General features: G+C 43.5%; 2 protein-coding genes and 1 non-coding gene across 3 annotated transcripts; all 3 read right to left on the reverse strand.

The window, feature by feature from the left end:
* Positions 1 to 6156: 6156 nt before the first annotated feature.
* LOC115108071 (lysine-specific demethylase 4B-like) lies at positions 6157 to 88319 on the reverse strand. Its single transcript, XM_029632004.2, has 22 exons — positions 88183 to 88319; positions 77780 to 78144; positions 77290 to 77465; positions 75161 to 75275; positions 71058 to 71251; positions 56960 to 57009; positions 49237 to 49340; positions 46358 to 46495; positions 36918 to 37114; positions 33651 to 33886; positions 33039 to 33271; positions 32221 to 32347; positions 31072 to 31232; positions 30270 to 30480; positions 22720 to 22799; positions 22447 to 22502; positions 22167 to 22275; positions 15374 to 15559; positions 14886 to 15056; positions 13664 to 13783; positions 10757 to 10849; positions 6157 to 7908 (listed from the first exon to the last, which is right to left on the reverse strand). Exons 2-22 carry the CDS (start codon positions 78128 to 78130, stop codon positions 7447 to 7449), a joined length of 3570 nt encoding a protein of 1189 aa, XP_029487864.2. The 5' UTR covers positions 78131 to 78144; positions 88183 to 88319; the 3' UTR covers positions 6157 to 7446.
* A 252-nt stretch (positions 88320 to 88571) lies between these two features.
* On the reverse strand, positions 88572 to 111970 carry LOC115108072 (E3 ubiquitin-protein ligase UHRF1). The gene is made up of 17 exons (XM_029632005.2): positions 111824 to 111970; positions 105237 to 105399; positions 104868 to 105134; positions 104468 to 104628; positions 103629 to 103844; positions 103230 to 103345; positions 101992 to 102178; positions 100802 to 100925; positions 100167 to 100274; positions 99891 to 99995; positions 99489 to 99595; positions 98848 to 99010; positions 94228 to 94365; positions 92665 to 92785; positions 92359 to 92513; positions 90495 to 90593; positions 88572 to 90384 (listed from the first exon to the last, which is right to left on the reverse strand). The coding sequence occupies exons 2-17, from the start codon at positions 105387 to 105389 to the stop codon at positions 90238 to 90240; spliced, it is 2367 nt and encodes a 788-aa protein (XP_029487865.1). The 5' UTR covers positions 105390 to 105399; positions 111824 to 111970; the 3' UTR covers positions 88572 to 90237.
* LOC115108808 (small nucleolar RNA SNORA22) lies at positions 99323 to 99460 on the reverse strand. Its single transcript, XR_003860399.1, has one exon. It is a non-coding gene; the product is annotated as a small nucleolar RNA SNORA22 (small nucleolar RNA).
* Positions 111971 to 144179: the final 32209 nt, after the last annotated feature.

Raw genomic sequence — 144179 nt, forward strand, 5'->3', positions numbered from 1 at the left:
TAATATGTTTTTTTACCCCTTTTTCTCCCCAATTTCGTGGTATCCAATTGTTGTAGTAGCTACTATCTTGTCTCATCGCTACAACTCCCGTACGGGTTCGGGAGAGACGAAGGTTGAAAGTCATGCGTCCTCCGATACACAACCCAACCAGCCGTACTGCTTCTTAACACAGCGCGCATCCAACCCGAAGCCAGCCGCACCAATGTGTCGGAGGTACACCGTGCACCTGGCAACCTTGGTTAGCACGCACTGCGCCCGGCCCGCCACAGAAGTCGTTGGTGCGCGATGAGACAAGGACATTCCTACCGACCAAGCCCTCCCTAAACCGGATGACGCTAGGCCAATTGTGCGTCGCCCCGCGGACCTCCCGGTCGCGGCCGGTTACGACAGAGCCTGGGCGCGAACCCAGGGACTCTGATAGCACAGCTGGCGCTGCAGTACAGCGCCCTTAAACACTGCGCCACCCGGGAGGCCAGCTTTGCACACTCTTGGTATTCTCTCAACCAGCTTCATTTGGTAGTCACCTGGAATGCATTTCAATTAACAGGTGTGCCTTGTGAAAAGTTAATTTGTGGAATTTATTTCCTTCTTAATGCGTTTGAGCCAATCAGTTGTGTTGTGACAAGGTAGGGGTGTTATACAGAATATAGTCCTATTTGGTACAAGACCAAGTACATATTATGGCAAGAACAGCTCAAATAAGCAAAGAGTAACAACAGTCCATCATCACTTTAAGACATGAAGGTCAGTCAATAAGGAAAATGTCAAGAACTTTGAATGTTTCTTCAACTGCAGTTGCAAAAACCATCAAGCAATATGATGAAACAGGCTCTCATGAGGACCAAGGAAGACCCAGAGTTACCTCTGCTGCAGAGGAGACGTTCATTAGAGTTAACTGCAGCTCCGATTTCAGCCCAAATAAATGCTTTACAGAGTTCAAGTAACACACCTCAACATCAACTGTTCAGAGGAGACAGCGTGAATCAGGCCTTCATGTTCGAATAAATAAGAGACTTGATTGGGCCAAGAAACACGAGCAATGGACATTAGACCGGTGGAATTATATATTTTTTGTTCCAAACGCCACGTCTATGTGAGACTCAGAGTAGGTGAACGGATGGTCTCCGCATGTGTAGTTCCCACCTTGAAGCATGGAAGAGGAAGTGTCTGGGGTTGCTTTGCTGGTGACACTGTCAGTGATTTATTTGGAATACAAGGCACACTTAACCAGCATGGCTACCACAGCATTCTGCAGCATTACGCCATTACATTTACATTTACATTACATTTAAGTCATTTAGCAGACGCTCTTATCCAGAGCGACTTACAAATTGGTGCTTTCACCTTATGACATCCAGTGGAACAGCCACTTTACAATAGTGCATCTAGGTCTTTTAAGGGGGGGGGGGGGGGGGTGAGAAGGATTACTTTATCCTATCCTAGGTATTCCTTAAAGAGGTGCCATATGGTTTGCACTTAGTGGGAATATCATTTGTTTTTCAACAGGACAATGACCCAAAACACACCTCCAGGCTGTGTAAGGGCTATTTGACCAAGAAGAAGACTGATGGTGCTGCATCAGATGACCTGGCCTCCACAATCACCTGATCTCAACCCAATTGGTTTGGGATGAGTTGGACAGCAGAGTGAAGGAAAAGCAGCCAACAAGTGCTCAGCATATATGGGAACTCCTTCAATACTGTTAGAAAAGCATTCCTCATGAAACTGGTTGAGAGGATGCCAAGAGTGTGCAAAGCTGTCATCAAGGCAAAGGGTGGCTACTTTGAAGAATCAAAAAAATCTAAGATAATGCAGCATTCCTAAGACAACACAAATGAATTCTTGCATTCGGTTGATAAGAGTCAATTAGTGGGCTGGGCCCTACAGCCGTATATTTACACTGAATATTGAACGGTTATTAAGGCCCTTGGATTTTTTTATTTACAATTGGTAATAACTGTTGAAGAATCATGGTGTTTGCTTAAATAACGAGAGATTGATTGTGAATCTTTTCCCCTTAACGCTAATGTAAACAAAAGTGCTGGTATTATTGCTCGTCTTTGTACGTCATTTGTTTGGAAATGTAGGCCTTGATGCGTAAACAACTTGGTGTTTCCACTACAAGAGACTGCTGTGGGTTTGTGAATGCTAGTCTCAGCATCTGTGTTGTACAAGTCTGCTTTACGGCAGGCCCCTAAGATGCGGCTCACATACAGCGGCGTTTTTAAAAATATTTTTTAGAGAACATGCTATGATCTTAGAACCAGCCCTGCTTCCTGTCTGTACTTTGTGTTTGGTCACAATATCACCCAACTGTGCAGATGCGAGGAGCTGTTGGTTCCAAATGTATGCAGTTTCCCCTAAATCACGGTTCCATGCCGCCCTGTGTGTGGACTGTGGAGAGAGGGAGACTTGTTTATCAAAGTGATACATAGTAGTAACTTGACAACCGTATACTGTACACAGTATATGTGTGTGTGTGTGTATAGGTGGGGGAATATGAACGTTACCAAATCTACCTCTTAATCCTTAAGAGGGGGTAGCTTATCACCTACCCCGTACACACTTTAGGGGGTATATAAATGAGGGGTGTTATGGACGTTGTCTAGTCTAGGTATTGTGACATCTGCTGTGTCCCTCACCCCATCTGTCTCTGTGCTAACCATGTCACAGCTAAAATCAGAAACTGTTGGTATGTGCCACATTCCCATTCTGGTCATGTTGTTAAAGCCCGAATGAAAGTGAACAGGAAGAGCACATTTTATCGGGACCAGAAACCTGAAAGAAATGCTAGTGCAGTGACTACTGCTCCCCCCCCCTCTCTGCCACATCTCGCCCTGCGAAGTGAGAGGATTTGTTGAACCCCTAATCTTTTGAAGTCGTTGTCTAGCTGGAAGGTTCCTTCTCCTCGTGTGGCCCTGCTCGTCTGGCATTGCACAGAAAGAAACTTGTTTTGAAGTCGCCAGATGAAAAGCCGGCTGACGTACCGAGGGGGATGAGGTCTCCACAGAGTGACCCCCTCTCTCGGTGTGATGGGTGAGGGGTGTGGGGGGGTGAGGGTGGTTTTAGCTGTTTGATGTGAGGCAGGATTTCTAATTATAGCTGGCATACTGGGGGGGGGTTGTAGGGGATGGGCAGAACACGATGGGACTCGGGGGGACTCACGGTGACAAATCCTCCAGACACACACACACACACGTCGATGCCAAAGCTGAGTCGCCCTCTGTAATGGCACAGCTATTAAAATTCTAAAGTGGCGCTCTCAGTCCTGCTTTGCGGTGGGGATGTACCAGCTCTGCAATTACTTTAACAGGAGGAGAGGTTTTATTTATTTATATGAACCTTCGTGGGGGTAAATGAGTGTGGGCTGAAAGGGACAAGCAGTACTGGTTTCCTTCATCCCTTTAGTGAAACTGAAGTGAATGATATGAGCAGATGTTAATATAGCGTTCAGTTGCGTTTGACATCGACTACATTCTCAAACGTGCCACGTGTTGCGGTGCTGGGTTCATCCTTCGTATAATGACAAAATGATTGCAGTTTGAAACCAGCATAAATATTTGAATCCACTCAGTACAAATGTCACTGCTGAAGAGAGCATCAAAATATGAAAAGGCAAATTTGAAGCAAGTCAAGATGAATCATTTTCATCTGTACTCAGTAAAGATATGCCAGGGCCTAGGGGACTCTCGCTCACACATCTCCAAATGGTTTTCTAAACATGGTCATTTGTCACAGTGCAAGCACATAATCAATATTTCTGTAGTAAGAAGAAAGGGGATCCCATAATTCACAACTCATGTCTCATCATGTCATATACAATACAAAGTGCCGTCAGAAAGTATTGATACCCCTGGACTTATTCCCCATTTTGTTGTGTTACAGCCCGAATTCACACAGTACCCTATAATGACGAAGTCAAAAAAATACATTTATTGAAAATGAACTATATATCCCAATGCCCCAGGGCAGTGATTGGGCACATTGCCCTGTGTAGGGTGCCGTCTTTCGGATGGGATGTTAAACGGGTGTAATGACTCTCTGCGGTCACTGAAGATCTCATGGCATTTATCGTAAGAGTAGGGGTGTTAACCACGGTGTCCTGGCTAAATTCCCAATCTGGCCCTCATACCATCATGGCCACTTAATCACCCCCAGCTCTCAATTGGCTCATTCACCCCCCCCCCCCCCCCCCCTACTGTAACTATTCACCTGATGCTGTAAATGAGATTGTGTTGTCAGTCAACTTACCTAGTAAAATAAAAGGTTAAATAAATGGTCAAGTAGATTTAAGTCGAAACTGTAAATCGGCCACTCAGGAACATTCACTGTCTTCTTGGTAAGCAACTCCAGTGTAGATTTGGCCCTTTATTTTAGTTTATTGTCCTACTGAAAGACATTCATCTCCCAGTGTCTGGTGGAAAGCAGACCAAACCAGGTTTTCTTCTTGGATTTAGCATGTGCTTAGCCCCATTTCGTGTATTATTTATCCTGAAAAACTCCTGTGTCCTTAACAATTACAAGCATATCCATAACATGGTGCAGCCACCACTATGCTTTAAAATATGGAGAGTGGTACTATATTTGTAGTTGTATTTGCCCAAAACATAACACTTTGTATTTCAGGACAAAAAGTTAGTTGCGTCGCCACATGTTTTGCAGTACTATTTTAGTTCATTCATCATTATTGACAGAGTGAAAAGAAAAAGCCTGTACAGAATAAAAATATTCCAAAATGTGCATCCTGTTTGCAACAAGACTTAAGTAATGCTGCAAAAAATGTGGCAAAGCAGCTAACTTTTGTCCTGACCACACCGTGTTACGTTCCTGAGTGGCTGAGTTACAGTTTTGACTTAAATCTACTTGAAAATCTATGGCAAGACCTGAAAATGGTTGTCTAGCAATGATCAACAACCCATTTGACAGAGCTTGAGGAATTTAGAAAATAATAATGGGCAAATGTTGCAAAATCCAGGTGTGGGAAGCTCTTAGACTTACCCAGAAAGACTCACAGCCGTAATCGCTGCCAAAGGTGCTTCTACAAAGTGTTGACTCAGGGACGTGAATACTTATGTAAATTAGACATTTATGCATTTCATTTTCAATTAATTTTCCAAAACAAAATGTAGAAAAACATGTTTTCACTGTCATTATGTGTAGATGGGTGAAAATTTCATTTCGAATTCAGGCTGTAACAAAATGCAGAATAAATCAAGGGGTATGAATTCTGTCTGAAGACACTGCATATCTGTTAACTAGATCCTATTCATAGTGTTCTGTCTCTGCCTTTGACCATATTCTGGTGATTGTGGTTGCCATCCTTGAACAGGGGCAACATTTCAGAGTACTTGAAATGTACTCAACTGTATTGAATAATACATAGGGCTAGAGCAAACCATCTACATTACTACCTCTATATTTTTTGGGGGAATATCTGTGACCTCACAGCGTAAGAGCCATAGACTGCATTTACACAGGCAGCCAAATTCTGATATTATCCAATCACACCAGAGCTTTTAACATCAGATCCTTTTTCAGAGCTGATCTGATTGGTCAAAATGTGTGTGAAGGAAATATCAGAATTGGGCTAGCTGTGTAAACGCAGCAACAGCTGCCTTTTGTGGTGGAACTCTAGAAGAAGGCATTTTAGAGATGTTGAGACCGATTGCCTTCTGATTCTCTACCCTTTTTCCAGAAGTGTGCACCCCCCCCCCCCCCCCCGATGAGAGGGGAAATGTACGAGTGCACAGTTTCGGAGAAGGGTAGAGAATCAGACAGAAAGCCACAATTGGCAGATGAGGTGAGGAACAGTCACTGTCCCGCTTCTCATTAGAACTACACCTATGGGCAGTAAAAATCAATAGTGACCTCAATGGCCTCTGGAACACTTTTCCCCTCCTTTAAACATTAGCCTCCTCTTTGGGATTCGGGTTGTGTTGTTGCCAGAGGACGGCGGGGGGGGGGGGGGGGCAAGTAATAGCTGTAGTTATACCTCCACTGTGCTCAATTGCACCATTAGAGCAAAGTCAAACCGTAGCGGCCTGCAGGGAAGGGGAGTGGTGCGCGGGATGAGCAAGGACGGACAGCTGGTGGAAGAGAGAGGGATAAGAGTGAGTTTCTAAACATGAGAAAGGAAAGGAACACCACGGCAGCTAGTAATCATTGCAACTCTTGTTTAATTCCTATGAAATAAAGCCTCTTTAACAGTTAAATGAAATGGCTAGTATGACATTGACAGATGTGATTCACATACACAAGGCTTGCACTATGTACAATGTGACTAAGGGTATGAGAAACATGCTTCCTCAGTTGGTCCAGGACACCTTATAGCACCCTATATAAAGAGTCAACACACCATTTGAAAATTCCTCATTTCTTCACCGGAGTAGAAATTGAATTTATGGTTCTAAAATCTCAAAAAATAAGGATCACAATTTGATAATCAAACCATTTTCTCCGTCACCTCGTGAGGTTAGTTAATATATATTCACAAAATAAACATAGAAAGAATAGTCATACAGACAGACAAAATTGAATAGTAACATTGATTTAACATTTTACGAAGAATGCTACAAAACAAGCCCAGAAGTAGAAGTTCTGGAGTTGAAAAACGTGAGCCGTTTGTATACGGCCATTTGTGTACGACCATTTTGGGGTTTAGTCGACGCAAGGTCACATTCGCAACTACTGCGACACATCTTCACAAAATTCAATGGTTCTGCAGACAAGTTTACGGTAAAGTGCAACTACCATGGTTGCATTGAACATGTTTTTCTTTGTACAAATATTTTATATCAATATGTGACTAAGACATTTAAATACTTGTGAAACCCCCTGTAATACACCCCCACCCTTTCCCCCAGGACCTCTCGCAAGAAAAAACTCAAATACATTATTGAAACTGTACACAAATATTCTGTCCATTTGATTTTCCGTTTCCTTGTTAGCGGTTGGTATGGCTTCTTTAAAAAAAAGAAAAAAAAGAGCTGGTTTTATAGAACAACTCAAAAAGCTGATTGCACGTAGACTGCTGACGTCACGTGCCCATTTGAAGGGTTTCTCCTTTCTGTAAAAGTGTGAGAAATGGGTAAATAAATGGATGCAGAGAGGTACGGCGTTGATGCTCGCGAGAGTCTATTCATGTCTATACATTGCGTCTTGCACAATGGAAAAGATACAGAGGTGCGGAAGAAGCCTCCCTCTCCCGCTGCAGTTCCAGGAGCTGCCCATCACCACAGTGAGAAAATTCAAATGAAGAGACATGCAACCGAGGAGGGCTTCCTCTGCCGCCCTGTTTTCAACTCCTGTGTAGCGGATGCTACTGTCCATTAGCTAGCCTCCGTTAGCTTCGTCAACCGCTAGCTTCCGTTAGCATAGATTAAGTTATTTCATAGCATTAGCTGAGCTCCTGTGAGCCTAGCTAGCACTGCGGAGTGGTATGTCTCATTAAAACAGGGGACCGGGGCCCTTTTCCTGAGGGGGGAAATGTGCATTGAGCAGAGTCTCCATGTAGGATACGTAGCTGGAGCTAGGTGTGTAGACTTCGCCCTGGTGCTGGGAGGGCATGTCTGGGGACAGGGGCAGCAGGGGGGCGGCTGGGAGATGGTCAGCGAGACAGGGGTCAGGGAGAGCGGGCATTGGGTTAAGGGTGGGCTCAGGGATGGATATTGCCAGAGCCTGTGTGAGGGTAGGGGCACTGATGTCAGTGTTGGGGGGAGCAGGCACATGGCTGGGGGTGGTGGGTGTAATACTGTGAGGTGCTGGGGCTGTAGCTGGGGGGTGGCGTCCGAGGTGCTGCTGCGTTGAGTCCATGAGGGATTGAGGTGGGGCTTGAGGAGCGGGGAGGCGAGGCCGCTTGGCTGCCTGTGGTTCATCTCCTGACATAATACCTTCCTGGGTTGGTATTGCCTGGAGAGGTAAGATACAGCGTATGATTAAAACAGTGGCATGAAATAGACACAATCCCTTCTTCCATACCGTTGCCCCTACACCATACAAACCACTACAACCTTTTCAACCAAACTGTAAGCATGTATGTTTCCCATCAAGTAAAGTACAATGTGGACACCTGCTCGTCAAACATCTCATTCGAAAACCATGGGCATTAGTTTGGAGTTGGTACCACCTTCGTCGGGCACTGATGTTGGGCGATTAGGCCTGGCTTGCAGTCGGCGTTCCAATTAGTCCCAAAGGTGTTCGATGGGGTTGAGGTCAGGGCTCTGTGCAGGCCAGTCAGGTTCTTCCACACCGATCTCGACAAACCATTTCTGTATGGACCTCGCTTTGTGCACGGAGGCATTGTCATGTTGAAATAGGAAAGGGCCTTCCCCAAACTGTTGCCACAAAGTTGGAAGTACAATGTTGAAATAGGAAAGGGCCTTCCCCAAACTGTTGCCACAAAGTTGGAACTACAATGTAATTGTGTACTGTAGCATTAAGATTTCCTTTCACTGGAACTAAGGGGCCTAACCCGAACCATGAAAACAGCCCGACCATTATTCCTCCTCCACCAAACTTTACAGTTGTCACTATACATTGGGGCAGGTAGCATTCTCCTGGCATCCGCCAAACCCAAATTAGTCTGTCGGACTGCCAGATGGTGAAGCGTGATTCATCACTCCAGAGAACGCGTGTCCACTGCTCCAGAGTCAAATGCTGGCGAGCTTTACACCACTCCAGCTGACGCTTGACATTGCGCATGGTGATCTTAGGCTTGTGTGCGGCTAGCCGGCCATGGAAACCCATTTCATGAAGCTCCCGACAAACAGTTCTTGTGCAGTTTGGAACTCTGTAGTGAGTGTTGCAACCGAGGACAGACAATTTTATACACTACACGCTTCAGCACCCGGCAGTCCCATTCTGTGAGCTTGTGTGTCTTTGTGGCTGAGCCGTTGTTGCTCCTAGACGTTTCCACTTCACAATAACATCACTTACAGTTGACCAGGGCAGCTCCAGTAGGGCAGAAAACTGACAAACTTACTTGTTGGAAAGGTGGCATCCTATGATGGTGCCATGTTGAAAGTCACTGAGCTCTTCAGTAAGGCCATTCCACTGCCAATGTTGACCTAAGGAGATTTCATGGCGGTGTGCTCGATTTGTATACATGTGTTAGCAACTGGTGTGGCTGAAACAGCCGAATCCACTCATTTGAAGGGGTGTCCACATACTTTTGTATATACACAGTATGTACAACTGCCTTATCCATTTGGACAGTGAAGCTGACATTTTATATTTTAGCATTGTACCCTAGGACTTTGGATATGAGATCAAATAATTAATATGATTGCACAGAATGTCACCCTTTACTTGAGGGTATTTTCATACATATCTGTTTCAACATTTAGAAATTAAAGCACTTCTTATATTTAGTCCCCCCATTTAAAAAAGTCATAAGTATCTGAACATAGTTTATTTACAGTGCATTCGGAAAGTATTCAGACCCCTTAACTTTTTCCACATTTTGATACGTTACAGCTTTATTATAAAATGGATATATATTTTTCCTCGTCAATCTACACACAATGCCCCCATAACGACGAAGTAAAAACAGGTTTTTAGACATTTTTGCAAATCTATGAAAATGCTAAACATACCTTATTTACTTAAGTATTCAGACCCTTTGCTATAAGACTCAAAATTGAAATCAGGTGCATCCTGTTTCCATTGATCATCCTTGAAATATTTCTACAACTTCATTGGTGTCCACCTGTGGTAAATTCAATTGATTGGACATGATTTGGAAAGGCACACACCTGTCTATAAAAGGTCCCACAGTTGACAGTGCATGGGCCCATCCCTATGGTGAAGCATGGTGGAGGCAGCATCATGCTGTGGGGATGTTTTTCAGCGGCAGGGACTGGGAGACTAGTCAGGATCGAGGGTAAGATAAAAGGAGCACGGAGAGATCCTAGGGCGAAGGTTCACCTTCCAACAGGACAACGACCTTAAGCACACAGCCAAGACCACGCAGGAGTGGCTTCGGGACAAGTCTCTGAATATCCCTTGAGTTGCCCAGCCAGAGCCCGGACTTGAACCCAATCGAACATCTCTGGAGAGACCTGAAAATAACTGCAGCGGAGCTCCCCATCCAACCTAACAGAGCTTGAGAGGATCTGCAGAGAATAATTGGAGAATCTCCCCAAATACAGGTGTGTCAAGCTTGCAGCGTCATACCCAAGAAGACTCGAGGCTGCAATCGCTGCCAAAGGTGCTTCAACAAAGTATGAGTAAAGGATTTGAATAGTTATGTAAATGAGATACGTCTTTATTTGTTATTTTATTTGCACTAAATTCTAAACACCTGTTTTTGCTATGTAATTATGGGGTATTGTGTGTAGATTGATGAGGGGAAAAAACGATTTAATACATTTCAGAATAAGGGGTCTGAATACTTTCCAGATGCACTGTACATACGGTGGGAAGTACATTTTAGAAAAGGGCTCAGCACAGCCCTGAATGAACTGAGCATCATAACGTAATGTGCAATAATATTGTGCACGCACCAATTTCCCACTCCTGCCATCCTCTCCCCAGCCCAGCCCACTCTTGCCATCCTCTCCCCCAAACCACACCTGCTTCCCTCTCCCCAGCCCATCCCCCTGCTTCCCTCTCCCCAGCCCATCCCCCTGCTTCCCTCTCCCCAGCCCATCCCCCTGCTTCCCTCTCCCCAGCCCATCCCCCTGCTTCCCTCTCCCCAGCCCATCCCCCTGCTTCTCTCTCCCCAGCCCTAGTAGGTGGGTGCCAGGTGATCTCGTACCAGGCGGGCGCAGACCCTTTTGGGCAGGTCCTGCTCCAGCGAGTGGATCTCTGTTTGCTTCAGTAACAACTGTGACTCATCCTGGAACTCCACCTGAATAGTGGAGAAGACGAGAGAGAAAAGAGAGATGGAAATAGAGAAAGAGAGAGGGCAAGAGAGTGAGAGAGAAAAGAAAAAAAGCTTTAATAAAAAGTTGATGAAATGTCATACTTGGAAAAACTACAAAAACAGACCCTTTGATTTTTGGAGAGTCCCTGGCTCCAAGTTGGATAAGTCAATAGGCCAAAATACAGTACCAGAATTGCGTGATTGAAGGTAACAAACACAAACACCAAGGTTTCCATTAGCAGGTAATAGCCGGCTTTTGGGCGCCCAAAAAATGGAAAGACGATAAATAAAAAACTGCCAACGGCCAATTGTCCGGGAGAAGAAAAAAGTCTGATGGCAAAATACAGTTTTTTTTAGCCTGTTCATCGACGGAAATACCAGTCGATGTAAATACATTTCGATTGGTCATGCTTATCAGTCTATAGGTCCATTTGCATAATGTAGTGGAATTACATTTTCGTTAGTAGTTATGTTTATCACAAGTGCACAGCACATGAGTAGGAAATCTGTCAGGCAGCGTGAGAGCAACAGCTAGAGCTTCTCAAACAGCTCATTCGTTGCTGCTGGACTAAATGTGCTTTTATAAGCCCAATCATTGGGTAACAAAAATTCAACAAATGCAAACGGAGGTTGATTAAAAATAGCTACAATTATTTAAAGAATTTCAACTGGTAATTGAAGCGTGCTTCCCATTCCCCATTCTATTACATAAGCAATGGTAGGCAGGTTATCAGCTCGTTTACCCACCATTTTGGAATGAGCTGGACAGGGTATGCATTTTGAAAACTCTGGTGTGTGTGTGAGTGAGTGAGTGAGTGAGTGAGTGAGTGAGTGAGTGAGTGAGTGAGTGAGTGAGTGAGTGAGTGAGTGAGTGAGTGAGTGAGTGAGTGAGTGAGTGAGTGACCCTTTGGGGTGGTGACGGCTACTAGACAAGGTCGCGCTCGCCACCCTGACACAGGCACCAGCTGGAGAGTTGATTTTAACAGCTTCTTAGCGCTGGCTCACACAGACATCTCGCCGCCAGTAAGACGGGGAGGGAATACACTTTTTGAGAAGTTTTTCTTTCTTTTTTTCTTCTGAAAGTGTTGTGGTTGTTTGTTATGTTGGAAATAACATCTGAAAAAACAGGATTTTGGTCTGCTGTCCAAACAGAAAAATAGACCAGTGAGATTGCAGGCAGGTGTAAACACACATATATACAAGCACAGTGAGACTCCTAGATTAGAGCGCACACACACACATGCGCAGACAGAGGCATGTCCGTGAACTCACATCGATTGCATTCGGAAACTATTCAGACCCCTGGACTTTTCCCACATTCTGTTACGTTACAGCCTTATTCTAAAATGGATTAAATATCTTTTTGAGTTCAAGTCCGGGCTCTGGTTGGGCGAGTCAAGGACATTCAGAGGCTTGTCCCGAAGCCACGGCTGTGTGCTTAGGGTTGTTGTCTTGTCGGAAGGTGAACCTTCACCCCAGTCTGAGGTCCTGAGCAGGTTTTCATCAAGGATCTCTCTGTACTTTGCTCCATTTATCTATGCCTCGATCCTGACTAGTCTCCCAGTCGCTGAAAAACATCCCCACAGCATGATGCTGCCACCACCATGTTTCACCGTAGTGTTGGTGCCAGGTTTCCTACAGACGTGACGCTTGGCTTTCAGGCCAAAGTGTTCAATCTTGGTTTCATCAGACCAGAGAATCTTGTTTCTCATGGTCTGAGAATCTTTAGGTGCCTTTTGGCAAACTCCGAGCGGGCTGTTATGTGCCCTTTACTGACAAGTGTGTTCCTTTCCAAAATCATGCCCAATCAATTGAATTTAACACAGGTGGACTCCAATCAAGTTGTAGAAACATCTCAAGGATGTTCAATGGAAACAGGATGCACCTGAGCTCAATTTCAAGTCTCATAGCAAAGGGTCTGAATACTTATGTAAATAAGGTATTTTTTATTATACATTTGCAAAAATGCCAGAAAAACCTGTCTCCAAGTGTCATTATGGGGTATTGTGTGTAGATTGCCGAGTAAAAAAATTGTGTTGCTCCGGTACAAATTCCAGGAACACCCTCCTCTCCTCTAAGCGTTGTACCTCGTAAGCACTCTGCGCATCGCACCAAGAAATTCCCCACGTGCCGGCCGCAAATGCTAAATCTCTTGACTTTTACGTTTCAATGCCCGCTGTATCAAGATCCTCCGCCATAACCTACAAGGGCGGCCATCCTTTTTCGCACGCAGATAAATACCGTGCTGGAGAGTAAAAGTCCTGTAGGTTGTAAGTTGTGTCGTAAAGAGGCTTGAGCTGTAGAACCGACCTCGTGCAGTGATAGGGAATCAATGTAAATGCCTTTCATAAAGCCTACTAAAAGAGTTTACAACAGGTTTGAGGGGAAATATATTCTTCTTGACCTGTCCACGCATCCATCCTAGTGGTAGAACGATAATATACAGTAGCTCCATTTAGCCCTGGGCTATATGCTAATGTGGACTTTATGACTCAAGTGACGCTTTTTAAGATGTCAGATGTTTACAAACTTCAAAAGTGGTCGGGATAGGATTTTAAGCTATATACCCCTTGGATCCACATGGCGGTACACAGGGTGTACAGGCTTCTGTACTAGACTAGCTCGAAAATCCCGATTCCAACTAATCAACTTGACATTAGTGCTGGGCTCGAATCAAAAAACTGCACCGAAGACTATAGACTATAGTCGCGGGTAAAATGGTTGGTGACCGGCCACGGGGCTCGTGGGCTGATAACGGGGAGGGAATAAAGGAGAGTATGGGAGGCCACCGCTACTCACCTGGTAGTGCTTGTGGACGTGGTCCCTGACGTAGGAGGCGTTGAGCGCCTTGCCCTCCGCGGTGTGGACCAACATCAGCTCGCCCATCTCTGGCGGGCCGTTACGAAGACAGTCATGACTCTGGAAGAGGGGAGACATTGGGGGAGGGGGTGGGGGGGAAGAATGAGTGGAGGGAACAAGACAAGAACAGGTTAGGATTTGATGCATCCAACATATCCATTCGATATGCCGCTCTATGAAACACGGCTTTGAGAGCTCATTTTTTCTCCTGTTGTTATGTTCGTCGACTAGGTCAACACTTCACCATATAATGGTCACCTCACTGTTTTAAACCTTAACGATTAACATTGACGGGGCTGTAGTGGAGCGGGTCGAGTGTTTCAAGCTCCTTGGTGTCCACACCACCAACAAACTATCATGGTCTAAACACACCAAGCCAGTCGTGAAGAGGGCACAGCGCAACCTTTTCCCCATCAGGAGACTGAAAAGATTTGGCATGGGTCCCCACATCCTCAAAAAGTTCTACAGCTGCACCATCGAGAGCATTCTGACCGGTTGCATCACCGCCTGGTATGGCAACTGCTCGGCATCTGACCGTAAGGCGCTACAGAGGGTAGTGCGAACGGCCCAGTACATCACTGGGGCCAAGCTTCCTGCCATCCAGGACCTATTTAATAGGCGGTGTCAGAGGAAAGCCCATACAAGTGTTAGAGACTACAGTCACCCAAGTCATAGACTGTTTTCTCTGCTACCGCACGTCAAGAGGTACCAGAGCGTCAAGTCTAGGACCAAAAGGCTCCTTAATAACTTCTACCCCCAAGCCATAAGACTGCTGAACAACTAATCAAATGGCCACCAGATTATTTACATTGACCCCCCCCATTTGTTTTGTACACTGCTGCTACTCACTGTTTATTACCTATACATAGTCCCCTCACCCCTACCTAAATGTACAAATTACCTCAACTAGTCTGTACCACTGCACACTGACTCGGTACCGGTGCCCCCTGTATATAGCCTCGTTATTGTTATTCTTATTGTGTTACTTTTTATTATTAATTCTACTTTAGTCTACTTGGTAAATATTTTCTTAACTCTTCTTGAACTGCACTATTGGTTAAGGGCCTGTAAGTAAGCATTTCACGGTAAGGTTGTATTCGGCGCATGTGACAAATAAACTTTGCTTTGATTAAGGCACCGAGCGGTGTAGAGTGGAACTCACCACAATGTTCTCTGGGAATAAGTTGTCGCAGTAGGAGCCGTCATCATAGTTGACCTCGTAGAAGGTGTGCGACGACATTCCGATGATGGTGCAGGGGTAGAACCAGCCGTCGCTGTTCCGACCAATCACCTTCTGGCCCAGAGAAAACTCCCCCCTTGGCCCCGCCCTCGCCTTGACAGACAGAGAGAGGGAGGGTGTTTGAGTATTTGACATGGAGGGAAATATCATGTACTTGATTCAAATCTATCTATTGCCATTTTATTTATATGTTGTTAGAGCAGTGGATCACAGACCGTGCACAGCCTTCATATTCTATGATCATTTCAGTTGGCAGGAAACCCATAAACGGGACACATGAGATTTAATCTGAAAAACGTATAGTGTAGCAGTGAAGCTAACACTTAGCCTGACACATTCATAACATAAAGCTAAGTAGAAGCTGTTCGTTTTGCAAATGTCTATTTCACACAGCGTAACACAGCTCGCACCTTGTGATTGGTCTTCTTGTGCTTGTGGCACGTGACGGACACCACGTAGGGCCAATCGGCGGGCTTCATGAGCACGCCGGCGATGTGAGCGCAGGTGACATGAAAGGAGGTGGAGCAGCTGTCGTGGGAACACTGGATACACGCGCCACACATCTGCTTGGTGTTTTTATGGCAGTACACACACTTCTGCAACACCAGAGAAGGGAATAGGCGTGTTAAGAGTCAAAACATCGTACTGACAGTGTCTAAAGTCTGTCTAAGATAATAAACACTTTTCTACACTATTGTCAGAGCATTTAGTATTTCAGGAGTATGTTTCAATATCGACAAGAGCAAGAGACTTGGCTGAAAATAAATGCTTAACTTTGATTGAGTTCACTTTGATATGGAAGTAACACAGTGTACCTGTTGTGTCCGAAGTTGACGTTAAAAAACAAAAACATCCAAATATTGTTCGAGCAAAAACAATATTTCAGGGGTACAGTTTTAGTCAAAACATGGTGTAAAAGCAAGTGAACAATGAATAAATGCTCATCGTAAGTTCGGCGAAACAGTATTTCACTCTAAAGTTTACAAGTGAAACTTTTGTTTTAACTTTTGATATTTGTAAATGTCATGAAAAGGTGAGAAACACTCAATCAAATGCAGTTACAAAGGTGGTGCGCTCTGTTGCGCACAGCAGGAGTTTAAACGAGGCAACATTTTAAGTTGGCTCTTCAAACTAAATATTATCCTTCATCTGTTATTTTCCTGTCCATCCTTTCTTCTCTCTGTCTCCTTGATCCTCTCGTACGTGGCATTCCCCACCTCGCATCGGTCGCTCATCTCTTTCCGTCTTTCTCCCATCTCTCCTTCACCCTCAAGACCTGTTTTCTAACTCGCCTCCCTCTCTCACCATCCGCCTTTTTCCTTCCTCCCACTCTTTCAACCTATTCCGATCCCATCTCCACACTCTCCTTCTCTCCATTCCTTTCTTCTTCTCTCCCATCTCTCCCCCCTCACTTTCTTAACCCCTCTCCCTGCCTGCCCCCCCCCTCCCCTCGCTCGCTCCCCATCCCTCTTCTGTCTCCTTCTCTCTCGCTGACAGATTGCATATAGCCCGCCGTGACCCGCAGGAGATCGATGGAAAATAAAAAATATTTATTAAAATGTCAATACTTCATTTTAGACCCCGTGGGCCAGCAGTGGAAATGCACAACAGCTCTCGATAGGGCCTCGGCTAGGAGATATTTCACCGGCCTCGCAGTCGTCTGATTTAATATTCCACTGGGCAGAATCATGAGACAGGCTTCACAAACGGAACGAACCACAGGAGGAAATTTATGGACGTCAACAAACATTTATTTATTTGTTTGTTTGTTTAGCTTGCCCCTTTTTTGCTATGGTCTTTGCCGGCTGAGGTAGAACCAATGCATCAAATTTCCTCATAGAAATACAGTTGAAGTCGGAAGTTTACAGCCAAATACATTTAAACTCAGTTTTTCACAATTCCTGACATTTAACCCTAGTAACAATTCCCTGTCTTAGGTCAGTTTGGATCACCACTTTATTTGATTAAGAATGTGAAATGTCAGAATAATAGTAGAGAGAATGACTTATTTCAGCTTTTATTTCTTTCATCACATTCCCAATGGGTCAGAAGTGTACATACACTCAATTAGTATTTGGTAGCATTGCCTTTAAATTGTTTAACTTGGGTCAGATGTTTCGGGTAGCCTTCCACAAGCTTCTCACAAAAAGTTTGGTGAATTTTGGCCCATTCCTCCTGACAGAGCTGGTGTAACAGGTTTGTAGGCCTCCTTGCTCGCACAGGCTTTTTCAGTTCTGCCCACAAATGTTCTATAGGATTGAGGTCAGGGCTTTGTGATGGCCACTCCAATACTTTTTTGCCACAACTTTGGAAGTATGCTTGGGGCCATTGTCCATTTGGAAGACAGCCCGTCTGGTGTTCAACCTTCCCATGTTCTCTCACGTCACCCCGCTCCTCCGCTCTCTCCACTGGCTTCCAGTTGAAGCTCGCATCCGCTACAAGACCATGGTGCTTGCCTACGGAGCTGTGAGGGGAACGGCACCTCAGTACCTCCAGGCTCTGATCAGGCCCTACACCCAAACAAGGGCACTGCGTTCATCCACCTCTGGCCTGCTCGCCTCCCTACCACTGAGGAAGTACAGTTCCCGCTCAGCCCAGTCAAAACTGTTCGCTGCTCTGGCCCCCCAATGGTGGAACAAACTCCCTCACGACGCCAGGACAGCGGAGTCAATCACCACCTTCCGGAGACACCTGAAACCCCACCTCTTTAAGGAATACCTAGGATAGGATAAAGTAATCCCTCGCACCTCCCCCCCCCTTAAAAGATTTAGATGCACTACTGTTCCACGGGATGTCATAAGGTGAATGCACCAATTTGTAAGTCGCTCTGGATAAGAGCGTCTGCTAAATGACTTAAATGTAAATGTAAGACCCATTTGCGACCAAGCTTCAACTTCCTGACTGATGTCTTGAGATTTTGCTTCAATATATCCACATAATTGTCCTTCTCATGATGCCATCTATTTTGTAAAGTGCACCAGTCACTCCTGCAGCAAAGCACCCCCACTACATGATGCTGCCACCCCCGTGCTTCACGGGTGAGATGGTGTTCTTCGGCTTGCAAGCCTCCTCCTTTTTTCTCCAAACATAACGATGGTCATTATAGCCAAACAGTTCTATTTTTGTTTCATCAGACCAGAGGACATTTCTCCAAAAAGTATGATCTTTGTCCCCATGTGAGTTGCAAACCGTAGTCTGGCTTTTTTTAATGGCGGATTTGGAGCAGTGGCTTCTTCCTTACTGAGCGGCCTTTCAGGTTATGTTGATATAGGACTCGTTTTACTGTGGATATAGATACTTTTGTACCTGTTTCCTCCAGCATCTTCACAAGGTCCTTTGCTGCTGTTCTGGGATTGATTGCCACTTTGCGCACCAAAGTACGTTCATCTCTAGGAGACAGAACACGTCTCCTTCCTGAGCGGTATGACGGCTGCGTGGTCCCATGGTGTTTATACTTGCGTACTATTGTTTGTACAGATGAACGTGGTATCTTCAGGCGTTTGGAAATTGCTCCCAAGGATGAACCAGACTTGTCTACAGTTTTTTTTGGCTGATTTCTTTTGATTTTCCCATGATGTCAAGCAAAGAGGCACTGAGTTTGAAGGTAGGCCTTGAACTACATCCACAGGTACACCTCCAATTGATTCAAATGTTGTCAATTAGCCTATCAGAAGCTTCTAAAGCCATAACATAATTTTCTGGAATTTTCCAAGCTGTTTAAAGGCACAGTCAACTTAGTGTATGTAAACTTCTGACCCACTGGAATTGTGATACAGTGAATTATAAGTGAAATAATCTGTAAACAATTGTTGGAAAATGTACTTGTGTCATGCACAGTCGATGTCCTTACCAACTTGCCAAAACTATAGTTTGTTTAACAAGACATTTGTGGAGTGTTTGAAAAACGAGTTTCAATGACTCCAACCTAAGTGTATGTAAACTTCCGATGTCAACTGTACCTTTTAATTGTACATGGTCCCTTGTAAAATAAACAAATATTGTGGAATGTTTCTTTGTAGCTACGGAGCCTAAAAGTGCTCACTAGTCTCTGCACTAATGAATGAATCGACGCATTCAACGTGCCTCACTCAACTCCAAATAGAAAACCAAGGTTTACCGTGGAGTTCTTTAAGGGTTTGCGCTAGGTTACCGCTGCTTGCCATGGTGGCCTAGGCAGAGAGCTCTGTAAATATTGTACACATTTTGTTATTTTCAAGTGTTTTTATGTCACTTTTTGGGGAAAGATTGGTAGCTTTTGTTTCATCTGCCGGGCATCACAACCGCATGCAGTGTCTGGGGATGTCCGAGAGGGTAAGGGGACTGTTCCTAAACACTGTCCATGTGTGGTGGCTCTTGAGCACTTTTTCAGCAGCCGTGGCGTCACCCAAGTGGGTGCCACATGTTCGGCAATAGAGCACGAATACCTGTGGAGGAGCCGCTCCTGTGGAGGAACTGAACGTCGGGGAAGCAGGTTGTGGTACACTGACGAAGAGCTCCGGGCCAGTTTTGTCTGACCGTCTTTGTTTCTCCCTGGCTGTACCATTGATGCCCCGTCCACTCATGCTATACTGCATTTCCAACCCACTGCATCAACTCCCTTTCCATCATCCGGAACGGACTACTAGAGAGACTTTTCAAACTCCATCTCCATCAATGAAGACCACAATGGAAACAAGTCTGACTTTTTTTAATGATATCCCTGTCATGTGTGGGTGTGTGTGTGTGTGTGTGTGTGTGTGTGTGTGTTTCTTTAACTAGCAGATCAAATCAATCAAACAGCTTGAGGGGGGGAATTCCAAAGGATTGACACCTGATTTGAATTCATCCCATCTGTCCCAAAACCAGGGCTCAATGAAGACTAGGAGAAGGCCAATTTCTATTGTAGATTCTCAAATTTAAATTCAAAATGAAGTTGGTTCTGGAAGTATTCTAAGGGTGATTATTAGGTTGCATAAACATGATTTTACCCCCACAATCCTGGCCTTTGAATTGGTATCAATAAAGAGGATCTGTTGCTGCTGTCTTTTAACTCTCCAAATTGAGTCTAATATAACCGTTACCAATTATCACTAGATTTGAGAAAATAAATGCTTACACGTGAGATGCATATTTTTTGCACTATGCAAAATAAACTTTCTCCATTCGAAAAAAAAATGTATTTTCTATACAATTCTTATTAGTGCTTCTGACTTTACCAAGTTAAATTTGACTGTACTATTTTATTTGTTCCAAGTTAGCTCACAGATTTGAGGGTTTTGGTAGCCCTCGTGATCCCGTATACGGGGTTAAAAATGGCAGAGTTTGTCATTGATAAGCACCTAAATTGGAACGCAGTGGGTGTACAGTAACGTGCTGTACACAACTTCAGGGGTCACATTCTCAGCTTCACAGTGCTGTATGGGTTTTCACTGACAGCCATTATAAACTTGAGCACTGCGGGGACAAGAAGATGGTCAGATCCATCCCGCTAATTGGGCTACTTTTACACATTTGTTGTTTGACTGATAGACATGCGGTGAATCTGTGTTCCCGAAAGTTGAGACTCCATTCTGCCCGCACCACAATAACAATCCATTTGTCTGAAGTGCAGTATCCAGGTCACCTGTGACTTCCTTGATTTGACCGAGGGTGTAAATCTGCCTCTGCCTTCATTAAGGCTGTCATTCTCCTAGGATTACCTGGCTCACTTCATTTGGACTACTTTCAAACAATTATCTTGCCTTTGTCCATTTGATCAAATGCTCTACAACCTTCTCCCCCTTATTCTTTTCCCTTTCTGCTTTTTGGATTCTAATTCTGTACCGCAGAGTAGTTTGCCAGTGAAATCGCCACCATTCATTCGTCCTGTAAACTCTTATCTCGATGCTCCTAGAATAAGTATTTTGTCTATAAAAGTATCCACTGGCCTCTGAAGAATGGATTTAGCTTGTCATTTGAGAACTTAATGACCTTCCAAATGAGATGACAATTACAGTTTCTTGTGGACTAATAACATGTGGTGCCCCAAATTAATTAGATCACACCATTCCTCTACAATAGAGATAAGCCCAGTCATCCAAATCATTAGGAGGGCGCGGCAGCTTTTTAACAGCCCTTTTCAAAAGGTGGAGGAAACAGTGCTCGGATGTAAATTATTCAAAAGACGATCTTCACTTCTTTTGATAGATTATTCGGGGGGGGGCATTATATTTGTAGATTTGTGACAATGCCACTGCGGAGGCTGTGCGACTGAAGTCACTTCGGATGAAGGGAGGGAGGGATCAAGCGAGGGACAGAGAGAGGGAGATAAAGGGAGAGAAGGGAGCCATGTGTTCAAAGGCGCGGCAGCATTGGGAAATTGCCTCTTGCCCGCGGGACCAACGCAGTTCATTTAGCGCACAGAGAAATGACACCTGATTATTCAGCCATTCATTTCCGTGCATCTATTATTTAACTCTGCCACCGTCCTCCTCGGCTCACTAATACACCATCCATCCATCCGGGAGGAGGAGAGAGGGAGTGACGGATGGTAGGAAACAGAGTGACAAGAGCAAAAGAGAGAACGGGAGACAGTGGAGTGTGAAGGGAGTTGGTGAGAGAGAAAAAGGAACAGAGAGAGAGAGAGAGTAAAAAAGAGAGAAAGAGAAGAGAAAAAAAGGAACAGAGAGAGAGAGAAAGAAAGAATGAAAAAGACCAAGGACTGACAGAGATGATGGAGTGATGGGGAGAGAAGAGGAGTGATGGGGAGAGAAAACGACATGAGAGCGGGAGACGTGAGGTAGTTTGTGAGAGAATAGTTGAGAGACCAGGGCCCGTATCCACAAAGCATCTCAGAGTAGTTGTGCTGACCTAGGATCCGTCCATATAATTTACGGCAAAACTGATCCGAGATCAGCACTCCTACCCTAAGATGCTTTGTGGATATGGGCCCTGGTAGCGACAGAGCAGTCGCAGCAGTTGAGGAGCAGGATGGGAGGAGCGTAATTCTAGAATACTCCAGTCTAATTTTGAGAAGGCTCCCCCCAATTCAAAGGAGATCACCAAGTTTAAGCATCTGACGAAAATGCCGTGCATTTTACACATCGGCCATCTAGGACCAGAGTCATGTACTTTAGGGCACACTGTCAGGGCCACTCATTGGACAAGTTCAGTTAGTCCCCTTCCCTGTTTCAGGCCATTTGGTGCCAATTGAGCATGACTCTTGGGCTCCCTCCCTCCACTCACCAGACTCTTCCTGTTCTCTGGGATGGCGCTGATGTCCACCGGCTCCCTCTCGACGGCGTTGACGAAGCGGGCCTCGGCCACAGCGATGGCACAGATCACATGGACCCACCTGGAGGGAGAAGAGAGGAGACATGACGTGTGTGTGTGTGGGGGGACACATATGACGCGAGCCCCCAACTGTTCACAACACACAGAGTACAACTTATCACAAGCCATGCCATGTTACAGTAACATAGGGGACGGCCAGTGCCATGCAGAAGTTAGGGAAGGGGACACTGACCGGTTGTCCGTGGTCATCTTCAAAGCGCCTCCCCGTAAGTTACACAGACAGCAGTCCTGTGAGAACACATGAAGGGTTAGGATGTGGGTAGGCAGTGGGCACAGAGGGGAAGTGAGGGGTGTTGTTCAGTCGTATCAACATCCCTGCATATAAAATACGTTTCCAAATGGGATAAATATGGTCAATTAAGAAGCCCGTCGGTCTGAGTCCACATGGAGTTGTTTCACAGTGAAGGCATAATGCGGTTTTGTGTTGATTTGATTGAGGACTCACCGCTGTCCAGGCGAGCGCTGTACATCTCAAACACTTCCAGGCCCCATTGTGTACCGTGTCCGGCCTAACACCATAACAACCTGGGGGGGAGTAAGAAAGAAAGAGAGAGAAAGAGAGAGAGAGAAAGAGAGAGAAAAGAAACAAGTCAACATTAACTGAATCTTCCGGCCTGCCATTCACATTTATTGGTACTGAACCTACTGAGCCATGAAAAGGATTCTGTTAATCAAAGCACAACCTTCTCCTCCTCTCTTTTTACAAATCCCCACATCTACACGTAGTTCTGCAGTAGTCGCTTATTGGGCGGCAAAATATTTTTGTTGTTGTTGTTGTTGTCGTTTGTGCATTTGAACTCGCGTGCATGTAGATCAGCTACAAGCAATGACCCAGGAAGAGAAGACGAGAGTGTGTGTGGGGGAGAAGAGAGCGTGTTTGTTTTTGACAGGATGTCTCCCCGCTTCATTTCTTCTTCTCAACAACACCGTTGCTGCTGCCTGTCCAGTGTCTCGCTAGCTCAGTGCTCCTCTCTCCTGGATGGGATAATGAACTTCCCTGTCTGGGGTGGGAGCTCCGCTTTAGTGCTAATAAGAACCCAGGAGGCCCACTTGGTGTGGTTGTGTGTGTGTGTGTGTGTGTCCTTCACTAAGGAACCAATTGTGTTTAAATGTGGCCTAAATGCATGCCTTTAAGTGGGATCTCATCCACAATAAAACATAGGACTATCAATTCACTGACACTTAGAAAACAACAGAGTTGAGAACAATCATCTAGGCCGAAGCTGAACTGTAGTCAAAACCCAGCTAAGCAAGCAGAAAAACACACACACACACACACACAGCGCTGATAACAAGCTCTCTGCCATTTCGTGGCGCTGCACTTTGACAGATGTTGCACTTTGACAGATGCCGTATGCCCCTTAAAATTGAACTCTCGGCATCTCCGTGAAAAAAATAACAAGTGGTGGGGAAAGTGGGTTTGTTGGTAAATAAAGAGAGACGGAACTTTCTGGAGTGTTGTCTTCAGAAAGAGAGGCTGTGTATTTCAAGACATGGCATATGGGGGCGTAGTGAGATACACAATGGACTGGATGAGTCTCTTCTCGTCACTCATCTTGAAAAAACATAACCTGAAAACTAACCTGCAAATCAATCAATCCACCATCATTAACACAATGGAAAAGGTTGATGATTTATTATTGAAATAGCATGGGCGAGTCTAGAAAAACAAATCGATACAATTTAAGGCCAAGTGTTAAACAATAATGCAGGCACTAAGGATGGGGGTGTGAGCAGGCAGGTCTGGGCAGATGAGATGAGATATGGAATAATTTTATATAATTAAAAAAAAGGGGTGGCGTCCTTAATGACACCCTATTCCCTACATAGTGCACTACGGTGTAGGGAATAGGGTGCCATTTGGGACACAGCCCTCATCCGGACCCGCAGAAGACAACTAGGAAAGCTGCTGTTACCGTCAATATTACTCACCAACGTGCAATCATTGGACAATAAACTAGGCGAGGTAAGATCACGAATATCCGACCAACGGGACATCAAAAGCTGTAATATCCGATGCTTCACAGAATCGTGGCTGAATGACGACATGGATATTCAGCTAGCGGGATACACTCTGCACCGGCAGGATAGAACAGCACACTCTGGTAAAACGAGGGGGGGGAGGACTGTGCATATTTGTAAACAACAGCTGGTGCATGAAATCTAAGGAAGTCTCTAGATTTTGCTCGCCTGAAGTAGAGTATATTGTGATAAACTGCAGGCCACACTACTTGCCTAGAGAGTTCTCAGCTATACTTTTTGTGGCTGTTTATTTACCACGACAGACAGATGCTGGCACTAAGACCGCACTTAGTCAGCTGTATAAGGAAATAAGCAAACAGGAAACCACTCACCCAGAGGCGGCGCTCCTAGTGGCCGGAGACTTTAATGCAGGGAAACTTAAATCAGTTCTACCTAATCTCTATCAACATGTTAAATGTGCAACCAGAGGGAAAAAAAGATCACCTAGATCACCTGTACTCCACACACAGAGACGCGTACAAAGCTCTGCCTCGCCCTCCATTTGCTAAATCCGACCACAACTCTATCCTCCTGATTCCTGCTTACAAGCCGGAAGCTTACAAGAACTCCCGCTATGCCCTGCGACGAACCATCAAACAGGCAAAGCGTCAATACAGGGCTAAGATTGAATCATACTACACCGGTTCCGACGCTCGTTGGATGTGGCAGGGCTTGCAAACTATTACAGACTACAAAGGGAAGCACAGCCGCGAGCTGCCCAGTGACACGAGCCTACCAGCCGAGCTAAATCACTTCTATGCTGGATTCGAGGCAAGCAACACTGAGGCATGCATGAGAGCATCAGCTTTTCCGGACGACTGTGTGATTACGCTCTCCGAAGTCGACGTGAGTAAGACCAATAAACAGGTCAACATACACAAGGCTGTGGGGCCAGACGGATTACCAGGACTTGTGCTCCGGGCATGTGCTGACCAACTGGCAGGTGTCTTCACTGGCATTTTCAACATGTCCCTGATTGAGTCTGTAATACCAACATGCTTCAAGCAGACCTCCATAGTCACTGTGCCCAAGAACACAAAGTCAACCTGCCTAAATGACTACACGTAGCACGTGTACGTCCGTAGCCTTGAAGTGCTTTGAAAGGCTGGTAATGGCTCACATCAACACCATTATCCTAGAAACCCTAGACCCACTCTAATTTGCATACCGCCCAAACAGATCCACAGATGATGCAATCTCTATTGCACTCCACACTGCCCTTTCCCACCTGGACAAAAGGAACACCTATGTGAGAATGCTGTTCATTGACTACAGCTCAGCTTTCAACACCATAGTACCCTCAAAGCTCATCACCAAGCTAAGGATCCTGGGACTAAACACCTCCCTCTGCAACTGGATCCTGGACTTCCTGACAGGCCACCCCCAGGGGGTGAGGGTAGGTAGCAACACATCTGCCACGCTGATCCTCAACACTGGAGATCCCCAGGGGTGCGTGCTCAGTCCCCTCCTGTACTCCCAGTTCACCCACGACTGCATGGCCAGACACGACTCCAACACCATCCCTAAGTTTGCCGATGACACAACAGTGCCTGATCACCGACAACGACGAGACAGCCTATAGGGAGGAGGTCAGAGACCTGGCCGGGTGATGCCAGAATAACAACCTATCCCTCAACGTAACCAACACTAAGGAGATGATTGTGGACTACAGGAAAAGGAGGACTGAGCACGTCCCTATTCTCATCGACGGGGCTGTAGTGGAGCAGGTTGAGAGCTTCAAATTCCTTGGTGTCCACATCAACAACAAACTAGATAGGTCCAAACACACCAAGACAGTTGTGAAGAGGGCACGACAAAGTCTATTCCTCCTCAGGAAACTAAAAAGATTTGGCATGGGTCCTGAGATCCTCAAAAGGTTCTACAGCTGCAACATCGAGAGCACTGGTTGCATCATCAGTTGCTTGGCCTCCGACCACAAGGCACTTCAGAGGGTAGTGCGTATGGCCCAGTACATCACTGGGGCAAAGCTGCCTGCCATCCAGGACCTCTACACCAGGCGGTGTCAGAGGAAGGCCTTAAAAATTGTCAAACACCCCAGCCACAGACTGTTCTCTCTACTACCGCATGGTAAGCGGTACCGGAGTGCCAAATCTAGGACAAAAAGGCTTCTCAACAGTTTTTACCCCCAAGCCATACGACTCCTGAACAGATAACCAAATGGTTACCCGGACTATTTGCATTGTGCGCCCCCCCCCCCCCCCCCCCAACCCCAACCCATCTTTTACGCTGCTGCTACTCTCTGTTTTTCTTATATGCATAGTCACTTTAACTATACATTCATGTACATACTACCTAAATTGGCCCGACGGATAGCTAACCGGGCTATCTGCATTGTGTCCCACCACCCGCCAACCCCTCTTTTTTTACGCTTCTGCTACTCTCTGTTCATCATATATGCAGTCACTTTAATGATACCTACATGTACATACTACCTCTAATCCTGACTAACAGGTGTCTCTATATAGCCTTGCTCCTCTTTATTCAAATGTCTTTTTACTGTTTTATTCCCTTACTTACCTACACACACACACATTTTTCCCCCGCACCATTGGTTAGAGCCTGTAAGTCAGCATTTCACTGTAATACAACACCTGTTGTATTCGGCGCACGTGACAAATAAACGTGATTTGATTTGAGACCCGAAGCCGGCTCATTGTTGTGCTATAGGCCCGCCGATGGCTGCTTTAACCCAGTCAAAGCCCTGTCTTACTTGCCTCTTCTATAGGTGCTCGATGGACCTAGGATATAAAAGTGTGTGTGTGTGTGTGGTACATACTACCTCGACCAGCCAGACTACCTGGTGTCTGCTACCTTTATAGCCTCGCTACTGTATATAGCCTGTCTTTTCACTGTTGTTTTTATTTCTTTACTCGCCTATTGTTCACCTAACACCTTTTTTGCACTATTGGTTTGAGCCTGTAAGTAAGCATTTCACTGTAGGGTCGACTACACCTGTTGTGTTCGGCGCACGTGACAAATCCACTTTGATTTGATTTTGGTGTTGAAGGCCTGGGTGAGTTGGCCTCTACAGGATGTCCGTTCCTGACCTCAGCAGCTGGCGAGGGCCGAACGCAGCCCTGGCGTAGGGCCGGCCAGATCCGGCCAGACAGCTGCTGGGGAGGTGCGTGCGTGTGGTAAGAACGTACTGTAATTACTATCTCATTCTAACCAAAGCTGGGGAATAATCCAATTTGAAGTAATTAGATGGCAGTAAGCCAACAAAGACAGTTGCCCATGTTCAACATGTCAAATAAGAAGATTTGATTTTTCAGTGGGTGGAGAATCAGCACATGAATTGTAAATCAGACCTGCCAACCTGAAGAATTATTACGTGAACCCCCCCCCCCCCCCCACCCGGAACACACGACGGCGCACGTGCGACACCCACTGCTTAAATCCTAGGCAAATGCACTTTTTAAAATGATTTTTTTTTAACCTTATAACGATGTTGAAGACTGCCTCTGTAGAAATGGTGGGCCATAGACTAGTATGGGTACTTGGTAATTGGCTGCTCTTCAGTAGCTAACTAGAAATCATGTTTAAAATCACAGGAGGCTGCTGAGGGGAGGACGGCTCATAATAATGGCTGGAATGGGGAAGATGCAATAGTATCAACCACGTTAGATGTATTTGATACCATTCCACTATTCCGCTCCAGCTATTGTCAAGAGCCCGTCTTTCCAATTAAGGTGCCACCAACCTCCTGTGGTTCAAATGTACAAATCAGGGCTCTCCCTGGGATTTTCTGACAAGGTGGTGCTGATGTAGGCCTAAAATTGGGTAGGGGGGAGGTCCGGAGGGTGTCAGTCAACTTCCCCTCAGGAAAACCTGTAACTGCCATTTCCTGAAACCTAGAGTTTTAAAATTATATATAAATAAGAATTTGTTCTTAACTGACTTGCCTAGTTAAATAAAGGTTGAATAAAATGTCTATATAAATGTTTTATTTAACTAGGCAAGTCAGTTAAGAACAAATTCTTATTGACAATGACGGCCTACCCCGGCTAAAACCCTAACCCGGACGACGCTGTGCCAATTGTGCGCCGGTTGCGATAGAGCCTCGACTCGAACCAGGGTCTGTAGTGACACCTCTAGCACTGAGATGCAGTGCCTTAGACCGCTGCTCCCCTTTGTTTATATTAAACAATGTAGCCAACACAGAAGGCTTGTGCTTGACCCTGAATGAAATTGAGGCGGTTCTCAATGACACTAAAACAGGTCTCGGATTAACTTTAGGTCTAATGATAATTGTAATTAATAGGTGTCTTGATGTGGATAGGCTAGCGAAAATGTAACCTGGCTTCTTAATAACTTTGTTTGGGGAGAAAATGTTGGGAATAATTCAACGTAGTAGTCTAGCTTCCTGTAGGCCATTTGGAATATGAACCAACTGAACTCGGCCTATATGAGCTCATTGCAGATCTCCATTCATCAAGTTAGGTCTGACTACCAGACCACCATTCATTTAACATGCCTTGCTGTCGTTGGTCAACGGACTTATCACATCATGCATCATGGCATGCATTCTGCAGCTATACGCCATCCCATCTGGTTTGCGCTTAGTGAGACAATCATTTTGTTTTTCAACAGGACAATGACCCAACACACCTCCAGGCGGTGTAATGGCTATTTGCCCAAGAACGAAAGTGATGGAATGCTTCATCAGATGACCTGGCCTCAGGGTGAAGGAAACAAGTGCTCAGCATATGTGGAAACTCCTTCAAGACTGTTGAAAAAGCATTCCAGTTGTAGCTGGTTGAGAGAATGCCAAGAGTGCGCAAAGCTGTCATCAAGGCAAAGGGTGGCTACTTTGAGAGCTGCCATCTGGCTCAAGGAAGAAAAATAGTACCAGAGATGGAAGAAAAAGCGAGACATACCAGTCACAGTTTTTTTTCTGGTTCTTTCTGGTTCAATTGCACTAAGTAGACCAGACCCAGCTGCTATCGCATTGGTGTCTATGGGAAAGCCACGCCTTTAAGTGGCCATGAACTAAAAAAAGTCAAATTCTAAGGCCTGACTCAACTATCTTAATTTATTCACCATCTTTGATAGTACTACGACTACGGGGGGCAGGCCGGAGAGGAGAGCTTGAGATTTTTCTCCTCTCCCAAGTCCTCTAATCAGAGTAGGGTCACCTGGCTAACATTGCGTGTGCGCAGGCTAACCGCTCCCTGCCACCTTACCATACAGAGGCAAGCTTAATTGGCTACGCAGCTTAGACTGGCCGAGTAAAAAAATGACACCAAACTATTTTATTTACCTCTTTTTCTGCAGGGGGACAGTTTTAGGGGGGGCACACTGGCACAGCAATCCCAGTCAGTTCAGGCTGAATTGCAGTAAATTAACTAGAACAATTTGATTGGCATTTTGATCCTCGCGGAGAGAAAAAAATCCTTGCTTCGGGCCCGAGGGGGAGCAAATATGTAATGGGAATTTAAATTAATACGGCGTGCAATACTACGGACCATTAGTTGGCTGAATAAATACAAGACTTGGGAGAACAGACACAGTAATTACAGTCTAAAGTAAACATGGCGGGGGAGTTGAATGACTGGTATTGACTGGCTGGTTGCCTGGTACGGACTGTATACGGTCCGTACCAGGTTGGTAATGGTATTAAATGACTGGTTTTGACTGGTTGGTACGGACTGACTGGCATGGACTTACCAGAATATACACCAGCTTTGTTGGCGTGGGCTTGGTGAGAGTTTGGCCGATTGGTACTGAAGTTTTAAATGCATTAAGAGTTTTGTCTGGCTGATAATCGACTTACGTAAACTTGGTGTTTTATCTGGTTGGTATTGAACGTTAGAGAAAAAAAAACGTGATTTTGACTGCCACATTTTGACTGGATCGATAGAAACACTGTGTGCGTTTGTCTGCGCCTCTGTCTGGCACCTGTCCTCCTGTCTGTCTGTCTGCCCGCCACGGTCAATCCGTCTGTCTACTCACTGGAGTGGACCTGCAGGCTGCAGGAGGAGCAGGAGAGCAGCGGGCTGGTGCCGTCGTCACCCGTGTGAGAGTTGGAGGGCGGCGGCTCGGTATTGCCTGCCCCGGCGCTGAAGCACATCTCGGGGACCAGCGGATGGGTACGGCTGCCACAGCGGGATACGCTGTGGTGGTTGGGGGCACCGGGACTGTCGGTCGGGTAGGAGGAGTCCTTCTGGAGTTGAATGAAACAGGGAAGGACGTTATAGAATATTGTTGGGTTTACCGGGTGGAGTTCAGACCTTGAAAGAGATGGAGACCCCGTACACTGTTGAAAAAGAGGAATAAATCCAAAATGGAACCTTAAATGCAAAAATATTATAATATACATAATATATTTATTTGAACATCATGGTGCCCAAAGGTTCATTGTGCAAATGATTATTATTTCTTAAAGGTTTCCACATGAAGGCACCATCATTTTCGCTCTGTTTGCAACCCTGAAGAAGGCACTCCGTGCCAAAAGATTGATTAGGTGTACCCATTAAATTCCTGGGAGCATATTTAGTGTGCAACCTCCTTTCCTTGTACACAGTTAACCTACGTTAGTATGCAACCCTACATATCTTTTTGGGGCGTGCGTCAACAAATGTTTCTTTCCTAAACTTTCAATCAAAACGACAGAGCAAACGGTTAACTTTCTTTGACATAGCCCGTAGTTGTCAAAGACAACTGTTGCCTGATTGCGATGTTGACAGTGTTTGTGCCGTTGCGATCCATGACAGCATATACATTGTTCTATTTTAGTCTATGTTGTGTGCCCTACCTGTGTGTACGGACAGAACAGAGTGCATACGGCACAGTAGGGTTCCAGGGTGGCCACGGCCGCGTTGAAACCCTTCTCGGCCAGGAAGTTGGGCGTGCGGTTCTGCCACAAGTGGCCTGCCTTCTTCACGTCGCCATCCAGTGGCCAGGGGGAGAAAAGTTCTGCTTAGGGAGAAAGGAGAAAAAAGACAAGTCAGATCAGTGGGTCTGGATGAACACAGAACAAGCACGCATGTATGCTCTGTCCAGCCTGCAATGCATGTAACACAAGGCCCAAAACAATCCGCAATACTGTGTTTAGAACTGACCAGAGAGGAGAATACAAACCCTTCGCCTGCGCCTCTCCCTCTGCCTCTCTCTCCCTCTGCCTCTCTCTCCCTCTGCCTCTCTCTCCCTCTGCCTCTCTCTCCCTCTGCCTCTCTCTCCCTCTGCCTCTCTCTCCCTCTGCCTCTCTCTCCCCGTCTATCGCCAGGCAGCTCAAAGTGACTTTGAAAGCAGTTAATTCAGAGTCATGATCCCGGGATCAATATGTGTCAGTCATGAAAGAAAAGAATAGGGGAGAGAGGTCGTGGGGGAAGAAGGGAAAGACAGGAGTCTTAGACTTTAGCTACGCTACACTACACTATGTCACGCTGTGTCGTCATCAGCGTTGTGTCAATGTGACGTTCTGTCTCCTCCAGAAACCGACCAAAAATCAACTTTATTCCTCATTATTTCAATTCACGAGATAGGCTGAAACGCTCGTGTCAGCCATCAATAATTGAACCTCTGCGATTCCTGAGCTTGGACGTGACGCAACACAGACAATACAGCAACTATGATTGATTTCAAAGGAAGCATTCCCTCAATTGCTGATGGCAAAGCCGGACGCCTGCTGGCTGTAGTGTAGCAGGGCCGAAACAGTACAGAATACATTATCCCGAAACTTTGTTTTGTTTTTCTTCTACCGTTTACATGTTTTTAGCATCATGATAATAGACCTGGTCCCAGATCCTATCGTGCCGTCTTGTCAAATAATAACAACCCTAGCAGTTGGCTGTATACAGCACATACAGACCTGGGAACAGGCTATCATGACAAAGCCACAGTATTATACTGATATTGTACTGAGTATAAAGACTGTGCTACAGCGTGGTCACGCAGAACCCACCTTCGTCACTAGATGTCTCCTGCTTGACGATGGAGAGTGGGGATCGCATGGGGGGTTTGCTGAGGGGGTGCCGGCGACTCTTTTTCACCTCCATCCTCATCTTCAGCTGCTTGGAGTAAGACGATGACTGAGGGGGGGTGGTCATACAACAAAGGTCACCAACAGGTTATTGGGTAAGGTCCTGGATTGGAATAAACTTCACTTGAATCAACACCCTGATATCCACACTGAGCCTGTTAGATTTTTCTCATCCGATTTACCTCGAACCACAATGAATCTATTGCGTTAACCTGACAAATCTGAACCTAATGGGGTTGAGTGTCAGCTAGTTTTAAGTCATGCCTTTTCATAAGCTACTGGTTTATCCCAGTGGCTACACTGTGCAGATAGATATGCATTGGATTAAATCAAACACAATACTCTATCAAGCCTAATGGAAAGGTGGGACCATTCTAATACAACAGATTTCTATCTGCAATGTTCAAAAACGTTTCACGCTAATTGGACACCAGGTGTGCAGATGCTCAGACCGATTGGTCAATTAACGTGAGAGACGACTGGCCGAATTAGAAGTTGCTCTGCATAAAAGTCTACTACATGATTAAAATATACACGAAAAACCATCAAAGGAAGCCTCAAAAACACAGCATGACAATCTGTGCGATTCAAATGCCAGTGTTATGGTTGTTCCGTGATCCAGGGGTGAAGTTTCCCCATAGGTACAGATCTAGAATCAGCCTTCCATCTACCAATCCCAACCTTAACCATTAGTGGGGTATAGGGGCAACTTCACCCTATGGCATTCCACCAGTGCTTACCTGCTGCATACCGTTCACATCAAGCTTGCCCTCTGCTGGTAGGTCTGTGTCATTGCTGCCTTTGGGCTGCTTTGGGATCTGCGGGATTTTAAACGTGGCAAACTTCTCAAAAGCTGCTTGGAAAGAGTTCATGGGGTCGGACGGCAGGGCGGGTTGTTTCTTCTTCTTCTTCTTCTTCTTCTTCTCGCCATTCGCCGTCAAGTGCCGCGGGTCTACCTGGGGGTCTGGTAGGCCTACCCGGCAAAATAATTAAAAGAGAGGGATTACTGCCAGGGGAAACGTGGAACCTCAATCCAACATGCCATTGCTTCTTCCAATTCAAAAGGTGAAAAAGGTTATCTAATCTCTGTACCACGTATTGGTTCTGACAGGCATTTATTCGGATACTTATTTGATTGGGCACCGTGTGATTTGGAACTGCAATGTCAGTTAATCTCCCCGAATTAACCAAATTGAAATGGAAACTGACACTAACGCTGTAGCCAACTTGTGCCTTGTGATACCTCCACCACCCTCCTCACCCTCACCTCCTGGCTCCGGGGGGTGAACTTCCCCATATCAAGGATCAGCTTCCCCCTCCCCCAATCAAACTACTTCGCCCTACACCCTCACCTCTTGCGGCCTGGGCGGCAAGGGCTTCCTGCCTCTCCCGGTCCTCTCTATCCATGGCCTCCAGGGTCTCCAGGGCCTCGCGGGCCATCCTCTCCTCCCTGTCCTGCCGCCGCTGGGCCTCGCGCTCCTCCACCTGCCGCTGGTAGGCCACGGCGTCCAGCTCGATGCCCTCTTCCGCCAGCACCTTGACCTCCTCCAGCTTCAGCCGGCGCAGCTGCTCCTTCTTCTGCAAAGCTCTGGGGACGGAGGGATGGGGGAGATTGGGACATGAGTGACTGAGGCTTGTTCATTAGAAAGAAAGAAAGATAAAGAGAAAGAAAGAGAGAGAGAGAAAGAGCGAGAGAGAAAGAGCGAGAGAGAAAGAGCGAGAAAGAGAGAGAGAAAGAAAGAAAGAAAGAAAGAAAGAAAGAGAGAGAAAAAGAAAGAAAGAAAGAAAAGAAAGAAAGAAAGAAAGAAAGAAAGAAAGAAAGAAAGAAAGAAAGAAAGAGAGAAAGAGAGAGAGAAAAAGAGAGAGAGAAAGAAAGAGAGAAAAAGAGAGAGAAAGAAAGAGAGAAAAAGAGAGAGAAAGAGAGAGAATGAGAGGAAGAGAGAGAAATAGAGAGAGAAAGAGAGAATGAGAGGAAGAGAGAAAAGAGCGAGAGAGAAAGAGCGAGAGAGAGAGAAAAGAGAGAGAGAGAGAAAGAAAGAAAGAAAGAAAGAAAGAAAGAAAGAAAGAAAGAAAGAAAGAAAGAAAGAAAGAAAGAAAGAAGAGAGAGAAAGAAAGAGAGAAAGAGAGAAGAAAAAGAGAGAGAAAAAGAGAGAGAAAGAAAGAGAGAAAAAGAGAGAGAAAGAAAGAAGAGAAAAAAGAGAGAGAGAAGAGAAAAAAGAGAGAGAAAGAAAGAGAGAGAGAGAAAGAGAAATAGAAAGAGAGAGAGAAAGAGAGAAAATGAGAGGAAGAGAAAGAGAGAGAAATAAAGAGAGAAAGAGAGAATGAGAGGAAGCGAAAGAGAGAGAAAGAGAGAGAGAGAAAGAGAGGAAGAGAAAGAGAGAAAGAGAGAGAGAAAGAGAGATGCAGGACTACAGAGTGAGACACCAGAGTCTAAAGGTTGCTTTCTTGCTGCACACATTTCCACGTCTGACTGACAAAGCCTGGCCTCACAATGTAGTGTGTGAGAAAGTGATTGACAGTGACGGTTTCCCCCGGCGATGTAATGCCACAGTGTGATTGGCACTATGCGACCTGACCGTTGTCCTGGCACCTGAGTGAGACCGCAACTAGGGCTGTGGGAGCCATGACATTTTGTCAGGCTGTTATTGCCATACAAAAGAGTGCCGGTCTCACGGTAATTTACCGTTAATTAACATAAAACACATTTAGCATCTCCAGGCCTCCACAAATACAAGCAGCCAGGGCACGCGTTTGGAACATGTGCATTTCAACAACAAAAAAGTTGAATGAATCCATTTCATTTACACCGTCACGATAATTCCATTATTTATTTTCGGCAGGTTTAAAGAAACCTTATATGATGAAAATGTATTTCAGAAGAACAGAATAGGAGTTGGCCTACTGTACGTTATATGGCTATGCGCCATGCCGTAGGCTGTAGGCTTGTTCATTTAGCAGACAAGATAGCCTAATATAAAATAATGGCATATCAGCATATCAGATTTTATAGTAAGAAGATTATAATTGAATAAAATAGAAAGGATATTTTTCCCCATTCCAGAGCTAGAGTGCGCATATGAAGTGGCTACGTTGAGCGTACAAGTGATCATTTGAAACAGGTCCTATACGCTCGACTTAAGAGTTATTTGGCAACTTTTGTTGTGAATGACACAAACCTTAGAAGGCCTTCGATTTTTTTTTAAAGATATACGATGATGATTCGTGAAAAGTCGTTAAAAAAAGAAGAAGCTTGCGCTCTGCTCCTTGCCTTAGGACGCACATGCTGTTCGCTCCAGCCCTCATCATGTGATCATTATATCACCCGTCAGACTATTCTCAATTTAATCCCGTCTTTACTAATATGTAGAATTTGTTTCGAATGGGCAGGAACAGGGGCAAGAGGAAAAATACACATCATCCGATAGGAACGGAAGCCACTTTCCCACTGGTTCCACCCACGTCGGGAAGGCACTCCTGTTATTTTGCCCAAACTCTGTATGCCATTGGCTCTGCAACCCTGAACCTGCAGCTAACCCGGTGCTTAATTTGAGAAACCAAGTGAAATCTGGTCGGGAACATCGATAGCAAATTGTGTTTTCACAACGAAACATCTGTTGACAGCCCCTTCTCTCTGTGCTCTGGTGAAAGGAATGAAGGAGAGAGAGGAGGAGATTGAAACGCCCGGTGGCGAGGCAATATATATATTTTTAAATGCCCTATTACTAGGCTATTCAAAATCAAATACAAACTCACTATAAACGTAAGGCTAACTCTGAATTTGTTTAATTTAGGCTGGACCAAGTATGTACCGAAGATATCTTAAAATCAGTTTTTGAATGGTTTTCTGCCTTCTGTAATATGCCGGTAGGCTATGTATTGTATAAAAGCACAATCATCATTTTAATTCATGGTTGTTGTTTGTTTATTTGGGGGGGGGCATGGGCTCATATACAGGCCTATGCTATGCATCAGTACTAATGTGCACATGGGTGTCCTGGATGAATCATCGCCTTAGAAAGCGCTGTCCATGTCGTTGTGTTCGGTTCTTCGACAACGTCCACGTTTCTCCCCACTCAGTCTCAACCTGTCGCTGAACTTCTTTCTTCAAATTGATCCATCACAGTGAGGCGCGTTTTAAAAGCATGATACTGTTTTGATGATAAGTGTTTGATGTGATTTTTAGATTGCATTTGCATTGATGTCAGAGTGGTTAGTGGGGAAAAAGAGCCCTGAGTGCCAGGCCATTAGTGACCTGATGGTCGTTTAGCGAGTTGGGTACAACCAACACATGTCCAGAGTGCATAAGAGGAGATTACCGTGACTCAACGGTCACCTGGAATTTGACTGCGGTCGTGACTCATGACTGCCAGTGCAGCGGTAATGGGGTCACCGCAAAAACACTATTCATATACTGTAGCTCAGAGTGCCCTGTTACTAGGGTCAGTTTTTCCCTAACCCTCGTCATTCCATCTCTTAGTATGAATGTACAGTATGTGGTATGCAATTATGCTCTTGTACGGCCAATGATGCCCTTCGTATTGACCCTGGGGGGGTTATGAAATTCAATTGTATAGTAATTCTTCTGTAATTGTGCTGTCGGTCCGTCTGTCTCCCCTCACCTCTGGAGCAGCTTCTCCCGGTAGGTGACCCGGTTGGCCCTCCAGTGCTCCAGCTCGGGGCTGTTGAGGGTGGTGGGTCGCTGGTGGTCCAGCACGGTGCCGTCCTTGCCCTGTTTCCACTGCTCATAGCGCTCGGGCTGCAGGCAGCGTACGAACACGTCCATGGAGATCTTCACCATGTCCTTACGACACGTACACTGTGGGGGGGGGGAATTGGAATGAGAAAAACTTTATTATCCACACAATGTGGAAACACTACGGAATAGAGGGGGGGGGGGGCGGGTAGATACAGCAATGAGAAAGGAGGGGAGGTTCACACAAAGTAGACAAAATCCAATATCTAGCCTATATCAATATCTATAAAAAAAAGTGTTTATGATTTCCTTTGTTGCAGCAGAAAGAACCTTACACACAGACATTTCGGTCAAAATCCTTCTTTAGTGTGTGTCACTGAGAATATACTAAATCCAGACCAAATTGGTTCTGTGGGGGTGACACTTTGACCTTGAATTATATGTCCGCTAGAGATTTCAATTACCCGAAGTCGAAAAGAGAGTATACGGTACATCAAAGAATGCCGCAAAGTCGACATTGACTACTGCTAGGCGGTAAAAAAAACACAACTCTCAATAGGTTCCTATTCAGGATCCTAACAGTCACTGGCCAATGGGGTTGAACAGATTCCAGCATTACAGATTTACAGGTTGAAATAAACTAGGATCATAGGCTCAAATCCTCAAGGATTTATATCCAGTTAAACTGAAAATGGGAGCTTTCACAAGGGACAGGAAACATGAATAAAATAGACTTTTCAAACAAGAGGAAATCTGAACTCGTGGCATCAAGTCTAACTGAACAGGACTATACAGCCAGTAAATTTAAATTCATAGCATTCATTTGAGTTCCCTCCATAAAATAAAAAGAAAGAGTTCAAACGCACGATATAAAGATATCTCAAAATGACACTAAATGGGTGACAATGGCATATTTTTACTTGCAATGGAAGGAAATAGGTGTTTTAGAGAGAGAGAGAGAGAGAGAGAGAGAGAGAGAGAGAGATGGTGAGGGCGAATGGATGGATGGAGAGAGAGAGAAGAGAGGAGGAGAGAGAGATGGTGAGAGAGAGAGAGAGAGAGAGAGAGAAATTGTGTGAGGGGGAATGGATGGATGGATATATGGATGGATGGAGAGAGAGAGAGAAGGAGAGAGATGGTGAAAGAGGGGAAATGGAAAGAGAGCAAGAGATGAAAATAAAACTAATTTTCTTTTTGGGCCCCGGTAGGTGTATTATATTTCTGCTTTATTTCCTGAGCTGCGCTGAGAGGCCTTATGTTCAATTACTGGGAACATTCTTCAGGCCTGCCGCGCCTCAGACAGAGACAGGCAGAACAAGTGGAAGGAAGGAAGGGGAAGAGAGAGGGAAGGGGAAGAGAGAGAGAGCGCGAGCGAGGGAGAGGTACTGGATGGAGAGGAGGGAGGTGGTTGTGGTGGTGGGGGGTTAGTAATAACCACAACAACAAGAGCTACCCCCCCCCGCCACACTGCAAACCAATATCCACACACTACATCTCATCTAGGCAGCACTTGAGGGATGGAAGAAGGGGGGGGCGACGGATGAAGGAAAAAGGCGGCTGGTTACCATGGTCAGATTGGGGACTTTCATAAAAATGTCACCTGGAACAGAGGAATAGGTGCGATAAACCACAACACAAATGAAAAGGAGATAAATGTGTCTCTTTGCACTGACGGCTGTGTTGGGAATGGGGGAACATATTAAGAAGCGCACCAGAGGAAGTAGGAACCAAAAAGATCACATTTCTATCGTATAAAACTATTAAGGGAAATGTATAAATGTACCATTTCCGAGAGGGGTGGGTTAGAGGGGGGAGTACATGCTATGCTTAGATGACTTCATTATCGGATGAAAATGCATTTGGAAATGTACAAAATGTCTCCAAAACAACGAGTGACCCCAAGGCCTTCTAACCAATGAGCCCTATAGCCTACTTCACTTTATATCTTAATGAAGTTTAATGATCGTAGGAGAAGTCCTGAGGCAATGTCGCCCCCTATTAGAATAATATCCAACGTTAGGGGAGCGCTTAAAATTCCGCCACTCAACCTCTCTGGTTCCATCTGTCATCCTTCACTAAATAGGTCTGGACGTTTACGGTCTCCGGTCCCATTGGCAGCAGTGACTGACAGAGCTCCTGTTTAAAAATCCCAATATGTGTGATTCCCCTTCCAGCATTTGGGAACAGCCTGCTCCCCCTGTGTGTGCCACATCTGTTTCTATGGGTACAAGCACTATTCGTGACACAAACTGTTCACGCCCATCTTGCTGGTGGAGAGAAGTTCTACACAATGTCTTGGGGTGCAAGTAACATTTTGCAGTTATAAAGCACATTTTCTTGCAATTCTAAACATTTTGTCATGTCTAATGTGTATTCGTGTGATATTTGAGTGACACAAAAATTAAAACAATATCTACGTTTTTTGGGGGGGGGGCTGACATGGGCTAGTTCATCTGGACATTGCTGACAAGCTATAAATAGGTCTAAGGACTGCAGTGACTGACATGACAGGACCGATGATTCACTAGCCAATTTCAAAAATTGCACCTTTTGCATTCTACTATTACAACTTTCAAGAGTAAGTTGGAAGCCGGGACTGTGTTCCTTTAAAAAAGACCCCCGGCGGGCCTCCCGAGTGGCGCAGCGGTCTAAGGCACTGCGTCGCAGTGCTAGAGGCATCACCACAGACCTGGGGTCGATCCCAGGCCGTGATCGGGAGTTCCATAGGGCGGCGCACAATTGGCCCTGCATCGCCCGTGTTAGGGGAGGGTTTGGCAGGGGAGGGTTTACTTGGCTAATCGCGCTCCAACGACTCCTTGTGGCGGGCCGGGCGCCTGCCGGCTAACCTCCGTCGTAGGTTGAACGGTGTTTCCTCCGACAGTGTTTTCTCCGTGCTAAGAAGCGCCTTCGCCTCCTGAGCTGTTGGGGAGATGCAGCGATGAGACAAGATCGAAATTGATGAGAAAATGGGGTAATTATAGACCCTGGTGCCCCCCCTTACGCCCCTTCGATGCAAGCCCCACAGTTTGGGAACCACTTTGCTAAATGGCACGTATTAATATTTTACTAGACACGAAACAAGCTGCGTTTTGTAACAGCGAACATGCTCTCTTATACCGCGCATGAAAGTGTTATGGCGAGACAAACAACAGTCACATCTTAGTGAACTTTGACCAGAGTCATGGAAGTCCATCTAATGCGGAAATGTACAAGGAAATGTACAAGGCTTTAGCCAAGGAAACCCTACACAATCTCAATTCAACGGCTCAGACACAAGAGGTATGTGGAGGTATGTGGCAGGGTCTACAGTCAATCACGGATTACAAAAAGAAAACCAGCCCCGTCACGGACCAGGATGTCTTGCTCCCAGGCAGACTAAATAACTTTTTTGCCCGCTTTGAGGACAATACAGTGCCACTGACACGGCCCGCAACCAAAACATGCAGACTCTCCTTCACTGCAGCCGACGTGAGGAAAACATTTAAACGTGTCAATCCTCGCAAGGCTGGCATCCCCAGCCGTGCCCTCCGAGCATGTGCAGACCAGCTGGCTGGTGTGTTTACGGACATATTCAATCAATCCCTATCCCAGTCTGTTGTTCCCACATGCTTCAAGAGGGCCACCATTGTTCCTGTTCCCAAGAAAGCTAAGGTAACTGAGCTAAACGACTACCGCCCCGTAGCACTCACTTCCGTCATCATGAAGTGCTTTGAGAGACTAGTCAAGGACCATATCACCTCCACCCTACCTGACACCCTAGACCCACTCCAATTTGCTTACCGCCCAAATAGGTCCACAGACGATGCAATCTCAACCACACTGCACACTGTCCTAACCCATCTGGACAAGAGGAATACCTATGTGAGAATGCTGTTCATCGACTACAGCTCGGCATTTAACACCATAGTGCCCTCCAAACTCGTCATCAAGCTCGAGACCCTGGGTCTCGACCCCGCCCTGTGCAACTGGGTACTGGACTTCCTGACGGGCCGCCCCCAGGTGGTGAGGGTAGGCAACAACAGCTCCACCCCGCTGATCCTCAACACTGGGGCCCCACAAGGGTGCTTTCTGAGCCCTCTCCTGTACTCCCTGTTCACCCACGACTGCGTGGCCACGCACGCCTCCAACTCAATCATCAAGTTTGCGGACGACACAACAGTGGTAGGCTTGATTACCAACAACGACGAGACGGCCTACAGGGAGGAGGTGAGGGCCCTCGGAGTGTGGTGTCAGGAAAATAACCTCACACTCAACGTCAACAAAACTAAGGAGATGATTGTGGACTTCAGGAAACAGCAGAGAGAACACCCCCCCTATCCACATCGATGGAACAGTAGTGGAGAGGGTAGTAAGTTTCAAGTTCCTCGGCGTACACATCACAGACAAACTGAATTGGTCCACCCACACAGACAGCATCGTGAAGAAGGCGCAGCAGCGCCTCTTCAACCTCAGGAGGCTGAAGAAATTCGGGCTCGTCACCAAAAGCACTCACAAACTTCTACAGATGCACAATTGAGAGCATTCTGTCGGGCTGTATCACCGCCTGGTACGGCAACTGCTCCGCCCACAACCGTAAGGCTCTCCAGAGGGTAGTGAGGTCTGCACAACGCATCACCGGGGGCAAACTACCTGCCCTCCAGGACACCTACACCACCCGATGTCACAAGAAGGCCATAAAGATCATCAAGGACAACAACCACCCGAACCACTGCCTGTTCACCCCGCTATCATCCAGAAGGCGAGGTCAGTACAGGTGCATCAAAGCTGGGACCGAGAGACTGAAAAACAGCTTCTATCTCAAGGCCATCAGACTGTTAAACAGCCACCACTAACACTGAGTAGCCGCTGCCAACACACTGACTCAACTCCAGCCACTTTAATAATGGGAATTGATGGGAAATTATGTAAAATATATCACTAGCCACTTTAAACAATGCTACCTATTATAATGTTTACATACCCTACATTATTCATCTCATATGTATACGTATATACTGTACTCTATATCATCTACTGCATCCTTGTGTAATACATGTATCACTAGCCACTTTAACTATGCCACTTTGTTCACATACTCATCTCATATGTATATACTGTACTCAATACCATCTACTGTATCTTGCCTATGCCGCTCTGTACCATCACTCATTCATATATCTTTATGTACATATTCTTTATCCCCTTACACTTGTGTCTATAAGGTAGTAGTTTTGGAATTTTTAGCTAGATTACTTGTTGGTTATTACTGCATTGTCGGAATTAGAAGCACAAGCATTTCGCTACACTCGCATTAACATCTGCTAACCATGTGTATGTGACAAATACAATTTGATTTGATTTGAAATAGTGACCGTGTGAAGTTTGTAAGTGAGCGTTTTTATTTGCTGTGTGGAGGTGTGTGATTAAATCACATGTGGTATGTTTCAGAAGTGTGTGTGTGTGTGTGTGTGTGTGTGTGTGTGTGTGTTTGCCCTCCAGCCTCAGTTGCAGAGACCCTGCTAACGAGCTCTTCCATTAAAAACGCACATGGAGGCCAAACCAGGCAAACTCAAATAATGACTTGTTCGCTCCCCATCGCACCACATTCGCACCCCTCGTTTAATGACAACAGTACACTACATCTGTAGTGTACTGTACTGTCTTTGTCCTCTCGTCTGCACCCATAGGAGAGTATCCTTCAAGTTTCCTACTGGACTTTACCTGGCATTAGGGCGCGCGCAGACTTCCAGAGGAAAAACAAACATTCAACAGCACGAGACAAACTCCATTTGTTTGAAAATAATTTAGGAAGCTTTACTGAGCTAAACCGAGCAGGTAGAGGAACGACAGTGGTTTTCTGGGGAAAGCTCAAAAACAAACGCTAAAACACTTTCATGCATATTGTATAAGGAAGCAGTCAGCTTATTTGGGCACAACTTAGTGGGCGACGTCAGATTCAGTGACGCACAGACAGACAGTGTTGACTCCTGCCGCTGTGCTCCGATTTTCTAGTCGGAGCCACCAGATATTAACATGGCAGTCTGTTGTCAGTTCAGCCCGGCATTATCACACAATAAGAAGTGAAATGACAATACACACACTTTGTCTATAGCCTGCTCAAAATCAAATCAAACTTCATTGGTCTCATACACATATTTAGCAGATGTTATTGCGGGTGTAGTGAAACGCTCCCGGCCTAGAGCGTACGCAAGAATGCGCACACACACACACACACCACAATGATAATGCTTTAGTCTTCAGCATCTCCAGCACTCCTTATCAAAGCCCATCAGCTCTAACCCCAAACAAACAAGCGTACACAAACAAATATCACTATTCGGAGAGTGAGTCATCTGCAATTCTCTTTGAAAGATGAAAGGAAGGGAAATGAATCTTCTATTCATACAGTGTGATGAACGTCCATTCACAACACTCTGTTCTTGGGGCCCACAGGGAATTGGCGCCACTGTCGTGTAGTGTCTCGCCTGTTTATTCAGCGTTCTCTATGCGCACAAGGCGTGAAAAATAGAGGCATTTTGGGTTTACATTGACACTGCCTTGGGAGGCTACAATGAGATAAGGGTAGCACGGTATCATTGCTCTGTGAACAAACATAGCCCACCTGAGTGACTGCAAGGGGACTACTAAAAACAAGAGGACGGCTGTATCGCATTAGTGGATACTCACACTGCCCCCCAGGGCAGGTCTACCAGTTTTGATGAGCAGGAGTGACTTTTTTGTAACAGGTTAGGAGAATTCATGTGCAAGTTAGGAGAATTAGGTTAAGGTTAGGAAAAGGGTTAGCTAAATGTAGCTACAACCAGGCAGAACAGTCTTGGTTTCTATTAATGCAGTTCCGCGGACAGATGGGTCAGCTATTACAGCCTCTCAGCTTTAGTAGACAGGAAACTTGCAACAAGCCACACAGCCCAAAGTGACAGATCCTGCTCGAAGGACCATCTTCCCTGCCGCGTCAAGAGGAAGAGAGTAGGGCTTGGCAGAGAGGACGGAGGGGAATGAACGAAAGATGGGAAAAGGAGTGGACAGACGAATTCGAGAGAGAGAGAGAGAGAAAAAAAACAACAACATATGGCTTTCTTGGTGCCCAAGCTGTTCTTTCTTTCACATTGCTCTGGCACTTTCCGGAGCAGCCTGTCAACTCGCTGACACAAAATGGAGGGCAAAGCGCAAAGCTGACCAATTCGTCTCTATCAAATTCAGACAGAACTGTGAGGGAGGGCTCCCTGGCCAGTGGAATGTGACCAGAGCTGAGAAGGGTCTGGGTGGGGGGGGCACGGCTGGGTTAAGTACGTCAGAGAGACCATGTGGGGAGGAGAGGGGCTTCTAGTAGCCCTCTGGTTCTTAAAAACAGTTGGCCGCACAGAGAGAGCAGAGCCCACTACTGCAGCACACTGAACTGGCGACCTCGTAACTCTGACACGCAGCCAAGCAGAGACAAAGAGGGACTGTGTGTCGCATCATATGCTTGTGTGTGTGTTTGTGCGCGCGCGTGTGTGTGTGTGTGTGTTTGCGCGCGTGTGTGTGTGTGTGTGTGTGTGTTTGTTTGCGCGCGTGCGCGTGTGTGTGTGTGTGTTTACGCGTGTGTGTGTGTGTGTGTTTGCGCGCGTGTGCGTGTGTTTCCGTGCGTGTGTGTGCGTGCGTGCGTGTGTTTACGCGCGCGTGTGCGTGCGTGCGGTGTTTACGCGCGCGTGTGCGTGCGTGCGGTGTTTACGCGCGCGTGTGCGTGCGTGCGGTGTTTACGCGCGCGTGTGCGTGCGTGCGGTGTTTACGCGCGCGTGTGCGTACGCGCGCGCGTGTTTACGCGCGCGCGTGTGTTTACGCGCGCGTGCGTGTGTGTTCGCGCGCGTGTGTTTCGCGCGCGTGTGTGCGTTTACGCGCGCGTGTGTGTTTACGCGCGCGTGTGTGTGCGCGCGTACGCGTGTGTTTACGCGCGTGTCGCGCGCGCGTACGCGCGCGCGTGTGTGTTTACGCGCGCGTGCGTGTTTGCGTGTGTGTTTGCGCAGCGCGTGTGTGTTTACGCGCGCGCGTGTGCGTGCGCGTGTGTGTTTGCGCGTGTTTGCGCGCGTGTGTGTGTTTACGCGCGCGCGTGTGTGTGTTACGCGCGTGTGTGTTTACGCGCGCGTGTGTGTTTACGCGCGTGTGTGTGCGTGTGTGTTTACGCGCGCGCGTGTGTGTGTGTGTGTGTTTACGCGCGCGCGTGTGTGTGTGTTTAACGCGCGCACACGCGCGTGTTAAACACACGCGCGCGCGTAAACACACACAAGCGTATTGCGCGTGCGTGTGTGCGTGTTGCGCGCGTGTGTGTGTGTTTGTGGCGCGCGCGTGTGTGTGTGTGTGTTTACGCGTGCGTGTGTGTGTTTGTGTTTACGCGTGTGTGTGTGTGTGTGTTTACGCGCGTGTGTGTGTGTGTTACGCGCGTGTGTGTGTGTTCACGCGCGTGTGTTGTTACGCGCGCGTGTGTGTGTGTTTACGCGCGTGTGTGTGTGTTTACGCGCGTGTGTGTGTGTTTACGCGCGTGTGTGTGTGTTTACGCGCGTGTGTGTGTTTACGCGCGTGTGTGTGTGTTTACGCGCGTGTGTGTGTGTTTACGCGCGTGTGTGTGTGTGTGTGTGTTTACGCGCGCGTGTGTGTGTGTTTACGCGCGCGTGTGTGCGCTGCGCGTGTGTGTGTGTTTACGCGCGTGTGTGTGTGTGTTTACGCGCGTGTGTGTGTGTTTACGCGCGCGTGTGTGTGTGTTTACGCGCGTGTGTGTGTGTTTACGCGCGTGTGTGTGTTTGTGTGTGTTTACGCGCGCGTGTGTGTGTTTACGCGCGTGTGTGTGTTTACGCGCGTGTGTGTGTGTGTGTGTGTGTTTAGTGTGTGTGTGTGTTTACGCGCGTGTGTGTGTGTGTGTTTACGCGCGTGTGTGTGTGTGTGTGTTTACGCGCGTGTGTGTGTGTGTGTGTTTACGCGCGCGCGTGTGTGTGTGTGTGTGTTTACGCGCGCGTGTGTGTGTGTGTGTGTTTACGCGCGTGTGTGTGTTTACGCGCAGGCGTGTGTGTGTGTGTTTACGCGCAGGCGTGTGTACGTGTGTGTGTGTGTGTGTGTTTACACTCGCTCGCGTCCCTTACAGGTAAAGCCCAGAACAAATCCACAAAGTGCAAGAATAAAATTAAAAAATATGAACAGCAAAAAAAAATTATAATAAATGACATAGTTTGCCTTCTGCGAGAGGAGAGGAAGACATGAATAGAAAAAGGAGATCACAAAGGAGAGGGAAGAAGAAACCGGGCGACGTGACACAGCTTACAGATGATCCTGTGACAGTGCTGTGTGTTTTGTAGGGGACACTGAGGTGACCATCTGGTCTAGTGTGCATTGACCCACCTGCGTTGCCATCTTGCCGTAGTCGATCCAGCGCAGGGTGGCAAAGTTGGTGGACTCGGCGCAGTTGAAGCCGTGGTTGAAACCGGCGTGGTAGCCGTAGGGAAAGGTGACCATGAACTCGCCTTCTTCCTGAGTGATCTGGAGAGAGGGAAGAGTTAAAAGTATAACGTCCCTCTGTCGACCGACGTTATGATACTAAACCAACAGGACGCAGTGGTATAATCGACTGTTACTTCCACATGAATCCATATCTGAACATTCTGTTTCGGTTTGGATGACTGACCCTGAAAACTGGAAAATAGTAGCATAAAAATGTTCAGTCGAAACACACAAACATTAAATGTACATTAACTGACTGAGCATGCAAACTCCTAAAACTCCATATCCATATATCGCATAAGAAAACAGTGTTATTAACCCAGGTTTTGATGGGCAGAGATGTGCCAAAATGACGAAGTAAGTTACACTCAAGGAAACTCCATTTGGACGGATAGACTTGGCAAAAACAGGGAGCGCAGGGCTAGCTCTTAATATCCACAATCATTAAGTGCTGATGGGAAGGCGGATTTGCTTTCTCACCCCCCCCCCTTCTCTTCCTCCCTCCACCTCTCCCTCACTTGAGCTGCCTAGCGGCGCCGGCTCCTAGAGAACCATTTGCGGCGGTACAAGCGCAATTAGACTGAAGCCAGCGAGCATGGCGCAGGGAATTAGCCAGCCCGCGCAAATCAACATTTGCATTTGGTTGCGCTTCGTTCTGAGGCAGGGCCATCACTTACTGAGAGCCGGAGAGGCTGAAGAAGACACAGCTCACCGGTCCCCTCTGCATCTCTTCGAAATTAAGCCTGACAAATGATTGAGGTTTCTATTTCGACGCTCATGGGTTTTCTGTGTTAACTATTACATTGGCAACCCCTGACAGGAATATTACATTATTTTTGCACTCAAAAGCAAAAGTTTTCTACAGCTGAACTTCAAATTACGCTAGAAGTTTTGGATCCTTGCTCTTAACCGCCTCTTCATCAATTCACCTCCTCTCTCCAAGAGGAAGGCATAATCTGTTCGCTATAACCATTGACTAGTTAGGACCAGCGCTCATGATCGAGGAGAGAGGCACATGAACTCAGCCTTAAGGAAGTGTAGAGATGGGAGACAGGCAGGCAGTGCGACGGAAGAGAGAGAGTGGGAGGTAAAACAGAATAGTCCCAATATCAAAGGCCTCCTCTTGTAGCTGCAACAAAGCACAAAGCCGGTGTTATTTTTACACTCAAATCAAGGGAGATGCTCTCAGTGTGTGCCAGGTAACACGGTCCCTGTGATAACGACACCCCGAAGGAAAACGGAAAAAAGGGATGAGAAAAAAAGGAGAAGAAAAAAAACAACTTTGGGAAAAAGCCGAACTCTGCAGACAGTAGAGAACTGTGTATGCCAGCATTAGATACTTACACTTTTTTTTTTTTATCTTCAATCTATTTCGCACCGTGAGAGTTTCTATCTCCTACAATTATTATCCATAGAAAAAAATTAACATAGTGATTAATTTTATATTGCGGAAATGTGAAAATATGGAAATTGAAATGTAACCAAGAATCATGGCTCAATCTCCATCATCATTTAGTGTGAAGTGAAGCTATGGTCTTTATATAAAAATGTCATCAATCTCATTATCAACTTTTCAATACTGTGTGTCTGTGTGTGTACACTGCATATGCCTATTTGTGAACATACGGTAATCTCATTCCCCCAGCTAGCTTGAAATGTTGCGGGTAGAGCCATCCTATTGGTACCTTTTGGGTGGCTCAACCCGTTGGAATGTTGTCGGGGGGTCACATGTACTGTGAAGCAGAGGATCACTGGTTCTAGACCAGTGTGGGTCAGTCAGACAGCGGAAGAAGCTAAGCTGCCAGCAGCAAACTTGATCCCCGTTACATGTGCACGTGTTGCGCAGGCCCACGTGTTCGCGCACATGTTGGCGCGTTCACTTCTATGTCCATCCATCCACTAGTCTTCTGCAATTTCCCCGTCGTTCGTCCCGTAGGTTGACAGGAGATCACCCGCACAGACACCAACTTCAGCATGCCTCCTGACCCAGCCATCCTCATCTAATGTGCCATTAACCTCCACTTTGCTCAGAGATTGGCAGGCTTTCATACACCCCCGTAAATTTTTTATCTGCGGTCGGTGCTAGAGTCAGCTCGTCATATGGCGTGTGTCCCAAATGGACCCCTATTTTCTATATAGTTCACCACTTTTGACCCGAGCCCTATAGGTCCTGGTCAAAAGTAGTGCACTAAATAGAGTGCCAATTTGGGACACAGACATGCGCTGAACCAAGCTTCCATGTCCTCTTACAGGTTGAAGAATTGCAATTGTGGTTCAGCAGAGGGTTCCATTCAGAGGGGTTAACACAAAAAACGGCCTTCGGAGGTCGAGTGTCTCCTTTCTGAGAGCTGTTTGACAGGTTAAAAGTGGTGGTGTGATGAAATGAGTTCTATTGCATTACCGGAATATCCGTCAAATATAGGATGGTCAAATTGAGAGGTGTGTTATTGGTTAAATGTCACACATGATTGTATGCCATCAAATCAAATGGATGTGGTCGCAGAATGTAACATCACTTCATTTACTTCCTCAATTAACCCTGACGGAACATTCTGTTGCTTTCAAACTTTAGAGCCCAGGGGCTTTATGTATCAAGAGTCGCAGAGTAGGATGTTGATCTAAGATTAGGTCCCCCCCCCCCATGTCCATTCATTATAATCTAAACGGCAACTGATCCTAGATCAGCACTCCTGTTGTGACATGCTTTATGAATTCGGGCACAGGACTTTTCCAGACCCCAATTTCAACCCCCCCCCCCCCAACTGTGTCCTGCTACCTACCCTGTCGAAGGGGATGCTGTACTTCTTCAATATGGATGGGGAGATGAGTGTCATCTTGTGGCGGAGGAAGGCGTCACAGCCCTGGGAACTGCCTGGGAAGAAACCTGCAGGTAAAAAAATCAAATTTGAAAAAAAACGCCACATTACTAAATTGCATCCCATTTTGAGTTGAGTGGTGGGAACCCGGTTACCGAGATCTACCACCCAAAACAACTCCCTTTTCCCAGGATAAATAACTGTGAGAACCTGGTAAATTATAATAAATTGGTTATATGAACAGCATGGCGTGAAATGGAACTGTTAAATGATATGCAACGTCTAAATCTGGCTTCTCTACGGCCTCGGCATGATGAATCATCAACGCTCAGGGTGAGGACAGACAGCCCATCTCAGTATGGAGCACAGTTCACAATGCATGTAGACCTATCATCTCATCATGGTCACTTTTTTTCTTGTGACAGGTAACCCTGCATTTGCTGTAGCATAGTCTATGCTACAGTAATATAAAGACCGAATGGGCGTCTACCCACCATTTACCCATCTCCATCTGGCTTTTGTGGGTCACATATATTTTTTTAAAATCGCAGCTGCAGATAAAAAAAATAAAAAAACAGACTGTCAATCAAATATCGTTGCTTTAAAATCAGTGCACACGCGAGCACTCTCTCTCGCAGTGTCTCTCTCTCCTCTATTCAAATTGCATCCAAAAATAGATAATCCTGTTTTTGACTGATACAGTACAGTCGGAAAGTATTCAGACACCTTCCCTTGTCCACATTCTGTTATGTTACAGCCTCATTCTAAAATGTATTAAATAAAAAATTTCCCTCATCAATCTACACACAAAAACCCTATAATGACAAAGCGAAACAGATATACCTGAGACCCTTTGCTATGAGACTCGAAATTGAGCTCCGGTGCATCCTGTTTCCATTGATCATCCTTGAGATGTTTCTACAACTTGATTGGAGTCCACTTGTGGGAAATTCAAATTGTTTCGACATGATTTGGAAAGGCATACACCTGTATGGTCGAAGGAATTGTCCGTAGAGCTCCGAGACAGGATTGTAATCGAGGCACAGATCTGGGGAAGGGTATCAAAACATTTCTGCAGCATTGAAGGTCCCCAAGAACACAGTGGCCTCCATCATTCTTAAATGGAAGTTTGGAACCACCAATATCTTTCCTGGCCACCTGGGCAAACTGAGCGATCAGGGGAGAAAGGCCTTGGTCAGGGATGTGACCAGGAACCCAATGGACACTGACAGAGCTCCAGAGTTCCTCTGTGGAGATGGGAGAACCTTTCAGAAGGACAACCATCTCTGCAGCACTGCACCAATCAGGCCGTTATGGTAGACTGGCCAGATGGAAGACACTCCTCAGTAAAAGGCCCATGACAGCACCTAAAGGACTTTGACCATGAGAAACTAGATTCTCTGGTCTGATAAAACCAAGATTGAATTCTTTGGCCTGAATGCTAAACGTCACGTCTGTAGTAAACCTGGCACCATCCCTGCGGTGAAGCATGGTGGTGGCAGCATCATTTTCCAGCGGCAGGGACGGGAGACCAGTCAGGATCGAGGGAAAGATGCCCCGAGCAAAATACAGAGATCCTTGATGAAAACCTGCTCCAGAGCACGCAAAACCTCAGACCGGGGCGAAGGTTCACCTTCCAATAGGACAATGACCGTAAGCACACAGCCAAGACAATGCAGGAGTGGCTTTAGGACAGGTCTCTGAATGTCCTGGAGTGGCCCAGGCTGAGCCCGGACTTGAACCCAATCGAACATCTCTGAAGAGAATAGCTGTGCAGCGACGCACCCCATCCAACCTGACAGAGCTTGAGAGGATCAGCAGTGAAGAATGGGAAACTTCCCAAATTCATGTGTGCCAAGCATGTAGCGTCATACCCAAGAAGACTTGAGGCTGTAATCGCTTCCAAAGGTGCTTCAACAAAGTACTGAGTAAAGGGTCTGAACACTTATGTAAATGGTTTTTTCATTTATTATTACATTTGCAAATATGTCAAAAAAAACAAGTGTTTTTGCTTCGTCATTACGGGGTATTGTGTGCAGATTGATGGAGGACAAACAAAATAATATTTGAATTTGTATTTATTAGGGATCTCCATTAGCTGCTGATAAAGCCGGAATTCTTCCTGGGGTCCAAACCTATTAAAGAGCTTAAATGCCATATAAAACAAAAGATAATACAGTACATCATATAACATTATTACACCACTATATATCTACAATACAAATGGTTTAATACCGCCATACAACAAGAGAGTTCCATGTAGTCATGGCTCTATGTAGTAATGTGCACCTCCCATAGTCTGTTCTGGACTTGGGGACTGTGAAGAGGCCTCCGTGTACTTTTAAGGGCCAGCTGTGCTGCCCTGTTCTGAGCCAACTGCAATTTTCACAAGTCCCTCTTTGTGGCACCTGACCACACTACTGAACAGTAGTCTAGGTGCGACAAAACTAGGGCCTGTAGGACCTGCCTTGTCTGTAGGCTTGGGCCCATTGGGCTGACTGTCCTGTTGAAGACAGAGCAGCAGAATAAGGATGTAACGTAACAAAACGTGGGAAAGGTCAAAGGGTCTGATCACACACCGAATGCACTGTATGTATTGGATAACGGCACAATCATTTGTGCTTTTTTTGGGGGGGGCTTGGGCTCATTAAATGTAGGGCTCATAAAACGTATTTAATGTATGGATCAGGAAGCGGCAGGGTTGAATTTGCGAGCAAAGCTCTAATCAAATCCAGACATAAATAGGCCTATCTGCTTTAGAAATCTTTTGAACGACACTTCCGGTTTTGGGTGGGAAATACCGGGTTACCCAGGAGAAAAGTAATATTCTCGGGATGGAACATTTGTAAAATACCAGGGGGGGAAATATTCAACCCTAATCCCATTGTCTGAATTTACCCGTTGTGGCATCCATAGTGAAACATATTCCCTCGATGTGAAATCTTCAACTGTGAAGTGCTCTGTGAAATTGGAACAACAGTCCAAATCAAGGCGGTGCAAGAGCGTCATCGTCCAACATGGACTCGCATAACATATGATGGACCGTGTAGTCTCTTTCACATAGACTTCCTGCTTACGATGACCATATGACCCCGCTCTAGTGAATAAGCCACAGACGGCGCAGGACTTAGGCCTAAGCTCCCCACCCAAACGGAAGACATGCAGTGCCTTCAGAAAGTATTCATACCCCTGGATGTATTCCACATTTTGTTGTGTTGCTGCATGAATTCAAAATGTATTCAAATCATCCCCACCCCCCAACCCATCTACACACAAACACCCCATAATGACAAAGTGAAAACATAATTTTAGAAAATGTTGGCAAATGTATTGAAAATGAAATGCAGAAATATCTCATTTATGTAAGTATTCACAGCCCTGAGTCAATACTTTGTAGAAGCACCTTTGGCGGCGATTACAGCTTTGAGTCGTCCTGGGTATGTCCGTATCAGCTTTGCGCATCTGGTTTTGGGGATTTTCTCCCATTCATCCTTGCAGATTTCCTCAAGCTCTGTTAAATGAGATGGGGAGAGGCGGTGAACGGCACACATTTTCAATGTGATTCAAGTCTGGGCTTTGGCTGGGCCACTCAAGGTCTTTTACATTCTTGTTCCGAAGCCATTCCAACGTTGCTTTGGCTGTATGCTTGGGCTCATTGTCCTAAATCTTCACCCCCCCAGTCTAAGGTGGTTTGCACACTGAAGCATGTACTCATCAAGGATTTGCCTGCATTTGGCTCCATTCAATGTTCCCTCTATCCTTACCAGTCTCCCAGTCCCTGGCGCTGAAAAGCATCCCCATAACATGATGCTGCCACCACTATGCTTCACGGTAGGGATGGTGTTAGACAGGTAATGAGCTGTGCCTGGCTTTCTCCAGATATAGCACATTGCAGTCAGACCAAAGAGTTACATTTTTGTCTCATCAGACAACAAAATCTTTTGCCTTACACTCTGTGTCTTTCACGTCCCTCTTCGCCAACTTCAGGCGTGCTGTCAGGTGCCTTTCTCAGGAGTGGGTTCTATCCAGTGGTGTAAAGTACTTAAGTATAAACACTTTAAAGTACGACTTAAGTCGTTTTTTGGGGAACCTGTACTTAACTATTTATATTTTTGCCAACTTTTACTTCACTACATTCCTAAAGAAAATGATGTACTTTTTACTACATACATTTTCCCTGACACCCAAAAGTTACATTTTGACAGGAAAATGGTCCAATTCACACACTTATCAAGATAACATCCCTGGTCATCCTTACTCCCTCAGATCTAGCGGACTCACTAAACGCAACATGCTTTGTTTGTCTGAGTGTTGGAGTGTGGCCCTGGCGATCCATCAATAAAAAAAATTAAAAAGTTGTACCGTCTGGTTTGCTTAATATAAGGAACTTTAAATGAGATAAGTATGAGATAAGAATAACAAATCATTAAAAGAGCAGCAGTAAATAACAATAGCGGAGCAATATAGAGGGGGTGCCGGTACTTAAGTATACTTTTGATACTTAAGTACATTTGAGCAATTCCATTTACTTTTGATACTTAAGTATATTTAAACCCAAATACTATTAAAAAAAAAAAAACTTTTACTCAAGTAGTATTTTACTGGGGGACTTTCACTTTTACTTGAGTCATTTTATATATTCATATTACTTTTACTCAAGTCATTTTATATATTTATATTACTTTTACTCAAGTATGACAATTGAGTACTTTTTCCACCCCTTGTTCCGTCTGACCACTCTCCCATAAAGCCTAGATTGGTGAAGTACTTTATAGACAATTGTCCTTATGGCAACTTCTCCCATCTGGGCCAAGTTCTGTCAGAGTGATCATTTGGTTCTTGGTCACCTCCCAGACCGAGGTCCTTTTTGCCCGGTTGCTCAGTTTGGTTGGACGGCCAAGTCTAGGCAGAGTCTGGGTAGTTCCGTATTTTTTCACTTTTCCCTATGATGGAAGCCACTGTTTTTTTGGAAACTAGAACATGTTTTATACCCCTCACCAGACATATGCCTCATTACAATCTCAGAGATCTACAGACATTTACTTGGACTTCATGATATCGTTTCTGCTCTGACATGCACTGTCAGCTGTGGGACATTATATAGACGTGTGTTTCTTTCTAAATCATGTCCAAACAATTGAATTGGCCCCAGGTGGACTCCAATGAAGTTGGAGTGACATCTCAAGGATGATCAAATTAAATTGGATGCACCGGAGCTCAATTTGGAGTGTCATAGCAAAGGGGTGCAAATACTTATTTCATTTTCAATAAACGTGCAAACATTTCTAAAAAAAAAACATGTTGTTTTCAACTTTGTAATAATGAGTTATTGTATGTCGATGGGTGAGAATAAAAATCTATAATCCATTTGGAAAAATAATCTGTCACACAAAATGTGGAATAAGTCAAGGGGTATTAATACTTTCGGAAGGCACTGTAATTGGGGCGGCAGCGTAGCCTAGTGGTTAGAGCGTTGGACTAGTAACCGGAAGGTTGCGAGTTCAAACCCCCGAGCTGACAAGGTCGTTCTGCCCCTGAACAGGCAGTTAACCCACTGTTCCCAGGCCGTCATTGAAAATAAGAATGTGTTCTTAACTGACTTGCCTGGTAAAATAAAGGTAATTTTTTTTTTTTTTTATTTAAAAAAAAAAAATTGGTGGTTGGAGGTCAATCGGAGAAGAGCTCTCCTCTTGGTCAGACGCAGGATGTACAGGTCACAGTGCTTGGAGTCCCGACGTGGTACACATCCAGAAAGCCTTTAATTATCATAATTATTTCTTTGGTCTCACAATCCCTTCCTCCGCGCCAGACCCCGGGTCAACGTCAGCAGGTCACCGGGCCAGACTACACGGCAAGCCAAAGTGAAGAGTGAGAAAATTGAACCAGTGCCAAAATGACACACTATGATATCAAATAACGTACGTGACAGTTTTACCATTTTCCGACCAGGCCTTTATTTTAATTGTATTTTTTCGCCGTCATACCATTTCATCTTTCTTTGTCTTTTCTCGATTGCCACGGGTTGTTCAGAAGGCGAGAGGTGCTTGTTGCCTAAATAAACTCATCCGATCTCATGTGAAAACCCTCCCTTCTCTTCCGCCTTTGTTCCTCGCTCCTCTTCAGATGACAATTCATTTCACGCCCATAGCCTCAAAGACCAGAGTCTCCTCTTCAAAAACAAATCAGTCCTTTCCTCTTGTATATCAATAGTTTCTTGAAGCCTTCAACTTACTAGACAAGGGAAAAATATGTTTCTGTCACACACACACACACACACACACACACCTCTCCCGATGAGCAGTCTGTGCTGCGACTCAAAGGATGGGTAGACCGTCTGCCCAGTTAAACTTTAATATAACTGACAGTATAATCGAGGCCCATTTCATCCTTCATTTTCATTGCATTGTTTCAGAGCCTGTTTCGTCTCAAAGAGGCGTTTTCTCTGGCGGCTGCTGTGTGAGCTGATAAAGGTGAATAATGTGCCGGCGAAGCTCGTGTATTAATCCCCATTAAAATTCAGCCGGCAGTGTGGAACTCTCCCTGGGGCAATATTAACTTAAAGCTTCATTTTGTCCTTTGAGTTTGAAATTAACTCCCCCACCCCCCCCGAAAAAAATAAGGACCAGGCTGTGACTGAAATTACGTGATAAGAGAGAGAGAGCGATAGTGGTAGCAGGTGTTATTTGTGTAACGTCGGGTATGTGTGATGATGTCTGTGTGATGCTCTGTACTCGTGGTCCTGTGTAACTGTTCATACAGCGACTCTGCACACTGACTACGACATATTGAAATAGATCAAAAAGCATCTCATATGCGTGGGAGGTAAGCATACGCATGGCTGTGGTCGGCGTTACGACTGTCTGCGTTGCTGTTACCTTGGCGTTATGTACGGTTGCACACGACCAACAGTAAAGAGCAAACCTGTTACAAAGTGAGTGATCTGAGGAGACAAACGATGTGTAACCCTCTACTCCACAAGCAAAGCATTCAAGACACACCGAAAGAATACAACGCCGCTTTGGTGTCACCCCCGTCCTCAAAAAAAGAATGGTTTCGACTGTTTGAAACTTTTGGAAAGGAAGTTTTTCCTCCCAACTGTGCCATTCTGCTCGTAAAATGACTACCACCTTTAAACGTACTTATGTAAGAAGTTTGAAACTGCTATTGGGTGAACTAGATCTACTTGAAAATAAATGTTCTACTACTTCTGAATACACAAAATACATGTATTAAGACGATTATGACGATGATGGGTCTTTAGTTCACAGTTATTGTCCATAATGGTCTGTTACACGATTATAAGACTATTGTGCAAGCCCTACCGTCAATACTCCACGACGTTCTTACCCATTCACAGCACAACGTGTTGTACAGTACTTGAAGCGTCACTAAATAAAGAAATTAACTGGTCGTTTTTAGCGTTATTCACAGCCACAACAAAAAAGGCCATAGGTGTCTATAGTGCATTTTCTTTCCTGGGAAGAAGGAGCGAGAAATGTGAAGAGAAAGGCCGCACTCTCTGCGTCGTCGGCCTTTTTGAAGGCCTTTTTAAACAGCAGTTGATGGAGAGGCCAGACAGTTAGCAGGCCACTCTATAGTCACTATCGGGTGGATATTTGTTTAACATGAACCAAGGCTGTCTGTCTCAGTGTGTGTATGTGTGCGTCAGGATCTGGAGTAGTCTTACCTTGCGCCAGTCTCTCCAGCCTCTTGCCGTGCTCAGGTGGGACGGCGTACCTGAATGGAAGAGGGAGAAAAGAGAACATGAGGTGGGTGGTGGGGAGAGAAGAAGAGTGAAGATGGCGCGAAAATGAAGGGAACTCCACCTCCTCCTCTTTTTTACAGTCTTTAGGAGAGGAAATGGACAATGTTATACCTCTTTTTCGCACAGACAGACAGAGAGTAGTTCACCTCCACTTTACACAGCCATATAGACTTCTCGCTCTCCAAAGACATAAGTCTGCTATCACCAGTGAGAATACTCTGCTTATTATGCTTAGTTCTCTTGTCAAAGTCCTCGTTACACACGCGAACACACAACAACAAAAAAACATACTTAACTCGGGCTAACACTCCAAAACATTAAAAAAGGGAATTCATCAAAACCATCTTGGAGAAATCAAATGACTGAGGACTTTGTAGTGCTCCATTCCCCCGTTTTAAATGAAATCATCAGAAAACAAGAGAAGAAGAGAGGCCAAATCTCTCTCCGTCCACATTAGAGACTTTCATTGCTCTTGTTAGTACCATCATCATTAGCACAATTATTTCCTCCAGTTTAGGGAAAGCAAAACTAGCGCCTCACCCTCCCTCTGGCCAAAGCCCTGTTCATGTGATCGGAATAGAAAGACATCGACTGGAGTATACGGCGAGACGCAGCTGTGTTAGACTGCCACCCAGTGGACCTTAGTGAAATTCTTACTTACAAGCCCTTAACCAAAAATGCAGCTTTAAGAAAAAATTCCCCCCAAAAGTACGAGATAAGAATAACAAATCATTAAAAGAGCAGCAGTAAATAACAATAGCGGAGCAATATAGAGGGCGGTACAGAGTCAATGTGTCAATGTGCGGGGGGCACCGGTGTTGAGGAAATTATGTACATGTAGGTAGAGTTATTAAAGTGGCTATGCATAGATAATAACAGAGAGTAGCAGCAGCGTGGGGGTGGGGGCAATGCAAATAGTCTAGGTAGCCATTTGATTAGCTCTTCAGGAGTCTTATGGCTTGGGGGTAGAAGCTGTTTAGAAGCCTCTTGGACCTAGACTTGGTGCTCCGGTAGCAGAGAGAACAGTCTATGACTAGGGTGCCTGGAGTCTTTGACCATTTTTAGGGCCTGGATGGCAGGAAGCTTGGCCCCGGTGATGTACTGGGCCGTGCGCACCACCCTCTGTAGTGCCTTGCGGTCGGAGGCCGAACAGTTGCCATACCAGGCAGTGATGCAACCCGTCAGGATGCTCTCGATGGTGCAGCTGTAGAACATTTTGAGGGGGAATAGGTTTAGTCGTGCACTCTACACGACTGTCTTGGTGTGCTTGGACCATGTTAGTTTGTTGGTGATGTGGACACCAAGGAACTTAAAGCTCTCAACCTGCTTCACTACAGCCCCGTCGATGAGAATGGAGGCGTGCTCGATCCTCCTTTTCCTGTAGTCCACAATCATCTCCTCTGTCTTGATCACGTGGAGGTTGTTGCACCACACGGTCAGGTCTTTAACCTCCTCCCTATAGGCTGTCTCATCCTTGTCGGTAATCAGGCCTACCACTGTTGTGTCATTGGCAAACTCAATGATGGTGTTGGAATCATGCCTGGCCGTGCAGTCGTGTGTGAACAGAGAGTACAGGAGAGAACTGAGTACACACCCCTGAGGGGCCTCCGTGTTGAGGATCAGCATGGCAGATGTGTTGTTAACTACCATTACCACCTGGGGGCAGCTCATCAGGAAGTGCAGGATCCAGTTGCAGAGGGAGGTGTTTAGTGCCAGGGTCTTTAGCTTAGTGATGAGCTTTGAGGCACTATGGTGTTGAACTCTGAGCTGTAGTCAATGAACAGCATTCTCACAAAGGTGTTCCTGTTGTCGAGGTGGGAAAGGGCAGTGTGGAGTGCAATAGAGATTGCATCATCTGCTAATAAGTCGTGTGTGTGTGTGTCTCTTCACGGGAATCAAAAGAAAACCTTGCTGGCACCCCCTGGGAATTCTCACATTCTCTAACTAACACACGCCTTTCTCAGGTGTGTGTGTGTGTGTGTGTATTGTGCGAGTGTGTGTGCACAGATGAGCCCTTCCTTCAAACATCTAATCAGGCAATCACCACATCTACCTCTATTACATCCTCCCTGGACCACTGTTGTCATGGCAGCAGCACGTCTCCTTGCCAGCGCCCGACCGAAATAAACAAACAAAGAACACAGAGTAAATGAAAGGTCTGTGAACTTTTCCCTTTCTCTTCAGCAGTGAGATGAGATGATGTTTTCGCTGCTGCTACTACTACTGTTGAGGAGAGGAGTCAGGAGCTGCGTGGGGGAATATTTGACAGTTTGAGGAAAAGCTTGTAGGTAAGTGTTTGACTGGTCTGTGTGTGTGTGTGTGTGTGGGGGGGGTGAGTACCCTAGTGAGGTTGGGGCAAAGTTGACTTAGTCAAATCACATGGGAACTATGGGATGTGCACGGTTATTCGAATATGTGAACATATGTTAGCACTCGAACACTTGTGTCTTCATTTGTGCCCCCCCCCAAAAAAAAATGATAGGCCTATTTTAACCGTGAAAATGCTTTTCTAAAATGACATAAAAATATCCATGTGACATTGTTACATACAAGGATATACCACGACATTTCTAAGTATGAATTTAACAAGTGTGTGTCGTAGCCTCCAAGTGCTGTAGCTTGTTGTTCATGTTGGCCAACCAAAGCAGCAAAGAGGCTCAATGTGTAATAAGTGGAGTGAGAGTTCACTAACGGAACGCAAGACGGAATGAAATTACAGAATTAAAAAGGAGTAGGCTACAATGAGCAACCAACAGGTAGGCTGTTGTTTTATCTGAATGGGGGTAGAAAGCGCCATCTGCTCTAGGTTACTCCAGTCAAGACAGGCACCGTTATACGGGATGCTAAATAACATTGTGGCTGCCACAAGCGAGCTAGTCTTGGCTGTAGCCTAGTTGCCTTGGGTACTGCAGCTCTCTCTTCACCTCGTCTGCTCGCTCCCATCTCACCAGCCCCTCAGCAGCTGCAGCAGTAGAGCGCCAGCCTCTCGCTCAGCGGTATTCAGGTTACAATCCACATGTATTTTGATTATCTGACAACAACAAAAAATCATCATACTATTCGAATAGTGGAATGATTTCAAATCCATAGTGGGAACATGTAGGCCTACAACCAACCAACCAAAAACACACACACACACACACACGGAAATTCATTAAAACATGATAAAACCCCTACATCCACTGCTCTGTCCTTCACACGCCACAGGAGATGCAGGAGCACAAACAAACCGAACGTGACGATCTAAATGAGATGTAACACCACGTGGTATAAAACACATCCGCTCAACGGGCTGTCTTCTTAAAACCCACGCCTCCTCTCCTCGCTACAGAGTCTAACATGTTAAAGTGTCCTATTAAAAAGGAGAAACGAGTCATATTCTTATGTTTATACTAAAACACACATGGACAGGGAGGCGTGTAGACGACAAACTAGTAGCAGGGGTCAACTGCCAGCTTTATTAGCCTAGTGTCAAAATGCTATTTTGTCATGTTGACCATGGTCTATATGCATGAAGCCTGTCTGAGTACGAGTGCTGACACGGGATCAGTTTAGCCTTTTACATCAGGTTTGGAAGACTGATTTTGGGAACCCCCCCTTTTTTGGGGGATCACGATGAATAAGATTGAACCTTATCCTATTGAGGGATTCTTGTGAATGGCTAAGAATTGGGAGGATATGGGTACGGGCAAATAGAATTTTGAAAGCGACATTTGTAATTTGAACCTAAACCACGAATGCATTCAACTGGGTTACCAAGGGAACCAAAGTCATCAAAGGACGTTCAAAAGACAAAATCAATACCCTGTAGAATAAACTCTAAATCAATCACAGTACATCAGTGTTCACTATAGTTGCTCACGGCTATTAAATTAATCTGGGTTTTGATATCTAAGGATTACAACCTAGGTCTTGCTGATCTACACAGCTAAACCAATTGATCTGCAACACACAGGCTTAAATACACGGAGGCACAATCCACAATTGCCTACCAAGATGATCTAGTGTTAAAGACAATCTTTATGACTTTGGGAAAGTCACCTGCCTAGGTCTTCTAAAAAGGATTCAGAATGCATGCCAGATAGCCAACCAGGAGGCCTGTTGCTGCCCCGCCTGCTAACAACTCAAGAGGACATTAGTAGCAGCAAATTTGATTTTGTGCATGAAGTGCCACAGACGGTCGATACTAATTTGATGTCTCTTTTCTCAGCCAGCCCTGTCGCAAAAAGCAGAGAGAGCTACTTGGTGTGTGTGTGTGTGTTGAAACTACTGAAACTTTAATTCCAATACATCCAAACTCTATCTTATATCTATTGGGTTCGTTTTTTCATCTGGAAAACTCTTTCATCAAGGAAACCCAATCAATATCCAAAGGTCATTATAAAAAAAGGTGTGTATTGGTAACAGCCAGAAGACATATGGTTGTTTGAGTCTTGATTCGGGTATTCATATCCATAAGGGAATGGCAGAGCAGATGGGTTAAGATTAGAGTAGAGACATTTGGAGCAGAGATACAGTGCATTCAGAAAGTATTCAGATCCCTTCACTTATTCCACATTTTGCCGTGCCTAGCCTTATTCTAAAATTGATTAAAAAAAAGATTATTCTACACACAATACGCCACAACGACAAAGAAAAACTTATTTTAATTTTTTTTTTAAAGAAGTGTTGGCAAATTTACATAAGGTTTTAAACCCTTTACTCTACTTTGTTGAATCACCTTTGGCAGCAATTACAGCCTAGAGTCTTCTTGGTTATGAGGCTACAAGCTCTGCAGATCCTCTCAAGCTCTGTTAGGTTGGATGGGGAGCGTTGCTGCACAGCTATTTTCAGGTCTCTCCAGAGATGTTCGATTGGGTTCAGTCCGGGCTCTGGCTGGGTCACTCAAGGAAGTTGACGCTTGTCCCGAAGCCACTCCTGTGTTGTCTTGGCTGTGTGCTTCAGGTCGTTGTCCTGTTGGAAGGTCAACCTTCGTCATCAGTCTGAGGTCCAGAGCGCTCTGGAGCAGGTTTTCATCAAGGATTTCTCTGTACAATGCTCCGTTCATCTTTCCCTCAACCCTGACTAGTCTCCCAGTCCTGCCACTGAAAAACATCCCCACAACATGATGCTGCCACCACTATGCTTCACCGTAGGGATGGTGCCTGGTTTCCTCCAGACATGACACTTGGCATTCAGGCCAAAGAGTTCAATCTTGGTTTCATCAGACCAGAGAATCTTGTTTCTCATGGTCAGAGTCCTTTAGGTGCCTTTTGGCAAACTCCAAGCAGGCTGTCATGTGCCTTTTTACTAAGGAGAGGCTTCCGTCTGGCCACTCTACCATAAAGGTGGAGTGCTGCAGAGATGGTTGTCCCATCTCCACAGAGATCGTGTTCTTGGTCACCTCACTGACCAAGGCTCTTCTCCCCCAATTGCTCAGTTTGGCCAGGGGGGGTAGCTCTAGGAAGAGGTGGTTCCAAACTTCTTCCAATTAAGAATGAAGACGCCCCTGTGTTCTTGGGGACCTTCAATGCTGGTACCCTTCCCCAGATCTGTGCCTTGACACAATCCTATCTATGAGCTCAACGGACAATTCCTTCGACCTCATGGCATGGTTTCTGCTCTGACATACACTGCCAACTGTGGGACCTTTTATAGACAGGCGTGTGCCTTTCCAAATCATGTCCAATCAATTGAATTTACCACAGGTGGACTCCAAGATGTATAAACATCTCAAGGATGACCAATGGAAACAGGATGTAACGGAGCTAAATTTCAAGTCTCAGAGCAGAGGGTCTGAATACTTATGTAAATAATCTGTTTTTAATTTTTAATACATTTGAAAAATATTCAAAAAACCTGTTTTTGCTTTGTCATTATGTGTAGATTGATGAGGAAAAACATTTCATCTTTCTCTAATTTTTGGATAAGGCTATAACGTAACAAAATGTGTAAAAGGTGAAGGGGTCTGAATACTTTCAGAATGCACTGTATAATATAAGGCCATCCCTCCTATCCCTATGGACAAAAAGGACGTTGAAAATACATATTATTTGTTGTTTTCTTTTCAACGTCTTTTGCTGACTGGGGCGCCACTTGTGCTGCGTTAACTCCAAATAATGTTCTCATATCTATGTTAAACTACACAACTGAAATGATAGCCTGGGCCCAGATCCGTTTGTGTTATTCTATGTTACCAAATGCCGTGACAACGACCATAGGAGTTGGCAAGACCATACAAACAGGTCTGGGACCAGGCTACTGAAATGATCAGCATGAATCTGGGATGACCACAATAGCATTGATTCGGCGACTAGAACTTTTCCCAATCCAATCTTCGTTCATGAAACACTTACATTGTAACGAGACTGTAGAAACTGACGTCTCTTAAAGTGAACTCTCATCTCTTTCCTACCTGAAGACACAAAAAAATGGCGTCTACTACCCAATAAAAGTACAACAAGAAGCGAACAATGAATTAATAATGGCCTCTTGCTCCGTTTTAAAGTCTGTTTCAACCAACCCTAACATTCATTTTCTTTAGCAGTTTTCCTTACTCTCTCTGCTCGATGCTTCGCAAACAGCCAGCCAATCGTTAAAGCATCTGACAGCAGATCTTCGGGGGGGGGGGGGGGGGGATATGACTTTGATGGGAGCAGAGTTGGAGGGGAATGGAGTTAATTTCACAGTGGCTGCACAGGGGGGTTAGGCAAACAGCTCCGTGCACACAGTTTAACATACTGTAATTACCCAAAAAGTGAAAATTATTCAATTTCAAAAAGAGAAGGAGGATAGAGTGTGAGTGTGTGTGCATGTGCGTGTGCGTGTGTGTATTACTATCCTTGTGGGTACCAGAAATAGTAAAACAAGGAAAATTCTCTCTCGTGGGGACATTTCCCAGGACAAAGGCTATTTTAGGATAGTAAAACATATACTGTGTGTGTGTGTGTGTGTGTGTGTGTGTGTGTGTGTGTGTGTGTATTTGCACGCGTGCAGCGCACATTCACAGTTAAACAGAGTTGAGGGGTGCATCCATGTGAGTAAATTTACTTTTAAAGAGTGACAAGGAAATATTGCTTTTCCTCACAGGGGCATATGTACGAAGAGGGAGATGATGGGGAGGCAGAAGGAGGAGGAGAAGAAGAGGGGAGGAGGAAAAGATATCTTCAGATGGTTGAGAGGGTTGCTAGGAGGGGAGACTAGAGAGTGGATCAAAGAGGTGCTACTGAAGCATGACAACCCCTCTCTATTAAACTATGGCTAGTGGTTGTGTCCTCTGGTTGTGTCCTCCCAAATCACACCTTATTTCCTATGTAGGGCACTACTTTTGACCAGGGCTCTGATCAAAAGTAGTGTACCGAATAGGGTGCCATTTTGGACACCACCTCTCTGTTTTTATGCCCAGGCATACGGGCTTTGTAAAGGCTTTATTCTACAAAATGAAAGCAGTTCACTAGCAGATAAAGAGAGAGTGTAAAGGACGAGTTTTATAGATAGAGCAGTAGCGTGATGGCTAATGGAACATTAGTCGTAATTAGGAGGTAATGTTTTTGATGCATTGTGACCGCCGTTTCTACTTATTGATGCCGTTTGTTTGTTTTGAACCTTCTACCTTATGCACATTGAGCATGGGGAATGTGCTCTTGAAACACTATACTTATTGTGAACATGCCTCTTGATGGAGCAGGGCTGGGACACAGACTGACTGAGCTGCTGCTTCTAATGACATCCCACTGCAGGGATGGGGATGCAGGGACATGGAGAAACACGCATTCAAAATATTCACACACACACACACACACACACACACACACACAGGTATTGATTGGTACACTCCAGGTCTGTGTAGCCACCAGACGCTCGCTGAGACACACACACAAACACCTCGTTGCACAACCCAAGACCAACCCTAAGGGAGAGGGCTAAAGCAATGAGAGAAGCATTGAGATGAATAGGAACCACACAGACAAAAAGGAAAAGAGGAGAGTGGTGGGATAGAGTGGAGGTGCAGGAGGGGGCTCAGGTACACACACAGGCACACAAACATGAGCCATGAGTCACAACCGCAGTCATATTCCGGATGACCGTTGAGTCACGGTAATCTCCTCTTAGGCACTCTGGACATGTGTTGGTTGTACCCAACTCGCTAAACGACCATCAGGTCACTAATGGCCTGGCACTCAGGGCTCTTTTGCCCCACTAACCACTCTGGCATCAATGCAAATGCAATCTAAAAATCACATCAAACACTTATCATCAAAACAGTATCATGCTTTTAAAACGCGCCTCACTGTGATGATCAATTTGAAGAAAGAGGTTCAACGACAAGTTGAAACTGAGTGGGGAAACATGGACATTGTGGATGTTGTTTCAAAGCCAAACATAACGAAATGGACAGTGCTTTCTAAGGTTAATTCAAAACACCCATATGCATATTAGAGCTTATGCATACGCATAGCCCATTTATATGAGCCCAAGTCCAAAAAGATTTCAGATGTCTTTGGTACATTAATTGGTCTAGTATGTACTCCAAAATTAAACAATTTCTAGTAAATCGCCCTTGATTGTGGACTGTATTATTATGCATACTGGATGGACTGGTTACCTTATGCTACGACCAAAACTTTATATGCATGAGTCTGGTAGAGAAAATATAGACGGAGGTGATGCTGTTGGTGCATTGACTGTGCAGGACGGCTTAGAGTTGGCCTACAACCACAGTGAATTTGTATTTGATTTTGAATAGCCTAGTAGTAGGGAGAGAAAATATATCAATCAAAATTAATAGGCTGACATATTACCTACAAAATATCTCACCGCCGTGCGAGAGAGAGACAACGGATGCTAGTCACACAGTCACTCACTGCCATTTTTCTCCCCCTCTTCTCCACAGCGCAGTCTGAGACCGGCACAAATCAATTGCGGTTGAACTCCCTCTAGTCATTTGTGTGTTTTAATTATTTCATCAAAAAGAGCTCATAAAGCATCAGACAAGCTCAGTGCATATGGGTGATTTGATCAAAACTCATAGGACGTGTCTATAATATAGCCACTTCATATGCGCACTCGCTCTGAACGTGACAAATATCCTTTCTATTTTATTCAGCAAAGTTCATTATATTCTTCTTACTATAAAATCATACAACATAAAATAATGGCATTTGACTAATAAGCATATCTTGTCTGCAAAATGAACAAGCCTACAGCCTATGCCATGGCGCATAGCCAAATAACATACAGTAGGCCAACTCCTATTCTGTTCTTCTGAAATACATTTTCATCATATAAGGTTTCTTTAAACCTGCCTAAAATAAAGAATGGATTTATCGTGACGGTGTAAATGAAATGTATTCATTCGACAAAAAAAAAAAATGTACATGTTCCAAAAGGCGTGCAAAAGGCCTTGGAGATGCTAAACATTTGCACGACAATAACCGGCTGACAAAATGTCATGACCGCCACAGCCCTACACACACACAGTGTGATGCTGGTATTGAGTGGTACGCTCCAAGCCCGGGCAGGTAGGGAGGGGAGGGGAGAGAAAATAAAGAAAAACTAAGCCCTTCCCTCTGAGTTGCACAGACAAAGAGCCGGGGACCTCCAAGGGAGTGAAGAATAGGAAGGTGAGAGAGAGAGAATCAAAAAGAGAGAGAGAAAGCAAGAGAGAGAGGGAGAGAGAGAGAAAGCAAGAGAGAGAGAATCAAAAAGAGAGAGAGGGAGAGAGAGAGAATCAAAAAGAGAGAGAGAGAGAGAGACAGAATCAAAAACAGAAAGAGAGAGGGCAAGAAATTGAGCGTGAGAGCCGCAAAGGAGTGAAAGAGAGCAAGAGTGAAGGAGGAAGAGTGAGAAGCAGAAAAGGTCCGCCTGGGCAGTAATGAGCGTTCAGCAAATATGAGGTTTCAGCAAATATTCTGTTCAGAGCAGAGGTCCGACGTCCGTCTGACTCCCACACGCTACCACAAGAACTGGTTCCAGAACCCAACCACAGTCCCGCAATGTTATTTTAGGCGTATGTGACACAGTTCACTTGCCAGCCAGAGAGCTGCTCTAAAATCGGAGTAGATAGCCAGAGCGAATTTACCTGCTACGTCGATCGACAGTTGTCGCAGTAACATCATGAACATTCTTTTAAAATAGTGCAAAGTGGAGTCTTTTGTTTAGACATGTAGCTAGCTAGCTAAACAGTGAACCATAATCCCAATTTACAACGTTTACTACCCTGCATGAATCTGCAGGTAGATAACCGACCAGGTTCAATGTTAGCTAGCTAACATTAGGCTAATAACTAGCAATGCAAATGGCTCTGAAAAATGAATAATATTACTACACAGATCATACACTTAAAAGTTAGCTATCTAGCCAGCTAACATTAGCTAGCTAGCTTACAGTACAATAACAAGAAATAAAAATTGATGCACAAAATTAGCAACATGTAATATCTGAACATGTAGCTAGCTTACCCGTCAACATGGATGGACGCTTTTCCCTCTCTCACAGACGCAATCAAATGCCAGAATTGTGTCCTTAGCTATCAGACTCAAATTCCAGTGATTTCAAATCTCGGTCCTCCAGAAAGTTGAGAGCAACACTTATGCAGTTCTACTATGTGATATCTTTCAAAAAAGCATCATCAGAAAGGATTACTTAAACACACTGACCAGCTCATATTATAGACCGAAGTGTGCTACATGACAGACAAATCAAAACTCATCTCTCGGCATGTCCAGCCCACTCATTATCTCAGCCAATCATGGCTAGCGGGAAGGTTGCTCACTTTTTCCGGGGCTAAACCAACTAAGCTCATAATTTAACACTTGTATTCATATTTACAGATGGCATACAAGTTTGTTATTAAGGCACATGAAAGTTCACATGTTCCAGGAAGCATTTCGGCCCCAAAAACATTTTGATAGATAAACAAAACGTTTACATTCAAATGGCTCTCCTGTGAAGTAGTGACGCGTGAAATATGCATAGTTCCTGAAACGAGCCACATATAGGGTATAGCCTTTGCAGGCAGATACAAATAAATTAGTATTTTTTCATGTTATTTGTAAATTATTTTATACATAATGTTTCTGCCACTGTGTCTTACGACCGAAAAGAGCTTCTAGATATGGTAACTGCTCGGCATCCGACCATAAGGCGCTAAGAGGGTATTGCGTACGGCTCAGTACATCACTAGAGCCAAGCTTCCTGCCATCCAGGACCTATACACTAGGCGGTGTCAAAAGTGTCAAAGACTCCAGTCACCCAAGTCATAGATTGATCTCTCTGCTACCACATGGCAAGTGGTGAGTGCCAAGTCTGGGCCCAAAAGGCTCCTTAACAGCTTCTACCCCCAAGCCATAAGACTGCTGAACAATTCATCAAATGGCCACCCGGACTATTTACATTGTTTTTACACTGCTGCTAATGCTGTTTATTATCTATACATAGTCACTTTACCCCTACAAATTACCTCGACTAACCTGTACCCCCACACATTGACTCGGTACCGGTACCCCCTGTATATACAGTAGCGTTATATTGTGTTACCTTTTTCACTTTAGTTTTTTTTTAGTAAATATTTTCTTAACTCTATTTCTTGAACTGCATTGTTGGTTAAGGGCCTGTAAATTAAGCATCTCACGATAAGATCTACTTTTTGTATTCGGCGCATGTGACAAATTCAATTTGATTTGATTAAATTTCCTTGGAGAGATAAGTGCCATGTGATTCTCCGCCCATGCATTAGGTAGCCTACTCCATTTCATTGAGACCCACATATAGGTCCTAGGAACACTTGATCGTGCACGCCCAACTAGGAGAGGAGAGGTAGGCTCATTAAAGCAGTGAATTCTGAGTGTAGGCTAACGCATACAAAGCAGAAATATGGAAAAAATATTTTTCCTTCCCAAAGTTGTCAGTCCGCTCCCAACCGCAGCATGAACAGTGTTGACCATGCCGGCAATGATCTCTGCTGGGGACCTGCAGCTCTAGTTCAGAGCCCCTTTTTCTAATGCCACCATGAAAACCTCGTCACCCACACATTATAATGGCAATTTCTCCTGGGTCTGAAGTACCCATTCAAACGACAGTGCCAGCGATATACCGTAAGTATAGGGTATCTACCACAAAACAATTTCTGTCTTTCAGAAATCAAGCCTGTTCATGCTGGGGTCTTTTCTTGTTAATTGGAGATGGGGAAAATGCAAACTCCTTGAGGGTAAATGTTTTATCATGTGTATCACTACAGTCATATTCAAGTCATATTTGCAGACTTGTATCCAATAAATAAAGGGGAGAAAAACTGCCATTTTATGGTCAAAAACATAACCCAGCTAGGCTTCAGTCAATATATCCCTAGCAAGAAAGGTGGACTAAAATGAAGGGATGAAAGGTTAAAATAACAGAAGAGAAACGGACGAGGAGGAGATCGATCCTTCTCTGATGGCGGAGCCGGTATTAGTCACCCAGCTAGACCCTGGAGAGAGATTGAAGGAGAGAGAAAAACATGCTCTCACCTTGCAGACACAGCTTACAGATGACGGGGACTGCGCCGGGCGCTGACACCTGATTGCCCCTACCAAGGTCGCCCAGTGAGGTCACCTCCGTTACCGTTGCTGTGACGAAGCATCGCCCTCCAATAGCGTTCTGTCGATACCCTTATCGTCTACCGTCATTACCTTGCCGCCGTGCAACTCGTTTAGCCGGGAGTGGCTGTATGTCTTTGGGCCCGTCCCAAATGGCACCCTATTCCCCCCATAGGGCTCTGGTCAAAACTAGTGCACTATATAGGGATTAGGTTGCCATTTGGAACGAACCCCTTGAGTGCGTGATACTATAGGGCCTACGCAGTCGTGTTGGTTCCCCCCCATTCGCTTGACGTGAAATGGCCGCGAAAGTGATGGAGATGTGTCGGCAAATAGAGGCTCTTCATGTGACTTGTGTTGGGAGAGCCATAAACGCTAGGAAATCGAATTGGATGCCAAGTGAGGCCTTTGGGAATAGTGAGTCTCGACGGGCGGTCGTATTACAAGAGGAGGAATTAGAAAATGATGGGAAGAGGGAGGGACGGAAGGAAGGAAGGAGGGAGGGAAGGAAGAAGCAAGAGTGGTGTTTGAAGAGCGCTACTGCTACCTAGCGACGAGTGGTGGGATGGTCGGGCCGGGACAATTTCACTGTTTGTTGGACACAGACACAATCATCTTCGCAGAAAAACACACACACACACACACACACACACACACCTAGATTTTATAGACTTACAGTTAACTGCCAAAATAAAGGAAACGCCGACATAAAAGTGTGTTCTCGAGCCAGAACAGCTTCAATGCACTTTGGCCTACAATTCTATTGGAGGGATGCGATACCATTCTTCCACTAGAAATTCCATCATTCTGTGTGTTGTTGATGGAAAACGCTGGCTCAGGCGCCGCTCCAGAATCTCCCATAAGTGTTCATGGACTCATACAATGACACACACACACACATACACACAGTAGCAAATTTGAGTGAATATGTTGCTCATATTGAAGATGCTTTATACTACAGAACCCACCTGGCTCCTTAGAAACTTTTGTAAGTCTAGAGTGTCCTCCAGTGGCCATCTGTTTAAGTACACAAATGCATGTATGACCAGTCTCCTTAACTCACAAACAGGGACTCATGTTAAATTTCACACACGTATAGGAATGATAGATGCTTGAGAAGCAACTGCCAAAGCCTGCCCAGATTCTGAAATCAAGGAACAATTTTGGCTTGCCATTTTTTGATGTGGATGCAACTGAAGCAAAGAGCTGTCGCACGGGTGGCAGGTAGCCTAGCGGTCAGAGCGGCGTTGGGTCAGTAACCAAAAGGTCACTACTGCTACCTGCAACCCGAGCGAAGAGTGATGGAATGGTTGGGCCTGGACAATCAAATTGCTTGTAGGACACAGAGACACTCATATTCACAGAAAAACACACATTTTGTTGACCTACAAGTAACACACACACACACACAGAGAGCGAGAGAGATGCAAAGAATGGAGAAATAAACCACTAATACAGCCACTGACCATGACTTGGGCTCTCCAAAGTGGAGGTAGTTGATACTGTAGAGATCCATGTCCTCTGTGTGCCAGGCGAAGGTGGTCTTCCACATGCCAAAGTACAGGTAGGGCGTGTTCACCCCCTCGATCACGATGCCACACTCCTGCTCCACCATGTCCAGCAGCGTGTTCAGGTGGCCGATGTTCCACTCACCGATCTCCTGGAAACACAGACACAAAAAAGGGGAGGTTAAAAGGGTTAGTTCACACAAATCAAATACAACAACAACAAAAATGACAGTTTCCTTACCCAGCCTGTAAGCAGTCTTCTGGACAAGTTATGAAAGCAATCTGTGCTTTTGTTTACCTGGCCACTGTTCCAAGTGCTCACTTTTTAGCATTTGTGGCACAAATCTTGTGCAAGTCAATGGTTCTGATTTTCGCCTCTCGCTTCATGTTCAAATATTTGATTTTATAATTTGGGTGAACTATCCATTTAACACTGTGACCCGATTCAAGCATGTTGGCTATATTTACCAATTTTGCCCCCGTTCTGCAGTTAAACCCACTGTTCCTAGGCCATCATTGAAAATAAGAATTTGTTCTTAACTGACTTGCCTAATTAAATAAAGGTTAAAAATATATATATATATATTTTTTAGGGCTGTCCCCGACAAAAAAACAACTTATTTGACTGAAAGTCGTCTGCTCTTTCGACCAATCGATTGCCTGAAATTTTAAAACGTGTATTTTTCCATTTATAGACACACCCTATGTGTTTTAATAAAATCAACTACGTGCATTGAGCTTGCCTAATGCTTTAAGCTTACGTTTTGATGCCTCAAGAGGGCGCCATAGATTTAGAACACCAGAAGAAAAAGAAAAAAAAACTTCACCTGGCCCAACTATTCTCCTCCAGTTCCTGCTGACTTCTCCAGATTCTGCTTTTACTCTCCTGAAGTTGCCGGTAATAGGCTACACGAGGAGTCGGCAAACTTCCTCATTTGGAATGCCAAATGTATCTTACCATTTCTACCAATCTGTGTGCCAGTTATGGCCTTCATATGTACATTTTCGTAAAACAATTTAATTTATAATAAAGTGTTCATATCTCAAAATGTCATGTGGTTAATCAATATTCTATCCAAATCTAAATTAAAATTATACAATACATATCCCATAACAATCACCACAATGGCTACACATGACCTGTCTGCAACAAACTTGAAACATTGTATCAACTATTAACTTTGCTCCAGCCCAAAGTTTGCATGAGCGAATTTGCAACACTGTATAAAATATTCTGGGCCCTCAGTTTCCAGTGCCAGGGAATTCTGGACAGACACAGCTGTAGGCTATTTGTACAAGGGATAAGAAGCAGTGCTTGACTTGGACAGGAGCTCAACGGAGCGGAGTACAGGCACCTCAAATGTTCTACTGCTTAACCGCCTGTTCCACTTGTGGAATATTAGCTCAAAGTATTGTGGAGCTCCTGCACCTAAATATAAACAGTACCAGCACTCAGAATGAGTACCGGAACCTATTTCAGTCCATGTCAAGCACTGATAAGAAGCCTATTTTATGACGTTTCCACTGGATCAGAGCATTATATTTTTCCCTTTCATACCGAGTGGTAATCGAAAGGGAGAGAGAGCTAGAAAGATTTTTCAAATAAATTGAAGAACTATTGCAATTCTCAGACGTAAAAACAATTTTCTTGCTTGCTGCTTGAGGTGAAGAAAACATTACTTTGAGAAGCTTAGGCTTACTTCCATGTGTGTGCGTCCTTAATCAACATTGACAGGAGTGCTCCAAAACAAAAGACAATGGGAAAAAAGACAACTAAATTGACAGAACCCGTAAATGGAATAAAATAAATGGAATTACATAAACCAAAATGTGTTTCTCACAAGTGTGGCATAGGTTGCGCACTCTGCAAACAATGTGTTCACTCCGACAATGAGAGAATTAAGACTGGAATAATCAAAGTAGCCACCCTTGACAGCTTTGCACACTCTCTTGACATTCTCTCAACCAGCTTCACTTGGAATGCTTTTCCAACAGTCTTGAAGGAGTTCCCACATATGCTGAGCACGTGTTAGCTGCTTTTCCTTCACTCTGCGGTCCAAGTCATCCCAAACCATCTCAATTGGGTTGAGGTCGGGTGATTGTGGAGGCCAGGTCATCCGATGCAGCATTCAGTCACTCTCCTTCTTGGCCATAAATCGAACATTTGGAATCATCAGACAACACAAAAATAATTCCACCGGTCTAATGTCCATTGCTCATGTTAATTGGCCCAAACAAGGACAGTTTCATCATAGTGCTTGATGGTTTCTGCGACTGCACTTGAAGAAACTTTTCTGGATTGACTGACCTTCATGTCTTAAAGTAATGATGGACTGTCGTTTCTCTTTGCCTATCTGAGCTGTTAATATGCCATAATATGGACTTGGTCTTTCACCAAATAGGGCTATCTTCTGTATACCACCCTTACCTTGTCACAACACAACTGATTGGCTCAGGCGCATTAAGAAGGAAAGAAATTACGCAAATGAACACACCTATTAATTGAAATGCATTCCAGGTGACTACCTCATGAAGTTGGTTGAGAGAATGCCAAGAGCGTGCAAAGCTGTCATCAAAGGGAAAGGGTGGCTACTTTGAAGAATCTCAAATATAAAATCTATTTTGATTTGTTTAACACTTTTTTTGGTTACTATATGATTCCATATGTGTTATTTCATCATTTTGATGTCTTCACTAATATTCTACAATGTAGAAAATAGTAAAAATAACAAAAAAATCCAGGAATGTGTAGATGTGTCCAAACTTTTGTACTGCATATATTTGTTACCACTTGACTAAAACGATCTCGGTCGACCAACAGCCTAACGACCAAATAATCGACCAGTCGACTAATTGGGGTCAGCCCTAAGTGGATTACAGTCTAAACATGTATTTAAGGTAGGAAAACAATTATATGAATATGTCTTGAACAATCCAAGGCCTACAAACATGGAGTTGCCCTGTTACAGTTGTACTTCAGTTAGTATTTACCCAGTGAATAAAGTAGATTCCCATTGCAGTCAAAATACTTGTATAACTAACCCAAGACAGACCAGAGCCTGTTGTTTCCATTGGGAGCAAATTAAATCAGAGGGCAGAACAAGCAAGGAGGTGAGCAGAGTCAAGCACGAGCTAGTGAGACCCTAATGGCGTGTTCTGGCATTTATTTGCATATTTCCGTTAGGGAACGCCTTGTGAAATAACTCTATTTACCCTTGCACTCCAAAACAATGCCTTTTTTTTTATTTATTTTTTAACTTTAACAAAGGGTAAAGTCTACAAAACACAGTTCACTCTGTTACAGAATCTAGTTTTGGAAACATAAAAAAACTGTATGAAAATGAGCAGAATGGAGGCCAAAATTTATTTCGCTCAGTCTTCTCCCACTGCCGGCCACTGGGCTTTCTCTCATCACCATTTTTGATTGTGGGTGGAAACGCCAACCGGATACTTCACATTTATAAATCCGGTGAAATATCTTGTTCATTGTACTGTATTGCAGTTCTCAAGGTCATGTAATAACACATGTTATAACCACCAGATGGGATTAAGGCTAAAGAACTAAAAGGATGCACCCAAAAACACCTCAAATGAAAAGGCGTCCTTTGTCAATTGAAAAACTAAATAAATGTCTGGGGGAAAAAACTAAATAAATTAAATACACAGATCTAATGAGAACAGATACCAGCGGTTCATCTTTATCGCTGAAATAAGTTCAAATACTTCAATTCAGTGGAATAATCAGAATGGATCTCCTAGGCCATTTGCACACAAATGCTCATTTCTGGTAGTAAGGAAGTAAAGGAATTCAACACAATTGAGTAACTCTGTCCCAAAGGTTACCTAGTGGAACTTGCTTCAATGTATCCCAAAGAAGTTTATTAAGTAACTTTTATATAATAACTATAGAAATGTCAACTTTTCAACAACAGCAAAAAAACAGATAGGTAACCATCTAAACTTGTCCCACAAGAAATGCTCATTTACTTGTCCTGCTGCAGAACATTTTGCTACACAACCCATGTATGTGATTAGAAATGCTGTCACCGGGGCTGACTTACCGGGTCGTAGATGGAGCCGCTGACGTCGGCGCCGTAGATAGGCGAAACAAAGGTGAGGTTCTTCCAGTATTTCCTCTCCAGGTCGTCGAAGTCCTTGTGTCGGGGAGTACAGTACCTGAGAGAGAGGAGGACAGGGCCGTGTTTAGTAGGCACAAAAACGGAAAAAGACGCTTTGAAAGAGAGATACCATCTCAATTTCTTCCAATAAAAAACAAACAAACATTGAAGCACTTTTCTTCTATGGTGTGCCCTAATGAACATGACCCAGTAACAGTCGGGAGATTTAAGAGTGCCTTTCATCCTATGACCAGTCAAGACATTGGATATAGACACTGAAGGTAAAGACAGTAAAACCTGTAGCGTGAATACTGATTTTTCTTGCAAAGCAACCCGACAATATCTAATGACTACAATAATAACCGTATCTAAAGAATGAATCAAAGGTTTACAATTAGGGCTGGGAATTGCCAGGGACCTCACAATATGACATAGGTGTCGATACGATATGTATTGTGATTCTCACGAGTCTATATATTGTGATTCGATACTGCGATCTGTTCTTTTTAGATTTGATGTTCCAAACATATTGCTCACTATACAGCAGAGAGACAAGAGAGAGCATGACAACATTTGTTTTGTTCAGTCATGGAAATAAAAGCACTGAAAACATGTTGGCTCACTATTTAAAAAACAAGATGGAGGACAAGCTATAAGATGAAAAATACCAGCGTTTTGGCTCAGTAACAGATGAATAGCGCTAGCTAATGCTACCTAGGAAACAAAAATACATATACCTGAATAAGGTCTCTATTCTAGGGCTGGGGCGATATGGCCAAAATATCATATCGGAATATTTTTCACATTTTGGACGGTATTTTACTGTTTTTGAAGAACAAAAAAAAGCTCTAAGAATATGTTTTAAGAGTAGTTCATAACCAAATGTTCTGTCGAACCTAAGTGCGGTCGCACAGCTCCACTCGGCCCTGCCGCGCAGAAGAAATATCAGCCCGTGCAGAGAAGCACGTGAATGAACTTCACTCAACTTTCTATTGAGTTTTCCCCTTTGGTTAACACTATTAAGGTTTCACTCTACTGTGAGAACTGTGATCGAGTCAATGCAATATTCGCCACTTTCAATGTAATGTAACCGAAACAAATGGTAGAACAGCTATTTCCATGTTAAAAATGTTATGGAATGCATTTTGTTTTTGATGGTAGGCCACTGTGGTAGGCCTACATTATGATCAAATAGCCACAGTAGCTCAACAGCACAGCACAGCTCAACAGACCGGAAATTTGCCCAGTGCCTAAATTTTGTTCATGACTTTAGGGTGACAACACATGAATTATAAGTGATTTCAAAGTGGGATTTCTCCATTCTGGTTGTTTAATACTGTTCAATCCAACTTCAACCAACATTTATTATAAGCATTTATCCATTTCTGCACTTTTGTTATTATTTCCACACTGTGGCATGTAGGGCTGCATGATATGGGCAAACAATCAAGGCCTTGTTTATTGGTGTACTGTTGGAATCATGGAAGTATAATGATTATTGTATTCAATAGTTGAAATATAGTGGGAAACACTTTGAATAGATTGTTGTTTGACATGACAACAAATAAATAGGAATTATTGTGACAGGGTAGGAACCCAAGTGTTGGTCAGTGTTTCCCAGGGGACCCTATACAATGTTACATCCCACTTCTTCGTGCCGATAGCCAGCATTGATAGCTAGCTAGCTAACATATTCATGCCTATTCCTAATTCATGCCAATCGCCTATTCCTCTGATTCAGAAGACACTGTTGCACAAACAACACGCTGATCTAGACCTACACTAGCACTGATATCAGCCTGTATTATCTAGCTAGGTTTGCTTTAACTGATTACATTTAGCTAGCTAGCTGTTCAGCTAACTAGCAATTAGCATTAACAGCAAACATTTATTTTTAGCCATAACTTGCTAAGAAAAGACAAACTAGCTGTTTGCAGACAGTAAAATACACAAACTAATAGTGTTACTACAGAACGCTTTGAAAGCATCATCATTGTCAACAACATCTTGTTGCGTCTGACTGACTGTGTCTCATTGAGTGTAGAATGGCTGGTAGCTAGGTGAGGACCTACGTTCTGCTGTTGGCCAGTTGACGGTACTCCCCGACGGTCATGGACTTCTTCTGGATGTTGTACTGGGTGAAGAGGCCCGACTGGCCCGTCACCACCTGCATGATGGGAGCAGGGATCACCATCTCCTCGATGGTGTCGTATGACTGCCGCGGCTTCCAGCCCTTAGGAGGAATCACCTGCGAGAAGAGGAGGAGGGACAGAGAACGTGAGCGAGAGGATGAGATTGAAAGAGTAAAAGAGGGGACAGAGCAAGAGAGGGGAGGGGGTAGAGAGAGCGAGAAACATGTGGCAAATGTGGGTGGAGCTACAGTGACATTGCATGGCTGAATTCAAACAAAACTGTCAGAATATAGAGCACCCAGGAGATTTTCTATGTGAACTGTTGTCTTGTTATACTGCAAAATATACACAATAGGACTACTTTTTCAGAGTAGGTCAGTTCTAATAGGTCAGAAAGCCATTTATATGAAAAGTGTGTGTATGCGTGTACCTTTGCCAGGCCTGCACGGTGTGCTCCTTGAGTCTCCATGTAGGCAACGTATTTGGCAAAGTCCTTGAATTCCTCCATGGTTGGCCGGAAGGTCATGATCTTACACCCCGGGTTCATGACTGGGACTGGAGGAGCTGGGGTAGGGGCTGGATCTGAGGCTAGCTCTGGGGCTTGAGCTGAATCTGGGGTTAATTCAGGAGCTAGGTCTGGGGCTGGATCTGGGACCAGGTCTGGTGCTGGGGCTAGGTCTGGTGCTGGGGCTAGGTCTGGTGCTGGGGCTAGGTCTGGCGCTGGGGTTGACGCTTCCAGCGACATGGTGGCAGTTGGATCTGGGGGCGCTGTCAATGACATGGAGGCAGGTAGAACTGAAAATACAAAAGGACAACCTATAATTTACAACAAAGCAATAAGACACATATGGTCACAGGTCTGACTGTATCATGTGTTTCAGAGTAGGAGTGCTGATATAGGATCAGGTCCCACCTGTCCATGTAAACGTATTCATTTTGATCTAAAAGGCTAAATTGATCCTAAATCAGCACTCCTACTCTGAGACACTGGATACATAGGGCCTCCCGAGTGGCGCAGCGGTCTAAGGCACTGCATCTCAGTGCTAGAGGCGTCACTACAAACCCAGGCGGTATCACAAGCGGCCTTGATCGGGAGTCCCGTAGAGCGGCGCAAAACTTGTCCAGCATTGCCCGGGTTAGGGGAGATTTTGGCCGGGTTAGGCCATCATAGTAAATAAGAATTTGTTCTTAACTGACTTGTCTCGTTAAATAAAAGGTTAAATTAAAAAATATATATATATATATATATATATATATTGGCCCCTGAGCAATAGAGAGGTTTAGCCGAATGAACGACTAATGACTATGAGGTTAGAATATGATTCTAAACACTTCTACATTAATTAATGTGGATGCTACAATGATTACACATAATCCTTAAATGAATCGTAAATAATGATGAACAATGTACAACCAAATTATGTTTATAAAATTATTATTTTGGTCTCATCGACTGTCAATCCTTGCTTGTATAGCTCATTTACACTGAACCAAAACATGAACACAGCATGGAAAACGTTGGTCCCATTTTCATGAGCTGAAATAAAAGACTACAGAAATGTTTCATGCACACAAAAAGCTTATTTCTCTCAAATGTTGTGTACAAATTTCTTTACATCCCTGTTGGTGAGCATTTCTCCTTTGCCAAGATAATCAGGTGTGGCATGTCAAGAAGTTGATTAAACAGCATGATCATTACACAGGTGCACCTTGTGCTGAGGACAATAGAAGGCCACTCTAAAATGTGCAGTTTTGTTACACAACACAATGCCACAGATGTCTCAAGTGTTGAGGGAGCTTGAAATTGGCATGCTGACTGCAGGAATGTCCAACAGAGCTGTTGCCGCCTCCAATGTCGTTTTAGAGAATTTGGCAGTATGTCCAACCGGCTTTACAAACGCAGACCACGTATAACCACGCCAGCCCATGACTTCCACATCCGGCTTCTTCCCCTGTGGGATCGTCTGAGACCAGGCACCCGGACAGCTGATGAAAGAGAGTATTTCTGTCTGTAATACAGCCCTTTCATGGGGAAAAACAAATTCTGATTGGCTGGGCCTGGGTGACATCCCCAGTCATGTGAAATCCATAGATTGGGGCCTAATTTATTTATTTCAATTGACTGATCTCTTTACATCAGTGGTTCCCAAAATGTTATAGTCCCGTACCCCTTCAAACATTCAACCTCCACCTGCGTACCGCCTCTAGCACCAGAGTCAGCGCACTCTCAAATGTTGTTTTTGCCATCATTGTAAACCTGCCACACACACACACACACACACACTATACATGTATTAAACATAAGAAGGAGTGTAATTTGTCACAACCCAGGCTCGTGGGAAGTGACAAAGACCTCTTATAGGACCAGGGCACAAATAATAATATAATAATCAATACTTTTGCTCTTTAGTTTACCATCTTATATATAAAACCTTATTTGTTCATAGAAAAATGTGAATAACTCACCACAGATTAATGAGAAGGGTGTGCTTGAAAGGATGCACGTAACTCTGCAATGTTGGGTTGTATTGGAGAGAGTCTCAGTCGTAAATCATTTCCCACACACAGTCTGTTCCTGTATTTAGTTTTCATGCTAGTGAGGGCCGAGAATCCACTCTCACATTAGGTACGTGGTTGCAAAGGGCATCAGTGTCTTAACAGCGCAATTTGCCAAGGCAGGATAATCCAGAAATCTGTCAGTGGCTTCTGATTAAATTCACATTTTCACAGAAATGCTTGTTGCAATTTTGATGAGGCTCTCTTATTCAGATATCGGTAAGTGGACTGGAGGCAGGGCATGAAAGGGATAACGAATCCAGTGGTTTGTGTCATCTGTTTCGGGAAAGTACCAGAAAATATTGCACACCCAAACTCACTCAAGTGCTTCGCTATATCACATTTGACATTGTCCGTAAGCTTGAGTTCATTTGCACACAAAATAAATCATACAATGATGGAAAGACCTGTGTGTTGTCCTTGTTAATTCATACAGACAGAGAAGAACTCCAACTTCTTAGTCATAGCCTCAATTTTGTCCCGCACATTGAATATAGTTGTCCCTGTAATCCTAGATTCAGATCATTCAGGGGAGAAAAAACATCACCCAGGTAGGCCAGTCGTGTGAGAACCTCATCATCATGCAAGCGGTCAGACAAGTAAAAATTCTGGTCAGTAAAGAAAACTTTAAGCTCGTCTCTCAATAAAAAAATAAAAAAAGGTCAATACTTTGCCCCATGATAACCAGCGCACTTCTGTATGTTGTAAAAGCGTTACATGGTCGCTGCCAATATCATTGCATAGTGCAGAAAATACACAAAGAGTTCTGGGGCCTTGCTTTAACAAAGTTGAATTTTCCATTTTCACTGTAGTGTCCAAAACATCTTTCAAGCTGTCAGGCATTCCCTTGGCAGCAAGAGCCTCTCAGTGGATGCTGCAGTGTACCAAAGTGGCGTCGGGAGCAACTGCTTGCTGTCTCCCTGTCATGGCTTTTGCACCATTAGTACAGATACCAACATGAGCAGCAGCTATGTTTGGCTACATACGGACAGTTAGTGGAATTCCCGCAAGAGAATATTAATATGATTGGATGTTAATTATTTCACTATTTGACATTGTGTTGTTATTTCACTGAACACTAGATGGTTGGGCGAGGCTACTCGGGCGAGAGAAATAAAAAAATAAAAAAATAAAAATCACCCATATGTATAGCCCCGTTGGAAAATGCCTTTGCTGTCCCTCTATGTGATCTCCGGTCCATCTGCTGTATAATAGTTCATCAGAGAGTCTCTGGTTGCGTTCATCAGAAGTCCCAAGGTCTTTCGTGGTTGTAGTTCTCTCAGCGGGCTCTGGATAGTGTGTGTTGTAATGGATACTTCAGACGTACCATTCTCCTAGAGTTGATCGGTTAGAATAGATGCTTCCGCAGTTGTCCGTATCCTCATCCTAGACTTATGCACATTTTCAGCTGCAGACTGGTTAAGGGCGTCTAGGATTAGCTCCTTCTGTAACAATATATTGGTCTTTAGTGTTTAACCATTCCAGTTCACACCATCCGTCTCCTTGGTTTGTAGGGATTTATATTCCAACCATTTCAACATGTAGCTACCGCTTCATGCTTTCTGGTCTATTGTAAATTTTGTCGGAAGTGGGTTTTATACTGGAATAGAAAAGGAAAATGTCTGTGCTCACAGGGGTGTGGCCACTGACTGATCCTAAGTGACTATGAAAAACAATTCTAATTTAGAAGACTAACATCACATTGTTATCTTCCCAAAAGTATTCCTATACTCAATTATTTATTTTATACAACATTCAGATGCAAACCCCATATTTGAGAAGTGTATACAAACAAAGAAACAGTAATGTGTGTCTCCTGTCCTTCATGAGGTCACCAAATGAAACACACTCGACAATTATTTGCCCAATATTATTTTGAAGGCTCAGATGGTGTTGGGATAGGTGGGTGGTTAGCCTACTGACTTTACAAATTAGGCCTAGTTCTAAAATCTAATCAATATGAGCACATATTAAATCAAACTTTGTCACATGGGCCGAAGACAACAGGTGTAGACCTTACTGTGAAATGCTTACTTACAAGCCCTTAACCAACAATGTAGTTCAAGAAAGAGGTAAGAAAATCTAACAAATAAACTAAAGTAGAAAATAATAAAAAGTACAATAACGAGACTACATACCAGTACCGAGTCAATGTGCAGGGGAACAGGTTCTGGGGACCCATGCCAAATCTTTTCAGTCTCCTGAGGGGGAAAAGGTGTTGTTGTGCCTTCTTCACGACTGTCTTGGTGTGTTTGGATCATGATCGTTTGTTGGTGATTTTGGACGCCAAGGAACTTGAAACTCTCAACCCGCTCCACTACAGCCACGCCGATGTTAATGGGTGCCTGTTTGGCCCGCCTTTTCCTGTAGTCCATGATGAGCTCCTTTGTCTTGCTCACATTGAAGGAGAGGTTGTTGCCCTGGCACCACACTGACATGTCGCTGACCTCCTCCCTATAGGCTGTCTCATCGTTGTCAGTAATCAGGCCCATCACTATTGTGTCGTCAGCAAACTTAATGATGGTGTTGGAGTCGTGTTTGACCACGCAGTCGTGGATAAACAAGGAGTACAGGAGGGGACTAAGCACTCACCCTCAAGGGGCCACAGTGTTGAGGATCAGCGTGGTAGACGTGTTGTTGTTGCCTACCCTTACCACCAGAGGGGTGGCCCGTCAGGAAGTCCAGGATCCAGTTGCAGAGGGAGGTGTTAAGTCCCAGGGTCCTTAGCTTAATGATGAGCTTTGTGGGCACTATGGTGTTGAATGCTGAGCTGTAGTCAATGAACAGCATTCTCACATAGGTGTTCCGTAGTACTCACCGGCTTTGTGAATGTTGACCTGTTTAAAGGTCTTGCTCACATCGGCTACCGAGAACATTATCACGCAGTTGTCCAGAACAGCTGGTGCTCTCATGCATGGATCAGTGTTGCTTGCCTCAAAGGAGAGCATAAAAAGGCATTTAGCTCGTCTGGTAGGCTCGCATCACTAGGCAGCTCGCAACTGGGTTTCCCTTTTGTAGTCCGTAATAGTTTTCAAGCCCTGCCACATCCGACGAGTGTCAGAGACAGTGTAGTAAGATTCAATCTTAATCCTGTATTGACGCTTTGCCTGTTTGATGGTTTGGGGGCAATCTGAGGTTCAAACAATGGAGTAAAATAAACGTATATATTTAGAGTTCAGGTGGTGTAAGACAGTTCATGATGATGGATATTATATTCTTCAAGAATATATACAATGGCGATAGATAGAGATCATTCACTTAAAAGTCCAAATATGGATGTAGGCTAGCCCAATAATGAACTAAAGGAGACTAACATTACTACTTATAGTCCCAGGACCTTATATATTCTGTTTAGAGAAGAAATGGCTCTGGCAGCAAAAACAGCCAAATACTCCATCTAAACATGAATTGAATCTCAATGGGGAACGTGCATAACGATGGCAGAATTATTGTTTTAGCACTGAGTTTTTAAAATACAGCGCACGACATGGTTCACTGTGCCAATAAATCAAAAAACAATCTACTTTTTCAAAATCATTTTTTTAAATTGTCGTCACCTTAAAAATTGGGATCATGTACACTGTGCTAATGACCATACAAAAATAGAGTAACCGATAGCAATGTACAATATGGCGAATTTAGAAAAATGTGGAATTTGTGGTATGTGCATGGGGATACCATCTTTATGCATGCCACGTTGAAAGTCACTGAGCTACTGCCAATGTTTGTCTATGAAGATTGCATGGCTGTGTGCTCCATTTTATAAAGCTGTCGGCAACGGATGTGGCTGAACTCGCCGAATCCACTAATGTGAAGGGGTGTCCACATACGGTTGTATTTATAGTGTATAATAGTAACTGGAGACTGCGTCCAAGATGTCCATTGTTTTCAAGCAGGGCCTAAAATTAACACCCGCCAAATGCAGGTAGATTTTGGCATTGGCGGGTAAAGAGGTCTATTTTAGCAGCCAAGTTGGTGGGTGGTCAGGGCTCCACAGTGTTCGCATGTAAATAAAAACAGTCAAGTATGATCACATTTTTAGTTTAAAAAAATCATTGCTGCAGTAGCTATTTTCAAACTATTTCTGCCGTTTTGTTTCACAGCTGGTAAATAAAAAAAATTGCACAGTCAAAAAACTACAAATACTATATAGCCAATTCAACATCGGGCTGCAACACTGCCTGGCTGGGGGCTGTGCGCACGTGGAAGCATATGAACTGAGAAGTGGTCTGTGGTTATCACCTGCAGAACCACTCCTTTATTGGGGATGTCTTGCTAATTGCCTATAATTTCTACCTGTTGTCTATTCCATTTGCACAACAGCATGTGAAATTTATTGTCAATCAGTGTTGCTTCCTAAGTGGACAGTTCGATTTGACAGAAGTGTGATTGACTTGTTACATTGTGTTGTTTAAGTGTTCCCTTTATTTTTTGAGCAGTGTATAGACATGATGGACAGTACATATATAGAATATTTAGTCTGTAGGATAGAATAGCAATAGTTAAATAGAATGGCATTCACTAGAATACAGTATTTACAGTTGTCAGAAGTTTACAGACACCTTAGCCAAATACATTTAAACTCAGTTTTGCACAATTCCTAACATTTAATCCTAGTAAAGATCCCTGTCAGGATCACCACTTTATTTTAAGAATGTGAAATGTCAGAATAATAGTAGAATGATTTAGTTCAGCTTTTATTTCTTTCATCACATTCCCAGTGGGTCAGAAGTTTACATACACTCAATTAGTATTTGGTAGCATTGCCTTTAAATTGTTTACTTGGGTCAAAAGTGTCGGGTAGCCTTCCACAAGCTTCCCAAAATAAGTTGGGTGAATTTTGGCCCATTCCTCCTGACAGAGCTGGTGTAACTGAGTCAGGTTTGGAGGCATCCTTGCTCGCACACGCTTTTTCAGTTCTGTCCACACATTTTCTATAGGATGATGTCAGGGCTTTGTGATGGCCACTCCAATACCTTGACTTTGTTGTCCTTAAGCCATTTTCAGCAACTTTGGAAGTATGCTTGGGGTCATTGTCAATTTGGAAGACCCATTGCAACCAAGCTTTAACTTCCTGACTGATGTCTGGAGATGTTGCTTCAATATATCCACATAATTTTCCACCTTCATGATGCCATCTATTTTGTGAAATGCACCAGTCCCTCCTGCAGCTAAGCACCCCCACAACATGATGCTGCCACCCTCGTGCTTCACGGGTGAGATGGAGTTCTTCGGCCAGGGGCAAGCCTCCCCCTTTTTCCGCCAAACATAACGATGGTCATTATGGCCAAACAGTTCAATTTTTGTTACATCAGACCAGAGGGCATTTCTCAAAAAAGTACGATCTTTGTCCCCATGTGCAGATGCAAACCGTAGCCTGGCTTTTTAATGGCGGTTTTAGAGCAGTGGCTTCTTCCTTGCTGAGAATCCTTTTAGGTTATGTCAATATAGGACTCGTTTTACTGTGGATATAGATACTTTTGTGCCTGTTTCCTCCAGCATCGTCACAAGGTCCTTTGCTGTTCTTCTGGGATTGATTTGCACTTTTCGCACCAAAGTACGTTCATCTCTAGGAGACGGAACACGTCTCCTTCCTGAGCGGTATAACGGCTGCGTGGTCCCAACCTAAGTGTATGTAAACTTCCGACTTGAACAGTATTAGAACTAGGAAGGCAGGATATATCGGTGAACATATCGGAATCGACAGATATTAGCTAAAAATGCCAACATCGGTATTGGCTGATGTCTAGTTTAACGCCGATGAGCAAAACCGATGTCAAAGCTGACAAACCTACGTTATATAGGTATGCACATGACAATGACGCCAAGTAAAATTTTACTCTATACGTGCAACACAGCATTCCTAACCTAGCCCACAATGTCTGTGTGGATCAAACAGTCAACAAGTCAGTTGAGTTGAGTTGTCTCGCTGAAATTTTGTTACTCTTTCAAAAGACTGCTTTTGAAAGAGTAACAAAATTTCAGCGAGACAACTCAATGGCGAAATCCATTAAAGCCAAGATAATGGAATTCATTGCCCTTGACAATCAAACATTCTCTGTCGTGGGTGATGTTGAATTTCGCAGACTGGTCTATCACCGGTTAATACTACCAAGTGTGCTATTTCTCCGATGTTGCCCTACCGGAGTAACACAGTCATAGCGTCACTGTTATTAGCTTCACGACATACATACTATGGAATGCCATTTGGGTCTTTGCATGTCAAAAAAGATACAGTAGCACTGTCAAAGCTGTACAAAAAAAGTCTACTATGTCATTGACAGTGATGCAAATTAATACAAATAGTAGAATTATGCCATACTTTTATTTTGAGGGCAAACCGCAAAGTCCACTATTGTGGTTAGCTTCACAGATGGGTTCAACCACCATTAATCAAATAAGAACGGTCTTATAAATTAGGGTTATTTTCGATGATGACACCTAGCTATATAGTTACCTAGTGAACTATAGCTACTGAAACAGATGTCGTGTTGCTATGTTTTTGGGGAAGAACATTGTTTGCATCCATGAGCTAGCTAGCTACGAGACAACTTTACCAGTATCATAGCATACGTATCAATGAATCGTTGTGACATGAAATACGAGTTATCGTGTAATCAATGTGTAATAACTACGTAAAAAAATGATGAACGCGTTAAATTATGTGACGTGCATTCAGGTTCTAATAAGTCAACAAGCTTATTTGACACGTCAAATAATGTTAAATAGTGTATTTTTTTTACACACAAAGACCCAAACTGTGCTCCATAGAAATCCTGGTTGAGAATGAAACGACAGAACAACGAAACAGCACAGGAAGTAAGTGAAAGAAAAAGGTATTGATTATGTTTTACTGGTAATGGGGACATACGTAAATACCAACAAAATAACTGTTTGGTCAGTGTGGTGTGTAACCTTTATTTAACTAGGCAAGTCAGATAACAATTTGTTTTTATTTACAATGATGGCCTACCCCAGCCAAACCCGGACGACGCTGGGCCAATTGTGTGCCGCCCTATGGGACTCCCAATCACGGCCGGATGTAATACAGCCTGGATTCGAACCAGGCTTCTTGCACGGAGATGAAGTGTCTTAGACCACTGCGTCAGTGTTAACTATTGAACTGTACTCGAACGCTTAAAAGGCCGCAAAAAAATTGAAATACATTTTCGGTATAATTTTGTCATGGAAAATATTGGATATTGGTATCCGCCAAAAATGTATCGGTGCATCACTGATTAGAACACATTTAATCTAGAATAAAAACACTTTATCCCTGTCACTTCTTAGAATTCTTTGTGATGTTATTACTATACATAACCTGCATTCCATTTTTTTCCTTCATTTTGATTGTAAATACTATGGAGATGCGACATTGAAGAACACTCACTAACCTTGTTCTTAAATTCACTCATACACTTTTCTAAATTCTGCATGTGGTATATGGTATGACAGGAGACACGCACAGGCAGTTACAGCTGGCTATAAATAAGGAGTAAAAAAACTGGGGAGCTTAAAGCCAATTACGTTTTCTGACTGGCTAGCTTCACACAGAGGAGCTAGAAGTTGTAGCTAGCATTAGCACACGGACTAAACTGGACAACTGAATAGAGATTGAAAGTAGACATGAATAGCATCACGGAGTTATTTGTAGCGTTACTTAGCTAGCATAACTAGCACGTCGTTCAAGGTAGACGCAAACTATAGCTACGTGCAGAAATGGCTCGCGTGCACGAGTATGATGACCGTCGTGACGTATGTAGCAAACTCGATACTCAGAATGAACAGTGGTTCAGAAACAAAATATGACAAGTATGGATCAATCCCAAACGATTGCGTGGGGTCACTCGTGTTAGCACTAATTGCTAGCTACCTTGGTGCCAGAGATATGCAATTAAAGCTAAGCTAGCGTTAGCTACCTGGCGCTAGCAAACCACAGCTGACATTTCTTACAGCTATATTTGCTAGCTAAAATTGGTGTTCTTTTACACTACGTGTGAGAAAACGCAAATGTCAGCTGTTGGTAAAACTTTCAAACGGTAAGTGTCGAATGGCCGGTTATGAGTTCATTTGAATTGACAACCTGTACACTACCACCCGTGCGCAGCTACACAGTCCGCAGGCTGCCTTCCCCATTCCATAAAAGTCAACAAAACAACCACCACCATTGCTGCTGCTGGCTTAAGCTAGCTACAACTGTTTAGATCACATCGGAAATAACATTTGTATCTAAGTGCATTTGATCCCCCCAAAATTAAGCAAATCATGCAACATTACCTTTCGCAGCAAATTATTTTCCTTTCTTTTTCCTCAATCGATTTCTCGTTTTGTAAAATCCACACGATCGATTACGGTTGAGCATTAGCTAGTTGGTTGCACACAGACGAGCTCGGCCTCACGCCTCCTTCTCGAGCTTCAGCGCAATGATTGGCCAGACCATGTTTGTAGGTATTCCCTGGATACGTTAAAAGGTTTTATTTGGCTGATCTTGTTGATAGATGGATAGATGAACCAATAGCAAGAGCTAAAACAACATCCGGTTTTGAAGGGGTTAACTTCACGGAAGCGTCATTTTGCAATTTCTAAATTGACCAGAAACAGAATTACATAAACGTTTACATCAAAAGTCCTCTGACCGGTGTTTCTCTGAAGAAATTGACACTTGATCGAAATAGAGCCATGTTATTAGGAAAAGTGCAGCATCCTTTACAACAAGACGTGTACATATTTTCATAAATGGCAGAGAACCTATGGATTTCAGCCAGGCACCGCTTGCCAAAAATGTATTGTAAGATGTGGCAGCATAACGAATAAGCACTTTCAAAATGACACTTAGTTCTATGCAGTTATTGTAAAAAAAAACAAAAAACCCGACAGTAATCATAATATTTAACAAAAGGCACCATTTATATTCTTTATATCTCAGTAACATTTCAATTTTGCAATTTGTATTTTATAAAAAAAGGTTGAAGATGTATTGGAAAATTCTGCACTTGGGAAACCATGTGCAAGCAAGTTACTTCTAAAACTACAAACAACTAAAACATATACAATTTGAAAATATACATTTCCAGTATGCAAATGTTGTAAATATTTGGATATTACTAACATCTGCAGCTACTGGCATTCATTTTGCAATAAAACACAAGCAGAAATATGAAATTGAGCTAAATTAAATTTCTGGATCTTAAATATTTTTCTGTTGAACCAATACGGTCAAGTTCAACAGAGCTAGATGTTTTCCACAGCCCTGCCATGAATCAAAAGGTTGTGGCACACCTAAATGGCGAATTGTGCTCAACCCTACAATGGTTACAGGTTTACATCTTTGGGTTTGTTCAGATGGAAAACGTGTGCTTAAAGGGTTAAGGTTAAATACATTTTACAACTAGGAAATAATTACTACAAAATAGAAAAATCTGCCATTTCATAGATTAGTGAAAGGTATACGTTTCTGTGGAGTATTTTTGCTCTGCTCAAATTTAAATCAAATGTTCAGCAACTCCATCAGATAACACATGGCAAAATAAATGGAAAAAAGTTTTTTTGAAAGAGTAAACATACATTTTAAAGTACGTACATTGCTGGAATGTTAATTAATTCAACACATAAAATGATCACATCCACCACAACTAAATAATTTCTATAGAAAATAGAATAACTTTAGGGTTCAATATCAAATCCAAACCCATCATTCCTTCTATTATAGCCCACAGTCATGTACTCAAGCACAAGTTGTTAAGGATGCAGCAACACGTGATGCTACATGTAAAACAAGCCATTGAGCGATGGCAGGCACAATCTAAGATCAGGACATTAACTCAAACCCGGGATATGGAGGACATTTTCTCAAAACAGGGTTGCAACGGATTTATCAGTTGTGCTTCGCTTATGGAAATACATGAGCTAGGAACAGTACTATTGGACATAAAACTTAGAATATAAAATATACATTCTATAAAGGGAGTGTTTTCTAAATACAAATGTATGCAATTGATTAAAATCTATTACAAAATGTTCTGCGAAGTATCCATATCGTATACATCTTGTACATGTGCTTGAAGGAAATCAACTTGTGTATTGATTTTGGCAAGTCAAGTTAAAATGCATTGTTACAGAAGAACATTAGATACATTTGATCAAGGCAGTTTCATAGCTACAGTTCGTTACAAATAGGACTGGAGAAGATGGGGTGGCATTTCAGCGACCAAACAGACAGCGTTTTACATTTGCTAATTATATTAAGAAAAGTTTTTTGTTGTTGCCTGTACTGCTTAACTGCCCTCATAGTTCATGTAGTCCACATGCTGGTCAAGCAGCTGGAACGAGTTATCACCGTCCACTGCTGTATCCTGGGAAGAACTGGTTGAGAATGGCTTGGAGGGGTTTGTTGACACTCATTGGGTTGTTTTTGCCCAGATCGTGCCTGCATGCTGGGCAAGAGTACACCTCTGCCTTGAAAGACCGCTGAAGGCATTCCTAAAATAAATGAAAAAAATGCACCTTGCAATACCTCTTGCTAAATTGTTATTGCTCTTAATGGAAGGAAAGGAAAAATCTCAGTGCAAGGCTAGCAAAGATCAACTTACCCTGCAGACATTGTGTTGGCACTCAGTGGTGATAGGTTGAAATACCACTTCTTGGCAGCATATACACAAGAAAACCTCCTCGACTTTATTCAGGAATTTCTGGAAATGCAAAAATAACTGTTAAGTACCTAGTACCCAAACCATAGTAAGTGAGGAGATTGAGACATTAAGAAGCTGAAAAACAAAAGTATTTTTATGCATGCCATTTCCTCCTGGTTGCTAAAATTCTAATAGTTAGCCTAATTTCAGTTTGTGACAAAACAAGCAAGTATAATGTAGAGAGCAGGGGTCTCCAACAGGTAGATCCACCTTATTTTTCTCCCCCATTTTATTCCATCACAAACTGTCATATACACAAAGCTCCCGGCTACTTTCCAAACATATCCACATTTACATTATCCCACCCCTGGTTAGCCACTATTGGCTTAAAAAAGCTAACCGTAACAGTATCTGCATGTCTGTTTGGTGTGCACGTTTGTTTACCCCTCCTTATGTAGCCAGTTAGCAATGCTAATGATAACCGTCTTGTGGGCAGACAAACTTTCCCCAAAAACTTTTATATTTTTGATTTAACCTTTATTTCAATATGGCAAGTCAGTTCAGAACAAATGTATTTATAATGACTGCCTACACCGGCTAAACCCGGACGACGCTGGGCCAATTGTGTGCCGATCTATGGGACTCCCAATCACGCCCAGTTGTGATACAGCCGGGACTGGAACCAAGGTGTCTGTAGTGATGCCTCTAGCACTGAGATGCAGTGCCTTAGACCTCTGCGCCACTTGAGCGCCTTAATTAAATGTTAACTGCAGAGTAGGCTTACTTGTGAACTATATTATGATTATTTGTATCAACTGGGCGGCCTTTGGTTTTACAAACTCTGCTATGACGTGACGCAGCAGTTGGCCCAACAGAAACATCAAAACCAACACATTCCTCTCTTTCTAGATTCGCAATTAAAGAGGATTTACACAAAGCCAAATGTATTTGTTTTTCCAGACCTCAAATTGTCTTTTGATGTAATTTACGCATTTGACATGGACTCAGAACATCCATTTGTTGATCCTCTACGAATAATTGTAATTTTGAGTAAAATGTTTATCCCAAACCACAAAAAATAAAAACAAGAAAATTATGGGGCCTGTCAGGCCAAATATGGATAATTAACCATTATAAAAAATAATTAAAAACAAGGTTGGAGACCCCTGGTGTAGAGAATCATTGTTCACCATATCTAAACTGCTGTGAAATATATTTTCCATAACCAGTTATTGTATTTTCAGCTTGTGTACAAAACAGAAAGACAGCATAGAAATAGCGCATATAGAACAGATCTACTGCTTCTTAGACTTAATTTCAATGAGAACGACAGATCCAAGACTATTTCCATGCAAATTTAGTCACGTCGCCCTAAAAAAAAGTGACATATTGGACATTTTACAGGGTGATCCATGTCGCTCTACCTGCATGCGTTAATACACCACCTAAGCTTATATTGGTGTAGTGATGAAGATAATCGAAAGAACCAGCATTACAAGGTTCAGATTAGGGTTCTACGGATATCCGTATCGCAATACTAGGAAGAAAAGGAAATAAAGCAGACTTAATTACTTGAACAGTCCTAATGATGGAAAAAAACTGCCTTGTTATCACCCAGTCACGTGTTTATTTCACAAGCTATAGCACACAATATTTTACATAAGGAACATAAGAGCTTAGATTGCTTTGTTAAGGAAAATCTGGTCTAGTAGTATAGTGGCACATGTATCGTGATAACCCTAGTTCAGATGGTCACAACAAAGACCAATTGGCTTTGCATTGGCATAAATTCCAATAATGTGAAATCTGGAAAGGCTTTTCTTACCGGGCCAAGGGCCAGAGACTCCATGGCTTCGTCCCACACCTTCCTGTTGGGCTCGTCGTCCTTGATCCAGTCCTTCTGTTCTTTGGTCAGTTTGTAAGCCTCCAACTTCATCTTCTTGGGAGTGCCCTTAGCTGGCGATGACTTCTCTTCAGCTTCTGCAACAAAAAGGCCACCAGTGTGTCAGAAGACATGTTAAATTATTATATTAAAACATTTGCAGCTGTATTCTCAGTCGGAAATCTGAACTCTACCAGTGTCTTGTGTGGTTAAAGATAATTCTAGATCTACTTTAAAGAAGTCACTCACCATTAGACTGAGACTTTCTTTTCCGCTTCCCTTTGGTGGGCGTTTCAGTTACCTCCTCGTTCTCCTTCTCCTTGTTCTCCTTCTCCTTGGCAGCCTGGGCTTCCAGATAGCCTTCTGGATACTGAAACCAAACATATTCCTCAAAACAAGAGCTTTAACTGCATAATAACCTGAGCTACAGTTAATACTTGGTTGCAAAAAAACTCATTCACCTAATTTCAGTTAGTCACAAAACAAGAAATGTATGTGAATCATGGTACAATCTAAACCGTTGTGTGGTTGGAATAAACAATATTATTAGAACAAATATTTAAATTCTATAAAATTATAGTTATGACGATATTGATATTTGACTCCAAGTACCAATTCGCAAAAAAATAAATAGCTAGGTAGCGTTGGCTATACCTGCGTCAAAGTTCATCCTGTAGCTTGTTCACCATCTTTTTAAATAGTTAGCGAACATGTTCAGTACTTTTACTACCACGACTGGTCAAAAGTAATTCTCTGCAGCAGACGTCCGGTGAGTGTATATATTTTTTGATACACCACCCTGTTCAATTGATCACTCCTACAGACAGTCGCATGACCGTGTCTTGCTACAAAGCATGCAGAGGCATTCAGTTACTGTTCGATTAAAACGCAAGAGTGGACAAAACGAGTGACCCAAGAGACTTTGAGCGTGATATGATCGTCTGTGCCAGGTGCGCCGGATCCAGCAACTCAGAAATGGCCACCCTCCTGGGCTTTTCACGCACGACAGTAGCTAAGGTTTACCGATGAATGGTGCGACGAACAAAAAAAACTCCAGTCAGCAGCAGTCCTGTGAGCAAAAACAGCTCGTTGATGAGAGCGGTCGAAAGAACGGCAAAAGTTGTGCAAGTTAACAGGCGGGCCCACAAACCAACAAATTACGGCACCGTACAACGGTGCTTTGCAAAACGGCATCTTGGAACACGCAACCTGATCCTTGTCACGGATGGGCTATTGCAGCAGAAGACCACAACGAGTTCTACTCCTATCAGATAAAAACTAAAAAGCAGTTCCAGTGGGCACACGATCACCAACACTGGACAATTGAGGAGCTGAAAAAAGTTGCCTGGAACATGACCGCGAGTTCAGTTTACTTGAGTGGCCTGGCCTGCGCAGTCCCCAGACCTCAAACCAATAGAGTATCTTTGGAATGAGATGTTCACAGCATGCCTGTACCGCCGTTCAATCTGCAGCAACTGTGCGATGCCACAGCAACATTTCCAACACCTTGTAAAATGCCCTGAAGAATTCAGGCTGTTCTGGTGGCAAAGGGGGAGTCCGACCTGGTACTAAGAGGTGTGTATCTAATAAATGTTTTGAACACCAAATCACAAAACATATCGGCACCTAAGTATTGTTATGTCTCTTAAAAAAAATATATAATATTTTTCAGCTGGTGTACAAAACCGAAAGACACGCTTACATTTTTTTAAATTAAGACTTGCTGTCAATGACATCTATAACTCACATTTCTATGTAAATTGTGTCAGGTCGCCGAAAAAGCTACATAATAGACAATCCATTTCGCTTTACCTGCATGGTGAGTCCCAGTTTCTTGATGCGTTCCTTGCCGTCCCGGGTCCATGGCGCTGGCTCGTCGTCATTTCGTTTAAGCAGATACCTCCAGACGAGGAAGCCAGACTTGCCCTTCTCTGGCCAGTATTTCACCACCTGGAAAAGAGACAGGCATTTTGTTTAGTCGGCATGGAACGGAGATGCCATTTACACTTGGTATTAATATGTGACTAATATAGAGACAAGACATAATGACAACCGACAAAGATTCATTTTATTAATATTTTTAAATTAAAAAATAAAAATCAGGATAGAACAGCAGCTTCTGGTAAGAAAAAGGGTGGCGTTAATGCATATTTGTAAACAAAAGTTTGTGCACGATATCTAAGGAAGTCTCAAGGTTTTGCTCGCCTGAGGTAGAGTATCTTGTGAGAAGCTGTAGACCACACTATTTACCAAGAGAGTTTATCTATATTTCTCATTAACCTCACATGGTCTCTCCTATCATTGCTATGCAGACGACACACAATTAATCTTCTCCTTTCCCCCTTCTGATGACCAGGTGGCGAATCGCATCTCTGCATGTCTGGCAGACATATCAGTGTGGATGACGGATCATCACCTCAAGCTGAACCTCGGCAAGACGGAGCTGCTCTTCCTCCCGGGGAAGGACTGCCCGTTCCATGATCTCGCCATCACGGTTGACAACTCCATTGTGTCCTCGTCCCAGAGCGCTAAGAACCTTGGCGTGATCCTGGACAACACCCTGTCGTTCTCAAATAACATCAAGGCGGTGGCCCGTTCCTGTAGGTTCATGCTCTACAACATCCGCAGAGTACGACCCTGCCTCACACAGGAAGCGGCGCAGGTCCTAATCCAGGCACTTGTCATCTCCCGTCTGGATTACTGCAACTCGCTGTTGGCTGGGCTCCTGCCTGTGCCATTAAACCCCTACAACTCATCCAGAACGCCGCAGCCCGTCTGGTGTTCAACCTTCCCAAGTTCTCTCACGTCACCCCGCTCCTCCGCTCTCTCCACTGGCTTCCAGTTGAAGCTCGCATCCGCTACAAGACCATGGTGCTTGCCTACGGAGCTGTGAGGGGAACGGCACCTCAGTACCTCCAGGCTCTGATCAGGCCCTACACCCAAACAAGGGCACTGCGTTCATCCACCTCTGGCCTGCTCGCCTCCCTACCACTGAGGAAGTACAGTTCCCGCTCAGCCCAGTCAAAACTGTTCGCTGCTCTGGCCCCCCAATGGTGGAACAAACTCCCTCACGACGCCAGGACAGCGGAGTCAATCACCACCTTCCGGAGACACCTGAAACCCCACCTCTTTAAGGAATACCTAGGATAGGATAAAGTAATCCTTCTCACCCCCCCCCCTTAAAAGACCTAGATGCACTATTGTAAAGTGGCTGTTCCACTGGATGTCATAAGGTGAAAGCACCAATTTGTAAGTCGCTCTGGATAAGAGCGTCTGCTAAATGACTTAAATGTAATGTAAATGTAAATGTCTCATAGCTGTTATTTACCACCACAAACAGATGCTGGAACTGAGACCGCACTCAATGAGCTGTATACGGACATAATCAAACAGGAAAACGTTCACCCAGAGGTGGCGCTCCTAGTGGCCGGGGACTTTAATACATGGAAACTTAAATACGTTTTACCTCATTTCTACCAGCATGTTCAATGTGCAACCAGAGGGGGAAAAGAGAGAAAAAGCTCTCCCTCCCACTCCATTTGGCAAATCTGTCCATAATTCCTGTTTACAAGCAAAAATTAAAGCAGGAAGCACCAGTGACTGTCAATACAAAAAAAAAAGTGGTCAGATGAAGCAGATGCTAAGCTACAGGACTGCTTTGCTAGCACAGACTGGAATATGTTCTGGGATTCGTCCGATGGCATGGAGTACACCACATCAGTCATTGGCTTCATCAATAAGTGCATCGATGACGTAATCCACACAGTGACTGTACGTACATACACCAACCAGAAGCCATGGATTACAGGCAACATCCGCACTGAGCTAAAAAGGGTAGAGCTGTTGCTAACCCGGACGCTGATAAAAAAAATCCCAATATGCCCTCCGACGAACCATCAAACAGGCAACGCGTCAATAAAGGACTAAGATTGTATCATACTTCACTGGCTCCGATGCTCAGCGGATGTGGCAGGGCTTGCAAACTATTACAGTAAGTAAGACATTTAAACAGGTCAACTGATTACCAGGACATGTACTCCGAACATCCGTTGACAACATGGCAAGTCTCTTCACTGACATTTTCAACCTCTCCCCGTCTTGAGTCTAATACCAACATGTTTCAAGCAGACCAACACAGTCCCTGTGCCCAAGAACACTAAGGTAACCTGCCTAAATTACTACCAACCAGCAGCACTCACGTCTGTAGCAATGACGTGCTTTGAAAGGCTGGTCATGGCTCACATCAGCACCATCATTCCAGAAACCCTAGAACCACTCCAATTTGCATACCACCCCAACAGATCCACAGATGATGCAATCTCTATTGCACTCCACATGGCCCTTTCCCACCTGGACAAAACAAACACCATAGTGCCAAGCTTCCTGCCATCCAGGACCTCTATACCAGGCAGTGTCAGAGTAAGGCCTTAAAAATTGTCAAAGACTCCAGCTACCCTAGTTATAGACTGTTCTCTCTGCTATCGCACCACGGCAAGCAGTACCGGAGCACTAAGTCTAGGTTCAAGTGTTCAAATCAAATGGCTACCCAGACTATTTGCATTGCCCACCCCTTTTACGCTTCTGTTACGCTGTTATTATCTATGCAGTCACTTTAATAACTCTACCTACATGTACATATCATCTCAACTAACCGGTGCTCTCGCACATTGACTCTGTACCGGAACCTCCTGTATATAACCATACAATTGTTATTTTATCGCTGCTTTTGAATTATTTCTTACTTTTATTTCTTATTTTGGGGGGGTATTTTTCTTAACTGCATTGTTGGTTAAAGGCTTGTAAGTAAGCATTTCACTGTAAGGTCTACCCACACCTGTTGTGGGGCTGCAGGGTAGCCTAGTGGTTAGAGCGTTAGACTAGTAACCGGAAGGTTGCAAGTTCAAACCCCGAGCTGACAAGGTACAAATCTGTCATTCAGCCCCTGAACAGGCAGTTAACCCACTGTTCCTAGGCCATCATTGAAAATAAGAATTTGTTCTTAACTTTTTGTGACTAGGGGGCAGTATTTTTATTTTTGGAAAAGTAAACGGGATATTTTGTCAGGACAAGATGCTAGAATATGAATATAATTGACAGTTTAGGATAGGAAACACTAAAGTTGCCAAAACTGATATTGCATGCGAAAGCCTGAGAAAAATCTAATCTGGAAGTGACTCATCTTTTGAAAGCTCTGCGGTCCAATGCGTCCCTATTGAGCAGTGAATGAGCCATCAACCAGATTACTTTTTCTCCGTATTCCCCAAGGTGTCTACAGCATTGTGACGTAGTTTTACGCATTTATGTTGAAGAATACCCACCCGTAAGCGGCTATATTGCGCAAGTGGTCACCTGATGGCTCTCGCGTAAAATACAGAGGTAGGCATTATTCCAATCGGTCCTACTGAAAAACCAATTGTGCCGGTGGATATATTATCGAATAGATATTTGAAAAACACCTTGAGGATTGATTATAAACAACGTTTGCCATGTTTCTGTCGATATTATGGAGCTAAATTTGAAAAAATTTCAGCGTTTTCGTGACTGCAATTTCCGGGCGATTTCTCAGCCAAACGTGAAGAACAAAAAAAAAAGGAACATTGGCTATCTAACTGGGAGTCGTGAGTGAAAACAGCTGAAGCTCAAAGGTAAACAATTTAATTGGATTGCTTTTCTGATTTGTGACAAGGTTGCCTGCTCCTAGCTGGACAAAATGCTATACTAGGCTATCAATAAACTTACACAAATGCTTGTCTAGCTTTGGCTGTAAAGCATATTTTGACAATCTGAGATGACAAGGTGATTAACAAAAGGCTTAGGTGTGTCTCAATATATTTCACTTGTGATTTTCATGAATAGGAATATTTATGTCCGTTGCGTTATGCTAATTAGTGTCAGTCGATGATTACGCTCCCGGACCTGGGATGGGGAGTTAGAGGTTAACTGACTTGCCTAGTTAAATAAAGGTAAAAAAATATATATATATTTAATTTTTATTTAGTTATTTTCTCATCCCAGGAATTCACGGTATTACCAGCATAGCACACAAGGGGGCGCTAAAAAAGCCCATTGGGACTTACCTGAATGCTAACAAAGTTACCAACGAATAGTGAAATCACAGCCGCTGTTAGCTAAATGCTAACGAGCAAAAACTAACAAATTAATTTCAAAGACAGGCAAAGCCAGCTCCGTTATAAAAGCAAAGCTAGTAGCTACCAAATGTAATTGTCAGTGAGTGTGGACATTTACAAGTGAAAGTGAATGAGAAATTGTGCAAATGAATAAAGTTATGCTGTTCTGAAGAAGAAAAAAGAAAAACACTAGCAGGAATATAAAATATATTCACTTCAAATAATTAGGTGACGGCCAAATACCCCAGTATACTGCCCAAGCCTAATGGAACTTCATTTCACATGAAACATAAAAAAATCCCACCTTGTAGATTCCATCGTATCTGTTGCCATCTTCCGGGCTGAACTTGCTGTGTTTGCGGCCCTTGGAATTGCGCACCACCCTGACCGGCTTGCCTGCCTTCCAGTCTTTTGCCGTGGCCCCATCCTTCTCGTTCACCGATGCGTTGCAGTTTAGAGCCAGAGCCCTGTGTCACAGGCAAATTAAGAGTTGAGTCTCATTTGAATTAATCAAATTGTGGACTGCAGTGAATCATCAAATAAACATTCACAGTTTAAACATAAGACGTGTCCTATTTGAATCATTGCATTCTAGCAAATCAATAAAAAAGGTGAATTGTTGAAACTGTTATTATGACTGTTAAAAACAGTCACAAACCAGTGCTCAAAAGAGGCATAGACATGCAAAGCCAATAAGCCCGGCCATCGGAATATCCCCAATATCCCCCTCATACAAAACTACTGCATCACCCATACACAAGGTTAGTGGCTTGGGAAAGAGTTGTCCTGGTCCGCTGAATACATGTAGGAGAGAAGATTGCTCCCCCAATGCAGAGGTAACAGACCACACTTCACTGTAGCACAGATACGGAGACCAGGGAGAGCTACACAAGCATCCGTGGGTGTTCTCTGTGCAAAGAGATCTGATTAGTTTAGCTTACTAACCTGTTCATATTGGTGAGCTTCTGATCACACGACTGTTCGGCTGTCCTCTTGTTGCCAGACAGATCTCGCCCTCCAGAGCCGGTGTAGGTGAACTCGTTGCCGTCATCCTGGGACCAATTGAAAACCAGCGTTAGTGCAGTGACCTTTCATGCTTACGGTGTTCCATCCCTGCAGCTACAATGTTGGGCATGGGGAGGGGGGGCCTGTAATAGATGTACATGTGCACCACAGGTGGCACCTTAATTGGAGAAGACTGGTTCATAGCAATGGCTGGAATGGAATAAATTGAATGGTGTCGAACAAACATGTTTCCATGTGTTTAATACCATTCACGCCATTATTATGAGCTGTCCTCTCCTCGGCAGCCTCCTGTGATGTGCAATATGGAAGAAGTCTAAATACCTGGTCGTCTTCATAGCCCCCAGCCAGCACTAAGGAATAAGCTCCATCGTTGCTCCTCCCGTGGATCCCAGCAACATGTGGCCTGTGGCAACCAGACTCACTCACCTGCCAAAACAAAAACAGAGGAGCGAAAATGTCAGCGGACAACCTACTAGGACCTAGTCATTGAAAAATGATTTTGGTCAAATGATGTTCATTTTTGGGGGTACATTATCCCAAAAAATACTGCAGTTATCGCTTTCCTTTTCAGCCTACTGCAAAAAGGCGGCAACTCACCTGGACCCTGAACTTCCAAATACTTCCGACCGGGACGCCAGGGACAGGGCCGTAGTGGTTGGAAGGAACAATAGTGCACTGTTTGCTGCGGCCAACACAAGCCATGCCCTGATAGGAGAAGAGGTAGTGTAAAAACACAAGAATGTACTCAACTAACAACAAATCTATGCCATGTTTAGAAGTGTGACAGTGGCCGTGTCTGAAATCTAGCTTGCCTACTTAAATTGTATACTAATTGTACAAAATTATTTAGAACACTGTTTAGTAAAAACAAATCGAGTACGCAACAAATATCAGCATACTAAGCTCATCCTATTAATGCTCAATTGCGTTGATTCCCGCAATTCTTTCAGTTTAACACAGCGCATCCCCTCGCCTGTTGTCAGACACGTGGGTCTCAAACAAGGATTCTCTTCCTCAACAGTGTGTAACGAATTCGACTAGATGAAAAGCCGGAATGTGTATGACCACCTGGCATTTAAAACGTACATTTTTGAAAATTTCACATACTATAAAACGTTATTTTTTCACATACTCAAAATGCCTACTATTTAGAAAGCAAGTACAGTTATTCAGACAATGTACTTTTTCCCACTAAGAGGTACGCCCACAGCACCATTTCTAAATTCCCTTACCTTTCCCCAGTCCCTCTGGCTGGTTGAGCTGGCGGACGCCATCTTGGATTTCTTCTTGCTGTCCTTGAGTTTCTCTCCTGCTAGCACCACCTCACTAGCATCGTTGCGGCACTCGGGACAATACCTAGAGGTATTGAAATAAATACAGATCAGAACAAGCAGGCAACAACAGAACAGCCAAAATGTGTGATGCAATTTCAAAACCACTGCATCACACATGTGGAGACTTAATAGTGGCAAAAGAAAGAGTTGTGCTGGTCCGCTGAATACAGCTCCACCAATGCAGTGGAAACAGAACACACTTCACTGTAGCACAGCTATGGAGACCAGGGAGAGCTACACAAGCTTCCGTGGGTGTTCTGACAAAAAGTCATTTGGACAGTACACCAATGACTTGTGCTCACGATAGAAAGCTGATAAAGCTCGAATCAAAATGGCCAAATCAAAGCAGCTTGAAGAAACCATCACTTTCTCACCTCAAACTCCAATTAGAGGCAGTTTTAAGTGCCATCTGACACATTGGTATGACTATGACTATCACATAAGCAGCACTAGAAGCTGGCAACGGCCAGACGGACAGAATACCAGCCCAGACTGTACTGTAGTATAGACCAATTTGTGTTTACAAACAGACGTCAAGATCGGTACCAAAAAGCTCTGTAGCGGGATCGCTTATGCTAAGGTCGGGAGCTTGACAAACTTAAAGATTCCACTCAAACTCTTCAGGTGTTGGATTCATTAGTCCACTGTTGATACGGTCCTAAAAATGTTTTGCACGTCAGCAATCAAGTTTAAAGATACTGTGACACCTTATGTATTATGAAAGGTCTGTATGCTGCATTTTGAATGTTATATCATTTTTGTGATTCTCTCAAATGTTCTGTCGATTCCCAGGGTCATTTCATGTTTTCATTTGCATTTGAGCCATTGCCGTTCAAGCAGGCAGAAATACAGCCGGTATGGGGAGTTTTGCATCATATGACGCAAAAGACATCACGCTGGCTATGAGAATTAACATTTTGAAAGTTCTACATCTTGAAAACTTAGATTTGCTGACATGAAAACATTTGGGACTGTATCAACAGTGGACAATTTTGAAATTGCATCTGATCGTATCCACAGTTTTTTCTGAAGCCTGGAACCTGCGCGCAACTTTTCAAGACGCGGCAAGGAAATGGGTCTATACTGACCAGTCGTCGTCATCGGGGAGGCTGGTCAGTCGGGGGTTGAGGCAGTAGATGTGGAATGCCATGTCACACTCGTCACACAGCAGCTGCTTGTCCGGGTCCTGCTTCACGCCACATACATGGCAGTTGCACCAGCGGCAGTTCTTCTTGGGGTCATCTTTGCAGTGTTTGCACTCGGGTCCGTTTGACCCTGGAGAGAGCAGGATCGAAGAGAACGTCAGCCTTTTTACTCATCTTTAAAACGGGTCCTGTAACCCGTACTGTAAGAACTGCACCAGTGTACTAGACGTATGCAATTAAGCATACAAAACTGTTACGTACTTTGTAAACCACTAGGACTAAGAGGTTGGTGTGCAGCCATGGCAACTAGCATGCATCTTATGCATCATGAACCTTGTCTACATTAATCCCAGAGTTTCTATGGTAACAATAGCGTCTTGTCCTGTTCTAACATCTGACACCACTGTTAAACTACAGCCTACTTGCAGAGAAATGTTCACAATTTTGCATGTGCTTTACATGCACTCTCATCCCTCATGAAAATCAGTCCGATAAATGCACTCACTGACTCTACACGGGGAACAGACTAGAGATGGACTGTATGAGATGAAATAGAAACTATTGCGCATCATTGTACCGGTGTATTGGGCGAAAGTCAATTATTCACATACAATTAACAGAATTCCGTCATTTTACAAGATGAAAGCCTCAGCAACAGTTAAAACATTACATTTCAAATGTGTTGTGTGTGTCAAGCCTCGAAATCAGTGGCTATTGGAGAGTAATTAGCCCCTAGACCTTCAGCTTTGGGACACTTGTGCATATGGCGGAGGTGCGATCGAACGCACAAATGGAGGGCCGAGGGGGAGATTTGGTATTCAGATATTGCTTCTTTTCAGGAGATCAACGATCATAGATCATTCACTCAAACTTGACATTTAGAGACCGGGAACAATTTAATGCATCACAATAGGAAATACTGCTTTTTACACATTGTAGGAACCTAATATTCCACAAAGTACTTTGTATATCTCAATGAAAGGTATTCGTAGCAACATTTTAGCTTTTATAATTCCTTTCTAGGGCTTCAAAAGTAGCTTGAATTCATATAGGCCCAAATACAGGCTGTATCTCAATCAATTCTTATTTTTAAATCTGGTACTCCTAAATTGTTGTGCTCCTAACTTTAAACTGCTACCAATTACATTTTATTTAAAGCCCTGCAAACAGCTCCACCTTACTTTTCAATGGGCTATCAGATCCCGCTCCGGATCCATCCAAGCCTCCAGGCTCCTCGATTTTGTAGATCTCAGTCAAGAACATAATGCGACAGTCGTTTAGGGAGTCACCGGCAACCCTGAAATAAACATGAACTCTAGGTATACCCTTCATGGTCCTAATATGTAAAACAATTATATAAAATGGCAAAACTTTGACATTAACATAATACTAAAGTACAAACCATACAGTGTAGATGTATCAATACTGTATAACAAGTAATCTATGAATTTCAACAAATCATTAGAACACACCATACAATCAGATGAGTCACTGAAATCCTTTAATGCCATTACCATCATGGTATGACCCTTTAAGAGGAAGGGGTTTACAGCGGAGACTAACAGAGCCAATTATATTACCCCAGCAGTATTTTGGCGTAGATCTCGTGCACAGTGCGTGTCTCCCTCTTCTTCTGGATCTGGGCGTCATACCAGTAGCCGCGCTCTTTGGGTTCGTCTGGGTTGAAGTTTACCATGACCACCATGCCCACCTCCAGCTGGTGCCACTGGTAGACTGTGCGGGCGCGTGGGCGTACATCCTTGGACTGCAGAGGCACCACTCCGTTCTCTGGGTAGCTAGAGAGACCACACAGACATAGGCAGTGTCAGTATTCAGTTCAGACACACAGCAGGTGCTTCCTACATAATGGTGCTTTTGTAAGATGATTGTCATATCGGGAGAGAACAGAAGCGGGTCAAATAAGGTGTTTGAATTCTGAGGGCCTTGACTGCTGGAAACACAAGCAATGCGAGTCATTGTTAATTTCAATGTTCCTCCAGTTCTTACACTTGTTTTGCTTGCAATGTGACAGAGCAATGTGCAAATTATCAAGCACAAATGTTCTATTTTCCAATTGCAGTGTTATGGAATTGCATATACTTTCATCAGAAAGACCGATGGAGTGGGACTGCACTCAAAAAAACAATACATAAAAAGTCAAGAGTAGGAGGAAATGGAACAAATAAAGCACTCTGCCGTGGATACGGAAACCAAGTGGTACCCTGTGGTATTGACACCCTGGCGCCAAAAAGCAATGCCCCCATTGGTCCAGCTCATCGATAGACAGCAACACCTTCCACACGGACATATTCAATCGTTTTTTCTATACATGTTCATTATGGGTAACTGTCAAATGTCACCAATGAGGCATAATGTCTCCAAACAGATCTTTAAAATACGGAATACATGAAGTTCTCACTCTTCATATTTGACATGGTAGTGAATAACTTCCTCTTCGCCGAGTTTAGAGTCAGAGCCCTCTTCCTCTCCAGGTGTCTTTGTGGTCTTTGTAATGTTCACAATCTGGGCCTCAAACCAGGCGCCCATGTTCAAGTCTCTGGCGTCAACAAACTCATTAATCTGAAAAAAAATGGATATTGTAAAGTGACCCATGCAATGCTACTGTCACAGATTAAACATCTGTATTGCAATTTAAAATTAAGACTTTTCACAATAGATGCAACGCCAATTCAAGAAGGCTCCACAATATTGAAGCTGATTTACCATTTTACATGTATCCAGCTAAAAGCATCCTTTCACTCCATCAAATGATACCAATACAGCAAATATTCATCCTTGTAGAGATGCTCCATGTTTACCTTGTAAAAGCCAAATCCCGGGTCGACCAGGTCTGGTGTGTCTGTTTGGGCAGAGGTTCCGGCTGCTTGCACCTCTGCCTCCGAGTGGGTCGAGCTCTTGTCCGACTCGCTCTGTGCCGAGCCACAGCCAGAGTCAGAGTCAGAGAGCTCGGCCTCTTTGTCCTTGCTCTTGAGGACAGCGGCAGGGGGCGTAGCCTGTCTAACAAGGAGCTGCACTATATCATTCAGCCCCACATTGTAATCAAAGATGGTGTGGCTGTCCTCCATCTGGGATCAGACAAAGAACATACACATTCAGACATGATCAGTAAGGACCCCAGCAACTCTGTTGTAACTGAATTGAAACAGAAAAGTAGTCATCTGCCACACCTGCTTGCCCCGGTAAAAGAGCCTCTGTCTTTCTGGCTCAACCTTGAAGAGCTCCGAGATCTTGAGGCGCAGTTCATCCACCTTGGTGAGCTTGGACAGGGAGTCAATCCGATGAGTCTCCTTGCCATCCATGGTGCGCACTTGAATCCACATTGCAGCTGCCCTGTGCAGAAAGGAGCCAAACTGTGGGTTAACAGCAGCATGGCATCTAATACACTCGAGTTGAAAAAGCAGTGTCGTTCAATGTTTCTCCACTTCTTTCCTTTGAGTACTGTGCCAACTATTGATTAATACCATTGATCAAGTGGATCAATAATCAATGTCAGTAAAGAAAGGCTTCCAAGTAATTTCAATTCCCAATGACAAGGCAAATCAACATTCAACAAACATGCCATACTGATTGTAATACAGTGTGGAAAACTGGATTACTAAGCCACTCCTACCCCTTTTAAATGCAGCTACTGCAACCCCATCCTTGTATCAAACAAACAATGTGGCTTCACTTCCTGACAATGTTTTAAGCACACTGTTTCAACACATTAACTGCCAATTTATGCTTGATCCAAAAATGGCTTCGTATGGAGGGTGTGACAATTGTGGAGCCTCCGGAGGCATGCAGAGGCCAAATTGAGCTGCGTACCTCATCTCCGTGCGCCTCTCAGATTTCTTAATGCGGGGGGCTCCGTATAGCTCCGCATTGACATGATTGGTTGACGATGGGTGGGGGCGGGAGGTCGGGAATAAACACAAACTCACTTCCTTGACAACAGCGCTGCTGTGCAAAACACAAGTCCTATGGATGCCCTGACTTCTACAGAGGCTGTATCACCATAAACTCTGCAAGGCCAATGTACACGTCAGATTGACCACGCGGCGCACAATTCGCCCAGCGTCGCCCGGGTTAGGGCTTGGCTGGGGGAGGCCGTCATTGTAAATAAGAATTTGTTCATAACCGACTTGCTTAAAAGTCACAAAAAAAATGTTTTTTTTTAAACATGTACTGTATGTGTAGATAGTACATTTTATGTTTTTAATATATCAAACTTTGTACATTGATTTTGACACATTAAACTGTTTTGACATTGGGCTATTTATCTAAATGTCTTGTCAACGGGAAGCAGCGGCAGCAACATTTAACTTAGGTTTTAGGACTATAAATTGAACGTTAACATTTCCAAATGGTACTGTACTTCAATCTGGTAAAAAAAAAATAATAATAATACTGTGACACATTTTATGATACCTGAAATCACCAAAACGGACTTGCCCTGCCTAAACATAACTACTGACTCGAAACTACAACATAAGCTAAGTACAGCGTACACTACATCATTTTGGGCCCCTACTCGGGGCACCGCAATCTCTGGTTCGTTCAGCCATTCCTATGGGGTAAATGAATGAGGAAATGGGGTTTTGGGATAAATGCTGAAAATAAGGTCTGAGGTTAACACATGCTTAGATCTTATAGGTTTTGTTCTATGAGATATTAGTCAGTTAACATGACCTTTATGAAGCCTTTGTGCATGTTTTGATTACAAATGCTTCAAAATTCACAAGTGACACTAGCTGATGATCTCATAGTACTAAACTTAAGATCTAAGCCAGTGTTTACCACAGACCTGATCAACAATAAAAACATTAAGTTCCCCATAAGAATTGACCAACGGGCCGTGGTGGAGTTGGCGTCTTTTTGTAGGCACTATTACTATTGGTGCTGAGAGCTCGCCAGAGAAGAAGCCAGTGAAATGACGTTTCGCAACACCCAGAATGTGTAGACTTGAGCACGAGCGATGACAAACTCAAGGCCTTAAATAAACGGTTTGGTCCACCAGCCACTGTGGCAGGTAGATAAAATATATAAATTCTACCAGCCACGCAGATCTTTAAACCAGGCTAAATATTTTGCACCAAACTAAAAAGAATGACCAAACATTGTAATGTTTCTAAAACAAGAAAGCTTGTGAACAAAAATGTAAATATCCGAGAAACAGAAGGACAAAGTTTCACTTTGTAAACTTGAGTAAAATACACATTTTATGCCTGTGCGCAACGCCCCAAAAAAATTATCCGTTCTTCACTGCTCCCCTGCCAGGCAAAGTTAACGCGCCCGTTGGGTTGTAGGATTTGTATTTTTATGCCATTAGCCACTATGTAACAAAAACAGCAGATATACTATAAAGCCAGCTACTGCAGCATTTTCAGTACACCAACTCACACATGCTCATATTTTACTTTATATTCACAAATGTAATACTTGCACTGTAGAGCCCTGAAAATTGACCACCCGCCACGTGGCAAGTGAAATATACTTTCTTGCACGCCAATAAATAAATCTACCTGCATTTGGCAGGAGTTAATTTTATGCCCTGCTAGTACTAGTAGCCTATGCGCTTGCCTTTAACTAAAGTATCAAAATCGTTACAGCGCTGATGTTCACAAGCAATGTTAATCAATTCAAAATGTTGGTTAGATGGTGCAACTCTGGCAAGTATAAATGTTCAGTCAGACATTCACGAGGCTTGCTTTTGAGCCACATCTCGTTCTAGCTACGCTAACAATGACATTGTTTTAGCGAAACAGCATAGTATCAAGAATCTTCACAACCAAATTAAGAATCTTGTGGTGGGACCCGTCTGTGCCACATGGTTTAGGAAAGAAATCCGTTTAATATGAGGCTCAGCGATGTTAAGATTGAAAGTCGTGTAGTGCACACCCAGCATAAGTTATATTTGACAGCCCATTTGTTTTATTTTACATTAGCTAGCGAGCTTAGTGTTCAGCTGGGAGGGGGCTAGTTTCCTCTGGTCAGCTGGTGGCGCTAGGATGGGGCACACACAGGATTGGAAATTAACACCCGCTAAATGCAGGTAACAGACTATCATTGGCGCGTAAGAATGTCCATTTCATCAGCCATGTTGGCAGGTGGTCAGAGAATTTGGGGACTTTTTTTTTTAAAGGTATAAGTTAGTTGAATTGACAAGAAAGTCTATTAAAGTGTAACTTTATCCTCGTGTTTCTTGGCCAGTTAGGTTTTGTTCACATGGGACACACCAATGCCCAGGTGTCCCATTTTGCTGACGACCCTCACGGCACCGCCCACCGATGTCTTAAGGAAAACAAAAGCAAAGAATTCGGCAAACAGTGGGAGGGTAGTCAAACTAGGTTGTTTTTCAATGTTAGTTTGAGTTCACAGTCAGAATATTTTCCATCACATAAAGTGCATACCCAAATTACCATGGTAACAGCACATCTCTTAAAGCGACAGCTGAACATTTGGCTCACCTAATCATTGTGAAGGGATACCTCCAAAAAAACTTATGAACTTTGTCATTTTTTATAATTTGACCACTCAAATACTTCAATTGTTCTCCTAGAATGATTTGTATGCTTCTACATTTCTACTTAGATGGACAGCGTAGAGCCCTGAACTATAAAAAGTAGGGATGCCGGATATAAATTGGTGAACATATCGGAATCGGCCGGCATCAGCTAAAAATGCCAAAATCGGTATCGGTTGATGTCTAGTTTAACGCCGATGAGCAAAACCGATGTCAAAGCTGACGTGCATACCTATATAAATGTAGGTTCATGACAATGACGCCACATAAAAATGTACTCTATACGTGCAACACAGCATTCCTAAACTAGCCCACAATGTCTGCTGTGTGGATCAAGCAGTCATTTGAAAGGGGGGGGGGATTCCTTGTCCCATAGCATTCTAGCGACTCCTTGTGGCGGGACGGGCGCCTGCAAGCTGACTTCAGTCGACAATGTTTCCTCCGACACATTAGTGTGGCTGGCTCCGGGTTATACGAGCAGTGCGTCAAGAAGCAGTGCGGATCGTGTTTCAGAGGAAAGCGTGGCTCTCGACCTTCGCTTCTCCCGAGTCCGTAGGGCAGTTGCAGCGATGGAACAAGACCAACTACCAATTGTATATCACAAAATTGGGGAGAAAAATGGGTAACATAAAAACATTAAATACATTGATAAAACTTTACAGGCGCAGGTCAATCATGAAATGAAGCTATACATCCCATTACTTAATAGAAATACATGTCTTGTTTTACAATCATTAGAAAGCAGGCTCATACGTTTGTGTGATTTTTTAATTATGTCTGGTAAAAAAAAAATCCACTCAGAATACACATTGTAGTGGCTGTACTTATGTTAGCAAGCTACTTAGCCAGTTTACTTTGACTTGTTAGCTAGCTACATACAAATTAATCATAAAACATTATTGGGGAAACGATTTATAAGTAGCTAGCTATTTAAATATCTCAACCAGGGAATTTTATGTATGCTTCAAGAAAGTGTGCCATTTGCTTTCTCGGCTGGTTAGGGAAAGGGGATACAAAAATGCATTCAACCAAAATGTCTTCTGCATTTAACCCTACCCCTAAATCAGAGAGGTGTGGGGGGCTACCTTAATCAACATACATGTCATCGGTGTCCGGGGAGCAGTTGTTGGGCAGAACTGCCATGCTCAATGGCAGATTTTTACACCTTGCCTGCTCGGGATTTCAAATCAGCTCTTAACCGCTAGGCTACCTGCCTATTGGCGTAGCTAGCTATACAAGTGAATATTAAAATCTGCAAGTAATATCTCCATAGCTGGCGTAAACAAACCATTTTGCAATAGCTACCTAGCTATCTTAGTAAGTTAAGCTAATTTAGTTCTATGTTGACTAGCTAGTCATACTACCTAACAGCTAATGGGTAGCCATTGAAATTCAGAATCTAGCTAGAAGCGGCTAGCACCCACACATCTAGTCTTGATTAAATCAGGCTGTAATACAGAATTTCTATATAAAACAAATGGCTGCAAAATTGTACCTTACAAACCAGAACGTTTAAAAATATATAATTGTATTAACTTATTCCACCTGTTGTGTCTGTGCAGTTTGATCTTCAGCAGCTCAAAATATCTACAGGAAAGTATTGTTTACCTGACTTAAGAGAGCCAGTAGGTATATGGTTTATATACTGGCACCGAGGTCAAATTAATTTTGTTTTGAATAGTTGGTTCCCCTCTCATCAATAGCTACTGAACCAAGCATGACATGACCATGAAAATGGTATGTTCTGAATCTGGGGATCGAAACAACGACGTGTGAATTTTTGATTTTTTTTATAAGATTTTAAAAATCATTCTCCATCCTCCTGATTCAGAATATACAATGTTCATGGCATGCTTGGTTTAATTGCTTTTGACAAGAGAAAACCGAATAGTGGAGCAGAGACCAGGCTTTGTGGAATTAAGCGCAAATGCGCATGTGTCAATTGAATCTCAACAAGGAAACAGTCGCAGGGTTCTACGCTGCCTTTTTTTAAATATATTTTTTTACAAGGAGCTAAGTTGAAAATGTAAGAGCAAAAATAAAAATGAGCACAATATTTGAGGTATTAATAATATAAATGGTTAGCAATTAAACATTTTTCCCCCCTGCGGGCACACAAATAAAAATTCCATGTATAACAGGAAAATATTTAGGTGCATATGTGTGTTCAAAATGATAGCACTAACAGTCTGACTACACCGCTGGCGTGGAGTGTTACAAAATAAATGTTGAAAACTATATTATTCAATTATTGCACCCACTGCGCATGCCAACAAGCATCTACGTTGCCATGGACTAAAATAGAAGTCAGTTCCATTTCTGACGCAGATCGCGCTGCAAGTCCTGCCTCTACCATCTCATTCGTTTATAGAAGCATTATTTTTATTAGCAGTCCTTCAATCTTCTCCGTGCAACAGTTGGGACAACGGGACAATTCTGGGTGCAACGCATTTATTATCCCTGGATTGGGGTATGTTTTCCAAGCCAAATCTTGCTGCTGGCTTGCTGTCTTAATCTACACAGGAAACCTGTCCGACCCTAGTGCTGCTGACCCTAGTGCTGCTGACCCTAGTGCTGCTGTAAGCAAGCGGATCGGAACTACTGGCTACCTCGGTGCCAAGCCGAACCATATACTGTACCTACAGGATCTCTAAAAAGTTTAATAAAGATTTTCTTCCAGTTGATATGGTCTCATTTCGAGCAGCTGAAAGATAAACCGCACAGATAACCGGTAATGTAACAGAGCGCCGTTTAAATTGATTTTATTTAAAATTCTGGCTTGTATGGAACATTTACGATATCAGGCAATAGTTTCAGCAGTCTGATTTAATCAGGCGGTTCTACACAATTGGTACTTACATAGGTAGTTATAGCCTGACTAAATCAGACTACTGGTGGATGTGGTAATCGACATTGACAGCACACCACGTTACATTAGCCTAGCTACAGTAGCTAGATAACGCGACAACATAACGAAGGTTAGTATCTAATCAATTGTGGAGTTGAAGTAGCTCGCTAGGTAACCAAATTAAATACTATTACATTGATCACACTGACACGTACCTAGTGAGTAATGTGAAGCATGTAACGTTAACGTTAATTTCCCTCGACAAAGTTTAACTAGAATATTTCGAATTCACCCTACCAAATGTTAGCAAAGTTAACGTTAGCTAGCTTATCCACTGTGCCAAGTTTCAGCCAGCAACTTTCAAAATACCAAACTTGTCAAAGTATAAACATTTATATTACCTGTTTTTTCTTCCAAATGTAGATAATTAAATGACGTTTAGTAAACCGTCAAACTTAATCCGTACACAATTCCTCTGTATAGACTGCTTTTAGGGGGACTGAATCAATGAGAATCTTCAACAGTGATTCCCCGCCTGCCAAAAAAAAACTTAGTTTCACTATTGGCTATTACCACTTCTGAGTTGCTCTCTGAGGGGCTATAATGCCTGTCAATCAAAACTGTGTCCGGAGTTTAGCCTCAGCGCGCGAAACCAGGGTCTCTTGTCTTCCGATAATTTGGCGCGAGATTATGTAAATTGCAGTATAATCAAAGACAGAAACGGGACTGTGTTTAACAAAGTTCTATCGCCACATTATGTCTGAGAGAACACCGATCGGAGTTTGACACCACACGATAGATTGCAGAAACCAAAATAGCCGTTTTTGTCAGATCTAACAAAAAAAATGCATAGAAGCCTTGCTCAGCATAGAAAACTGTTTAGCTAGGGATTGCTACAGCCATGTGCTGCTGGCGCGTGATGTTATGCGTCCAGTGTTCCTGTCTCGTAGTTCAATTTGGCGGGAGAATATCGTGTCAAGTGTGAACACAATAGTCAGTTGTTGTTCACAGGACGTTATGAGATAAAAGACTAATCAAATTGGACAGTTTACATATCCCATAATCGTTTTTACCTACAATGTTTCTTAATGAAAGTGTTTGTAGACTAACATTTGATGTTGATCGGGATGAGTGTTTGTTGTAGGTTACTACTAGGACAAATAATGTGGCAAGGAAGTACCACCAGGACAAAGTTTAATTTTTTTTTCTCATTCTATTCTTGATTTTTATGCCTCTCGTCCATCCTAGCACCAAAACCATTCACCATGTCTTAAAGGACAACATCCTGCTCTACATTGTTCTAACTAACCACTGCATTACATAATTGGCTCTTTCTAACCACTTGTATCCTCTCTACCAAGTCCTAACATGCTGGCCAAACCGCCAGCATTGCGTGCACGAGCGTTGCAAAATAAATGTACACATAGTGCCTTCAGAAAGTATTCAAACCCCTTGAATTCAAATGTGTCACTGTCGAGACAAGTATTTTCTTAAGTCACAAAATAAGTTGCATGGACTCACCGTGGGCAATAATAGTGTTTAACATGATTTTGAATGACTACCTCATCTCTGTACATACAGATAATTGTAAGGTCCCTCAGCCCAGCAGTGAATTTAAAAACAGACTCAACCACAAAGACGAGGTTTTCCAATGCCTCATAAAGAATGGCTCATGTTGGTAGATGGGTCAAAATAAAATGTAAAAAAACAGACAATGAATATCCATTTGAGCATCGTGAAGTTATTAATTACATTTTGGATGGTGTATTAATATACCCAGTCACTACAAAGATACAGGCGCCCTTCCTAACTCAGTTGCCGGAAAGGAAGGAAACAGCTCAGGGATTTCACCATGGGGACAATGGTGACTGTTAAAACAGTTAGCGTTATGTGGCTGTGAAAGGAGAAAACTGTAGTTACTCCACAATGCTAACATAATTGAGAAAGTGAAAAGGAAGCCTGAACAGAATGCAAATATTCCAAAACATGAGTCCTGAAAACAGTTATGTTTGGGGTAAATCTAAATCAACACGTTACTGAGTACCACTCCATATTTTCAAGCACAGTGATGGCTGCATTATGTAATGTGTATGCTTGTAATCATTAAGGACTGGGGAGCTTTTCAGGATAAGAAAAAACAGAATGGTGCTAAGCACAGGCAAAATCCTAGATTTTTCACCCACACTTCTAGCGCGCATCAACGAGCATCTGTGTAGCCAGGCGCTAAAATAGAAATTGGTTCTGTGTGACGCGCTCCCATCTCATTGGTTTTTAGGAGCATATACCAACGTGGGTGATTGAAAGGGGGAGGTCCGCACTCCAGTCGGCAGTGGTTAAGCACCTTAAAGTTGGTTGCCAACCGCCATAAAGTCCAAAGAAGAACACAGTTAAAGCACACAGTGCTTGAAGGAGGAGAGGTGACTAGAAACAAACTTTTACCCTTTTATCTGTGGATTAATTGTCAAGAGTATTTCAGATAAAAACAACCTAATGTTTATATCCCAGGACAAATTAGCTCGCAACAGCAAGCTAGCGAGCTAAATTGCAATAAATGTTTCAAGCTTCGACCTGTCCCCAAATTAATATGAACTAAAAATCCAAATAACTTCAGATATTTATTGTAAAGGGTTTAAACACTGTTTCCCATGCCTGTTCAATGAACCATAAATTAACATGCACCTGTGGAACTGTCGTTAAGACACTAACAGCTTACAGACAGTAGGCAATTAAGGTCACAGTTATTAAAACTTAGGACACTAGAGGCCTTTCTACTGACTCTGAAAAACACCAAAAGAAAGCTGTCCCTGCTCATCTGCGTGAACTTAGACATGCTGCAAGGAGGCATGAGGATTGCAGATGTGGCCAGGGCAATAAATTGCAATGTCCGTTCTGTGAGACGCCTAATACAGCACTACACGGAGACAGGACGGACAGCTGATCGTCCTCGCAGTGGCAGACCACGTGTAACAACACCTGCACAGGATCGGTACAGCCGAACATCACACCTGCGGGACAGGTACAGGATGGCAACAACTGCCCGAGTACACCAGGAACGCACAACCCCCCCATCAGTGCTCAGACTCTCATCCTATTGATGACAGAGGCTGGACTGAGGGCTTGAAGGCCTGTTGTTATGCAGGTCCTCACCAGACATCACCGGTAACAACGTCGCCTATGGGCACAAACCCACCGTTGCTGGACCAGACAGGACTGGCAAAAAGTGCTCTTCACTGATGAGTCGCTGTTGTCTCGCCATGGGTGATGGTTGGATTCGCATTTATTGATGAAGAAATTAGCTTTACACCGAGGCCTGTACTCTGGAGCAGGATTTATTTGGAGGTGGATGGTCCATCATGGTCTGGGGTGGTGTGCCACAGCATCATCGTACTGGGCTTGTTGTCATTGCAGGCAAATCTCAATGCTGTAAGTTACAGGGCAGACATCCTCCTCCCTCATGTGGTACCCTTCCTGCAGGCTCATCCTGACATGACCCTCCAGCATGACAATGCCACCAGCCATACTGCTCGTTCTGTGCGTGATTTCCTGCAAGACAGGAATGTCAGTGTTCTGCCATGGCCAGCGAAGAGCCCGGATCTCAATCCCATTGAGCACGTCTGGGACCTGTTGGATCGGAGGGTGGGGGCTAGGGCTATTGCCCCCTAGAAATATCCGGGAACTTGCAGGTGCCTTGGTGGAAGAGTGGGGTAACATCTCACAGCAAGAACTGGCCATGAGGAGATACACAGCAGTACTTAATGCAGCTGGTGGTCACACCAGATTCTGACTGTTACTTTTGATTTTGACCCCCTCCCCTTTGTTCAGGGACACATTATTCAATTTCTGCTAGTCACAGGTCTGTGGAACTTGTTCAGTTTGTCTGTCTCAGTTGAATCTTATGTCCATACACATTTTTACATGTTAAGTTTGCTGAAAATAAAACGCAGTTAACAGTGAGATGACGTTTATTTTTTTTGCAGAGTTTAGTTAGTTCAGAGTTCGTTTTGATATTTCAACCTGTGTGTCCTGATAGCGTCTAGTGTGTGAACAAAATCTACATGCACGCAAAGTGGCCTGGTCAGCATTTTACAGTTTTAACCTAAATCTACTTTAAAACACTATGGCAAGACCTGAAAATGGTTGTCTAACCATTTTCACCAACCAATTTGACAAAGTGTGAATAATTTAGGGAAGAATAATGGGCAAATGCTGCACAATCCAGGTGTGGAAAGCATTTAGATACTTATCCATAAAGACACAGCTCTAATTGCTGCCAAAAGGTGCTTTAACAAAGTACTGAGTAAAGGGTCTGAATACTTATGTAAATGTCATATTTCAGTTTGTTTTTATACATACATTTGCTACATTTCTAAAAACTTGTTTTCACTTTGTCATTATGGGGTATTGTGTGTAGATGAGTGAGAAATCAAATATAATTAATCCATTTTGAATTCAGGCTGTAACAAAATGTTTAATAAGTCAAGCGGTATGAATACTTTCTGAAGGCACTATTCAATCATTTCCTCCAAACTGCTTGCGCAAGCAAGTCCAATCTCACCCATCTACTTACTGTTTTTTTAGGCGCTTAAATAGGACGAGCAATGTCAGAGTGGCATCGATTAGAAGACGGCTAACCTAATATTTATATATTTCTTAATTCCATTATTTTACTTTGAGGTGTGTATCGTTAGATACTACTACACAGTTGGAGCTAGGAAGACAAGTATTTCACTACACCCGCAATAACATCTGCTAAATATGTGTATTTTACCAATAACATTTTATTTGAACTAGGTTTCCCCTTTATTTGTAGATTGTCAGAGTACAGAAGATTTTGTATGACTCAAAATATCCAGCAAAAAAAGGAACTTGTGCATTTCAGGTAAAATAACAACCCAATGTTTATCTCCCAGGACAAATTAGCAAGCAACAGCAAGCTAGCTAAATGGCCATGAATGTTTGTTTTTCAACCTGTTCCCAAATTAATATAATTGGTTTTGGTATTTTAACCTGTGTGTCATGAACGCATCAGATGGGGATAAACAAAATCACGATGGCGCGCAGAGCCGGTTTGGTCAGCATGTAACATTTCCATGTGTTTTAGTATGATGAGTTAACTTGAACCTGAACCCTTCTTGTCCAATTATTTTGTCAAGTGATTGTTGCGAATCAGTTCCTCAGCAGCAGCCAAGAAACCCATAAAAAAAGCATTATAAGCAGAGACATATCCAAAGTCTTTGAAATGAATGGGAACCTCATTACTGTGATGGCACCCCTATCTAGAGGCCACAAATGAAAGCATATCATTCTCCAGAAAATGTAGTGACAAAGTGGTCTAAAAATAGGATGGGGTTACAAAATATCAGTTCTACATTTTTATTCCTGAAGGTCACAGTTGCCTTCCTGCTGGATTCAGTGTGCGCGTCATGTGTGGACGTGGGCGTGTGTAGAAGTGTAACCTCTGGTCACCCCAGCTGGGGAGAGCTGCTCTCCATCTCCTCCACTGTTTGTGTCCTCCCAGTCCCCTTTATGACCGGAGATTGTGTGTTGTGTCCTTAGTCTAATGAGTGCTCTCGAATGTAGGAACATTGTCCAGATGGCAGTTCATTATGGTGACATTATTGTTGGTCATATTCAGCAAGTCAGAGAAGGTCTATGAACTGAAGCTCTGCTTTATGAGTGTAGATGTATTCAGTGCTTCCCCAACAGTCAAGCAGACTGACGCCTAGTTACACTTCCCCTGTATTCCCAAAATATAAACAAAATGCATGATTTTGGGTGTCCAATTGTGAAAGTTTGTTTCTCCGACACGTATTTCTCTAAATACACAGACATTGCCATAAACGTGACTTATTTTGGTTGTTGTTGAATTTTGGGCTGGTGTTTCTATGTAATACTACTAGCCAAAGAGCAATTTTATCAAGTAGGCTTTAGCTAGTCAAGATACCAAGAAGCCATTGCAGGCTATCAATCAAGTTAGAGTAGCTAGCTTGTCTAATTATCTTAGCTGGCATGCCTACTGGCAAGTTTGGTAGACTTTTATTTTTTTAAAGCAAGCAATTACTAAATAAGACTCACATTCCTTTACATTTTTTGCAGCGATGCAGAGTAGCGGGTTTAGTTTATTTAACAAAATAACCACCAATCAAGAGGATACAGACAGCTCAAAAAGGTATGGTTAGATATGCAGATTTTTATTTTTTTACTGACAAGCATAATGATTAGGGCTCTACATTTTCAGGAAAAAAGCAGTTTCAGGTGTTTGAAAAATGCTAACTTCCTGACAGAGCCCCCTTCCAGACCACCCCCCAGGTATCCTCACGTATTTTGTGCCCACTCAGAATTTTTTACATATCTGAAATGGATGTTAAAGCACAAGAATGAAGCAGTGATTATCAGACCTTGGTCAAACACGTCTGTCAAATATTTTCTAATACTTTGAGGAGCGCTTGAATTTTGCAATTGGAGAGGTTGTAACCATTCCAATACTTTACAATTTACTAGACAAACTAAATGAAGTAGCACAAGTATTTGAATCATCTATTTGACTCCTATCTGAGGGTTAAAAGTGATTGGAGCTGTGGTGCTCTCTGGGACTTATTAAGATTTGATCAGTTTGGCTTATCCTCTTTTGAGGACTTGCGGCTGCATCTGCTCTGTTTGCTCCCAGATCAGCTTGATTGGGCTGTGGACCTTTGGTCCTGTTTTTAATTTCTGCTTTCTGTCTGTTCTCCTGCTTCCTTGGCTTTCATTGTAACGCATTTCGGTCCAGGCACGGGGAGTACTGCTCAACGAATCTCATCAGCAGTGTTTCTCCTTCCAGGGTAGAGGCAGGGCGGGTTCCCCCGGCTAGCTCTGCTCCTCCATGCCTAAAATAATTAGGCTTCTGTTCGTTTCAATTGAAAATGCTGGTGAATGAGACCCTGGTTGTTTTTTTAGTAATGAATCCACAGAGATCAGGGAAGGATTAAGTCACCTAATCACATCTGCTGGGCCTGCTCTGCCTGAATTATTGTTTCCATGTGAAGAGGAGGAGGACAGAGTTGTTGAGTATGTGACGCTTGTTTGTTTCCAAGTACTAGCCTGCAGGGGTGGATAATCTATAATGGCCTCAAAGAGAAAGAGCATCAGTGTCGATTATGTTATTATCCGTATTATCATGAAAATGGGTTAAAGTCTATAAATTATTTATCTTTTCCAGAGTTCCCATGGGCCCGAGACCACCAGAAGCAACAGAACCAGCAGCTACAGTCATCAGCTTCATGTCTCCAGGTGGGATAGACAAAGATAAAACAGATTGAGAATATACAGTGCCTTGCGAAAGTATTCGGCCCCCTTGAACTTTGCGACCTTTTGCCACATTTCAGGCTTCAAACATGGGAAAAACGTTCAGTCTCTCGATGTGCAAAACTGATAGAGACATACCCCAAGCGACTTACAGCTGTAATCGCAGCAAAAGGTGGCGCTACAAAGTATTAACTTAAGGGGGCTGAATAATTTTGCATGCCCAATTTTTCAGTTTTTGATTTGTTAAAAAAGTTTGAAATATCCAATAAATGTCGTTCCACTTCATGATTGTGTCCCACTTGTTGTTGATTCTTCACAAAAAAAATACAGTTTTATATCTTTATGTTTGAAGCCTGAAATGTGGCAAAAGGTCGCAAAGTTCAAGGGGGCCGAATACTTTCGCAAGGCACTGTATATCCTGTTCAATATGAATAATAAAAATAATGTTGAGATAGATCGAGTTGATGGTTGTTTATCTAAAAGCGTTGCATGGCTCACACACACGTTCAGTGGTTAACTGGCTACCATAAACTGTAGTGCTATGGATCCACCATGGGGTGCCGTATTAGGTTAGTGTGGTCTTAAACAATTAGTCTTACTGCACTAAACATTACAATATATACACTGAACAAAAAATATAAATGCAACATGAAACAATTTCAAAGATTTTACTGAGTTACAGTTCATGTAAGGAAATCATTCAATTGAAATAAATACATTAGGCCCTGTTCTATGGATTTCACATGAATGAGAATACAGAGCTGCATCTGTTGGTCACAGATGCAACAAAAATAAATGGGTAGGGGTGAGGATTTAAAAAAACATTCAGTCAGTATCTGGTGTGACCATTTGCCTCATGCAGCACTTTCGCATAAAGTTAATCAGGCTGTTGATTGTGGCCTGTAGAATGTTGCCCCACTCTTCAATGGCTGTGCGAAGTTGCTGGATATTGGTGGGAACTGCAACACAAACATGCTCAATGGGTGACATGTCTGGTAAATATGCAGCCCATGGAAGGACTGGGACATTTTCCACTTCCAGGTATTGTGTACAGATCCTTGCGACATGAGGATGTGCACTATGCCGAATCACGAGGTGAGGGCGGTGGATGAATGGCATGACAATGGGCCTCAGGATCTCGTCACGGTATCTCTGTGCATTAAAATTGCAATCGATAAAATGCAATTGTGTTTGTTGTCCGTAGCTTATGCCTGCCCATATCATAACCCCACCAAGGGGCACACCATGTGAGCCATGGAAACATGGCTCACTCGAGACACGCTATCGGAGTCGGTACAGCCGGCTGGTTTCTTCACGCATCGCGCCAACAGAAACCTTATGCCTTATGATTAACGAGATTCTGTGATCATAACAACATACAGGAACTCAAGTCCTTCTGTTCACCTGACTTAGAATTCCTCACAATCAAATGTCGACAGCATTATCTCCCAAAATAATTATCTTTGATTATAATCACAGCCGCATATATTCCCCCCAAGCAGACACGTCGATGGCCCTGAACGAACTTAATTTGACTATGTAAACTGGAAACTACATTTCCTGAGGCTGCATTCATTGTAGCTGGGGATTTTAACAAAGCCAATCTGAAAACAAGACTCCCTAAATTCTATCAGCATATCGATTGTGCAACCAGGGCTGGTAAAACCCTGGATCATTGTTATTCTAACATCCGCAATGCATATAAGGCCCTCCCCCGCCCTCCCTTTGGAAAAGCTGACCACGACTCCATTTTTTTGCTCCTTGCTTATAGACAGACTAAAACAGGAGGCTCCAGCGCTCAGGTCTGTTCAACTCTGGTCCAACCAAATCAGATTCCACGCTTCAAGATTGCTTCAATCACGTGGACTGGGATATGCTCCGCATTGCGTCAAACATTGACGAATATGCCGAGTCGGTGAGCGAGATTATTAGCAAGTGAATGCACCAATTTGTAAGTCGCTCTGGATAAGAGCGTCTGCTAAATGACTTAAATGTAAAATGTAAATGTAAAGTGCATCGGCGATGTCCTACCCACAGCAACTATTAAAAACATTCCCAAACCAGAAACCGTGGATTCATGGCAGAATTCGCACAAAACTGAAAGCGCACGTCCTCATGCGCAGACCAGCTGGCTGGTGTGTTTACGGACATATTCAATCAATCCTTATCCCAGTCTGCTGTCCCCACATGCTTCAAGAGGGCCACCATTGTTCCTGTTCCCAAGAAAGCTAAGGTAACTGAACTAAACGACTACCGCCCCGTCGCACTCAATTCCGTCATCATGAAGTGCTTTGAGAGACTAGTCAAGGACCATATCACCTCCACCCTACCTGACACCGTAGACCCACTCCAATTTGCTTCCCGCCCAAATAGGTCCACAGACACAATTGCAACCACACTGCCCTAACCCATCTGGACAACAGGAATACCTATGTGAGAATGCTGTTCGACTACAACTCAGCATTTAACACCATAGTACCCTCCAAACTCGACATCAAGCTCCCGCCCTGTGCAACTGGGTACTGGACTTCCTGACGGGCCGCCCCCAGGTGGTGAGGGTAGGTAACAACATCTCACTCCGCTGATCCTCAACACTGGGGCCCCACAAGAGTGCGTTCTGAGCCCTCTCCTGTACTCTCTGTTCACCCACGACTGTGTGGCCATGCACGCCTCCCAACTCAATCATCAAGTTTGCAGACGACACTACAGTGGTAGGCTTGATTACCCAACAACGACGAGACCTACAGAGAGGAGGTGAGGGCCCTCGGAGTGTGGTGTCGGGAAAATAACCTCACACTCAACGTCAACAAAACAAAGGAGATGATTGTGAATTTCAGGAAACAGCAGAGGGGCACCCCCCTATCCACATTGACGGGACAGTAGTGGAGAGGGTAGTAAGTTAAGTTCCTCGGCGTACACATCACAGACAAACTGAATTCGTCCACCCACACAGACAGTGAAGGAGGCACAGCAGCACCTCTTCAACCTCAGGAGGCTGAAGAAATTTGGCTTGTCACCAAAAGCATTCAAACTTTTACAGATGCACAATCGAGAGCATTCTGTCGGGCTGTATCACCACCTGGTACGGCAACTGCTCCGCCCACAACCGCAAGGCTCTCCAGAGGGTAGTGAGGTCTGCACAACGCATCACCGGGGGCAAACTACCTGCCCTCCAAGGACACCTACATCACCCGATGTCACAGGAAGGCCATAAAGATCATCAAGGACAACAACCACCCGAGCGAGCCACTGCCTGTTCACCCCGCTATCATCCAGAAGGCGAGGTCAATACAGGTGCATCAAAGCAGGGACCGAGAGACTGAAAAACAGCTTCTATCTCAAGGCCATCAGACTGTTAAACAGCCACCACTAACACTGAGTGGCTGCTGCCAACATACTGACTCAACTCCAGCCACTTTAACAATATAAAAATGGATGGAAGAATGTAGCCACGTCAAACAATGCCACTTCATATAATGTTTACATACCATACATTACTCATCTCATATGTATATACTGTACTCTATACCATCTACTGCATCTTGCCTATGCCATTCTGTACCATTGCTCATTCATATATTTTTATGAACATATTCTTCATTCCTTTACACTTGTGTGTATAAGGTAGTTGAAATTGATAGGTTAGATTACTCGTTGGTTATTACTGCACTGTCGGAACTAGAAGCACAAGTATTTCACTACACTCACATTAACATGTGTATGTGACAAATACATTTTGATTTCAAGTTCACAATGTTGAGATCAGAAAACCGCTCACCCACACGCCGCCATACACGTGGTCTGCGGTTGTGAGGCCAGTTGGACATACTGACAAATTCTCTAAAATGATGTTGGAGGAGACTTAAATGAACATTCCATTCTCTGGCAACAGCGCTTGCGGACATTCCTGCAGTCTGCATGCCAATTGCACACTCCCTCAATATTTGAGGCATCTGAGGTGTTGTGTGACCAAACTGCACATTTTAGATTGGCCTTTTATTGTCCCCGTCACAAGGTGCACCTGTGTAATGATCATTCTATTTAATCAGCTTCTTGATATGCCACACCTGTCAGGGGGGTGGACTATCTTGGCAAAGGAGAAATGCTCACAAACAGGGATGTAAACAGATTTGTGCACAACATTTGAGGTATCTTTTATTTCAGCTCATGAAACATGGGACCCACAATTTACATGTTGTGTTTATTATTTTGTTTAGTAGTAAATATGGATTACTTACAGACCAGATTTACAAAACAGTGCCCATATTCATAAATATTTTCTCAGAGTAGGAATGTATAAGGCAAAAACTGATCCTATACTTTGAAACTATTTGGCCCAGATTCTGACCCAAGTTAAGCGGATGTAAATGGAACGTAATTCCCTTATGCGTTTTTCTATCTATGCATATTCTGACCTTGAATTTAAGCATGAGAATAGCATGCTATTAACCCACTAATCGTGGGTTAAGAGCATGCCACCACCTTTACGCACAAGGAAACCATTAACAAGGTCTAGCGAGCCTACATGTTCCAAGTGGGAAAAATATCTACTTCATTTTTCCCCCAATAGAAATAACAGTAACACTTGACACCCAGTGTCATACCACCTTATGACATGGTCATAGCCATGTCATAACAGTTGACATAAAAGGCAATCTGCCTAAATGACTACAGACACGTAGCACTCACGTCCGTAGCCATGAAGTGCTTTGAAAGGCTGGTCATGGCTCACATCAACACAATTATCCCAGAAACCATAGACCCACTCCAATTTGCATACCGCCCAAACAGATCCACAGATGATGCAATCTCTATTGCACTCCACACTAGAGGTCTACCGATTATGATTTTTCAATGCTGATACCAATTATTGGAGGACCAAAAAACGCAGATTCGGATTAAATCGGTTTATTTCTTTAAATGATTTGTAATAATGACAATTACAACAATACTGAACGAACACTTTTATCTTAATATAATACATCAATAAAATCAATTTAGCCTCCAATAAATAATTAAACATGTTCAATTTGGTTTAAGTAATGCAAAAACAAAGTGTTGGAGAAGAAAGTAAAAGTGCAATATGTGCCATGTAAGAAAGCAAACGTTTAAGTTCCTTGCTCAGAACATGAGAACATATGAAAGCTGGTGGTTCCTTTTAATATGAGTCTTCAATATTCCCAGGTAAGACGTTTTAGGTTGTAGTTATTGGAATTATAGGACTATTTCTCTCTATACCATTTGTATTTCATATACCTTTGACTATTGGATGTTCTTATAGGCACTTTAATATTGCCAGTGTAACAGTATAGCTTCCATCCCTCTCCTCGCCGCTACCTGGGCTCGAACCAGGAACACATCGACAACAGCCACCCTCGAAGCAGCGTTACCCATGCAGAGCAAGGGGAACAACTACTCCAAGTCTCAGAGCGAGTGACGTTTGAAATGCTATTAGCGCGCACCCCGCTAACTAGCTAGCCATTTCACATCGGTTACACCAGCCTAATCTCGGGAGATGATAGACTTGAAGTTATAAACAGCTGCTGGTTGAATGAATGCTTACGAGCCTGCTGCTACCTTCCGTCACTCAGTCAGACTGCTCTAGCAAATCATAGACAGTTATAATACGATAACACACAGAAATACGAGCCTTAGGTCATTAATATGGTCAAATCCGTAAACTATCATCTCGAAAACAGGACGTTTATTATTTGAGTGAAATACGGAACCGTTACGTATTTTATCTAACGGGTGGCATCCATAAGTCTAAATATTCCTGTTACATTGCACAACCTTCAATGTTATGTCACAATTACGGAAAATTCTGGCAAATTAGGCGGCCCAAACTGTTGCATGACTCTGCGTGCAATAAACGCAAGAGAAGTGACAATTTAACCTGGTTAATATTACCTGCTAATCTGGATTTCTTTTAGCTAAATATGCAGGTTTAAAATATATACTTTTGTGTATTGATTTTAAGAAGGGCATTGATGTTTATGGTTAGGTACACATTGGAGCAACGATACGCACCGCATCGATTATATGCAACGCAGGACACGCTAGATAAACTAGTAATATCAACCATGTGTAGTTAACTAGCGATTATGATTGATTGTTTATTATAAGTCTAATGCTAGCTAGCAACTTACCTTGGCTTCTTACTGTATTCGCCTAACAGGCAGGCTCCTCGTGGAGTGCAATGAGAGGCAGGTGGTTAGAGCGTTGGACTAGTTTACTGTAAGGTTGCAAGCTTGAATCCCCAAGCTGACAAGGTAAAAATCTGTCGTTCTGCCCCTGAACAAGGCAGTTAACCCACCGTTCCTAGGCAGTCATTGAAAATAAGAATGTGTTCTTAACTGACGTGCCTAGTTAAATAAATCAAATCAAAAAAATATATATATATTTTTTTTTTTAAATCGGTGTCCAAAAATAGCGATTTCCGATTATTATGAAAACTTGAAATCGGCCTTAATTAAATCGGCCATTCCGATTAAACGGTCGACCTTTACTCCACACTGCCATTTCCCACCTGGACAAAAGGAACACTTATGTGAGAATGCTATTCATTGACTACAGCTCAGCGTTCAACACCATAGTACCCACAAAGCTCATCACTAAGCTAAGGATCCTGGGACTAAACACCTCCCTCTGCAACTGGATCCTGGACTTCCAGACGGGCCGCCCCCAGGTGGCGAGGGTAGGTAGCAACACATCTACCACGCTGATCCTCAACAATGGAGCCACCTACAGGTGCGTGCTCAGTCCCCTCCTGTACTCCCACGACTGCATGGCCAGGCACGACTCCAACACCATCATTAAGTCTGCAGATGACAACTGTGGTAGGCCTGAAAAACGACGAGACAGCCGTTTTAATGATTCATATGTTCCTAACCATAAAATGAGTTTAAATAAAATACAAGATCAGAGTATATTTACATCTGCCTGTTGGTGCTGATACGGAGACTAATATGCATAGATGGCTTTCTTGAATTGATCTAGTTCTTTAGTTGTAGGTATTTATTCAGAGCGCGCAATGTAGCCACATCTACAGAGCGCGCTACGCGACGTAATGGGATCCGCCAAAAACGTGTTCAGTGTGTAAAATCGGAGAGCCTGTTGTCCAGACCTCTGACAGTCTATGGGGGTGCAACAGGGTTCAATTCTCGGGCTGACTCTCCTCTGTATATATTAATGATATCGCTCTTGCTGCTGGTGATTCTCTGATCCACCTCTACGCAGACGACATGTTATGAGTCTATAAAGTGCTTGTTTGCATTTACAATGATAAACATCAGAAAAGGAAGCTTATATTTTGGGTTCTCATGTAGTGTGACAGTTTAACTAAGCTCATGAGTCATTTAATAAGTTATATTCTTCAAGCATCAATGGATATAATTTATATAAATCCAAAAATGAATGTAGTAACTACAGATTGCTCCTTTAAGTCTATCAAAAGTGCGCGAGTTTGGGCATGTGTCCATTAGGCCGATGGATTTTTATTGTATTTTTTAAATAAACTTGAATTAGATTGGAATAAAAGTGGGGCTTTTATTGCTCATAGGCTGGGATCCACACTATGCAGCTGTTGCAAGAGCGCATTTTTCACTGGCTGTCCACTGGTTTCAAAAACAATGAATGACAGGCAGATTTAACTTCTTTAATTTAATTATTGGTTTCAAATACCGATTTAGATTTGTAAACAGCAATCCACAACAACCACAATCCGTAAAGCGCAATTCGCTAAATGAGAGAGCAGCAGTGTGATTCACATCAATGCGCTGTGTAGATATCAAGAAGTGATGTCCGTATCGCCGTAGACGACACAGTCGCTCTCATATTTACCGCCAAGCGTTTAGTCAAATTGGACGCCGACAGCAGTCGCACCATTGGAAGACATAGCTTGGACTGCAGGGTACAAAAGTCTATTCGTGCTCTTTTCCCGCGATCCATCAAACACATTTGGTGTGTCATCATAGTGGTGTCTGATTTACGGTCAGACTCGCTCACGCTATTCAAATGTAAAATGAGCTCCTTTTTACAATGCTGATTTGAATGCCATTAAGAAAAGAGAAGTGTCCATGTTTTTTCCCCTCACAATTATCTTCCTTGAATTTAAAAGTAATCCTCTAAGTAATCAATTTTTTCAAAAGTATATGTAATATGATTACAATATTTTTTCTGCTAATGTAATGGATTACAGTTGTTTTTTTCCCATCCATCCCTGTACTGCTCGTGCTGGGAGCAACCAGGGATCCACTGCACACAACATGTTCTATGAGCTCAGGTTATCTGTATGTCACAATAACTTGTTAGACTGTAGACCAGGTCTCAAGCATGGTTCACCAAAGCACCTCTGCTATGAACTTAGAGTATATTTAACCCCAAAGGAATAAAAGGGAGTCTGACTGGGGGTCAACTAATGGCCTCACTTCCTGCTCCTGATTTTAGTATTCTGACCATTTATGGTTAGGGGAGAGTGGGGTATGTTTAGACATTATTTACATTTAGCATCACTCCTTCCATGAAAATATAGTATTCTTTCTAATAAAGATACAGTGCATTCGGAAAGTATTCAGACCCCTTGACTTGTTCCAAATTTTGTTACAGCCTTATTCTGAAATTGATGAAATGTATGTTATCCTCATCTACACACAATACCCCATAATGACAACTGAAAACAGGTTTTGAATTTTTTGCAAATGTATTGAAAATAATAAGCAGAAAATACATAAGCATTCAGACCCTTTGCTATGAGACTCAAATCAGCTCAGGTGCCTCCTGTTTCCATTGATCATCCTTGAGACGTTTCTATAACTTAATTGGAGTACACCTGTTTTAAATTCAATCGATTGGACATCATTTGGAATGGCGCACACACCTGTCTATATAAGGTCCCACAGTTGACAGTGCACATCAGAGCAAAAACCAAGCCATGAGGTCGACGGAATTGTCCGTAGCGCTCCGAGAGAGGATTGTGTCAAGGCACAGATCTGGGGAAGGGTAGCAAAACATAAAGTCTGCATCATTGAAGGTCCAATAACATAGTTTCCTCCATCATTCTTAAATGGAATAAGTTTGAAACCACCAAGACTCTTCCTGGAACTTGCTGCCCAGCCACACTGAGTAATTGTGGGAGAAGGGACTTGGTCAGGGAGGTGACCAAGAAACCGATGGTCACACTGACAGAGCTCCAGAGTTCCACTGTGGAGATGGGAGAACCTTACAGAAGGACACCCATCTCTGCTGCACTCCACCAATCAGGCCTTTATGGTACAGTAGCCAGATGGAAGCCACTCCTCAGTTAAAGGCACATGACAGCTCGCCTGGAGTTTGCCAAAAGGCACCTGAAGGACTCTCAGACCATGAGAAACAAGATTCTTTGGTCTAATGAAACTAAGATTGAACTCTTTGGCCTGAATGCCAAGCAACACATCTAGAATAAACCTGGCACCATCCCTACAGTGATGCATGGTGGTGCAGCATCATGCTGTGGGGATGTTTTTCAGTGACAGGGAGACTAGTCAGGATCGAGGGAAAGATGAACAGAGCAAAGTACAGAGAGATTCTTGATGAAAACCTGCACGAGAGAGCTCAGGACCTGACTGGGGCGAAGGTTAACCTTCCAACAGGACAACAACCCCAATCACACACAGCCAAGACAACACAGGAGTGCCTTTGGGACAAGTGTCAATGTCCTTGAGTGGCCCAGCCAGAGCCCGGATTTGAACCCGGTCAAACATCTCTGGAGAGACCTGAAAAAAGCTGAACAGCAATGCTCCCCATCCAGCCTGACAGAGCTTCAGAGGATCTGCAGAGACGAATGGGAGAAACACCCCAAATACAGGTGTGCCAAGGTTCTAGCGTCCTACTCAAGACTTAAGGCTGTAATCGCTGCCTAAGGTGCTTCAAAGTACTAAGTAAAGGGTCTGAATACTTATGTAAATGTGATATTTCAGTTTTTTTTATTTGATTTAAGATTGATACATTTGCTGAATTTCTAAACTTGTTTTTGCTTTGTCATTATGGTGTATTGCGTGTAGCTAAAGGGACAAAAACAAGTATCAATTTTAGAATAAGGCTGTGATCAGAATTAATTTGAACAGTTTTGATAACATAGCTTGTCCAAAAAAAAGTGGTCTCTTGGCACATATGGGGTACGTTTAGCCACAGGGTAAATTAAGCTGCCAACAAGTTTCTGTACTGAATTAAATATTAAACACTTAGTTTAAAACCATGTCTCCATTTCCCAAACACAATCTTTTAATAATTTGAACCATATTTTAACACTGACACCACCAGCTGTACTTTGCACATTTTAAAAATCAGATTTAACATATGCGGTAACAGTGCCTGGCCTATCTCAGCTATAATGCCTTGCATTACGCCTGGGAAGAAATACTTGCTATTGGCTCAACTTATCCTATTGGCTGAGCTTACCCCAAACATGTTGACTATATTAGTCCACTCAGCTACAATGATGGACTTTCATGCTAGGTTTAGGACCTTATATAGAACAATCTTAATGATTTACTTTGGCATCATGAAACCTCTAACACAAATTCATTTGACTTGGTGTAAATCTTTAAAAAAAAAATGTTTTACTTAACTTGCTTACAACTTTCTCTGTGGTTTCTTCCTTCAGACATTAAAGGATAACCTCTACCTAAATATCTGGTCAAATGATTCATTTTGTGTATGGTTTTATAGAAACAAGGGTGGCTCAACTTAACCAAACTCTCCCCAATATAAATATATTGAGGAAATAAAAATATTCTCTCATCAGTTGTTGTTTATAGGAAGTGAAACAAGAGTGTTAAAGATATGCTACAGTACATTGGTAACTAGTAAGTATTTTTAAACCTCCCACTTTTTGGACTGGATGTGTCAATGTGTAGTTCATACTGTACAAGCATAATCTATGAGCAAAATTATTGTTTCACCTCAATTAGCCACAAAATCCCTAGTTTGAAAGTGACTTATGGAAGTTGTGCTGCGCCATTTTCCCAACATGTGGGCCAGCCCTAAGCAACTCGAGTTCCAGCCAATGAGATTCAACCCCTTGCCATTTGAGTGACAGGTAGCAAGAAACACACATCAGAGTGCAAAGTTTTACACTTTTTCCCCTTCATCATACAACTTTAACTGAATGCACTATTGTAAAGTGGCTGTTCCACTGGATGTCATAAGGTGAAAGCACCAATTTGTAAGTCGCTCTGGATAAGAGCGTCTGCTAAATGACTTAAATGTAAATGTAAGATACTATCTACATTAAACACTAGAGCTGAAAAACTGACACTTAGCTACAAAAACTGCTTCAATGTCTGAATGCATTAAATTGACAACAGCAGTGCGTGTGTAAAAAAAATTATCACTGGGGAAGCCAAGCCAGGGAAAAGCCATATTACAACTGTTGTGATAATTGCGTTGTTAGCTCTATAATATCCTGTTACATCATGGTTGCAAGGCATGTGAATTATAGGCCAAAGGCAGAGACAAGAAGACAGTGGCAGAATAAGTTAAACCACACCTGTTTTATCATAAAAGCGGGAAAGCAACCTCAAGCAAGTTAATGTTTACGAAATTTGACTAAACTATTGATTTAGAAGTCGCAAAGAAACAGGCACTGCCTCCATTATTTCAGCACCATTTTAGCTTCATCAAATCAACTATGCTCAGTCTAACACAGTGTCAACTAATTTAGTCGAATCAAAGTAATCTAAATATGATATTGCTGTCAATGGTTACAATTTGTGTGTATATGCACGTGCGGTCGAGTAGGAAAAACATGTTGACTCACTATAACGTAGAAGCTGGGAGTCGGGAAGCAAGTGGTGAGTTTAATAATAAACAAACCATGGAACAATACAAGAAACAACATCATTACTGCCTGAGAAATAAACCAAAGTGAGTGCCATATATAGGGTAGGTAATGAGTAAGGAAATGGAGTCCAGGTGTGCCTCATCATGAGGAACAGGTGAGCGTAATGATTGACGCCAAGTGCATGTAATGATGGTTGCCAGGACCGGTGGTTTAGTAAACCTGCGACAAGCAGGAGTAGACCTGAGATTCACCCTATTTGTGGAGAAATGCCAATGCCATCCGCCTTTCTTTCATGTTGACGAAACGGTCTATGACTCTGTCATACAGTACATGCTTTTATTTTTTGTTGTCCTAGGCTACCTGGCTAAAATCCTTGCTCTCTAGCCTTACTTCCTTCCATGGGCACCGTTAGCTAGTTAATCTTCTACACCTAGCAACATATTGAACTTAAATCCTTTCAGTCCAGGGGCACAAAGTATGAATTTATGGTTGGATCAGAATTGCCGTTATAATCATTGGCCAGTACGGAGAACTAAGTAAAACCACAAGTCCAAATCACTATCTCCATCCATGGCTAATTTAGTAAAGGGACAAGTTTAGCTAGCTAGCTACCGGAGGACAAGAACATAACAATTCAAGTTTTTTTTTTTCAATGACGTATCTCGGTGTGATGTGATGAGAGTGAAGCCAAATCCACACTGGCTTCCCTTGACTTTGTTTTGGTGCGGCAGGACCATTCACAGTTGAGCTCACTGAGTTTAGCTCAATGCTGTTTGGCTATTATTTTTTAATTGTTTTTGGCTTCCCTTGCATTCAATGCTACAGGCGGCAACAATGTCATACTCTTTTTAACCAAACAGCATCAGATAGATGGCCTACACATACAGAGAGGCTCAGTTTTTCTTACTTGGATGCTTTCTCCGGTGAGATACATTTAGCCTCTTGTGAATTGAAGGAACATTATGAAAACACAGAGAGATGAAAGATACAAAATAATTGTATATGTTTTTGTTGTTGGTACATTTGACAGGAAATAAAATGTATACACTTTTATTTACAACAAACAAAATCAGTTCTCAACATTAATGTACAAGCAAGTGACTTAAGCTTTTGTTTAACACAGCACCAAATCATTTTCAAAAAGCATGTGACAGAAAATGAATGATTTTCTCGGCATATAACAAAAAAAACAATAGATGTACATTTTCGAAAAGTGCTATAACATAGTATCCACTATGATCCTTATCAGCACCATAATCGAAAGGAACCCCATGTGAAATGCAAAGATTACATGATTATTTGGCATCAGCAGCATTGCTTGCCTCAGTATAAGGGAGTGTAATAAGCCTAAGCATTTTAAAATGGTCCTGGGTCTGCAGGCCGACTTGCACCTTGTGGCAGAACCTACGGCAGTGTCCTCTGCTGCAGACCCTCAGACAGACCCTCTGAGTCCTAGATTTGGCACTCCGGTACTGCTTGCCATGCGGTAGTAGAGAGAACAGTCTGACTGGGGTTTTTTGGGTTTTTGACCATTTTTAGGGCCTTCCTCTACACCGCCTGGTGTAGAGGTCCTGGATGGCAGGCAGCTTAGCCCCAGTGATGTCCTGGGCCGTAAGCACTACCCTTTGTAGTGCCTTGCAGTAAGACACCGAGCAATTGCCGTACCAGGCAATGATGCAACCAGTCAGGATGCTCTCGATGTTGCAGCTGTAGAACCTTTTGAGGATCTCAGGACCCATGCCAAATATTTTCAGTCTCCTAAGGGGGGAATAGGCTTTGACGTGCCCTCTTCACGACTGTCTTTGTGTGTTTGGACTAGAGGTCGACCAATTAATCTGAATGATTAATTAGGGTTGATTTCAAGTTTTCATAACAATCGGAAATCAGTATTTTGCCCATTTCTTTATATATTTTTTAACACCTTTATTTAACTATGCTAGTCAGTTAAGAACACATTCTTATTTTCAATGACGACCTAGGAACGGTGGGTTAACTGCCTTGTTCAGGGGCAGAACGACAGATTTTTACCTTGTCAGCTCGGGGATTCAAGCTTGCAAACTTACGGTTAACTAGTCCAACGCTCTAACCACCTGCTTTACATTGCACTCCACAAGGAGCCTGCCTGTTACGCGAATGCAGTAAGAAGCCAAGGTAAGTTGCTAACTAGCATTAGACTAAAAAACAAATCAATCAATCATAATCACTAGTTAACTACACATGGTTGATGATATTACTAGTTTATCTGGCGTGTCTTGCGTTGCATATAATAGATGCGGTGCGCATTCGTGAAACAGGACTTGTTTTTGCTCCAACATGTACCTAACCATAAACATCAATGCCTTTCTTAAAATCAATACACAAGTATATATTTTTAAACATGCATATTTCGTTAATATTGCCTGCTAACATGAAATTCTTTTAACTAGGGAATTGTGTCACTTCTCTTGCAACAGAGTCAGGGTATATGCAGCAGTTTGAGCCGCATGGCTCGTTGAGAACTGTGAAAACTATTTCTTCCTAACAAAGGCAGCCAACTTCGCCAAACGGGGGATGATTTAACAAAAGCGCATTTGCGAAAAAAGCACAATCGTTGCACGACTGTACCTAACCATAAACATCAATGCCTTTCTTAAAATCAATACACAGAAGTATATATTTTTAAACCTGCATATTTAGCTAAAAGAAAGGTAAGCAGTCAATATTAACCAGGTGAAATTGTGTCAATTCTCTTGCGTTCATTGCACGCAGAGTCAGGGTATATGCAACAGTTTGGGCCGCCTGGCTCGTTGCGAACTAATTTGCCAGAATGTTACGTAATTATGACATAACATTGAAGGTTGTGCAATGTAACAGGAATATTTAGAGTTATGGATGCCACCCGTGAGATAAAATACGGAACTGTTCTGTATTTCACACAAAGAATAAATGTTTTGTTTTCGAGATGTTAGGTCATTAATATGGTCGAATCCTGAAACTATGTTATAATTAAGTCTTTGATTTGATAGAGCAGTCTGACTGAGTGGTGGTAGGCAGCAGCAGGCTCGTAAGCATTCATTCAAACAGCTCTTTCGTGTGTTTTGCCAGCAGCTCTTCGCAATCCTTCAAGCATTGCGCTGTTTATGACTTCAAGCCTATCAACTCCCGAGATTAGGCTGGTGTAACCGATGTGAAATGGCTAGCTAGTTAGTGGGGTGCGCGCTAATAGCGTTTCAAACGTCACTCGCTCTGAGACTTGGAGTAGTTGTTCCCCTTGCTCTGCATGGGTAACGCTGCTTCGAGGGTGGCTGTTGTCGATGTGTTCCTGGTTCGAGCACAGGTGCCGGCGAGGAGAGGGACGCAAGCTATACTGTTACACTGGCAATACTAAAGTGCCTATAAGAACATCCAATAGTCAAAGGTATATGAAATACAAATGGTATAGAGAGAAATAGTCCTATAATTCCAATAACTACAACCTAAAACTTCTTACATGGGAATATTGAAGACTCATGTTAAAAGGAACCACCAGCTTTCATATGTTCTCATGTTCTGAGCAAGGAACTTAAACGTTTGCTTTCTTACATGGCACATATTGCACTTTTATTTTCTTCTCCAACACTTTGTTTTTGCATTATTTAAACCAAATTGAACATGTTTCATTATTTATTGGAGGCTAAATTGATTTTATTGATGTATTATATTAAGTTAAAACAATTGTTCATTCAGTATTGTTGTAATTGTCATTATTACAAATACATGTTTTATTTTAAAATCAGCCGATTAATCGGTATCGGCTTTTTTGGTCCTCCAATAATCGGTATCGATGTTGAAAAATCATAATCGGTCTACCTCTAGTTTGGACCATTCTAGTTTGTTGTTGATGTGGACACCAAGGAAATTGAAGCTCTCAACCTGCTCCATTACAGCCCCGTCGATGAGAATGGGGGCATGCTCGGTCCTCCTTTTCCTGTAGTCCACAATCATCTCCTTAGTCTTGGTTACGTTGAGGGATAGGTTGTTATTCTGGCACCACCCGGCCAGGTCTCTGACCTCCTCCCTATAGGCTGTCTCGTCATTGTCGGTGATCAGGCCTACCACTGTTGTGTCGTCTGCAAACTTAATGATGGTGCTGGAGTCGTGCCTGGCCATGCAGTCGTGGGTAGTGTGCTTCCCTTTGTAGTCTAATAGTTTGCTGCAGGCTCAGCCAGTTATTTGCAGTGATGCAGCTTGATCCGTATTTAGACCAGCCTGTGGGGCATCGCTGCCTGCTCTCTGCCCCCTCCTCTCCGTCCTCTACATCCTCCTCTACGTCCTCCTCTGTCTGCTCAGTGACTGGGAGGAGGACAGACACAGTGTGGAGTTCAAACAGACCGGTCATAGCAATGTTAACGCAGTATCTTTGTTTACACACGACTACCCACTCTTTATTCTGACAACAAAAAAGCATCTACTAGTGAGGGGAGTCTACCTGGTACAGACTTACCAAGAAGTGGGTTCTGTTCAAAGGTGTTTCCCCTCATCATTCAGATCCTCTATAAAAACAGAGGGAAACACAGTGGAGGAGGGACACTATTTGAGATGGGAAACACATTTATTCACTGATAAATAATCAACATACCCATAGCAGTAACCTGTTCAATATGAGTCTCCAGAAAGGGCACTGTAAAAAGAAAAGGTATTGAATGAGCAGAATGGACCAAAAAAATGTATGTGGAACCAACGTGGAATAGACGTCTGTGCCCAGGGGGACATCTATAGAAACACTTACAGGGATTTTTTCCATATTTCCCTCCAGTAGGGGCTCTGAAACCAGAACAGAATAGGCAACACTGCAGTGAGGGTTGTACCTCATCAACAACAAAAATACAGAAACCATGAGAATGACAGGTAAAAAGTGTCAATATTGTAAAGTATAAAGTTGCTTTGCTGTGTGTCATACCTGCTGCACCACTCAAAGAAAAGGCAGCATGGAGAAGCAGGGAAATTGTCAACATCGCCATGGTGATGATGCACTTTTGAAAATGAGACGAATACGATGACAATACGTAACAATCAGAGGACATTTATGTTAGAAATAAGAAAGAACTCAAAACAGCAACATCGGTGTAGGGGTGAGAAGAGGACTTGTGAAGCACAGGTAAGTTCTGCAGGTTCTGTTCAGCTGGAATAAGAGGTGCACTTTTGTACTGTTAACTCACATGGCCAGGAGGAAACAAATTGCAAAATACTTCCATTGATCATAAAGGTTTATTCTGTTTCCTTTTCATGGCTTGTTTTTATTTCTGCACCAAATATTAGGTTTATTAGTGTAATTGAAGATCGTAAAACGTGAGCCCTTGATTTGTTATTTGGGAGGTGACCTTGCTGTCTGCCAGATCGCAATAGAATGATCAAGACAAGCACTATCTTAAGGCAGATGACAGAATGCTGGTGACTGGGTTGGAATTCCTGACATCAACACCCACACATCCATAAACTATACTGTACACCTGCACATGATTCTGTACATGGCGTAGCAAATCGAGACCATGTACAGATCTAGGATCTTAATTGGATCACCCTGTTGCAGGAGAACTTTCCTGCAGTCCACCTTTTAAACGTGTAGTGTATGTGATGTTTAAAAGGCTTAACAAGTCTGCGATATCCACTTTGAAATGTCAGACTTCATTTTCAAAAGAGGTCCATTAATTATAATCCACATAGTAATTCACATTTCCATGAAACCGTTGTTTCATGTTTTTACTGATATTATGGGGAATTAAGATGAGAGATGGCTAATCTTGCCCTATTGTAAGATTTGGCACAAGCTGCATTTCGCAGAGAGTGAAATGCAATGGGGGGGGGGGGCTTTTTGCAGAAGCTACCGATTCCCTCATCAAAATCTTATAGGATCTTTCCGATGCACATCAAAGTGCTATCCACCTTCGGGTTTTTGGCAACTTTTCAGCGGGAGCTTGCCAATCGGCAACTAACATCCCTCGATGAAACCAATGTTTTGGATGCAATCTTCAGCATATCCAACTGTAAACATACAACAGGTTGAAGTCAAGAGGAGTTTCTTTGCCGTCAATGGGTTCCCAAATAGCCTACAAAACAGACAAATAGAAGGCACCCACATCGCCATAAAAGCACCATCCCAAAACGAGTTCAACTTTGTGAACAGAAAAGGCTTCCACTGATGTGTGATGCACAAAATACGCTACTGAATGTGGCGGCAAAGTGGTCGCGTGGAACGCACAATTGAACAATTCTGCAGAACAGCAATGTTGGCCTATAGGCCTAAAGAAGGGAACTGTTTCGGAGGTACACGCTCAGTGACCAGTTTATTAGGAACACCCAGCCAGTACCCCTTGCCTCCAGAACAACTTGAATTCTTTGTTGCATGGAAACATTGCTCAATTGGTATTAACTTGTTCCAGGTAAACATTCCCCACACCATAACAAACACCCACACCTGCCTGCACCATTTATACCAGGCAGGACTGGGCCGTGGACTCGTGCTACTTATGCCAAATCCTGACTAGGCAACGTTTTCCCACTCCTCAAATGTCCAGTGTTAGTGATCGTGTGCCCACTGGAGCTGCTTGTTCTTGTTTTTAGCTCATAGGAGTGGAACCCGGTGTGGTCGTCTGCTGTAATAGGCCTTCCGTGACAAGGACTGACAAGTTGTACGTTCCGAGATGCCGTTCTGCACACCACTGTTGGTACTGTGTCGTTATTTGCCTGTTAGCTTGCACGATTCTTGCTATTCGCCTTTTACCTCCCACCAACTAGCTGCTTCGCCCACAGGACTGCCACTGACGGGATGTCATACCATTCTCGGGAAATCCTAGACACTGTCTTGAGTGAAAAGCCCCTGAAGCCGACTGTTTCTGGGATACTGGAACCGGCGCGCTTGGCACCGACCATCATACCACGCTCAAAGTCGCGTAGGTCCCTCGTTTTGCCCATTCTAATTTTCAGTCGAACAGTAACTGAATGCTTCGATGTCCCGTTTGCCTGCTTTATATAGCAAAGCCACGGCCACGTGACTCACTGTCTGTAGGAGTGAACGGGCGGTGTACCTAATAAACTGGTACATACGGAGTGTATTTGCCATTGCTAAAGCAACTTGACCCTATTGGTCCTTTCCTTGTAGTTTTACTGGTGACTGGTCAAACGACAACTGAGCAAGACAAATAAAACCTTTTTGGTTGTACTCAATCTCTGACACTAGCACCTCTATTTCAGTCTCAGAAAATGTTTCTCTTCTTTTTTTCAGTTGGGCCATTACAGGCTATTTCATGGTAAGGCATTTTATATTCCTCACAGGCTTTAATGGGATTTATGACACATGATGAAACACATGCTGTGTTTGGATATTCATTCCAGTGATTAACGTGGACACTTGTCGGAATCTTTGCCGGTGTTGCGTCCATCTAGATGGAATAGAAAGGAATTATATTGCCAGTGTTTAGAAGCTTATTTGGGGTTCCTAATCTTCACCACCATTGTCATTATCAACAACTTGTCATCATCAACAACACTGGGATCCAGCCTCCTCACATTTCATATGACTATTTATACCTCCCCCTCCCTCACACACTAACTTCTATCGATAACAACAAATAAACAGTCAGATTACTGATTACCAGTATTGTTAGTGTGTGTGAGAGAGTTTGAGTTAATTGATTCTTGCTCACAGATACAAGACATGCAGAAATTACACCATTAAAAAACTAATAAACACTCACTTAAAATACATAATACATGGTATAATTAGAATACAGGACACTTAAAACATGACAGGACATTTTTTTAATGATAACTGCAATGTTAAAATGTGATTGTTAAAAATGGAATTCTGGGTAAAAACATATAAGAGCCATTGTTGTACATTCTGACAACAGTGGGTAATGGTGTTTCTCAGTCGGTTTGTACAGGCAGGTAAGTTTGTGTGTGTCTCTCAGGAGCCTGGTAGCACGGTCACCTCTTTTCGGAGGGAGCTGGGGCCTCATTTAGCAACTGTGCGTACATACAAAATAGAGCCCAAAATGTGCACGCGCCAGTTTTCATGCAAAAGGCATTTAAATTGTTTTAACCTGACATGCGAATGTGCTCACGCAACTCACCTAGTGGTTGAAATAATGTATTGCAAGCTGGCAAGTAAGTATTTTGTGCAAATGGGGGATATATTGTATCTCATGGCTATGACGCTACAAGCTTGGCACACCTGTATTTGGGGGAGTTTCTCCCATTCTTCTCTGCAGATCCTCTCAAGCTCTGTCAGGTTGGATGGGGAGAGTCGCTGCACAGCTATTTTCAGGTCTCTCCAGAGATGTTCGATCGCGTTCAAGTCTGGGCTACTCAAGGACATTCAGGGACTTGTCCTGAAGCCACTCCTGTGTTGTCTTGGCTGTTTGCTTAGGGGTATTGTCCTGTTGGAAGGTGAACCTTCGCTCCAGTCTGAGGTTCTGAGCACTCTGGAGCAGCTTTTCATCAAGGATCTCTCTGTACTTTGCTTCGTTCCTCTTTCCCTCGATCCTGACTAGTCTCCCAGTCCCTGTCACTGAAAAACATCCCCACAGCATGATGCTGCCACCACCATGCTTCACCATAGGGATGGTGCCAGGTTGCCTCCAGGCGTTACTCTGGGCATTCAGGCCAACGAGTTCAATCTTGATTTCATCAGACCAGAGAAACTTGTTTCTCATGGTCTGAGAGTCTTTAGGTGCCTTTTGGCAAACTCCAAGCGGGCTGTCTTGTGCCTTTGACTGAGGAATGGCTTCCGTCTGGCCACTCTACCACAAAGGCCAGATTTGGTGGAGTGCTGCAGAGATGGATGTCCTTCTGGAAGGTTCTCCCATCTCCACAGTGGAACTCTGGAGCTCTGTCAGAGTGACCATTGGGCTCTTGGTCACTTCCCTGAGTAAGGCCCTTCTCCCCAATTGCTCAGTTTGACCGGGCAGCCAATTCTAGGAAGAGTCTTGGTGGTTCCAAACTTCTTCCATTTAAGAATGATGGAGGCCACTGTGTTCTTGGGGACCTTCAATGCTGCAAAAAATGTTTTGGTAACCTTCCCCAGATCTGTGCCTCGACACAATCCAGTCTCAGCATGCTATTATGGACAATGCTCTGACAAGCACTGTCAACTGTGGGACTTTATATAGGCAGGTGTGTGCCTTTCCAAATAATGTCGAATCAATTGAATTTACCACAGGTGGACTCAAACCAAGTTGTAGAAACATCTCAAGGATGATCAATGGAAACAGGATGCACCTGAGCTCAATTTCAAGTCTCATAGCGAAGGGAAAAGAAAAAAGAGGACCAAGGCACTCTATATATAATTCATTAAAATGCCTTTATTTGTATGGCATGTTCAAAGAAAACAAAGTTAAAAAAAAAACTCTGCTGCATGACCTTCGTAGGGAGTACAAAGAAATGATAATACAATGTCCTCTTTCGAACAGCTTTTTCCAATCAGCCCTGATTAGTAGAGGGAGTGGTTACAGAATTCATTGTACAACACCTAAAAAAATGGTTCTAACCTTAAACATGACTGGGCAAAGTGCCAAGAATAGGACAGCCATCTATTCTATAGTACACCAGAACACAGCAAACATGGACCACAGTCTAAAAATAGCTGAGGGCAATAGACCAAAATGCCCACTAGATGAGAGCAAAGGGACCTTTCACAACCCTACAGAAAAGGTGAGAAATCCATGTCTTCATTTAAACCAGGGTACTTAGTGGCCTGTAGTTTGTAAATCCAAAAACGTTCCCTTTGGTTTAGCTGTTTAAGACGGTCCCCTTTTTCTAATTGAGGCAGGAACCCATACCCATAGCTTGTAGGGAGGCAGGGTTGCCATGGTGTAAGGCAGGGGTGCACAATTTGAATTCAAAGAGGTCCAGTGACTAACATTTTCTCCCCCCAAAAGTTCCAAACCGTTAAAATGTCTAACGTGCGCTATGATTTGGGGGCATATGTAGTTCTTGTACATGTATAGCTAATAAACAAAGTACAACATTTCAACAATATTTATTGCACATCTTCAATGCAGACACATTAAACATGAGGTTAAATAAATATGCAGCCCAATCATAAATAAAAGTAGGCCAATCACAAATGTTCTCATTTCAAGCAAGACAAGACTGCAGCTTCACAAAAAAATAACAAGAAGTGCCTGTTTCTGAAAAAAGTGCTTTGATTTTTAAACAAATAAGAAACCACAGGTTTAATATTTATCGTTCCACTCTCTCAGCACTCTCCCACTTCACCATCTCTCTTCTTTAGTGAGAGAAATGGGCTGTTGCTTGCCCTGCCAGTCATTTGATCCTTGGCTGGAATGGAGTCAGTGCCATTGTCATGCACATACTGTATGTAGGTGCTCATTGGTGAGTCTAGAATGGTACTTATTGTTAATGATGTTCATAGTGGAGAAAGAAGACTCACGACTGTATGTGGAGCCAAACATGGTCAAGGTGTGTAGTGCTACTTTGGTTAGACCAGGGAAAACAGTCTCAGGCACGGCCTGCAGCCAGAAAGGGTCATGATCAGTCAGTTGAAAGTGCTCTCGCAGTGCAACATTTGCTTGCAGATCAATCTGTTCCATCTGTAGGAGATCCAGCATGTGTCCACTTGAAGGTCTGTGTCACCTCCTTTGAAAATCGCCTGACATCTGTGATGAGGAATGGATTCTCAATTAGAAGGAGCTGCTGTCCAAGCAATTTCTGAAGTTTCCAATCAGCTTGTCTCTGAAGTCAACAGGAGGAGAAACATCTCTCTCACCATGAACCTGTTCCTGCACTTTTGGGAAGTGTGCACAGTCTCCTTGAACACTTCCAGTTTCCTCTGGAAGGAGCGGACAGATGTCATCAAATCACAAACTGAATTGTTCTTGCCCTGTAGTTTCACGTTGAGCTCATTAAGGTGTCATGTAATGTCTACCAAAAAAGCAACACTATCCATTTTGCTCTCGTCTTGCAAAAAAAGTGAAAACTGTGTTGCCTTCTGACTCTAGGAAAGCTGTTATTTCCTTTTTATAATGGACCAAAAGCGTTCCAACACCCTGCCTTTACTGAGCCATCTTACGTTGTTGTACAGCGGTAGGTCATTTGCCTCAACTTCTTTCAGGAATTCTCTCAGCAGGCGATGTTTGTGAGATGAGGACGCCCAGAGGAAGTTGATGTGTTTTATCATTGCATTCATCACTTCAGCATACTCTTCTGACAGATTGGCGCACAGGACAGACTGATGAATGATGCGGTGGTAAGCTGTGAGATCAGGGTTGTCCTCTTTCAGCCGTGCCACAGCCCCTCTCTTCCGATCATGGCAGGGCCCCCTCTGAGGTGATAGAGATCACTTGATTTATATATCCCCCTCTTTCTCAGCATCTCCTTTATGGCCATGTATACAGTTGAAGTTGGAAGTTTACATACACCTTAGCCAAATACATTTAAACTCAGTTTTCACAATTCCTGACATTTAATCCAAGTTTAAAATCCCTTGTTTTAGGTCAGTTAGGATCACCACTTTATTTTAAGAATTTGAAATGTCAGAATAATAGTAGAATTATTTAGTTCAGCTTTTATTTATTTCATCACATTCCCAGTGGGTCAGAAGTTTACATACACTCAATTAGTATTTGGTAGCATTGCCTTTAAATTGTTTAACTTGGGTCAAACATTTCAGGTAGCCTTCCACAAGCTTCCCACAATAAGTTGGGTGAATTTTGGCCCATTCCTCCTGACAGAGCTGGTGTAACAGAGTTAGGTTTGTAGGCCTCCTTGCTCGCACAGGCCTTTTCAGTTCTGCCCACAAATGTTCTATAGGATTGAGGTCAGGGCTTTGTGATGGCCACTCCAATACCTTGACTTTGTTGTCCTTAAGCCATTTTGCCACAACTTTGGAAGTATGCTTGGGGTCATTGTCCATTTGGAAGACCCACTTGCGACCAAACTTTAACTTCCTGACTGATGTCTGGAGATGTTGCTTCAATATATCCACATAATTGTCCTTCTCATGATGCCATCTATTTTGTGAAGTGTACCAGTCCCTCCTGCAGCAAAGCACCCCCACAACATGATGCTGCCACCCCCGTGCTTCAGTTGGGATGGTGTTCTTCGGCTTGCAAGCGCCCCCCTTTTTCCTCCTAACATAACGATGGTCATTTTGGCCAAACAGTTCTATTTTGTTTCATCAGACCAGAGGACAATTCTCCAAAAAGTACAATCTTTGTCCCCATGTGCATTTGTAAACTGTAGTCTGGCTTTTTTATGGCGGTTTTGGAGCAATGGCTTCTTCCTTGCTGAGCGGCCTTTCAGGTTATGTTGATATAGGACCTATTTTACTGTGGAAATAGATACTTCTGTGCCTGTTTCCTTCAGCATCTTCACAGGGTCCTTTGCTGTTCTTCTGGGATTGATTTGCACTTTTCGCATCAAAGTATGTTCATCTCTAGGAGACAGAACGCATCTCCTTCCTGAGCGGTATGACAGCTGCGTGGTCCCATGGTGTTTATACTTGCGTACTATTGTTTGTACAGATGAATGTGGTACCTTCAGGCATTTGGAAATTGCTCCCAAGGATGAACAAGACTTGTGGACGTCTTGGCTGATTTCTTTTGATTTTCCCATGATGTCAAGCAGAGGCACTGAGTTTTAAGGTAGGCCTTGAAATACATCCACAGGCACACCTCCAATTGACTCAAATGATGTCAATTAGCCTATCAGAAGATTCTAAAGCCATGACATAATTTTCTGGAATTTTCCAAGCTGTTTAAAGGCACAGTCAACTTAGTGTATGTAAACTTCTGACCCACTGGAATTGTGATACAGTGAGTTATAAGTGAAATAATCTGCTGGCACACAATTGTTGGAAATATTACTTGTGTCATGCACAAAGTAGATGTCCTAACAGACTTGCCAAAACTATAGTTTGTTAACAAATTTGTGGAGTGGTTGAAAAACGAGTTTCAATGACTCCAACCTAAGCATTTGAATATGGAGCCATATTCATTTTTTTTAACAGAATGAGCATATGTTTGTCTACTGTGAAGAAAATTCACTGTGGAACACACCTGAATGCATTCATTACCAATGGCGACCAGTCATTCAGGGCAAGTGGGGCTCCCAACATTTTTAGCAAAAGAAAATAATTTACATGCTCAAATCGCCACTGTTCAATACTAATTTCTATAAGCACCATTACAATCGTTTTTGAATTTCCCTGTGAAAGCCTAAACACAGTAAAATCATATTTAAAAATAATAATAATTTAGCAAATCATGTTGGCATTAACATTGTTTACCCAGAAGTAAAATGATAGAAAATGTGTAAATTCCCGTTTACATGTGAATCTGTCCATGAGATATTATGTTGGCAATAGAACAAGCTTTCAATTGATGCTCACCTGTGCCAGATTGTGATTTATAATGGTCCGTTTTTGGATTGCGTAAACAACAACAGTAATTGTGTGATGGCGGGGATGCAGGGTTGTGTTCGAAACAAAACATCAAGCTTGCTTCTTTGAGTCATAAAAGTGCATTGAAATTATTTAGGAACTGTGCACACTTTGGAGAGGTGTGTGGCTACTTAGAGACACCAGTTTGTCCTCTCACTCAAACCCTTGTCATTTATTTGTCTTATGTTGCACCTACCCCTTCCTTTTCCAGAAATATTCTTATCATGTTACT

Source organism: Oncorhynchus nerka, linkage group LG24 (genome assembly GCF_034236695.1).
Source record: "Oncorhynchus nerka isolate Pitt River linkage group LG24, Oner_Uvic_2.0, whole genome shotgun sequence".
NCBI lineage: Eukaryota > Metazoa > Chordata > Actinopteri > Salmoniformes > Salmonidae > Oncorhynchus > Oncorhynchus nerka.

Bases quoted from the DNA above. Each gene is read 5' to 3' on its own strand.
- LOC115108072 (XM_029632005.2), bottom strand. From the start codon at position 105,389: ATGTGGATTCAAGTGCGCACCATGGATGGCAAGGAGACTCATCGGATT. The intron at 104,629-104,867 runs GTAAACATGGAG...ATTTTTTTTCAG, and splicing joins CGGGATTTGGCTTTTACAAG to ATTAATGAGTTTGTTGACGC. The intron at 100,926-101,991 runs GTCAGTATAGAC...CAATACCTCTAG, and splicing joins CTCCCCGATGACGACGACTG to GTATTGTCCCGAGTGCCGCA.
- LOC115108071 (XM_029632004.2), bottom strand. From the start codon at position 78,130: ATGTCATTGACAGCGCCCCCAGATCCAACTGCCACCATGTCGCTGGAA. The intron at 33,887-36,917 runs GTGAGGGGAGAC...CTCCGTCCCCAG, and splicing joins CGGGAGAAGCTGCTCCAGAG to AGCTTTGCAGAAGAAGGAGC. The intron at 31,233-32,220 runs GTGGGTTCTGCG...CTCCCTAAGCAG, and splicing joins GGAGACATCTAGTGACGAAG to AACTTTTCTCCCCCTGGCCA.